Here is a 129,134-nt window from a genome sequence, read left to right on the forward strand (position 1 = left end):
ATAAAAACAAAAATAATCGGAACTTCATTATCTTAATCGGATTAAACAAAACAAAGTTTTTAACAATGAAGCAAGAATATGTTTCTGCAGATAAGAGCAGTATGCCGAATTCATGCAACGCATCCGTTATTACAAAAAATGCCTAGTGACGGTAACTGGTCCTCAACCAATATGCTGATTTTAGTCGATATTGGGGGTTCTGTGTAGGCCCTTTTTATTTGATTTTGGTGCCTTTTAAATGTTTATTCATTTTGCTTCCAAACTTTTGGTGTCCAGTGTACCCTCTAGGATTGTCACGAAGAACATGTCTAATTGTATACCTCATGGATTGTACCGTCTAGGAGTGTATAGAAGAACATGTCGAGTGTACCTTCTAGGATTGTCTAGAAAAACATGTCGTTTGTACCCTCTAGAATTTTATAGACGAACATATCGTGTGCACCCTCTAGGATTGTCTAGAAGAACATGTTGTGCGCAATGATACTGACGTCGTACGTTTATAATAATACCTTTTGTACAAACAATAACTGAATGTATGATTTTATATTTCTAAATCTAAACATATATTTGTGTATCCGAATTCTGATTTATGTAGTCTGTTATTAGCAATATAGTTAATGTCATATACATTTTAACTATAATGTGCAGTAAATTGTCCCTCAGGCAAAGTAGAACTAGGATGGATTTGGCTATTATTATTAGGTTCTTTTTTTTGACATATAACTCTTCCACTCTTCGGTTTTTATACATCTTTGGCTTTCAAATATTCGGCTTTAAGCGTTCCTGGTGAAGGCTTATACAAAAAAGCGCTTCGGACACATGAAATTCATAAAGTGTTGTTTAGATTTTTTTTAGAAATGTACTATGTGATGGTTATTATGACTCGCAATTAATTAGCTTACTCTTAAAATTCTAGTATTTTGCTTGAAATTTAGCGATATGAAAAATTATAGACTTTTCCTTAAAAATTATGCAGTTACTTTGTCATCATAGAATCTAATAAGTTTTAATATCTCGAAATTGTATACTTTTATATAGGTAATCTCTACTCGTTCTGTCATCTGTAACTATAATGTATCATATATAATTGATGCTCTTGTAGTAGCGCAGTTACTGGGTCTGAGTTTATTTAATAAAAAATAACATTTTTTTTTAAATTTCTATATAGACTATAAAAGGCAAACAATTACCGCTCCGAATGCGGTACCCATCAAGTAATACGGATAAATGGTATACTGAACAAAGGTAGATGCACTACGATAACAGTACAGCTACTTTGTCATCTACGATCACAGAAATATCAATACAAAATTGAAGAACCGATATATTCAACTGATTTTTATAGTTTGTTCTTTTGATGTAGCAGTAACACCACTGTCCCAGGTTAGGGGAGGGTTGGCGCCTTCATACAATCCCGCCACATTCTTTATGTGCCTGTCCTAAATCAGGGGCCTGTATTTCAGTGGTTGTCGTTGGTTCATGTCTGTCATATTTGTTTTTCGTAAATGGTTTTGTTATAAATTGGGCCGTTAGTTTTCTCAATTGAATTGTTCCATATTATTTTTTCATGCCGGGGCCTTTTATATATATTTTCATATAGGTTTTTTTTCATTGATGAAGGCCGTTCGGTTGCCTATAATTGCTTACATCCACTTCATACGAACTTAAGTGGATAATTGTCTCATTAGAAATCATATTTTTATATTCATATTTTTATTACTGGGAGTCTGCAGGATGGGGGTCCTTTATTTCTTTATACTTTAAAAGTTTGCCATCTTTTTCTCTATTCTTTATTATTTTGCTCTTTATTCTGAACTTTTTGAATGTAAACCCATCCAGAGCCTCATTACTTTTTTGAGAGATGTGGAATATAACAAAATAACGGATGAACCCAAACTGCGTAAATGTACCAAAAAGAAATAAAATCAATTCAAACTGGATAAAGTCAAAGTTTTTTCATAAGACATAATATGCACTGGTTATTATTGAAAAGTAATACTTTGATTTTATTATATTGTACAACTCTTTATTAATTTCTTCTACTTGTAATATTTTTGTTTTATCTTTCTTATACACAATCCGTGATAAATTTTGTGGGTTTGTGTATAATTATGCCTAGTCATCCGAGCAAGACCCATCATGAGCATATAACTCGTCTCGATTAAAAGCTGCCTGTCCGCATATCGAATAATAGTACAAGGAGGTATTAGTTTTGTTTTTCGAAATCACAGACACTTCATGAGTTTCGATACAAGTACCTTTAGAATGTGTTCATCATACACAAAGTTGTTTGTTTCATTGTTAATTGAACCATGAATTTGTTAAAAAGAAATATTTTCGAGTCATCCTTTGATTAACGCTCCAAAGATTTGACTTGCTACATGTATTTAGCTGTTGTTAACGACCTTGGGCGATTTTGGGCGTTGTATATTGTACAGACCCGGTTGTCACATTGTTGAAGACCGTTAACATTAGGGAGCTACCATTTGATTTTTATGGGGGGGGGGGGGGGGGGGGGGCTAGGATGAAAAATTTTGTCCTGTATTTTCTACTTTTAGTTGTAATCTCTGTCAGGCCTTTTTATTTTTTTCTCTATTCGGTCCTGCCTTTTATTAATAGTTTATCCTGACTTTTTTTACATAAATTGTCATCCTGCCTTTTTTTGGCCAAGTTGCTCATCCTGCCTTTTTTTTTTAACTCAAAACTCCTGTCCTGCCTTTTTTTTAAATTTCATCCTAGCCCGCCCACCATAAAAATCAAATAGTAACTCCCTTAGACACAATCTAGTTTTGCTGGTCGCAATTCAATTACTTTTGTCTTACACAACCCACAGTAAGAGAATGTATATTTCCAAGATAGGAATAATAGTAATGATGATCTCTATATGTTTGTATTGTTTTTGTATTTGCATTGTTTTTTTGGTTTTCTTTGTGTGTCGTTCTTGTCAAGTCTGTCCCACCCATGCACAAACAGGTAACAATGCTACAGTTAAAGCTAAGAATTGGTTGACAGTAGTCATGTTTCCAGTTGGAATCATTTTCCTTTTCCAGCATATGCTGCATAGGGATTTTCTGGAGATTCATGTTGAAAGTGGCGCCCTTAAATAAATGGTACAACGACTACATATTCTAAAGTCAAACCAAAAATATATATAGAATAAAAAAAGGTATGTGAAAAGAGGAGAGAAGTAACGAATGGGACAAACAAAAACCATAAATGGTGGAAAACAGACAACAGAAAAACAAAATAATAGACGAAAACCTAACAAATATACCATAAACATAGAACGGAAAACAAAAAATCGAAGAAGTCAACCAAAAACCGGGGTTGAACGCTGGTGCTCCAGAAGGGTATGCAGCTCCATATTAGTGGCACCATGTTAGTGGCACTCCAAGCAAATACAAGGTCGATGACAAATCGCATTCACAATCAAGGAAAACCGGACGGGATCAAGGCTGCGACAGGTAGAACATAAATAATAATTCCTAGTTGTGAAACCAGTGCTGATAAATGACAGGATCATAAATCTAATCATTATTAAAGTATATATGTCTTTCTTACGTCCATAGTTTAATCCATGGTTATGTAAGGTAAAATCCCAAGAATGATATTGCTCTATGCTCCTCATTGTTGAAGGGCGTACGGTGATCTATAATTGCTTAAATCTGCGTTATTTGGACTCGTATTTGTCTCATTGGATATCATACCACATCTTATTATTATATACTGTAAGGCAAATAAAAGTAATCTTCTCGATTTATGGCGCATCTTGTGTTTCATAAGGTCTGTGTTGTTGAAACTGAAACTTGTCCTTCTATGACAAATGAATGATATATTGCATTAAATATGAACCTTTCAATTGTATAAAATAGAAGTTCGATGTCTTTATGATGTTAGCTAAAACTAAGATGTCTGGGATCCTATAATATATCTCACCGAGTGAACGCAAATATTCTAATTCATTCTTGAATATCCATATTATTATTTTATTTTCAAGAAAGAACATAATATAATACTGAATTTAACTACAATTTCATTTCTACTATACACCCGCAATTAAATATGATGCTAAATTCTACATAAAATATATTAGTATACAATATCCGATAACCAATTTGATTCTAACAATCTGAAATCAGAGAAAAATGTGATAAAGTAGAACCAAAATTGGCATCATCTCAAACAATAATATCATTGTGCATTATATAAATCTGCAAAGTATGTACAATATACATATATATATATATATAATACTAACTCTAATTTACTGTGATGATGATGAATAAAAAAATACAATATGAAGAAGGAATGGAGGATGAAAACCACGCTTAAGGGATGTAGCTCTTTAGATCAATAATGCGTTTGTAGAAGTCAGTTTCATTATTGATGTTTTCTGCATTCTTGTGACCCCGAAGGTGTAACACCACTAATTCGGACCCGGCTAGAAAGCACATACCAGAAAGTAGTACATATTTAACACAAAATAGTTCCTACGCATGGGTGTTACTTTCAAAATATGTAGAACATTTAGGTAATTTTGGTATCAAATGAAAGATGAATGACAGGTGATCATTGTAAAACACTTTTAGATTTAAAATTTTGAATAAAAAACAAATTGCATGAAATTTTAAAATGAGGGTAAAGTTTGCCTGTTTGTCAGATCTGAAGTACCTGTTTTGGTACAGTTCCGGGAACCAGTTCTTTCTTATATGCCATTAAAGGTATGTTGATTTATTCAGTACAAGGCACCATAAAGTGTTGCTTTGAAATGCACTGATTGTCACTTTATTTGAACTTAAAACAAAAGAGCTGTGCCTGCTTGAAATTGAGGAATTTAACATAGAGAGCAATGGAGCCATGAATTAGTGGTGTACTTCCTATTACAGAGAATCTTTAAAAATTCAATTTTAGTAGTTGTACCTATTCCAATGAAAATTAGTCTTATTTGATGTCAGTTATCATGTTTAATCAACTTTTTTGGATGAACAATTCTGTTTATTGGAAATTTCAGCTCTTAAATTGACACAATAAGGTACTTTAGCCTTTTATGGTCATACAGCATGCATGCAGTTAAAACTTGACTCCAAGTTCTTATTTTTGCATTATTTGGGATTGAAATCATTAACACATGTATATTATGACTTGTTTATGGTAAAACAATAGCTTTTGGTCATATAATTCTATGATTTTCAAAGTTTTATTGGTTTTCTTATGGTAGCCATTTACAATTTAGGCAATTGGTATATACTCATTTATGAATTCAAAAATCTCACGGCACATGCAATTTTTAACCAGTTTAACAAGTTATCCAGCTGAGGGATACAGACTGTATATAAATTGATCTTCATAATCTATGTTGTACCACAGAAGTATGGTGTTTACCAAAAATGTCCCTTTACCAATTTGAAGAAAAAGGGGGGGACAATATTTTCAATTATGTCTTAGGTTTGGACTAATTTATTTTTTATTAAATGAACAACCTCTGATAAATATATGACTATTAGTAAGCACACTGCTTTCCTAGTAGAAATTAACCAATAGAATTATGACATTGAGAATAAAAAAATCATATTGGCCATTGGTAATATCCATATGCAGTTTCCTTTGCATAACCTATATGTTACTACTAGTCCAATTTGAGCTTAAAATCAGTAAAATAGTATTTGGAATAAAGCTTTATATGTTTTTTATTGCTTGAAATAGATAATAGAATGAAATAAAGTAATGATGAAGTCAATATTGCAAGTTTGGTTCTGTTATGAATTAAAATAATCTGTGTTACCAAAAAGCATAGAATATATCTTTAAACATGGTTTACACAAACGCATCGGTGATGGTCAAGAGTTATGTCCCTTATCCTGGTCTATCAGATAGTTTGATACGATAATTTAATCTCATTTTAGTTATTGGATAAGCAGTATCATGATGATGATCCATATGATGATGGTACTACGGGTGGTAGAACTTTAGTTGCTTTTGTTTCCCAATCATAAACAGGATAGTCTGGTTTAGGTTCATTTGACATTGCTTTTAAATCTGGTATAGGTTCATCGTAAGGTGACGTCTTGAAACTGATAAAAAAATTAAAAAAAATTTAATGCAAAATTTATGTACAAGTATGCAACAGAATAAAGATGGTAGCTGGTTATATAAATAAAATACAAAACAAACAGAAAAGAACTGACCAAGTTTAAAAGGTTTAATAACCAACACAATATGGCGATAGTACCTTTTTGCAACTTTTTTTAAAAAGATTTGAACCTTTTAAACTTGGTGGTTGTTCCCCTTACTAGTTCATTGTTTCTATAAATATGTATGCACGTGTAGTCTGAAAAAGATTTAGAAATTTGTGATTTTCAATTTCGACGTGAATACTCTTAAATGCTCGTTGATGTTAACTACAGTTAAACGAAACATGTGAAATCTTCCAAGAAACCCGTGTGTCGCCTGTAGTCTCCATTATAAATCAACAGGACAGGGGAAGATTAAGGATTGGAAAATCCTTACTTCTACTCATATAAAAAGTAAAAAAGCCGAAGAACAATTTGATGTCCTTATAAGGAGAAACTTTTTTCAAGGTGTCGCGGATTTACAATTTGTTATACAAAGTAAGGGTTAAATCAATGTTGGGGAGTTTGAAACCCCCAAAAATCACTAAAATCAACATGAGATTATCAGATGCACAACATCATTTCCTCTATAAGAGTCAGCCTTTTTTTGGTAAATTTGTTTGAATTCTGCCAAGTCCTTTTTAAATAGTTTCTCCCTATCAAAATGATATAAGCAGAAATGTCCAGGTGCATATCTTGGTAAAAGATATTCTGAAAACCAGTCGGATCATAAATTAAAATAACATATTCACCACTCAATGGCATGTTAAATATTGGGAGAATCAAAATCGTTTTTTATGCGTTTTAACAAAACGATATACGCACAAAAGTCTATATTTTGGAATAAAAAATTCCCCAAATCATTGTTAAAAATTATAATAATAGGTGCACAACTTTATTTCATGTAAAAGAACCTGTACATTTTGATTGAATTCTGTCAAGCCGGTTTAAAGGGGTTGCGTATTGACATAAAGTGTGAAACCGATGATGTAGAAGAAGATAAAGAAACAATGTTTCTTGGAAATGAAGATTTACTGTATGGAATAACGAACACCACTTCAAATATCTTATACACACTAACAGTAAGTCGCTTCAAAAGGGTTTAAATTAGTTTGTTGTAATCATATAAAGTTTAGCATCCTTTAATGATTTTTGAATTATAGAGTATCCTGTTAGACCCTTTGCAACTTCCAATTATTCGAAAAATTATCGAGCGCCACTGATGATTCTTACGAAAACGAAACGCGTGTCTGGCTTACCGAACTATAAGCCTGGTATCTTCGATAAGTTTATAAATATTCATCCTGCAATTACTATACAAATACAGGTTGACAGATAACATGAAACGATGAACGTTTGATGTGTTTGAGCTTTTGATTTTGTCATTTGATTAGGGACTTTCCGTTTTGAATTTTCGTCGGAATTAACTCGGTATTTTTGTTATTTTACTTTTTTTATAGTCTCCTGGTATCCCGCTTCTGTTGTAATGTGAACCACCGGTTATATTCAAATTACTGTTTACGTCAAAAAGTCAGCTCAATGTAGGGTTAAGGTTTATGTCATGTTGATTCTATGAAAACAAATTGAACGGTTGAGAAATGAAAAAAATGAAACTATAAGTTTGAGCGTAAATGTTAAATTGCAGGAGAAAAACAATATTCGTACATTGTAAGAAAATGCAAAATGTATTAGTACTCGCTACGAATCAGAAGAAAAGGTCGGATAGCCTCGTTTTTCTCTCTGTTTCTAAAGCTCGTACTAATATATTCGATATTTTCCTATTTACGAATATTGTATATATACATTGTATATGTCAATAAGATATTTGTTTTTCAATTACACTACCGAAAGAATGTAGTTATAATTAATGCACTGACCTTGCTCCTCCTGCTTGTGCATAAGGCTGAAAATGATATAGGAAAAAGGATTAATATATAAAGAACGGGTAACCAATGTAGCACTTATATAATTATAATCGTAATATTATCTAATACAATTGCGTAAATGTAAGATTTCTATATAGTGTCATAATGTAATCTTTCCAAAAAAAAAACCCGTTTTAAACTATTTTCAGGCACCAAAGCGTCAATTTTGCGAAGAGATTAGAAGTCAGAAGTATAAGACAGCAGAAATTCAAAATGAGTAAGGATGAAAGGGTACATCCTGAAACTTTGATATAACACATTAACGCTATAAAAACATATAGTTTGACAAGAGCGAATACGGTTATATGTACTGACCCAAAATTCCATAACAAAATACTGTAGTTTTTTATGAATCAAATTATTAGGTAAACATTTACGGAACAGATGTCTTCTTATGATTCTCTTTATTTGAGGGCCAAACTAACAAAATCAGCCGACTCGTGGTAATGATGTTTAATGGACTAGGTGCACATCATTTAAAATTAGTTGCACCAGAGGTGCAGGAACTTCTTACCCTTCTGAAGCACCCGAATTTGCCCCCGGTTTTAGGTTGTATTCATTTGTTAAATCTTTAGTTTGTTTTCCGTGTGATATTTTGGCATTTGTTTGTCTTTACGTCATTTTATTTCGCCAATGGTGTTTTTTCGACTTTGTATCCTTCGCCTCCTTAGTAGAGCACTTTAATATGCATTTAATACTACTGATGTTGGACTGGGATAAATTATATTATCGCTTTTAATTTGTATACGAAAGCTTTTTCAGCACGTCTAAATACATTTTTTACATGATAAAAGATGTTCAAAAGTAGAATAATACCAAATTATAAGATATCTAAGCTAATTTGATGTTTCAAACACCCATTTTATTGGAAACATGACCTCATCAATTAACATTTTTTTTATATTTTTGTATCTTCATTGAAATAGCAACGTCTGCATATAGCATTAACTATTAAGTACTAAAAAGCAAATTAACGCCATAGTCCGTGGTTCAACGTCATAAAAGGTTGTTTACAAGAAACTTTGTTGACAGCGAAAACATTAACTTTTAATTTCGAAGTTGAAAAGTGTATTTTTATTTTAGGAAGATGTCTTAAGTATCAATATTAAACCTGTTAAACGTCTGCACAAAAGCAATAACTATCAAGCTTGTAATTTCTAACACATGCAATGGAACGCACTGGTCAGTGGCTTTATGAAGCAACATTATCATAAGGTGTTTTTAATAAACGTTTTTGACAGAGTAAAATATTATTTCTAGTTTTGAAACTGAATATTATACTTTTAGCAAACTATCTGAAGTATCAAAATTAAAATTGTTTTTCAAGTCTGCAAAAAGCAATAACTATGTGGCTTTTAATGACTTTTTAATGCAATATTATAATTTATTTACATGTTTGAGTGAGTAATATCATAATCGACTTTCATAACGGTAGAAAAAAAGTAATTTCGAAAGTTTTAATCGTATTATAATATTGACCTAGCTTGTAGCTAACATCAATTTTTTTATATCATTATACGCCGTTTACGTGACTTATTATGGTATACTGTTGTCCGTCCGTCTGTCCGTCCGTCCGTCGTTAACATGTCGGACAATAACTCCAAAATTCTTTAACCAATTTGCATGAAACTTTGGTGAATTGTTTATATTAATTGACATGAGCTCCCTTTCGATTTTTATAAATTTTGGATTTTACTTTTCCGAGTTATGGGGTTTTATTCATTAAAAAAGGGAGATTTTCCAGTTTTCGGACAGTTACTCGAAAATGCTTTTATCAGTTTTCATGAAACTTTGGTGAATTGTTCCAGGCACGTATATATTGACCTTAATAGCAAGTTATATATACTGTTCCCAGATTGTTCATATCTATTGACGTGAGATCCCTTTCGATTTTTATAAATTTTAGATTTTACATTTCTGAGTTATGGGGTTTTATTCATTAAATAAGGGGGATTTTCCAGTTTTCGGACAATAAATCAAAAGTTCTTTGAGCAGTTTTCGTGAAACTTTGGTGACTGGTTTATATCTATCAAAATAACCTCCCTTTAGTTTTTTTTTATAAATTTCTGATATGACATTGAAGAGTTATGGAACTTTATTCTTTGAAAAAGCGACGGACGTATCATGCGCTCATGGCGCAACTCTTTATTTTCATTTTGGAATGGAAAAAATTGAACTGTATCATGTTAATACACCACATCCCTCTGACGAAGCAACAGCCAAATAATAAATCAACTTAGGGATTTTCTGTAACTAATATACACTATAAGAAACAGTGAGAACTTTACAAAAGAAAACTAATGCAAGGTATAAAAGCAGGAAATACACTTATTTTACATTCATTTTAAATCTGCTTTAAATCATGAATACTTCATGTACAGGCTTGAAGCACGATACCGTTAGCAAAATGTCTATAATGCTTTTTCCGAAGAATTCAAGTTGTTTTAAAAATCATTGAACTTATTTGATATTGTATTCTTGCTTTCACTAGAATACCATTCAAACGCAATCCTCGTATAGCCCTTTCCCTTAACTGCTTCATGTAAAAAAATTACTGTTTTTGTAGCAAAGAAAATAAGTTGATAAAGAATTAAATCATAAGGTAAGATGCATGATGTAAGATATGAGTCTTGGGAAAAGGCTATACAAAATAAACTTAATGTCACACCATCTTATTACTGAGCAATTCTTAACTTGCAACTTTGTTTTGGATAAAACGGTTAAAAGTTGGTTAAAGTATTCCAATTTACAATTTCAAACTTATTTTTAGAAGGACAAAATCGGTTAACTTTGTCATTTATAAGTGCAGTAAAACAAAATTTGAATAAATTTCGAAACTTAATTTGTGTGACATGAAATTTAGATACCATACTTACTCAAAATTTTAGATATCCTTTGTATTTTCACTAATCTAAAATCAAATTAGGTATCCATGACAACGCAATGAGTTAATAAATCTTTGATAAGTCATAACTCAACAGGCTTAATAACAAAACAGAATGCTGGATATTTTCATAACTTCCAAAAAATCTGAACCACTTAAAAGAAAAGGTTTACACACTTTGTTTTGAATGTGAATAATCTGTAAATGTTATTCCAAAATTGATACAAAGCTTAAATCTTAATCTTTGAGTTTTAAGATGAAATTATTACTGAAGTGACCTTATATGTTTCATTGGAAAATCATGACAGACAGGATTTCTATCAGATGTTTGAAAGAACTGAAATTGAAATCTCATCAACATCAACGAGATAAAGAAGAAAAAATAATTTTACCTAGTTCTGAAAACGATTTGGAACGAGGTCGCATATACATGCTTCTGACATTTCCCTAATGAACCAAAGCTTTTTTATGTTAAATAACAACACTTAGCCTAGTGAAACAATTAATTTTATAAGGGTCAGATTGAACTTACACGGCGTTTTTAATATGCATACTTAAATGTTAACAAAATTCATTAAAAGTTCCCGAAACTTATAATATGATAGGGTTCTCTTTTGTATCAATAACATACGATACAAGTACTGTCTTAACAATAACAACAATGCATGTTTACCAGTATACATATATTTGTATTGCACCGAGAGATCACATTACATATATAACAGCAGTGCATAAGTGTTTACCTTCAACTTATACATCAGGCTAATGAAAGTATAGATTTGAAGAATTTGACAAAATTCATAATGAATTTCTTTTTAAGTTTTTAACCCAACATGAAAAAAAATTATGTTTAAGTTTGATTACTATGACAACATTTTCTACAACATTTTAGTGCCTGTAGTGTAAATTCTAAAAATTCTAAAATTTTAAAACCTTAATATCAAGAACTAATCAAAATAGAATCGACTTCGACTTCGACTTTATGACAAGTTTCCTAGGTCTTTAAATAAATATTTTAAACAACTTTCCAATTAAAAATAATTATATCTTTTAGAAATATATTTTTTTACAAATGATACTTTAGAAAACTTTTCTTGCAATTTGAAAAGTCAACTAAGAAAGTGTGGAGTTGCCTCCCATTGTTATCATTTGAATATTTTCCAGTTTTTACTAAATTTAAGCTCTAACTGTTATATTTAATAGTTGTGATTATTCTGATGGTTTCACAATTATGTACATTTAGTTCTCAGCATTGTTCTATGGAACTACTCGCTCTTCTTATAAAGATTTTAACAAAACTTTTATCTACTATACATTTGTTGTTTTTATTTTTTATCTTTTTCTTGTTGTTATCAAACGTGAAATCTTCAACTAAATGCACACACTCCAACAAACACTCGTAAAGATAAAGTGATCTTGACTATGTGACATTTTGAAATAAATAACATGAAAATATACATCGCCTTTCTTATTTTGCATGAAAAATTATACGAATAAAACAATCATTTGGTGTGGCCTTCTCTTTAAAAAAAAAAGCTTCCAGTTTTTCAAATACTAAAGTGTATCATTTCATCATTTAATTTAATTTAAATATTTTTGATTTTTTGCATTATGTGTCGCCTCTTTTTCTTTTTTAAATGCGTGTTAAAGAAAACGTAGTGATGAAAATGATAAAGTCTGTAACTATATTTTAGACACTTATTACATGTTTTGTAAAAATCCATAGCTGAAAGTTCATACATCGGTGTATGTTTTTGTTTGTTATATATTACTAAAGCTTAGCAATAACCTTTTTTTACATCAGACCACTATTTACCCCCTGGCAGTTGAAATAATAAAAAAGGTTAACTTACTTTTTGATAAGGATCTTGTTCTGTAAAGTCGATATCTTTTCTTGGAGGTTCAAAAGCTTGATTTGATTGAGAATATTCTACTGTTTTTCTTTTTTCAAGTTCGTCATATTCCATATTATCAAAATATGTCTGCTTGTTTCTTTCTGCCGGTGTACTTATTACAGGAGAAGATGTTCGCCATCTGTAAATTTAAATTCAAATAAATGAACACCAAATCCTGACAAACGTAAATACAAAATTAATCGAATAGGTATATATACCCTAAAAAGTTAAATGAGACAAGTTTATTATGCATTGAACGATAAAAAATCTCATTCAGATAACCACGGAATCGTCGCTACTAAGTCTCAACAAGAGACTCTTTGTTGCTTATGAATAAGATTTTATTTCGGTTATGAGTAACTCAGCATGTATTATAAATTATCAGACACCAGCTCTGAAAATCAAGTTGGTTTTAAATCATTGTGTTTTTATTACTTTCTTTTTACTTTTCTGAAAACTCAAGTTGCTTTAAATGTAATTTCGTTTTTTAGGAGGGGAGGGTTTCTGACATGAATATACATGTACTAGTTTCTTGCACACCCCCTTAACATGCTTTTGGTGGAGGTATGCTATGTTCACTATTCGGAACCATTGAAATCAAAATGAAAAAAGTTTTATTATTTTATCAAATATAAAACTTCGGATGTTAGATGTAAAAATTTCTATCATTCAATTTTGTCTATCATTTTTGCTATAGGACTTCAAACTTCTTGTTACATGTAAAACTGAACAAAACCTGGAAAAATAACCGATAGAGTGACATATTAATTGGTATTTATATATAAGTTTTCAGGCAATTCTTGTAATTTTAGATTTTTGTAATTGAAAATTCACTTCAATCTATTCGACTTTCCCAAAACGACATTTTGCTACAAGATGTCTTGTGCAAAGATGTTAATATTGGTAAACTATACTTTTGCGTCAGGCTGTGGCTGATATTAAATGTTGCTTTAGCATGTTGTGTAAAATAACCATTTAAGATTAAAATAAAATTTATCAATGACGATAGTGACGCCACAATTGATATTTCTATACTAAATTATTCAAATAGTATCCTGCTTTATATACATGTATCAGTATTCATTAATAACACTATTGTATTTTTTTAATGATGAATTTTACTATTTGCCAAGTTCAAAGGGCAAAATAATTCCTTATCTCTTATCATACTCCTCATTAGTTAATCCATCAATAATATGTGTAAAGTAAATTCTAATAATTTTTAGAGTTTTGAAATTGAAAATTCACTTGTACTTCTCAAAGTATTGGAGACGAAAAACTTACTTGTACACAAAAAAGAATGATAGTACAATGAATACACAAAGAAGCCCAACAAGTACATAAACAGCAATGGTCCAAGTTGCCCGTTCGTCTTCCAATTCTTGCGTTTCTTTAGAATGTTCTGCACCTTGTATACAAACTCCGGGATTCTGACCAGTAACTTGTAATGTTACTGTGGTTGTACTGAATAAGAGTGAAACTCGAGTTTATTTTTTGGTTAATATATATAACGACATAAATAATGACAGAGCATGTCAAACTCTCATTCTTCCTAAGTTTTTCACATCTCATTTTGAAAGAGCGTATGCAAACGGCAATTATTTCTATAGAGGAATTACGAAAGGGTAACTGTTTACGCGCACCTTAGTTGAACCCAAACTTTGCGAAGTTTTCGGTTGATTAATCTATATTTCTTTAATGATAAAGAAAAAAAATGATTTAGTAACATTCATTATTTGATAAAATTAAATTGTATTATATGTTTAAAACTAAATATTATTTTGTGAAGGTATCGTGAACAATTCCGTATAACTTACAAACTACTAACCTCACGACCAATTGGAAAATCAGAGCATATTAAGAAAATCGATCATTCTCTAACTTATGTTTTCCTTAAGGATAGAACAAATAAATTTTATGATAGATAATGTAAAGAAATTTGGTGAAACAAAAGATATTCTTAAGATTATTGGAAGTGATTTGGTTTACCGATACGATGTTATTGTGTTAAAACTCTCTAGAGACAAGTTTTCGCGCAAAAATCCTTAGATACAAGAATAGCCGTCAGATTTGTTAATTTTATCAATCGTGTTTCATTACCAATCGTGGCATTTTGACTGAGTGTGGCATACACAGGAGAATCTTATCCTGTCGACAAAACCGCTCTAACTGTTGTATGAGTTCAAACGATTTTTACCTTGATTTATATCTTCATATTGGATTTCGGAGATTTGTACATAAATAAACTACTGATGTCTCTAACTTTTCGACGCATACGCACACGTAGATCAATCTGTTATACATTCATAATGATTACGATACGATACTCGTGACTGTTAACACTAAAAAAAAATTGACATGCTACTTTTCAAGGTGCAAAATTTTGTTTTGCATTTATATATGTCGTAGTTTTATTTGTCAACTGATTATTGCAACGTTTCATAGTTCTGCGAAATACAAAAACAAAATATATTTTTTACAAGCCCTTATATTTCCACATCTATTTCAGAAAAAAATTGTTAAAACGATCTACTTTATCGGTAAATTACGGCGGCAGTAGTTTATTGATATACAAATCTTGTGCATCGATTAGAAAGATGAAAATCAAGTTAATAAATAAAAACTGAGGGCATTGCATGAACCCCAAAAGGGAGCGAAACCGGGTGCTTGGACAGCGTAAGCGTCTATTGTTATGAATACATCACCCGCCATCGAATTCACACTTCACAATCTGGAATAGGACACAATCGGAAAAATCTACATGAGTTCTTGAAATTCTTGAAAACAGGTTTTAGTTTAAAAACATCTACAATATTTTATATAAATTATTCGGGAATATATGTGTGTACCCTAAATTATTCTAAAAATTTTCCGATTAAAGATAATGATTACTCGTGCCTAAAAAATAGTTCAAAGTAGAAAAGAACCGTCCGACCAAACAAACTAACAACAACTTCTGAAACTTACCTGCTTTTTGGAACAATACCATTGTCTTGAGCTTTTATTGTCAAGTAAAGTTTAACTTTATCAGTGTCCCCTATTGAAGAATCCAACTGGTATGCTAATGATATCACACCGTCTTTATTATTAACTGTGAAAAACTCCTACAAAAATCAAATGAACATATGCTATTTTACGTTACCAAAGGTTGTTTCTATCGATATCCTCATTGATTATATTACATACAAATAAATGGGTCGAGTTTTTGTCTGAATGAATCAAAAGATTAGTTTTAACAAGATAGAAGGATATGGTGTTTAATGAAAAAAGATAAATACAATTGAAAACATTTTTGTATATATATAAAGGACTGTTGTTGATTTCTAATAGTACAGTATGATGACTTCATTTATATGTTAATTAATTTTGGTAACTTATGCATGTCATTAAAAAGATACAGTTGATTCTGAATTAATTGTGTAAACAAATATGTAATGTCCACTTAAGGAATGACTGTAATATGTAGAAATAACATCAAAAATGTGGTGCACACTGAATAACCCGCGTAGCGGATTCTTTTAAGTGTGCACCACATTTTTGAGGTTATTTCGAATCGACAGAAAAAATATTACAGTCATTCCTTATAATTTAATTCTAAATTTCATTTTTAAGTAGTAAATCATAAAAAAACGTTGATGAAGTCACGGTCACATGACAAAAAACTTTCAGCCAATCAGAAGACGTGTTACATCCAAAATTAAATTATATACCAACATTTTAAAATTATAACTAAACATAAAGCAGTAGTTGCATCAACTATATATGTACAGTGTGATATGAAAGACCACGACAAAACTGAAAAAACCTGGAAAAATAACCGATAGAGTGACATACTCAGTGATATTTATATATAAGTTTTCATGCAATTCTTGTAATTGAAAATTTTTGTAATTGAAAATTCACTTCAATCTATCCAACTTTCCCAAAACGATATGATATGAAAGACCACGACGTATTTATGTTTTTTTTATATAACTATCAAAATCTCTACCAAGTTTCGATCACATTTCGATAAATAATCCATTATATTTTAATTGAGATTAACTAAATGTTCATTAATACTATCAAGCAATGTTTCAATGCCTTATCCATGACTAATTAAATTATCTTTTAAGAAGTCCAATGTTGTTAAATATAACATCATTAATACATGTGATAAACTGTTAATCTTTCCTTTTTCTATGCAATTTATCTTAAGGTAGATTAACTGTATATCGTCATCTTAAACTGTAAAATAGTAGTCCCTATAGATCTAGTTATTTGCTTAAATCTGCAAATTTTGAGACAGATTGGCAATTTAATGGGTTAGACTGTTTATTGCAATAAAGAAAAATAAGTGATTTATTTTTTTTTTTAGACTGATTTATCAAATACCAAATATTTGTGTTGGTTTAATCAAATTATCAACATAGTCATTTAAGAAGAAATAACTCATATAGTAAATTTCTTATAAAGGAATGATAGAAAAATATTCAATTTTTACTTATAGCAAGAAAACCAGGTTGGTGACATAATTTTTCTTTTCATTTTATGAGAGCATATTTTAAAACTTATCTTCTCATATTTTATTTTAATATTTTATCTCATAGATTTCTTTCTATTCACAAATAAGCGTTTTTTCATGAACAATCTATACAAATTTGGGCAATTTCGACTTGTAGCTTGAAAAATGGCACGGTGACTCATACTTTTTATATTTTGCAAAAAAGCATTGGAAAATTAACATTCTGGCAAAGGATAGTTTATATAGGAAATATATACCAATGATCCACCTTAATAAAAGAATGAAGTTGCATTTCTTTGCATTACCATCATTATGCTTATACTATACAAATAATGTATAATTATAATGCAATTATTTTGTATCAATTGTTCTGATTGGATGTCAATCAGCGTAAAATGCTCTATCTACCTGTCTGTAACTGAGGGTAGCCGACATTTTGAATTCCGGAATGTATGGACATGTAATTTCTCCAATAATTAGCAAAAAAACTCACACTTTGCACCTAGAAATCTCCTTTTGATAAAATCTGATTCGAACAAGAATTTCAAGCCAAAAAACGCCCGGTGTTTACGTTTGACACCGGAAGCATACATATGACGTCACCTAGTTTATGTGCCAAAGAAGATAACATCATTTCATTTAAATGAAAATTTAACACCAAAATAATGACTAAAATTGAATGATTTGTTTAGTTTGAATTATATTATTGATAATTTTGTTGTATTTGAAGCATGCATCGCCAGATGAACTCAATTTGCGACAGTAAAACTACAAATGAACGTCCGCAAAGCTTCAAATACAATACAGTTATCTCTTAAACGCAAGTCAGACTGTACCAATTACTCAAATAAAATAATTACTCTTTTGCTATTCTCTATAATGGAGTATGTAACGTTGCCACTTCTTCCTGTATCAGCATCGGTTGCATTGACTTTAGTTATTGGGGAACCAGCTGCTAAGTTCCAAGTAATTGCAGTTTCATATGGAGCTACACAATAGAAACATTAATATTGATAAAATGTAGTAATTTTGCAATAGACTAGTGCTTCGATAAAAAAATACTGATTTTGTGAAAAGTAACAGTAAAATATACATTTTGAAGATGCAGTTTTGTATTAAAAAAAACTTGTATTGCATGCATGTTTTGCATTCCAATCAGAAAAAAACATCATAAAAATTGGGGTTTGTTTTCATAATAAAAATGTATTTTCCACAAATGTAAAAAAAAGGAAATTTGCTTACTATTTTGAAATACAGGTGCATGCTTGTTGTTGGAATCAAATTCCACTTTTATTTTGATTCCGACACGGCTTGGTGATTTAGTAGGATCTTTCCCATCTACCGCAAAAACCTTGCCCTGGAAATTTGAATAAACAAAGGAATCATGTGAAAATGCTAATCTTTCCAACATAATGTTCTTTTAATTATTTTCACATAACAAGTTGAAACAAACCGCATACACACACAAACCATTTTTTTTAATTGTATTTAAAATCACTGTGTTGGGAAAAAGCTGAGACAGGCTAATTACATGATGCTCTAAATTTTGTATGTGTGTTAATTTTTTCAAAATGTAAATTACAACTCATTTACACACTCTTAGATTTAAAACCGTTATTTAAAGTCTGAAAATAAAACCCAACACAGTTAGAATTAGATTTTTATGCTGAAAAATTTTTGTCCTTAAACGGGATAAAAATATAAATATATATGTTTGGTATATTTTAATTTACATGTCTATGCGAATTACAAAGAATTCTAAATAACCAGAATGCACATTTTAAATATCTATTACAATTTACATTTTCTGCTTTTCCTTTTTTTATAATACTTATACAATATGTCAACCCTACTAGAAGAGGCGATGTACATCTTTATATAAACAAACCTCTATTTCACCTTTTTGGCCACTACGTAAGGTTAAGTTTCCTGATGTAGTTATTTTCCCTGTCCTATTCCCTATGGTAACCACAGTTTCATTAAAGCCCCCATTGTTACTTATGCTGATGTTATAAAGTGTTTGAGGATCTTCGTCAATATCGTATGCAGTCACTGTTCCTATGGTAGTACCTTCAGGTGCATTCTATGAGATATAATCAATGTTATAAAGGTTAAGACATAAGGAAATGCTAATACTTCAAATTTTGTATTTTCCAGTTATTCATCTCACATACGATTTTCAACTTAAGGGTGTAAAAGTGTGATAAAATCAGTCACACTGCAAATGTGCATGATAAGACAGACTGAAAAATGTTTGACCAACAACGTTTAACCTACGAAATATTCTATAAAATTCTATCTTTAATGTTATAAGACTTTGTTTTGCTTAATCTTAAGGGCATACGATACTGTTTTGATCCCAAGGTGATTTTTTGACGAAACTTTGCATACAATCTTTTTTTCCCCCTAGTGAATTCATTTATATGTTAAAAAAGTATACCTTCATGTGCTACTTCTAGAGATAAATGTGGTCGAAATTTTAGAAATTTAGTCAAAGTTTAGGTTTCTTGGACAATTCTATCCCTTGGAAAGACATACCTAACTTTTTTGTTTCAAAAGATAAACACAAACGGATTTTTGTTAAAAAAAAACAACATTTGGAACATCTTCTTTACAGAAGTATACTCTTAATTTGTGTAAAAATTCTTTGGGAATAATAATTTATTTTGATTAAATGTTCATTGTTTTAGAAAAAAAACGTCACTTTTTGCGGCATATTTATCCAATATAAAAAAATCAGAGGTGATTTGTTCATATAAAATGGTATAGATAATACATAATCAAGTCAAATGTCATTTTAAAAGAGAGGGGTCCATGAACTCATTTTCAAGCTATTGATTCAAATCAGGCGAAAAATGCATCTTTTAACAATATTTCACAGTTTGACGTCGTGAAAAGTAACATTTTTGTTAGCAACGTCATTCCCCCTCCCTGTGACTGTATCGTATGCCCTTGAATTTTCTGTGTCATTTTGTGGTTGTCTGTCTGTAGATCTGATGTGAACAAAATAAAGTATTCTAGTACTCGCAACCATAAAGTAGAATGTCATTGGTAAGTAAGCCCGATTTCAGGCAACCTATATTTAGGTTCATATATTATATAAACCGAAGGAAAATGTTAAGAAGAGACTCTCGTAGAATACATTTGACATTGTTCTACGAGACATACATATAACGCATTACTTTCATGCATACACGAACATAATGATGTATACTTTTTTGAACTATTTCTATCCTATGTGAATATTAAATGTATGCAAGTTTAATCATGTAGGCAGTCCTTCTTTTGTAGTGAAATAACATAACGTTGACAGTGACATTTTAAAAGTTCACAAAAGGATGTTAAATTAGACAAAAGTAGTTTACCGATGTTCAAACCCAATTAATTAATTTAGGAAGATACTAATCAAGGTAACAAATAAAAACTGAGAGAATCGCATGAACTCTAAAAGGAGCCAGACCTGGTGCGTCGAAAGGATAGGTGTTTCGTGCATCGCCTGCAATTCGAATCCACACTCAGTCAAAATGGTGAAATTACATATCTTAGAATGTGCACACATGTCGCTAGTGAGATGAAACACAGAAAATTTGTATCTGTCAACTAATTCGTGATTGTGATTGAAAAACTTATGTAGTGTAGATTTCAGTCGTTCTTCCTCATAACTCTAACTCTATATGGGCAATTGTTTGTACGAAGCACACCCCTGCTGATGTGGTATAGTGTGAACATGCACGAGCATTGTAAAACTTTTTGTATTTTAACTATATCATCCCGATGATCAGTCATGTGTCATATTGAATATTTCGAGCAAAAATGACAAAAATTATGCATATAATGAAAACTATTAGTTTTGATATTTTGTATTTTCTTTATTACGAATTACCTGAGGTATTTTAAAGGAATAATCATCTTTGAATGTTGGACTGTGATCATTAATATCGAGTATATTTATTGTAAATGGCATTGTCTTGGAATTCTTTGGCGGCAAACCTTTGTCAGTTGCTATAACTCCAATGGTCACTTTTCCGTAAGGTTCGCTTTCCCGATCGAGAGCATAATTACTATTCTTAAATTTGATAGTTCCTGTATTGCTTTCTATAATGATGTCCTCTGAAATACATATAATAAATGCTATGATAGATTCAGGTAAACGGTTAAGGACAATCATGCATAACTGAGAGAATTCCCTGGGCACAACTAGATATTAAATATATGTAAATGAAGAGTAAATATCATGTGGAAATTAATAACTGATAATCATGGCGGTATATTGCAGCAGGTCAAGTTTAGAACAAAGGGGATAAATCATATTCAACTGAAATTAAATGATGAATTCCGAAATTCTTTAATTCAGAGAATTACGGAACGTCCATACTTTTTTCACTCGATATTTATGCGGAATTTACAGTACCAATCACACAAATTTGAAGAAAAAAACACTCTTATTTATTCTAATTTTAATGTGCCCACACCAAAAAATGTATGTTTTTCAACTACAGTGTACACTATCATGACATGAGGTTATCCGTTAGAAAAAACGAGGACAGCAATTTGTGCTGAAAGCTGCATTCTTACGTAATGAACAATGATTAAATTGCGATGTACGTAATGTTTCCTGAGCAAAGTTAAGACAAAAAATAAGTGAAAAAGCAAAATATCTAAATTATAGACCAGCAAAAATTCAGATGCTGGAAATCCTATAACTACAAACGTTCTTTAAAACCTAAAACGTTTATAGTACTTCAGGCAATGACTTAATAAATAATTATAAAATGATTGATTTTTTTATTGATTGTTAGTATTTAACGCCAATTTCAGCACACTTGGGCTATGCATTATGGTATGACGGTATGCCTTAAATAATAAATTTAAAACGTGAATATTAACATAGGATAAACTAATACCTACCAAGCACAACTTGAGTATCTCTTTTGCATGTGTGTGAATTATATATTATCGATGGTTTTTCAAACGAGAGGGTGTTCCTCAGCAACAATTTCATCCAAGGGCGATAGCCCTGAGATGAGCTGTGGCCGAGAACATCCTCGAGTTTGAAAGACCATTGATAAATTTTTTATCGCTATTTTGCCTATGACGTCGTTGATGTTTACATTGACAATGTCACGTGCGCCTTTAGTTTCTGACGATATTTTTTTTATTTCTCAAGCAAGCAGCATGATATGAAACATTATCATAAAAATAGTTCAAAGGAAAAATACACAAAATAGCGATAATACGCCTTATAAGCATAAAAAATCTCAGCTATATATTAATTGAATTTGAATGCTTCTTTTTTTCAATGACTTCTTTTTATGTTTATAAATGATTTAATTATTTAATCCTGTATGATATTTCATTAAAATGTTTAACTGGAACCTTTAATGGGTGAAAAGGTGAAGGAAAAGGGGAGCAAATGCATAAAGCTGAAATTAAACCTACCTCGTTTAGTGTCGAGTAAATATGTACAATCACATTTAATAATTTGATCACCGCTTCTATCATATGCTTCTACTATACCTAGGTTGCCATTTGGTTTTGGAGCATGCTCTGTGACGTTAACTGTTTCTGATTGTGCAAAATAAGGCCGTGGATTTTCATCAAGTATGTGGATTGAAACCTAAATCAATGTATAATTTTGATACAATATTAATGTTGTTGACATATTGTTAAACAAAAAACCAAAGATTTCTGGATCTTATTTGAATTTAAAGATTGAGGACAAACCAAATATAAACTAATAAAACTCTAACATCATACTTTTTGTACCTCTAAAATCATTTCATTGACAATAACTAACAAATTTAAGCAAAACAGCGGTTGAATAAATATCTTATATTTGAACAATAATCTACAGTCATATCAAGATTGATGTTGCATGGATTCTTCTCTAACATAAACAAACATGTTTCTTTGTGGTTTTTTTTTAATTTAAAGAAATAAGCTATATGATGAAAAACAGAATGCAGTGTCTTTGCTATTACTGATAAAATTTTTGCGAAGAAGCAGAACATACCAACATCAATACAATGTTCATCACTGGCTTCACCGGTTATAGCATGCAAATATTCAAAACTAATATGACATATCTTAATCTTTATACTAAAGATAATATGTGCTTTGTTCTTGTACCTTCGTTGTCATACAAACAGTCTTAAACATCATAATGATTAAAAATCACAGAGAGCAACTCAACCCAACATAAACATGATTAAACTTCATTTGCCTATAACTTTATTGACAGACTGGTGTCAAGGTTTGAAATTCTACATGTGAATTAGGTGGGTCTATTGTGCATTTCATTTTAATATTGCTAATCAAAAATAACATTGTATCTATGATTCATACACTGTGATGTTGACAAAGCATATCTGTTTTTCAGAACTTACATATTCGGATGTCTAAGTCATAATTTCATGTCTTATATTTTGTTATTCAGGTAGTTCCAATTTGAAAAAAAGGGCGCACCTATTCAATATCACTATAAAGTGATCACTGTGTAAAGTAAAGTATTTTGTGAAAACATTGCATGAAATATTCCTTCAAGCTGTGAACGTTGGCAAGTTATGACATAGACCTTGGTGAATGGAGATCACTTTTTGAATAACTTATGGCATTGAAATATTTATTTCATCAATGCTTTTAACACATTCAAGTGAAATAGAATTTAAGGAGGTACAGAACACATAGGGGGTTAACTCTTTAAAAATCAGCTGAATGTTTTACGTTTTACTTTACGTTCCGCTATATAGATTATGTTCTCTCACTAAATAATACAAAATTTGGTGACTATGTTGAACGAATCTATCCCATCGAACTAGAGATAAAGGATACTACAGATATAATTAAGTCTGCCTTATATCTTGACTTACATCTAGAAATTGACAATGAGGGTCGGTTGAAAACAAAACTTTACGACAAAAGAGATGATTTCACCTTTCCAAATGTGAACTTTCCATTTCTATGTAGCAACATTCCAGCAGCGCCTGCATACGGAGTATATATCTCCCAATTGATACGATATTCCCGGGCTTGTATTTCCTATCATGATTTCCTTGATAGAGGATTGCTGCTCACAAGGAAGCCATTAAACCAAGAGTTCCAAATTGTGAAGTTGAAATCATCCCATCGTAAATTTTACGGACGCCATCACGAGTTGGTTGACCGTTATGGAATAAACGTTTCATAGATGATATCGGATATGTTCCTTATGTCGTAACTACAATACCCTTCCCTTTTCACGAATATGACCTACAGAATTAGACTATTTACCGGATTTGTAATAACATAAGCAACACGACGGGTGCCACATGTGGAGCAGGATCTGCTTACCCTTCCGGAGCACCTGAGATTACCCCCAGTTTTTGGTGGGGTTCGTGTTGCTTAGTCTTTATGTTTTTCTATGTTGTGTCATCTGTACTATTCTTTGTCTGTTTGTCTTTTTATTTTTGGCCATGGCGTTGTCAGTTTGTTTTCGATCTATAAGTTTGACTGTCCCTTTGGTATCTTTCGTCCCTCTTTTAATGACATATTATTAGTAAGAAAAATCAAACTTCTCAATGATCAAAGTTAGTGTTCGTCAAACTGCTATAAATCCAATGAAATTGTTCTTGTAAAATGCGTGGTTCAAATTTCTTTAAACTTTTATATTTTGTCAACAGGTCAAAGTAAATATTTTTTCAAAAGTTAATGAAAATTAAACGAGCCAAATCAATTTTAGTCAAAGTGTTGGGTATCCCTTTAAGGGCATACGATACAGTTACAGGGCTAAAAATACAACATGTGATCACAACTGTTTCGTCTGCCCTTAAACAATCTACACTCGTAATCCTAACCCAAACCAAAGAAGCTAAGAATATATACAGAAATATATGAATATGGTTGACACAAACGAACCATTAATTTTCAGAGTTAGTCAATTGCTCTACCTTTCAAAGCAACGACCAATTTGTTCAAATATATAAAGAAAAATAAATTTTACCATTGCTGTTGTTGACAATGGAGGATCACCTTTGTCGGAAACGATTACTGCAATCGACATTTTATCTTTCTGAACGGTTAATAAAGGCGAGTTTAAAGTAATTTTCCCTGTATCTGCATCAATGGTAAATTTTGATGAATGTTCCGATGCCTCTACAAAGTGAGATAAAGTGATTTAAAAGTCACGGCCGCATGTGATTTTTATAGTGTTGTTTTCACGTTGTACACCTTTGTATTTATATTGTACTTAATTTGTATTTTATCGGGAAGATGTATGTCATTATGTTTTACTATACTGAATATAATATTAACTACAAAACATTTTTTGTTGGAGTCTTTGACCGATTTAAGTTAGTTTTGTTGTATATCTTTGGTGTATGTTAATACAGACTTGGCTGCTGAATTATAATTATTATCACGTTAACAAATTATGTCTGTTTGGCTTGCGCACCCAATTTTGTCAATATAATGGAACTATGAACACCTGTCATACAAGTGGGAATTTTAGCTAGCTATAAAAACAGGTTGAACCCACCATTTTATTCGGAAGATGTCTGTACCAAGTCAAGTATATAACAGTTGTTTTTTTCATTCAAACAATTAGTTGATATAGTCGAATGTTTGATTTTGTCGGAATTAATCGCACTTTCTTTTTTGATTTACCTTAATACATCTTTGAGATTACTAGTTTCAAAGAGGATGAAGACGCACGAATATCTAGGCCTGTCCTTCATATATACATTGTATGCAAAATTGACGTAGGTAAGTATTTATGTGTGTTTTTTTAATTATGTGTGGAGTAGAATAAAGTTCATTTGTTTATGTAGTATTTTTTTTACAGAGGATATATTGTTCAAATACTAGTATTTAAAGATATTGTTTTAAATATATATCAAGTGATGTTTCTTTTTGAGTCTTTATCAAGTTTTATAACTAAACTTTGAATCATTACATTATATTCATCAATCTTTTAGAGTTATTTTTCTATCGTAATACCAATCTGCAATTAGACAAATAAAACAATACTAATGTTTACTTACGTATTCTATAACCTAACTTGCCGTTTTCACCCGAATCTGCATCAGTAGCTGGTATTTCATTTACAATTGTCGTGTTTCCAACGTCAGCATCACGGGACACACTTGTATTTATGTTAGGGTTAGCTATAACAGGTCGATTATCATTTACATCTACTAGAATCATACTCAGTGTTACTGTTGAACTCAAGCTAGGAGTGCCCTTGTCGGTAGCTTTTATAATACAATCTTTTAGTCTCGGTCCACTTTCATAATCGAGGTTTGCATTCTCCTTAACCTGCAAAATCAGCTGTTCTGCGTCTAAAATTGTATACATATTATTAAGGTAAATTTAGATTCAGAATATAGTCAGAAGCTTCTTTTCCAGTTACCCTATTGCATCCACATAAACTCTCATAATTAGTATAAGCATATGTCCGTAAGTAATATTAAAAATCAAAAATCCAATTTTTAAATAATTGCTATTCATTGAACTATAGGAATCAAATGATAAATTGGCAATCATCTCCTTGTATCATAATAAAGGATAGCTATTTATTTCTGCGCATGACTTGTTTTAGATATATTTTTTTAATCATTCATCCTACATTTCGGAGTATATACAAGCATTACTTCAACTATATGGTATGCATGAATACCTATATTATAAAGGTTTTTTCACGATTTAAAAAAAAAAAAAGAATTTAAAAAATGTGTTTTCCGTTTTAAAGTCCGTCAGTATATTATTAAAAGCGTGCCAATTTTATTTATCGTCCTTCCCTTCGCCTATTTTACCTTACTAAGTCACTCTGTAATTCCTTCACGGCTTTTGAAACGTTCAACTAGAAGTTATCAGCGATGTTACAATGTGTGAAGAGACTTACATTCGTCAAGCGTAGAACTGTCTTAAATATGAGGGAAAGACCAAAAAAGCACGATAAACAGATTATTGGGTTTTCTGTGCATAGATATCGTAAATCATAAACTTACTAACTAAAAGGGTTCAAATTGTGGCTCGCGGAAGATATTTTACGACATTAATGCGTAGAAAAACCCGATAACCATATGTAGTTCGATATTTAGATACATAAACATATAATTGATTATTTCTAAAGTTTTCTAACCTTTTGTTACAGTAACCCAACAATCATCATTAAGTACAGTCAAATGTATGTCTCCATTCGCCCCAGAGTCATCATCCTTTACGGTACCAAAATTTTGCTGTGAATATAGATATGTTATTACATTACACCATAGCAAGGTATTTTCATTTTAAACATAACATTTGATATCATTAACAAAAGCAACAATTTTAATGCTGGAGAATATTTCAAACCTCGTCTTATTATATTGGTATGTTAAATTTTTCCTTTGGAATACTTACTTGAACAATCATCTTTAAGTTAGGAGAAAATACTATAACATTCTTTCGGTGGAATAATATTTCAGAGAATTTCTTTCCAGCTGAAAAAATTATTAAAAAGGGAACTTGTTACGTAACTTATGCACCGGTACCACATATCGAATACACGTTTGATATACCTGCAATTTTTGATTTTTAGTTAATACAGATTGTAGCACAAAAGTCATTGACAATACAGAGCTGCATTTAATAGATATTGAATTAATGTGCTAAAAGTATTTTTAAAGAGTTACATTTAATTCAAATTCGAAATTACATGACAAGAAATAAAAGCTCTTATTTGATTTGTTCAAACAATTTTGTCACATTCAATATATTTCTTTTATTTCAATTTTCTCAGTTTTAGAATATTTCCGAAGGAAAGGTTTGACAATGAAAGTCAAACATTTGCACCAAGATATTAAAAAGTTTAATAAAGTCGCATAAAGAGATGCGGCGTTGGTTTGGTTGATACTTTATTAAAAAGGTATTTTGAAAGATCTTCATATTTCATGTCTAAAGTTAAATTTACTTAACCCAACATAGTTATTACTTATACAAATGAAAATGCATACAATCTTGATTGTTTTCCGGGAAAGCATATATTCAAGAATTGAAGCAAACGGAAGAAAAGTCTTAAACTCACACGATCGTTGATGGTTGTATCCTCAAGAAGATGAACTGTAAATACATTGTTTGAAGACTGTTCAGTAAATTCTGGTGGGTTGTCATTATAATCCAAAATGTCAACTGTCACATAAACGGAAGTACTCATCGTCCTATTATTTGGATTATATGCCTGAACACAAAATTATATATATAATTTAAACATTCACTGACGAATTCGATTTAAACATATTTATTATTTTTTTCACGTTTCTTTGAATTTCTTTCTTTGGTTATACATGTATTTCTTTGTATAGTTGTATATTTGTATATTTGTTTATTTGCTTTGGATATCCGAAATATCCATAAAGATGAAGTTTTTCAAACAGATGAAGCATCAAACATAATTATCATAGACTCAGATAGGTCTGTGTAATATTTCTCAGGTATAATCTAACCATTTAAAACAAATATCTGTTGATTTTTTACGGAGAAATAATTGTTTAACTGTATACCAGTTATATGTATTTATTCTTAAAGTTATGTTTGTATCTGTTACACATTTTGTATTTGTGTTCGCTGTGGTTACCAGCCACATTGAAATTGATGTCGTCTTTCCAACAGTAATTCTTATCCAGAAAAATCTTTGCTCATTGTTGAATGCTGTTCCTTTGTCTATAGAAGATAAAATCCTTTTCGTTTGGTCTTAGGTGGATTTTTGTCCAATTGCCTATCATACAACATCTTCTTTTATTCGTGATTTGTTAAGTATTTTATCTTAATTGTATTTAATGTTGCGTGTTAAAATAAAATCTAAAGATAAAGCATTTGCTCGGAATAAGCTTTGGAGTTGAATTTTACTCTTATTTCGCAAAGATTACACACTGAGTAATTATAAGTACACTGAGTCAGTTATTATTAAAAAAAAGATGTTACATAATTTAGATTTCCGAATCATATTATTCAAGAATATTATTTAGGAAAATTACCTCAATACTGAATACACACTTCTTTAAAACTTCATAATCTACTTTCTTTGAAAGTTTTATAGATTGTGCATTCTCTCCAGCGTTTTCAAGACTGAATGCGGAACTGCATTCTTTATAAAGACCTTAAATATAAATGTGTTAAAGAAAAATATTAGATATAAAAGGGTAAAATGCAAAACATAGGAGCAAAGCAATATGTAATGCACGATTTATAAATGCAGTCAGGTCAAATTTATGGACAGGGTTAGCTAAGCGTACCCTTTTGGCTCATGTTCCTTTTAGATTAGTAATGATTTACATAGTTGTTTTCGCTAATTTGAAATGTTTTTACGAAATCTAAACATTGGGTTATCAATTTTATATTTTGGTAGATAAATTGTAGGTGTCACCTTTGAAACGGCCAACATATTCCTAGTAGGCACACACGAACTAATCATAAGTACAACAAAACGATTTTAAAACACATTACAACTAAAAGTTATTGTAACATGATGCTATTACGAAGTCTCCCAAATAAAGTCCAAAATAGATTCTCCAATTTCCTTTTTCCTTTCGTGTTAATTGAAAAAACAGTATGTTCAATTTTATTATGGGTCTGTACAAGAGAGATGCGTTTTGTTCAAAGGTATGTATTGATTATTAAGCTGATGCGTCTTTTGACAAATATATTCTTTATGAAGGGAACATCGTAAAGCAATGCGTACTTAAATCAATATTATCGCTATGAGTAAGATGACTCTGTAATGATTGTATTATTCGTGTTTTGAAACGTAGAAATTGTAGTCTGTTATTTTTGTTCATAACTTAGATGGGTAATTGTAAATAAACAAAGCATGCGTCTGATAAAGCACTATTAATAAAAAAAAAAGCGCTGGTATACTTCAACGAGTGCATATCTAAACGCAACTAAAATTCGAAATGAGTTTTGCGATAAAAGACTAGATTCTTATCCAAGTTTTGAGTTCATTTTTTTTTCTAGAAAATGACAAATTGAAAAAAAAAGTGTATAATATACAGACTTTCTCATTGAATCTAAATGTATAGTGTTCTCAATTTGAGAGAAAGAAATTTTAGAATATAGTCTTTAGTTTTCTATGTTGTGTTTTGTGTACTATTGTTTGTCTGTTTGTCGTTTTTTTTAGCCATGGCGTTTTCAGTTTATTTTCGATTTATGAGTTTGAATGTCCCTCTGATATCTTTCGCCCCTCTTTCTCAAATATGACAATTCCAGGTATAAACTGTAGGGTAATTTTAAATGAAACATAATCCCATTCACACTAAATTGGAACAGATGCCGCAGTTGAATAATATTTTATCATAGTGCATGCATCAGCCTTCATTGGAGTTGTATCTAGTATGAAATGAGACGGCAATGTTTTTAATGAATACAAAATGTACACACATTTGCTCATTGTTGAAGGCCGTACGGTGACATATTGTTAATGTCTCTGTCATTTCGTCTCTTGTGAAGAGTTGTCTCATTGGCATTCATACCACATCTTTTTTTTATATATATACATTCAAGAACTAATAATGATTACACAATTAAAACAAATTTATTCAGGGGAAAGTCACAAACCCTTATGGATTTTTGAAAAGTATTGACTGACCTGTGTCATTGGAAAACCAATGCACTTACCTTCTCCAGATAATTGAAATTCAATTATAGCATTATCGCCTATGTCAACATCTCTTGCTAGTATTTTTATGATTTGTGGATCTACTACAGTGGTGATTGCTCTATTTTCGTACACTTTAAAGAAATAAGCTGACCTAAAAAATGTCGGCTTGTTATCATTTTCGTCTTCTATTCGGACCCTCACCTACAATAACAATTTATAATCAAAAGTCACGTTCGTGAAAAGTTTCTTTTTATAAATAGAAACTTTAGTTGCATATTCATAAAATTTAATTCTCATTGGTTAATGTCTGCTACAATTGTTTTTCATTAAATTTTATTTCTTTAAAACAGGCCGTAAATTTTCTATTTTGATTGTTTGAAAGTTTTCATATTTTTTTCGGGCCCTGTGATTCTGTTAATTTGACATATATTGCCGGGATGTCATTATCTTTTAACTACGTACTGTTGTCTCTTTTATAGCATACTATACAACAAAGGTTTTGATCTTTATATAAGCCGTACATTGATCTGTATTTTGTTTAACTTTTTGTCTTTGTTGATAAGTCTTCATACCACACACAATATTTATTAAATTGATGATAAATTTCTGCCGTTTTTTAAAAGTTTTGGATTTTTGGTTTTCCAAATTACGATTTCGAGTATCCCTGAAAGAGGTTATTCCAGAATCATATGAATTCAGTCCTACGTATGTATCATATGTTTTACTATAAAGTGTCCAGTATATTTAACTGTTCTTTATCGAATCCTGGGGAGACATCCTGATATAGGTTGCAGCTCCTTGAGCAAATTTGACGTAATGTGATTTGGTTGGTTTGTTCAAGGTTTTTTATGTTGTAAAACGTCTTGCAATTGTGGCTTTTCAAATATTTTCATTGAGGGTTCCTGATGTAGATTACTTCAGAAACACGTGTCGTGCGCAAAAAAATAATATTTTAATGGACGTCCGTTTAATTTGTGGTGGTGGAAAAGCGGTAGAAAAAAATTTCAGGTAAAATTTCGATATATTGCTGGGTCTTCCAAGTGCTCCACGAAACCTCTTTCTAAATTATTAACATCTATTTTATCAGCAATCAAAGCCGGGCTTCAAAGTTATTGTGAAACTGCATATTCTAGAGGTGGAGTGAATCAGATATGGATACTAAAAAATTCCAAAGATCTTTTAGAGTACATACAATCTAAGACTCTCTCATCTTGCAATAGTATTAAAACATTTGACTTTTCTACACCTTACACAAGTATTCCCCATTTCAAACTAAAAGACAAATTGAAAGAGTTGTTATTGCTTTGTTTCATAAAAAAGAATGGCGAACGTAGATACAAGTATCTTGTCTTGGGGAGGGATAAATCCTACTTTGTAAAGAATCACTCTGATTCAAACAAAATATTCTCTGAAACTGACATTATCAAGATGCTTGATTTCTTGATTGACAACATATTTGTTACTTTTGGAGGACGTGTTTTTCAACAGACTGTCGGCATTCCAATGGGAACCAATAATGCCCCTCTTCTTGCCGACTTGTTTCTTTATTATTATGAGGCTGACTTATTACAGGAACTTCTTAAGAAGAAAGATAAGAAGTTAGCAATATCCTTTAACTTTACTTTCCGCTATATAGATGATGTTCTCTCACTAAATAATTAAAAACTTGGTGACTATGTTGAACGCATCTATCCCATCGAACTAGAGATAAAGGATACAACAGATACAGTCAAGTCTGCTTCATACCTTGACTTACATCTAGAAATTGACAATGAGGGTCGGTTGAAAACAAAACTTTACGACAAAAGAGATGATTTCAGCTTCCTAATTGTGAACTTTCCATTTCTATGTAGCAAAATTCCAGCAGCGCCTGCATACGGAGTAGATATCTCCCAATTGATACAATATTCCCGGGCTTGTATTTCCGATCATGATTTCATTGATAGAGGGTTGCTGCTCACAAATAAGCTATTAAACCAAGAGTTCCAAATGGTGAAGTTGAAATCATCCCTTCGTAAATTTTACGGACGCCATCACGAGTTGGTTGGCCATTATGAAATAACCGTTTCACAGATGATATCGGATATGTTCCTTATGTCGTAATAACAATCCACTTCCTTTTTCACCACGAATGTGACCTACCGATTTAGACTATTTACCGGATTTGTAATAACATGAGCAACACGACGGGTGCCACATGTGGAGCAGGATCTGCTTACCCTTCCGGAGCACCTGAGATGACCCCCAGTTTTTGGTTGGGTTCGTGTTGCGTAGTCTTTAGTTTTCTATGTTATGCCTTGTGTGCTATCATTTGTCTGCTTGTCTTTTTATTTTTTAGCCATGGCGGTGTCAGTTTAAATTCGATCTATGAGTTTGACTGACCCTATGGTATCTTTCGCCCCTCTTTCATTTGATCCTGTTGTGAGGCCGGCTTTTTCTTTTCACACATGTAAAACTTTGTACTGATTTTTAAAACATCTGCCTCCTTACCCACGCCCGAAATATGAAATGATCATACCATCTTGTTTATTTCGCTCATAAGTGTGTACTCGGTGTTTCCAAATTTAAAAAAAGTAAGAAGATACCCAGGGGAAGATGCAAAGCTTAACAGTCAAACGTATCAGTTTTTACAAATATTTTTTTGGGATAAATTAAAACATAAATAGATAGTATTGCTAAATATTTATGGATACTTATGGTCGTACATCCTTTCGACATTGTATACCTATATCTTTAGAAATGCATAAGGTAATGCATTTCTCATGCTGATTATGATATCGTTAAACTAAATCCATTAGATAGGACCTGATTGAGGATTTAGTCTGAGAGAAAATGATTTATCTATTAGTTGTTATTGGCTTAAAGTAGCTTTCAGTAACTGTGAGTATTTTAGATCGGTACACTAGTGTAATTTGTTTATGTTAATTATTTGTGTGCTTCGGTCAAACCATTTCCAACTAATTTTTACAGTTTGTTGTTATATTGTTGTGCTATAACTTTACTTAGAGATGAGCGCTAACAAATATGATTAACCCCGCCATATTCTATATGTACCTGTACTTAAGGTTGTCGTTGTGTACAGTCTGTCATATTTGTTTTCGTTTGAATTGTTTCAAATCTTGTCATGTCTGGTTTGGCCTTTTATAAACAAAACTTAATAGGCAGCAAGTACTAAATAAGGACACAACAGTGATTTGACTCAGGTGAGTCGGGAAATCGTAATTTCTTTTCAATTAGTGGCATGTGTTGTCTTACGCTTGAACTTGAAAAGTTCGATGATAAGTCATACAGGAAGAAGGGAAACTGTAAAATAGTATGCACTTTATTCATTGGCAATTGAAGAATCCGAACAGACTTTGTCTTTAATGGAGCCAAAATTGAAATCCAGAGAACTTGTAATGAACTCGACAAGTGAAAAGAAACAGATGTTCAAATAACTAGAAAAGGCTTATACGTACTTAAAGCGAACGATTTGCATGTCTGTAATTATAAGTAAACTTACTAAGGCAAGATCGCTCTCTTTATTATCTGCCTGGTTTTTCACACGAACAACAAATTCATGAATGTCGTTTTTTTCCCTGTCAACGGGTTTCGATAAGGTTACCATACCAGATGTTGGATTTACATCAAATGCCAAGTCTGAACTGCTATCAATAATCTCATAGTTTAAAGTTACACTAGCTGTATTCGTGACTTTTGATGAAACACTTTCTAAAGGAGAGTTGATTTGGCGATTTTCCTTTACTGTCATGTTTATTTCTTGCTGTGTGAATTGAATTGGTTGATTTGTGCCTTTTTTAACTACTGTAACTCTCACTGAAGTACTCCTCTGTTTCATAGGATTACCGTTATCCCTTGCTATAACTTGTAAAGTATAGTTATTATTGTTTATATTAATAGAACTTTTTGTACGTAAAATACCATTACTAGGGTCAATACTCAAGAAACTCGCTGCAGTACCACTGATACTGTAAGTCACTCTACCATTTTCTCCAGAGTCCTTATCAGTCGCTTTAAAGACCTCAATAACACGTTCTGTTGCTGAGAAATATCTATATAAAAAGTAGGTTAAATTTATATTACATTGAAAATTAGGAGTATCCTTACAGATATCAGTTTGTCGATTTATAACAGTAATAAGTAATCTTTTACCGACAAAGGAAAAAATAAAATATCTCATCATATCAATATTTAAATGTGAAAATATTATACAAACCTTATATACAATGGTTTTCTTCGAATATTGGCATAGTTATTTTCAATTTGAAATTTGCGTACATGTATTTGGTCAGAGGTTTTTACCATTCTCTATTCAAAGCAGTGCTTTCTATCACAACCTTTAATCTGACGCTTGATTAATAAAGGCAACAGTAGTATACCGCTGTTCAATAGTCATAAATCGATTTAACTGAAACAAATCCGGGTCACAAACCAAAACGGAGGGAAACACATCAACTATAAGAGGAAAACAACGGAACAACATAAACACTGACCTGCTACAAAAACAAACGCCAACATATATAGAAACGAACTATTCGATGACAACTGCCATATTCCTGACTTGGTACAGGAGATTTTCAGAAAAATGGTGGGTTGAACCTGGTTTTATGGCTAGCCTAACCTCCCGCTTTTATGGCAATGTTAAAATACCGCTAAAATTACAACATTACGTGACAGGAATACAGTACAAATAAACGCAAGAAATACATAAATAAATAATATAATAGTACATTACAACATGTAAACCACAGAATAACAACGGACACCTCCAATGTACGCCACAATAGAATTATGAACTGTGCGTCACACGAATGTATCAATGCCACAAAAAGTGACGTCACAGGTAATTTCTAAAAATAAAACTTAGTAATTCGATGTCCTGCCTTACAGGGATTCAGTCATTGTGTTCTCTTCAGTTAAATATATTTCATATCAATCACTACTGTATAATAGTTCTTGTATCTAGAAATTTTCAAACATTCACCTTGTCCTGAAAATTTCTGGGTGCGTTTCCACGGGACATTAAGCGAACTACAATTAATGGAAATTAAAAATTATTTTGCTCGTTCAAGTTAACCATTAAAAACATATATCCATAAATCTTTCTGTTAAGTTCGCGTTTTATTTTATTATAGCTGAAAAAAAATTATAAGCCAAATTTCGGACAATTTGCATCGGAAATAAACACATTTATTCTAAAACCAGTTTCGGCCTGATACGGGTTATGTTCTTCTCATATATTTTATGATAGTATGATACTAAACCCCTAACGGGAGGGATTGTGCATAATTTTCATATGATGAAGATATGATCTTTCAATCAGTTTAATTAAGGTCTGAAGCTTGCATGTCAGTAACTACTAGTAGTCCTTTGTTAATTTATATATCATTGTCATTTTACTTAGTTTCTTTTGTTACCTATTCTGACATTGGACTCGGACTTATTTTAAACTGAGTTTTACTGTGCGTAATGCTGTGTGTTTGTTTTTTCTACATTGGCTAGAGGTATAGGGCAGGGTTGGCATCTCACTAAACATGTCTAACCCCGCTGCATTTTGCGCCTATCCCAAGTCAGGGGCCTCTGGCCTGGATTTTTGTCGCTGTGTTGAAGACCCATTGGTGGCCTTCGGCTGTTTTTTGCTCTTTGGTCGGGTTGTTGTCTTTTTGACACATTCCCCATTTCCATTCTCAATTTTAGTTCACATTTATGGGCACTTCAATCATTATTACACAATCTTTCTTAAAAAAGAAAATTGTACGTTCTACTGTGGATTCTTTTATTTTTGTGGATACCAATTTTCGTGGATTGAGAAAAAATGGTATTTTCGTGGATATTTTATTTCGTGAAAAAGTTTGTATACCAGCCTAAGGACCATTTATACTTCGTTGAATATCCAAAATGATATATTACCTCCGAAATGAAAGAAAATCGGTGAGCCACGAACAATAGTGAGTCCACAGTATTTTAACTTGCTTTTTTCCCTTTTTACACAATATTGTATTTTAAACATTTAAAATTATTAACATCACCAAGAAACTAACTTTCACATATACTATCCAATTTAAGAGACGCAACATGTGAAGAAATAAGCATCATATTACGCTGAAACTTGGAACAATGTTGACTGGAAAGTTCATTAATATGTCAGATTGCATAACATTTAAGTTCATAGGGTTAAGATAACGTCACTTCAAAGTCAATATCTGTTTTGTTCACCATTAGCATATAACACAGAAAAAACTCGTCTCGGCATAGACTCGAGATCCAGCGACGAATATTTATTTGCGGAATTTTCCCAATTCTGGTTCAAGATCCTGCGTCAGTTATTACAGAGTTTTAGACGCTGCATGAAGACGGCCTACGCGTTTATCAAAATCAAATCACAAATGTACTATTGGGTTCAAATCTGGTGATAAGGACGAACAGGGGAACACTGCTACGTTCTGGTTGTCTAGAAAGTCACCAGTAGCATGAGATGTGCGTTGTCGTGCTAAAAAACAAAACTTCCCTACGGAGGTTCATTACGAGCAGAATGTGTGGTGTCGAAATCTCTTCTCCTTATCGAATGTCGTTAAGGTTGCAGGGGATGTGCAACAGTTATTTTTTTCGGGCATAGGATATTGCACCCTACACATCATCACACATCCCGTGCAAACATTGTCGACCTCAAGGACGCGGTTCCTTGTAAATCCTTCGTTCCGGCGTTTGTGAGATATGTGTAAGGTCATCTTTTTTCTGCAGCATAAATCTTGATTCATTGATGAACCAGAATTGCCCCCAGTTTTAAAGGTCCAATCCCCTAATTCTGTTGCACTATCTTGCCCTTGCCAGTCGATGTCGATGTCACTTTGCTGCGCTAAAATCAGGACGCCTGGTTTTCAAGGAGACGGTTTATGACTGTCTTGTGTCGACATTCGTCGGAGAACTAGGACATTTGATGTTGTTCCTGTACATGTAACGGACCGGTTTTTCTGGTTGATAACCCGGATGTAGCATCTTGTGATGGTGTTGTGATACTAGGTCGGCCAGAATATTGACGGTCAGATATTGAACCGGATTTGTGGTACCGTTGCAAGAGTCTGGCTATTGTGCTCCTGGGAACACTATAAAGTCTGGCGACTGCATTTTTTAATTGAAATGCCTGTAGAGGACCATTGACGATGTTCCAGTAGTTGTCTAGTCTTGTCATATCGTAGTAAGTTCCAGAAACAATATATTCTATCATAATGCGGCGTGATATGGATTTTATAAAGAAATTTTGCTCAAATCGCTGTAGATGTCGTCATAAATTATACTAGATTTCTCTCAAACTACTGAACTGATTATGACAAAACTTGACAGAAATGCTATAAATAACCAGTATTACAAATGAAAAAAAAATGATTTCAGTTTATTCAACAAAAGAATACATGAAGAGATGTAGGGTACAAGGTGATGTAGGTAATGATAGATTGGGTATGAACGACTTCATTCAATTAAACAGCTAGGTGTTTTTCATACCCATTACACGCGCTTAAAGATAGTTATAAGGTATTATTCGCACGGTCAAATGCTCTTATCATTCCCGTAAGCCTTCCTCGTGCAGAGTTAAATAGGGTCAACGGCAACTATCAAGAGTTAAAATTCAATATCGGACATTTAAATCTTAACATGATCATATTTGTAAGTCTCAATCACGCAAATTTCTTTAGAAAATCACATTTTGAAGACAAAAACTTTTTGCGTTTCTTTTTTTGGGAGTGTATACATTCCATGGAGTTTAGAAGAACTCATTTCGACTAATCTGTCGTCAGAATAACTATATTGTGTTACAAAAATGACATAAGAAATTATTATTAGAGATCTCTCCTACTTAGGAAGTACCCAATCACAAGAGCATACAAATACACATTTTGAAAGCTTAGTGATATATATTGATCATTTAACATTTTCTTTATAACACTACCATTGATACATTTCGGATCATTAAGAACAATTCTAAAATAATACTACTATTCTGTTTCTTTCTGGTTGCCCATAGGTTTATAAACAAAAAATATTGACCATATGTATATCCATTTTTCATGTTATGAATAACAGGTGATATTGGGTATACGTCAATGACCCTTGTTCATTTTACATCTGTATCACTTTTAGTTTACATAGGTAACAAACCTGATAGTTATCGTAGTTGGAGGAGATTCGAAGATTGGGACGTTGTCATTGACATCTCTAAGATTGATAATAACAGATTGTGTTGAACTTAATGGAGGAGAACCATTATCTTGAGCTTTAACTGTAATTTGGTATGAGGATTGCTCTTCGTAGTTGAGGGTTTTATTACATTTTAGTATACCAGATGGATCCAAGATAAAATGGTGCATTCCATTTCCACTGAAAGTTGAAACATTATATATAGAATAGCATAGTCCGGATGATTTCTTACAAAAACAATATTACAAGATTGATTTAACGTTGATGTTACAGCGGAATGATCTATATGAGAAAATGTAATTCGTGAGTCACTTATAAAAATATTTTAGTTTTTTATCAATAATTTTTGACTGCGATATGAGTTAAAGGAAATAGTTTTCTTTCTAATATTATTTTTCATTGCTTAAATACAATGTCGCTTAATAAAATAGCCGTGTTGGAATTCCAAAAAATATTGAATAATGGAGTAATATATATATTCCTCTATATACATGATATATATGTAAAAGTATTTCAAAGTCTGATTATGCCAAATATCCTTAAGGACGCACTAATTGTGTTTTCAAATCATGTTATACTAGGACGATTGGACAACTATAAAATATATGTAACGTGACTGTTTGAAATAACTGAAATAAAAAGTATCAATGAAAATATTATAATTGTTATTATCTACTAAATAGTAGATATTTATCTCGCATTGACAAACATTCTTCCTGGTCACCTCTATTTAAAGCGATATGCTATTTTTCTGTCATAAAAAAGAAGAAACAGCAACAATTTAGCTCGATCTATTGAGCCTTGAATTTCCTTATTCGAGTACTGTAGTTTAAATCGACAATCTGGTGTAGAATTAAACTCACTTCTTTACTGTAGCTACATTGTATACAAAACATGGAAGTTATTTCTTAGTAGGATGTACTGATAAATAAATCAGATTGAACAATTCTTACCTTAACAAAGAATAAGTTATCTGGCTGTTAATAGAACCAGATTTGTCTGCATCAGTGGCACTTATAGTTGATATTCGGTTAGAACAATTTTTATTTTCTTCAAATTCAACTTCAATTTCGTCTATAGTAAACACTGGTGGGTTGTCGTTTGCATCAAGTACAGTTATTGTAACTGACATTGAACTTGATCTTATTTGTTTACCATTATCTCGTGCATATATAATCACTCGATGTGATTCGGAAGATTCACGGTCTAGTTTCCCAGTGACAGTAATTTCTCCAGCTGTTTGATTAATTCTAAAAGGACCACCATTACTGACGAGGTCAAAAGTTATATCTGCATTTTTCCCGTCATCAGCGTCATTTGCAAGTATAGTTGTAACATGTGCTCCAATTGAAGAATTTTCAGAAACTGAAACACTGAGAGAATTGTAAGATGTTTTAATTACTATCACTCATGAAATCGATTGAACATTTACATGTTTAAACAATACACTACAAAAGTCCAAAAGTCTGAAAAGACCAGTTTTTGTCTTGATTTGCATGAACAATTACTCGACATTCTCCAAAGGTATGACTTGTGTCTTAATTTTTCTTGACAAATTCTCATTTATATTAAATTTGTATGAAATTTACTCGACAAATTCTCGACATTCTGAATATGGTCTTAAAATTTCTTGACAAATTCTTGACATTTAAATACTGTCTTGAAATTTCTCGACATTCTTATTTTTTCTCAGTATGGCTTGACATATTCTGAACATTTTGAATTGTTTCTTAAATTTACTTGACAATTCTGAGTTTTACAAATCATGACCAATATACATGATATAACTTTATCTTTATTTCTCTTTATATAATATGCTGTTGTTTCAGTTACACGTGTTAAAACAGAAACAAAAGTAGGGCATGTAAAATAATTGAAAATTTGGGTATATAAATATTTTTATAAATACAAATATGGCTATGAAATTTAAAGTATTAACAATACAAATGTGGTTTTGTAAATAATTACAAATGTTGATTCCTAAATCTTATAAATAATTGCTAAATGATTAAAACCAATCATACTGTAGACATATTTCATTCTACATGCATAATATTCAATGTTAATAGGGTAAATGAACAATTATTGTACCAAAATGTGGTTTTTATAAATAGCGAAGTATTATTGTATCCTAATTCTTGCAAGGATTTGTACAGAAGAAAATTTGTGTAATGTCATCTGTTGCAATATATATTAAGTATTACACGTGGACAGGATGTTCCCCATACAATTAATGTATTCCAAATAAGTTATACACACCCCATGGTACATGCGACTGTCATATGGAAAATTACTACTTTACCTGTAATCAGCCATGCAACTTATCAGTTGAATGACCATGCCACTACATTTTAAAAAGTTTGTTGATAGACGAAAATGAAAATCATCATTTAAATTCATAAATTTTGAATTAAAATGGATTTTCTTCATCATTATGAAGTAAAATAATTTAACATAAAAACAAATTGGATAATTTCCCAAAGATAAAAAGAAAACTATTATCTATTCCAGGAATAATAGAAAACTATATTTATAAAGGGTCCCATCAATGATTTCTTTAGAAATCATTGGTCTTATGAAATGGATCTCAAACAGACATGCATAATTAAGATCTAAACATTTATTTTGTTCTATGATTTCTTGAGAAAAAAATCAGGAGGGAAGTATAACAAATATTTACTTTTGATAAAAATTATGAAATTCAACACTCAATATTGAATAAAAAATGTTTTTGGTTGTTCTAAATAAAAATGAATAAGTTTTTGAATCAAGATGGGAACAAATTCTTTGTCCCAAACGAAAGTCCCCCTCCCTTTTTTAGCCACACACACGCACAAGATGAATGGTGGGGTTCAAAAGAGACACATGGTCACATTTTAAAACTGCGTCAAGTCACCCATTTTAGTAAAGCTAATTTGACTGGCAATTTTTTGATCAGCAAAAATCAAAAATGGTGTTTGTCAGTAACTTCGACATATATTCCAAGTAAAAACAATTTAATTAAACGTTTAATAAAAAATAAATCAAAATTAAACTACATGGGGGGTCATTCGGAGTTTTCCACATAGGTGCACCCAAAAGGTATCTTACTATACAAATTCTTGATTCTTCTAAGTTTAGTTTAGCGATAATAAAAATAAGTATATAGCAGTAAAAGAAAGTGTTTAAACAGTGCAGAATGTGTCTATACACAATTCAAGCGAAATGTATACTGTTGAGATAGTGTCAAGACATCTTTAAGACCGTCAAGAATGTGTCGAGATGTATACAGACAGCTTTAAGACTGTCAAGAATGTGTCAAGACATATTCAGACATTATCAAGAATGTTAAGAATATGTCAAGACATATTCAGACATTATTAAGATTGTCAAGAATATGTCAAGTCTGATCGAGACAAATTTAAGACAGTCAAGAATTGGTCGAGACTAATCAAGACTCTTAAATGATACAGAAAGTGTTGAGAAATTTTTAGACAATTTTAATACTGTCAAGACACTTGTCAAGAAAAATCAAGAACCTTATTAGACAAATTCATAATATGTTAAGAATTTTTAAAAATAATTCAGACAAAGAAAGAATGTCGAGTAAAAATTCATGCTAATTCAGACAAAAATTGATCTTTTCAGACTTTTTGACTTTTGTATTGCTAGAAGATGTGTGGGTAAAACTTTAAAAAGACGACAATTCAACAATAAAATATACTACAATAAATATTTAAGTTTTTTTCAACATATCTTACAAAGTTATCAACTAATATCTTGATTGCTAATGGTTTTGAAAATGTTTGTAAATTGTTTGTATTTAACATTGATATTGTTAAGAAAATTTTACAAAACGAGTTAGATCAAAATTTACTTAATCTGTTTATTATGAGGCGCGTATTTGGTCAAAATGATTGTAGCTGAGAAGCTCCTGAAATATTTCAGGACTTTCATAATTCGTTTGAATTATTTCAGGACATCCATAATTGGATTACTAGGCATTCATAATTTGATTTTAGGATATCTTGAAATATTTCAGGACCTCCATAATATGATTTCAGGATATCCTCAAATATTAAAGGACCTTCATAATTTGATTCCAGGATCTCCACAAATAATCGGTCAATACAGTTTTACTTCAGGACCTCATAATTCAAATTCAGAATAAAAAACAATTTAGCCGTATTAAGATGTATAGTTGTGATAGTATAGTATGCTCTTCTGTATCATTGTATCTTGTGTCCAGCATGAAAAACCATACAAGCAAGGTGGTTTAATACAAGGGAGCTGTGTTCATGTGTGTCAGTGAAAAAATTCATGATCACCATCATTTTTTTTTACAATATATAACATGTTAATACAAATAATTGGATAATACTATTTCTGTATTTTTACACAAATCTACTAGATTTTGTCTATAAAAATAAAACAGTCTACAAGACAATATTTTATCAAAGGATTATTTTGTTATTCTACCTTTGGTATGAAACTACTTCGTTTATCACCACTTGAGAAATTATTATTGTCATAAAAAAATAGAAGATATATACTGTAATACCTTAGACATGACAAACAAGACAAGAGATTTGTATAAAATGTAAGAGCAACGTAAAATCAAATGGTCAGAAAAATAATACAATGGAAGTAAATAAACTCATCATAGATACCAGGATTAAACTTTTATACGCCAGACGCTAAAAGTAAAGTTTTGAATGCAATGGAGTTGATAACATTTAACATAATGCATCGAACTATTTGTAAAGCAGAAATTTAAACGCCATATTTTACACATATTTTTTCGATAAATACTTAGGCGAAAACAGACCGTTTAAAAAAACAATTTTGGTATTTCCCATTGACCATTTACTGATAATATGTCTTTATTGTATATTTAGGTGACTCACAGTCAGTAAATATGTATAAAATTCTGTAAATTATCAATTCATTTCGTGAATTTAGTTGAACATAAGTGGTCAAGAATGAAGTTAGCAGGCTGTGATCTCCTCTACCTTTCTCAAAAATATGTTTGTTTCTCGTATCATGTAAAAATTTACAAACGCTAGACCGAAAATTTACTTTGAAATATGATTCCTTAAAAGACTCACTTCAAAGAAATTTATAAATGTTAGATAATCATTACTCATTTAATTAACTGAACTAATAAATCAAGGAAGTCGGCTGTTATTTTATTGGTAAGATCCATCGTTCAAAAAGCAGTTACCTGTTTTGGCCAGAATCGAATTGGGGATTATTGTCATTGGCATCCAGTATTTTGACAGTAACTGTAGTCGTTACAGAATTAACGCCATCGGTTGCAACAACTCCAACAGTTAAAGACTTGTTATATTCTCTGTCGATTTGAGATATTGTTCTGATAGTACCTATTATGAAACAAGAAACTAATTAATTGAATGTACATTATTTGAATATGTTACAAATGTTAAAGGCAATAGTAAGAAATTACAAATGAAAATATAGAAACCAGATGGAATTGCATAACTTCAAATGAAGCGAACTGAATATGTCGACATGATAACTATTTCTGCGTATGAATGCATTCCCGCAAAATGTAAATACGCTAAATTGTGCACCCTCACTATATCATGTAACAGGTATCAATAAGTAAAGCTCAACAGAGCCAACTTTTAAACCTTTCAAAACTACATGCTGAAACTAACTTAGCTAGTTCCCTAGTACGAAATTACTGAAAACCATCAAATTTTAGTGACCGTCATTAGTACAATAATTACATGTAATGCGTGAATCGTCAACATGTCAAACTTAGATCATATCGGATATGTATATGGTAACAGGTAAGACAATTTTGCAAATAAATCACAGCACAGTCATAAGAAGGAGCTCAAAGATAAAAAGTATCCAAGAAAGTATGTTAGTTGACAGATTTACAATGTACGCAAGTCCGGATTTATGGGAGCGACAATACGGACCAGCATCGAATATGTGTGATTTTTTCCCTTTCTTCTCTGGGAGATCTATAACTACGAAAAAATGTGTTATTTTCGTCAATTTATCTAATTTTGTTTGTGCTAAGGCAATATGTGTTTAGTGTATGTCTTTCGTTTCAACGATTTCTTAATTGAAAAATTCAAAATAAAAACAAGTATATATAACAAGATATATCTTACCAGTGGATGAATCAATGGCGAATTTGTTAGTATATGTTGAAATGCTATAGGTAACTGTAGGATTTAAATCTTTATCAGTCGTAGATATTTCAGGAACAACCTAATAAATAAATAGAATTCAAATCTCTCATTATATACTCTCAGTTGTTATATACTTATGTTTGCGATTCGTTTTCAACGTGTTACGATTTCTAGGTTTTGTCTGGACTGTTTTATCGAGTCAGTTAATATCGATTTTTGATATATAGCAATTTGATAGGTTTAGATATGTTCACTCTTTGAAAATACAATCGCTGCACAAAATATCAAACAGTGATTACGAATGAGACAAAGACAATAGCTGTTGACAAGTGTCGCAACATGTTCAATTGAATTTTGGACTCCAAAAAATGAAAACAGCGCTTTATAAATGGCATGCTCGCGAAGCGCTTTTTCTGGGTTTACCTTCACTAAGAACGCTCAAAGCCAAATGTTTGAAAGCCAAGGATGTATTAGAACCGAAACAGATTTGCCTTAGGGGATTGAAACCTGAAGTGTTTTAACCAACGTTCGTATTTTGCAAAAAGTTGTAAAGGGACACCTATTTTAACATCTTTTCGAATTTTCCGAAAAATGAAAAAAAAAAAAATCATTTGAAAAGCACAATGTCAAAGTGTAATTTCAAGGTTAAGAATAAATTTTAAAATTTCAAATTCATGTCGACCGGTAACAGTTTTTGCATTTGTAAACGTTCTAATAGTATTTATAAAATAGTTTGGTTATATCTTTTTCTGACTTTCTGAAAGATGAGAAAATCATTTTATCTAAGTTGCGTTTCTTTTATGTTCAATGCCCGTTCGGAAATCTGCTACCGAAAGATGTCTAAAGCTTACAAATCTTTAAAAATAATTAACAGATCATGTTATCATGCTTGATAAAATTGAGACTGGAAATTAAGATTGTGTCAAAGAGACAACAACCCGACCAAAGAGCAAAAAACAGCCGAAGGCCACCAATGGGTCTTCAACACAGCGACAAAAATCCCGCACCCGGCGGCAGGCTCAAGCTTGTTTCCGTTTCCGATCAGGGTTTGAATTAATCTTGTCACCAACCTCCTCTGGATTGTTTTTTTTTTCTTAAAACACTCCTATTTTACATAATTTCGAAAATTCAATTCAGTAATTTATTCAATTCTTTTCAGTCCATTCTTATGGGCGTACGGATGTTTGTAATCATTTATTTATTTATCAGATAGGCACAGTGTAATTATCCCTGTTTTTATGATTAGTTCTTTTTGGCAAATAATCAAATATTTATTACTATAACCATTAACTTACCTTTCGCAAACTTTTTTTTCATTTTTCATTCGTCATTATGTAGGAACATAAATTTATGCATATCGGATGTTTTCTGTTAAGCAGTTCGTATTTTATATCAACAACGCACATAGGTCTGGAAATTATTGAAATGTTTATAATCAATATTATATTTTGCACAAACTTTTGTTGAATTCTTATGAAAAATGTAATAAATAAAAAAAAATATCAAACTCCAAAGAAATTCTAAACGGAAAGTCCTTAAACAAATGGCAAAATCCAAAGCTCAAACTGATCAAACGAATGGAAAACAACTGTCATATTCCTGACCTGGTACAGGCATTTCCTTATGTACTAAAATGGTGGATTTAATCTGGTTTTATAGCTGCCTAAACCTCTCACTTGTATGACAGTCGAATAAAACGAAAAATTGATTAATAAATAACTCGAGGGCTTCTTACTCAATTATGTGTTGCCTTACCATCAATTTTTCAAGGGCGTTCTCCATAACCGTGGCAGTATACGAATGGCTGTTAAATTCAGGTGGCTCGTCATTTTGATCTGTCACGGTAATAGTTATCTCTCCTATCACCTGTAAATTACATGCCATAAATATGTGTATATCGAATGAAAAAAGTAACGAATAATTGTCGTCAATAAAACATAAAAAAGCTCTTATTAAATGTATCCAATACTGTAAAACTACTGAATACGTACTTCAAGAACCTGTTGTTCAGTAGTTATCGCTTGTTGACGTGGTTCATAAGTGTTTCTCGTTTCTCGTTTTTTTTTATATTGATTAGACCGTTGGTTTCCCTGTTTGAATTGTTTTATACTATAGTCATTGTGGGGCCATTTATAGCTTGTTGTTCGGTGTGAGCCAGGACTCCGTGTTGAAGGCCGTACTTTGACTTATAATTTTTCACTTTTTACGCATTGTGACTTGGATGATGGAGATTTTTTCTCATTGGCACTCATACCACATCATCTAATTTCTATAAAAAGTATTGTTCCTATTTTGATTGCAAAATATTTGAATAAAATGTTTTCGTTTATTGTAATTGCATTTAACACATAGACATTTCCCTAACGACTTCTGATTGGGATCTTTTTACAGAAGATATTTATTTAGGGAACATCTCAAGAAATTAGGTTTTTGATTTATCCAAAGCAGTAGCATAGTGTATATTGTCGAATGGTTGGAATGTCGAAAAGACTATAAAAATTTGGAGCACAAATGAAGTACCATTGGGCCTTCTCAGAACAACTTAAATTATCTCAGGTTGATGTAAAACAATTTCAACCTGGTTCAGTTGATGGTTCTGTTGCAAAAATTAAAAGACAAAAAAACAATAAGAGGAACTAATATCTTGTGCATTACAACAAGCAAGCATTATATTTTCATGGTCCCTTATTAATTTGTAAAAAATGGCAATAAAAGTTTTATAAGATCAAAATTGGGAAATGAAGTTATGTAGATTTCTTGAAGATTTCAACAAGCACGACTAGGTTAAAGGATATTCAAAATAAAGTTTGTTCTGTATATTCTTTTGTATTTCATATATCTTAAAATAAATTTCATTTCAAATGATTAGCGGTATTGCGTTTTAAAACAAATTCAGTTGAAAAAAATCAAATAACTAACGTCAACCTTAATTTTCAGGAAGACTTTTATTATTACTTTAATTTCCTTTTCTCGTTGGCTTTTTCTATCATTTTTGTTTACAGTTAAACTTAGCTTCTGGATGGCCTTTTTTTATTCAAACGTCACGGATTAAATCTTTTGTAGACGAAACGCAGTCTGGCGCACAATCTTAATCCTATTATCTATACTTACCACTAATGAACATTTCAGTTCACCTTCTTCGTTTGCTACAATTGTATATTTGAACTCCCTTTCGGTTTCCTTTTCCCTGTCAAAGGCTCTTGCGTTTTTAACTTCTCCCTTAAAGAGTAAATAACTGGGTGCTAATATCTGTTAAAATGTTGCATTTAATTGTTTGCTAATAGATTAAAATATTATTGTTTTAGATATCTTTACAATTATATCTTTGTCTCTCCCTCCTCTGTTTATTATATCATTATAACCTTATTATAACAAACATGTTTCTTTTAAACATCTTTTAAACATCATGTTTTGCTCCTAGTGATTCTTAAATGAACAAAGAAGGTTTCTTAAATGAACTAAAAATTATTCTTAAATGAACTAGTATTGACTCTTAAATGAACTAGTATTGTTTCTTAAATGAACTATTATTGATTCTTAAATGAACTAAACATTATTCTTAAATGAACTAATACTGATTCCTAACTGAACTTATATTGATTCTAAAATGAACTAATACCGATTCTTAAATGAACTATTATTGATTCTTAAATGAACAAATACTGATTTTTAAATGAACTAATATTGATTCTTAAATGAACTTATAATGATTCCTAAATGAACTAGTATTAATTCTTAAATGAACTAATATTGATTCTTAAATGAACTAATACTCATTTTTTAATTAACTTATAGTGATTCTTAAATGAACTGGTTATGATTCTTAAATGAACTAATAATGATTCTTTGGTGAATATAGTATTTTGTGTTTTTCTGTTGTTCCGTTGTTTTCCTTTTATAGTTGATGTGTTTCCCTCGGTTTTAGTTTGTAACCCGGATTTGTTTTTCTCTCTATCGATTTATGACTTTTAAAGTTGGAAACATGCTACTAAAAAAAGGGGATTTCAAATTTTATCGTATTTTCCCTGGTTTGGTAGTATGTTATGTTTAAATTTATTTTTTTTTTTCATGTGCATTGAGTATTTTTATCATTTTCATAAACAAAAGATGCAATAAACATTTGTGAAATAGCAAGAACAAGTAATTAAAATTTAAAGATCAAATAAATCTACAACTCCTTCTGTAATTAGGAAGGTTAAAATGTAATCTTCCTTAGTTTTGACAATATCTCTTGGATTCTATTCGATGCTATAATTTTGTAGCACGAGTTCAAAATTTTCGATTATTTTTCTTGAAGCCGAGTCAAACAGAAATACAACTATAAATTTGAAAAAAGTCGATAACTTACTGATTTCGATTGTCACTTTAGTAGGGAAACTGACAAAATAAAACTAAAGATAAGAGAAAAAACGTTATATCTGAATTACATTTCAACGTTCATGTATGATATAGAATGTCTTGTGATTAGTTTATGATCTTACCGTTTTAGAATCAATACTAAAATCAAGATGAGCTGATCTATCTGTGAACTCATAGTTTGTGTAACCTGTTATATTAACTTTCGTTATTACTTGACTGTTTACATTTTCAGAAATCTGTCCTACAAATCTATTTTGGAGATTATTGGTTGTCGCCTGTTCAATGTCAACAGTCACATATTCAGTTACAGGATGCAACCCATCAGTTACTGTAACAGTGGCATTATAACTAGTTGCGTTGACGCCAAATCCACTTTGTATCGATATGATACCGTATTCATTGATCAATAATTTATCGTTTGGAATGATACTAAATGTCAAAACGGAATTCGTATCGGGGTCAGTTGCTGAAACAACGCCGACTATCAACCCGGGGTATGCCGACTCTAATGTAAAAAAATTATACGGTTTGGCTAAAAATATTGGACTTTTGTCATTAACATCTTGTACATTTATCATTATTGTAGTGTCAAATGTATGGCCACTAATTGTTATCTCGAGTGATTTCATAACTTCAATTTGCTCGATATAATCTAAAACGACAGACCCAAGAGTCAATGACATTCCACTCATTTGAAATTCAGAATCAATTGAAAATGGATTATTTAAGTTCAGGTTACCGACAACTGTATTTGCAACACTGTCTTCGGGTAACACACATTCAAACTTAGCACGTATGATATGAATTGTTATATTAGCTACGGTAACAGAAGTAAATTGTTGTTGAATTTCGACATATGTTGAATATGCTATTGTTGTGGAACCTTGGATATTATTTAGATCGATAGTTTTTGATGTTATGATAATGCCATCGTTCTCTACCGATACAATATTATCACGATCTATTTGTGTCATGTTTTCAAATAATAAGCACGACTGGCAAACCCGGCCAACCACACTGTCTTTCAGTGTTCCATCCATTATAAATATTTCTTTCCTAATAACACTGTCTTTATTAACTGTTATTGCTATATGTCTGAAATCGCGTATCACGATACCATCAGCTGTAACAGACACTACCACAAAAATGTCATACTTCGGTTTCGTCAATTTGTTGTTCAATGCAATGGTAACCATCTCCGTGTTTACAGTTTTGACTGTAAAAACATCAGAATCTGTTCCCATTATTTCAGCTTCAGGCTTTGTTTTATAAAGACCTTGTACTTCTGTGAAATCTATTTTAGTAACTAAAAAAGACAAAATTGAAATGATAAAGAAAGGACCGATGGTTAATCGTTTCATTATTTTAACTAGTGTTTTTTTTCGAATCGACTAGGGGCCTCGGTGGTCGAGTCATCTAAGTATATCATCTACAGTAATAACTTGACTGCCAAAACTACTGAGATTGCGAGTTTAAACCCCACCCATTGCAGGATTTCCAGTTTTTCGGCCAAAGAATGGTTGATCTCTACAGATACTCCTGTTTTCTCCGCCAATCAAACTTGATGGCCATTAGATAGCTAAGAGTGCTGAAAGTGGTGTTAAATACCAACAAGCAATAATTCAATCAATCAATCAATCATTCTAATCGACTTGTCCAACAGACTGGCTTATATTTTATTCGTAAACTATTTTTCTATTTTAATCTATTTCTCGAAGCATCGCGGTTCTATTACACAAAATATTAAACATATTTTGAATCTTGAATACCCGATTTGATTGACTGATTGATTGATTGGTGTTAAATGCCATTTTTAGCACTGTTGTGCTATTTCGTTGCGATCAGTTTTGATTGGTGGAAGGAGCCGGAGTGGTCGGAAAGAACCACCGACATTCGGAAGAAAATTTTACATAATATATCCAATAGCTAAAAGCATATATATCCTTTATTTACGTCTTTGTTAATGCATCGCTTGAGATGTTTACCTCATCCAATCACCCGGTCTTAATCTCATTGATGTTCAAACAGTTTTATATATTTTCAATTCCATGTTTGTTTATTTTAAACCAGCGTTGTCTTTTTTTATACATTAACAGGCTTTATAATGAAGAAGATGCTTTGAGTGCACAATTATATCAAAACGCACAATTGACATTTACAGAATAATCGCATTTTTAGTAGTACTAGTAACATAACCTCTGCCTCACAGTATGGCGTTTATCTATCTCTTATGATACTTTACACGCGTATTTTTTCACGTAATAAGGACTTCGTCTACAGAGTAAATTTCCTAACGCAACAAAGTCTCAGATTGTGAGGAAGAACCAATACATTTGACACACTGCGTACACAAGTTTTATGGAAATCATAACGAATTGGTTGTTCGATTCGATGTTTCTCTTTCTCAACTCACGAAAAAAAAAATGTGTTCGCGGTCTTATATCTGATTTTAAAACAAGAAATCAGAATACAAGTTTGATCTATCAAAATATATATTGTGTCTCAATCTCCTTTGTGTCTTTTTTACTTTAATTGGAATCGCATGGCGGGTAAGGATACATAGCAGGAAACGATTACCCTGTCGAATTAACGAGTCTTGGATATGGGTATATATATATGGGTATATATATTGGTAATTTTTGTTGCCCTTATAGTCAAACGTCATTTACATGATTGAACAATGAAAATAGTCTGGACAACTGATTATACGTGGTATCTAAGCCAATTCCCATGGTAACAGGGATTTCCCAATACAGTTTTGCTTTGTGTATAACAATTAACAAAATCATGAACAGACCATTATTCATAGATGAAGTCAATGGAACAAGATTTTTCTAGGAACTAGCACTTTTCAATGAAGCACTACCAATGGTCATCAAGTTAAACAGATAACTAGTATAGGGTCTGGATGGGGTTTACAGAATAGATAATAATTTGCCAAATCTACATACAATGGACCCAAAAATTAAAGAAGAGAAAAAAGGGCAAAAAATAAAAAAAGGAATAGAGAATAATGGGTGTTAAAGTATAATGAATAGCTAATTAAGGGCAAGCAAAACATATGAAGAATGGAGAAAAATTACCTAATGAATTAACGAATACAGAAATGAGGCCCCCTATCCAGACACTCATGAATGAAAATAAACTAGCCAACATTATATGTTTCAACAAGAGATCTATGTTTGCAACAATTTAGGGAAAAATGTAATGTTTCAGCACAAATTCAGTGCACACCACTAGAAAAACTGTATATGCAAACAATTTCAATTTTGATACCAGAAAAACAATAATTTTACTGCACTGGATACACATTTCGACAATGGTACCGAGTTACTAGGCTGGTGATACCCTAGGGACTTACAGTCCATCATCATTGTTCCCGACCCAGGGGTAGTACAAACATTAAATGGTATCAACTTTATTGCATATGGTGCGCTGTTTATAATGCACATTGCAACTTGCATTAAGTATGCCGACCTGTTACATGAAATGTTTGATATATCATGTATAATACAGGGTTTGGGAAATAATATACTGTACAAAATGTAAATCGAAGGTGGTTGGTTCGTATACTGTTACATTATACAATAGTTTTTGCCACTAAAATTCATAGTAAATGTATTCTGGTGTCTGTTCATATGAGTGTCTACATTCACAATATGCCCTTGGCTTTCGATAATTTGTTTGCTAGTTGTGCTATAAGTAAAACAAAATGAAGACAAGCAATCAAATTTACATAATTATAATGACAGCCAGAGTTTTTCAACAACATTCAAGTTTCCGCACGTTCTCCTTACCTAATATGTATTAATGTTTTTAAAATCTGTAGATCTGTTAATTTAATATTATAATTTGAATATTGCATAAAAAAACAAATGAATTTAGAAGAAAAGAAAAAAACATAAATAGTAAATTCCTACAATACTTCACAACCTACCTTCATGACCCGGTTTGCTACTGTCAGTAAGACTAAGCGATGATTGTTTTGATAGAAATAATTCACTGGGTACTGTAAAATAAAGATGATTTTCATGTTTGTTTTAAGGACAAGACATAAACTTTTCATGCATGTTGTTTCAAAATAAAAGTAAAAAGAAAAAGAAGAAAACATTAAACTAACTAAGTATTAAACGTATGTAATCATTTATTTTCCCGCTGTAATACAGTTTTAAACAAGACAAAACTTAAGAATGATGTCGGTAAATGACACATCATTACAATAACACAATAAGTCATCTAGAGAGCAAGTTCGGTCTTTAACAATAGACAAGATTTTATTTAAATGTTTGGCTCTTCATCTTTTTTCGGACAGTGGTGAAACAGAACAACATTTGCACAAATTGTAAATATAATTAAAGGACTTGATTCATCAGAAAATATATAACAAAATAACAAGACTAATAAAAAACTTAAGAATGTTCGAACTTTTATCTCTTTTACACTTCTTTGAGCAAAATTAAAATTCAATGTTTTTATTTGTGATCAAATAAAATATTGAGCAACACGATAGTAGCCACATGTAGAGCAGGATCTGCTTCACCCTTTCGGAGCACCTGAGATCACTCCCAGGTTTTCGTGGGTTTCATGTTGCTAGGTCTTTAGATTTCTATATTTTGTTTTGTATACTATAATTATTTGTCTTTTGATCGTTTTGTGGTTGTTTTTGCCATTGTCAGTTTGTTTTCGACATATGAGTTTGAACAATCCTTTAGTATCTTTTGTCTCTCTTTGAATATGGTTTGGCAAACCTGCAAACATTAATGAATTATATCGATATTCTAAACCAAATGTATTCTAGATTACACCTGAAATGGATTGTTGCTTGATATGACTAGGATGCTTTGTTGGTAATGGGATAATGATGGTGATGGTTCGTTAGTATTTTACTTCTAGTGTCAAATTTTGCATCAGGACAAGAACATATTAATAAGGTACAAATACAAACCCGGTGTTGTACAAGACCACACGTTAAGCTAAAGTTTTGTATGTGCTGCTGCATAAGTTAACAGTCCGGAGGAAGAGATGTTATCCTTCCCGGATTCATTATTCTGGCTCCGAGCCGACCATCTTTTTCTCTTACTCTTAAAATCCTAGTGCTTGCCAATACCAATTTTCAAGTCTTTATCTTTATCATACAGGGGAGCAAAAGAACAACCTCTTTCAGTCGAGGAAATTACGCTACTACAAATGAATTAGATTCCTCAATATATAAAGTCTCCGAAATCACGAAAAAGTGGAATGATGTCAGTATAAAAAGATGTGGCAACTATTTTTGAGCTTAATCGGGTTCAGCTATACCAGATTGGTATGATTCATATTTACTCGATTGAACAAAACTGTTATTCTGCTCTTGTTCCATATTCCCCGATCTATCTGACTTGTCAATTTAGGTATGGAGCCAAATTTTTCAAGATTATTTTTTTAGGAATCGACCTTTAAAAGGAAGATAATCAGCCTAATTTCGTATATTTTACGTTCATTTATTGTAACACATCTTTTCCAGGCAAGGAAAAGGGGTTCCAAGCCCCGGACTCACCGTTATCAGCCAACATAATAATTGGTTGACTATCTTTTTTTTTAATTTTCTATACAAACAATAGGAAGACATTGATTCATTAAAAATCCCTTTGTTGCTATTCCCAGATGTGCTATTACATATTTTTTACTTGGATAGGGTAGGTTCTTTATGGACGACTGTCGACTGATTGTAAATGAGACAACTCTCCACAAAAGACCAAATGACACAGAAATTAACAACTATAGGTCACCATACGACCTTCAACAATGAGCAAAACCAATACCGCATAGTCAGCTATAAAAGGTCCCGAAATGACAAATGTAAAACAATTCAAAAAAGAAAACTAAAGGCCTAATTTATGTACAAAATAATGAACAAAAATCAAATATAATACATAGTAACAAACGACAACCACTGAGTTACAGGCTCCTGACTTGGGACAGGCACATACAGAATGTGGCGGGGTTACACTAGTTTGAAGGCGCCAACCCTTCCTCTAACCTGGGACAGCGGTGTTACAGTACAACATAAGAACAAACTATAAAAACCAGTTGAAAAAGGCTAAACTCATCAAATGGATACAAATAGAAATACATCTAACAAAAACACGAAGTGGACGTGGCAGGGTATATGTATGTATACTTTCTATGAATGGAGATACAGCATTTGAAGTAAAACCTATGTTCTTTGACGTGGATACTTATCCTTGCAACATTTGATGACTGTGTAATTATTTCACTTTTTTATCAAACAGCTGAATTATTGTTCATGTATATACAAGACATGTGAATGAATTAAATACAAAACGACAAACAAACTCACATTGTGTACACAATCCACTCTTTTTTGCATATCCCTGTGCACATCTACATATCCAATTACTATCAATTTTAGTACAGGCACTGTTTGGTACTATACATTTGGCGGTTCCACTGTATGCACCACATTTTTCATCAAGTGTAGCGTCTGTTCTATTGACTCCCTCAACATTATCAAGACATGGTGATGGTTGTACTGTAGTTGGTGATTGTTTTACTGTAGTTGTTAATTGTTTTACTGTAGTTGTCGTTTCGATTTCGGTAGTTGTCGGTTCCTCTGTTGTAGTATCTGAAAAAATACATGATCATATGGAAATAAAGATTCTTTTGCCATTAATTGTTTAACCACGTGATAAGGCCAAACCAAGTCCGATAGTATCGTGCTCGGACAAATTTGTGTCAATTCAGTTTAAAGGATTATTTTCACGTCACATTGTCATCATAGATTTTTTTAGTGCTTATCAGAAAGTTTTCTTCTTAACTAATAATTTTTTGGTGATAATTTGTCAATCGCTTCGATTGTTCCGAAAGATAAAACAGAACCGAACATAAAATTGATTAATTGATGTGTCCAGAAGGTCCAAATGGTCTCAAATGCGCGTTTCGTTTCTGACATTTAGTCTTAACCTGGTCTAGTTCAATGTTGAACCAGTAGATTATTGTAATAGCATATTTTTAGTTCAAAGGATGTCAAAGAATAAAAATGGCTTGGAACGATTTTATTTTGATATGGCTTTTAACCTATCAATATCATTGTAGATATAAATTTAGAATTCGTTTTAACCTGAAAAAGAAATGTCAGTACAAGATATTATGGGTGTTATATAAAATGTGAACTTTATGCTAAGTTTGACAAAAGAATCAACCCAATCTCTGAAAATGTTCTGTAAAATGAAGCTCAAAAATGATCTGAATTTAATCTAAAGTTCCCATTTGTAGTTGATTTGGTAGAAACCCCTTTGTCGAATTGAACCTATCAAACAAAGGGGTTTGCGCATGATTAGTGCCATTAAGGATTGCATACTTTGTGTAGAATGTAAAATAAATTAAAGATTAGCAGAAACTAACTTAAGACATGACTTAATCAATAGTCTTTTTATCAATTCCATAATTGACCCTGTAAATCAAGATGCTTTCCCTAGAAAGGACATACATTTTATTAACAGCTAGCGGGCAGACCAAATTTATCTGTGCGTAATGTGTGTAATCTTTAAGTTTTTCAAAACTTTTCATTCCACTTAATCTTTTGTTAAGATGAAAACTTTTGATATCAATAGTTTTTTATCAAAATTTGGTTGAACGTCTAATTATCACTTTCAATTATGATTTGCATGGGCAGTGCCCATTTTGTCCAGTATGGAACCAGTCGAAAAAGCAAAGGGACACAACTTGCGTTAAAAGTGTGTAATTACAAAATCAAATTGGTAATTAGTAAATAGACTATTTAGTTATCTATTTGTTTATTTATATCTTTAGTTTTTCAAAAATATTAGCGTACACAAAACATGCAGTCCTTGCGGATGAATCAAAGTTTGCACATTTAGAAATTTATATCTTCGATTCATATACAAGAGTCTGGATGGGGTTCCGCATTTCTGTATTCTTTAATTTTTTAGGCCATTTTTCTCTATGATTCATAATTTTTGCCCATTATTCTCTCTTCTTTATATTTTTGCCCATTATTCTCTATTCTGTAAACCCCCATCCACACCCTCATACAATTCCGCCAGTAATGATAAATTTACGAATATATAAAACACTGGACACTTTTAATTTGCAAAACACTCATTTGCAAATCCGCCGCCGCCTCTCCTTAGACCTACAGTGTCGTGTAAATAACCAAAATGTGCGGAATTACATGGGATTCAATAATTTCATTGCTTTTCTGCTGTTATTATTATATATATTTTGTAATTTGATTTAGAAAAACATGGGATTTTCAATATCCCATGGGATAAGGCAAATCCCATGGGATTGACCATTATCCCATGGGATTTTGGTTAAATCCCATGGGATTTTTTTGGGTCCCATGGGATAATTGTAGTCCCATGGGATATTTGTTGTCCCATGGGACAAAAAAAATCCCATGGGACTATAATTATCCCATGGGATTTTTAATATCCCATGGGACAAAATAAAATCCTATGATTCAAATTATAAATATACAGTAAATAAATGTGTATGTTACAATGAATTCTGATTGGTAGTAAATTGTTTTAAGATGAATCTTTTTAGTTGAATATCTTTTTTTTCCTTGGAAATGTTAATGCAATTATATTGTTCTATAACTGTTCAAAACTAAACTTTTAAACAACAAAGCAGATAATGTAAGTATCAATATATGTTTATTTATGAATTCTAGAACACTTTTTTGAAACACAATTTTTTCCCATTTGAAATCAATGAAAACTCTATTAATAAGGCTTAACATACTAGTAGCTTTTTACATAAATCTATTTTTTTTTCAGGATATCCCTCCAACCAAAAAATTAATAGTTTCTTATCATCCAGCATTGTGTGATCATAGTGTATAGTCCACTTTTTTGCCATTCAGCACAGAGCATTGTCATTATTGTGGTTTTAATATCTATAGATATTTAATAGAACTGCAATTCATTGGCTGAGTGATGAAAATAATAACTGATCTGACTTTTGTCTTTGAATTTATTTTGGTCTTGTTTCTGTGTTTTCTCCTTCTATTCTCAGTGATGAATTCCAATCCTTCTGAAAAAGAACCAATAAAATCAGAAGTTATGGATAATAAAAAATTGTATACATATATGTAGCAAGAACATATGATTTTCAATAAAAATAGCTATGCGGTATGGATTTTACTGATTGTTGAAGGTTGTCCAGTGTCATCAGTTGCTAACCTCCTACATCCTTTGGTCTCTGATGGAGAGTTGTCAAATTAGCAATATACCACATCTTCCTATTCTAATACATGTATTTTATAACAATCAATTTATGTATTCTTCTTTATAACATTTGGGTATTTTCCCCAGTTATATATATATAGATCAATGTTAAAACTTTAGGCAATTACAATAAAATTCCATTTTTCACAAGAATTTGCAATATATTATACAGAAAGCCAACAATAGAAACAGCACTTCTTTAAGCTTCTGAAGTTCTGAAAGAGTTCCACTTGTGTTTTATTTCAATTAGAAAATACATTGAACTCTTTGGACATGTTGGAAATTATAACATTGATACAAAAAATTATATTGGTTTTTTTTTCTTATTTTTGTGTTGTTCGGTTGCTGTCTCATTTTTATATATGGTTATACATATATCCTAAATCTTCTTTTTTATATACTTAATCATTAATACACAATGTAGTAAAAATGGGATATTTTTTATTTTGATAATCTCAAAACATTATTATTCTATCAAATAACTTATTTCCAAGTTCACAAAACACCAATGTGTCAGATATTAATTTTAAGACATGTATAAACATGATCAACAAGCAGTTGACAGGATGTCATGCAAAAATCTCACTAATATTAAACTTTCACAAAAACTCCATACTCAGCGAGTACTATTAAAGTTCTTAGTACAGGACAAATTCCTAGTACAGGACACAATGCCTGGCAAACACTAGCATGTGTCAATGTCTAGTCAATCATGTAATCAGGCTCAAAATCTTAGTTTGGCACTGAATTTAAAAATTCACCACATAATGAACATGTGCATGAAATTCAACTTCATGGTAAGCTATGTACCTTAACCTAAAACTTTAACCTAAGAATGTACTATAATTTCACATTATGACATTTCTATGTTCAGTGATCCATAAAATCAGGGTAAAAACAGTAAATGTGGTGTTTAATGTATACACAAGAGTGCACACGCTGAAATGTTGCGCCTTCTTTACTAATCATTGATATCATGTTGATAGTCCTAAATACAAAGCTTTACTACAACTATCACATAAACTCAACATGATCCAAGAAAATGAATTCAAGGTCATATAAACCTGACAAGAAATATATGTACACCTTACAATCATTCAAATTACTAAATACAGTTGACCTACCGGTATTGCTTATAGTTTCTAAGAAGCAGACTTAACCAAGAAAACTAAACATTGACCAATGAACCATGGAAATGAGGTGAAGATCAGATGAACCATGCCAGGCAGACATGTACAGCTTACAATCCTTCCATACAACACATATAGTTGACCTATTGCTTATAGATTAAGAAAAACAAACCAAAACACAAAAACTTAACACTGAGCAATGAACCATGAAAATAAGGTCAAGGTCAAATTAAACCTGCGGGACTGACATGTACATCATAAAATGTTTCCATACACCAAATATAGTTGACCTATTGCATTTAGTGTTAGAAAAAAAGACCAAAACTCAAAAATTTAACTTTGACTACTGAACCATGAAAATGAGGTCATGGTCAGATGACACCTGCCAGCTAGACATGTACACCTTACAATCATTCCATACACCAAATATAGTAGACCTATTGCATACAGTATAAGAAAAACAGACCAAAACACAAAAACTTAACTATAACTACTGAACCATGAAAATGAGGTCAAGGTCAGATGACACCTGCCAGTTGGTCATGTACACCTTACAGTCCTTCCATACACCGAATATACTAGACCTATTGCTTATAGTACCTGAGATATGGACTTGACCACCAAAACTTAACCTTAAATATAAAAAAGAAGATGTGGTATGATTGCCAATGAGACAACAACTCTACACAAGAGACCAAATGACACAGAAATTAACAACTACAGGTCACCGTACGGCCTTCAACAATGAGCAAAGCCCATACCGCACAGTCAGCTATAAAAGGCCCCGAAATGACAATGTAAAACAATTCAAACGAAAAACTAACGGCCTAATTTATGTACAAAAAATGAACGAAAAACAAATATGTAACACATAAACAAACGACAACCACTGAATTACAGGCTCCTGACTTGGGACAGGCACATACATACAGAATGTGGCGGGGTTAAACATGTTAGCAGGATCCAAACCCTCCCCCTAACCTGGGACAGTGGTGTAACAGTACAACATAAGAACGAACAATAATAAAATGCTCCGCTGGGGCGCAGCTTGATACGACCGCAGAGGTCAAACCCTGAACAGTTGGGGCAAGTATGGACACAACATTCAAGCTTGATACAGCTCTGAATTTGGATTGTGATTAAATATTTGACACAGCATAGGTTTCTGACACAGAATGAATGTGGTCTAAGAACTTAAAAAATTTTAATTTACCTATTCAAACCATATCATAATTATTTGCTTTTATATATAAATCAGAAATAACCAATTTAAAATGGAAAATTTTAAAGAAAAAAAAAGGAAAAAAAAATCCCCCCCCCCAAATTTTTTGAACCCCCTTATGATTCATCACCCCAAAACTCAATAACAGCCTTCCCTTTGTGGTATGGTACCTTGTAGTACAATTTCAGAGAGATTCATACACTTGAACACAAGTTATTGTCTGGAAACTAGAAAAATGCTTGTTTTTTGGTCCCTTTTTGGCCCCAAATTCCTAAACGTTTAGGGCAATTACCCCCAAACTCAATTCCAGCTTTCTCTTTGTGATATGGAACCTTGTAGTACAAATTCAGAAAGATCCATACACTTACACACAAGTTATTGTCATGAAACTAGAAAAATGCTTGTTTTTTGCCCCTTTTTTGGCCCCTAATTCCTAATATTTTGAGGCAATTACCCCCCAAAATCAATCCCAGCATTCCCTTTGTGAAATGGAACCTTGTGGTACAATGTCAGAGATCTATACACTAACACACAAGTTATGTCTGGAAGTTACAAAAATGCTTATTTTTGGCCCATTTTTGGCCCCTAATTCCTTAACTGTTGGTACCATAACCCCCAAAATCAATCCCAACCTTTCTTTTGTGATATTGAACCTTATGGTAAAATGTCATAGAGATCCATTCACTTAAACTAAAGTTAGAGTGCGAAAACCAATGTGTCTTCGGACGATGACGACACCGACGCCAACATCATACCAATATACGACTGCAAAAAAAATCAGTTGAAAGAGGCTTAACTCATCAGATGGATAAAAATACAAATACTACAAATACAAGTGGACGTGGTCGGGTACTTGTACATCCAAACAACAAAAAGACACTAAGTACAGATCTGAGAGTACTCGCAGTTACTGACAGCTAGTACAAAGCCACTAGCAACTAATATAAAAAATCATGCATCTAAGACTAAGTTCTTGTTCACTGATCCATGAAATGAGGTCTAGGTCAAGTGAAAACTCTCTGACGAGCATGAGGACCTTGCAAGGTAAACACATACCAAATATAGTTATCCTATTACTCATAATATGAGAGAAATTAACATTACAAAAAATCTGAACTTTTTTTTCAAGTAGTCACTGAACCACGAAAATGAGGTCAAGGACAATGGACATGTTTCAGACAGAATTCGTATCATGAGGCATCTATATACAAAGTATGAAGCATCCAGGTCTTCCACCTTCTAAAATATAAAGCTTTTAGGAAGTTAGCTAACGCCCACTGCTAACGCCACCGCCGTAGCCGCCACCGGATCACTTTCCCTTTGTCGAGCTTTCTGCAACAAAAGTTGCAGGCTCGACAAAAATACATGAACATTTTAAAGTACTAAATTTTGAGTATATACATGTAAAACCACAAGTTACTAACTGAAGTTCATGGTGAACTGTAACCAAAAACTTAAAGTGAATACAATTTAGAGAAAGACAGATGGATGCACAAACACTATCATAACAGAGCATAAAACTTACCAAACAAGATGTTTTACATTTATCCTTCAGAAGCAGGAAAACTGAAGTGTTTCTTTTCTTTCTCTGCCCTCCATGATATAAACTTCAAATTCATTCATGCAAAATATGAAAATCTGCAAAAGTAGGACCTTGTACCGCAGCTTATCCACATTTTGACTTTTGAACTGCATTGTTCTTTTCATCTTGCTGGCAACCTAAACATAAAAAAAAATGATAAACACATAATTCTGGATTAACTTTCTGTATTTATTTTTGTTGGTACAAACAATTTTTTCCAACTTTAAACTAAATCTGCCTCTGCTTTAAAAAACAACTGAAAACCATGTATTTATCTTAATTGAAAACAATTTCTTGAGTTTTTCTCATTTGTATCACCCTGTTATTATATATAAATTTTATTTTTGTCCCTTTTTAAAAATAGGAATGGTTCAAATTCCTCAATAATCATGATAATTCTAGTCAGTCAATTAAAAATGTATGAATAAATTATTTAACCTGTATACTATTAATATCAATATATTTCATTTTTGATAAAAACTAGGCTCTGTGTTGAAGACCATACCTTGACCTATAATGGTTTACTTTTATAAATTGTGTGACTTGGATGGAGAGTTGTCTCATTGGCACTCATACCACATCTTCCTATATCTACATACAGATTCTATGGGCGAGCAGACATTATACCCTGGAGGTGGTTTTAAAAAAAGCATACGACTTAGATGTACCATAAGCATGGAAAAACAATTCAGCAGTCAGTTTCACAAAAAAACTTACAAATAATATTGATAGTAATTAAGTCATGTACAATACAGTATACTTACGATAAATTGTAAGTTTTTTTTTTGTAAAACCGACTCAAGTATACTTATAATCAATCTTAGTCGTAAGTATTAAGTATTATTCATCTTTTGGATAATTTGTTGGTTAATTTTATGAATATACAGTGGCAGATCCAGAACTTTTCATAAGGGAGGGCCGGCTCCAGTCATGCTTCAGTGATCCCTATATAATCAACCAAATTTTTCCAAAGAAAGCCCCCCCCCCCCCCCGATCAGCCTATGATATATGTTTATATATCTCTCTGATATGCCATTTCAAATCAAATGTGTATTAAATAAAACTTTACACTAGAAAAGTAATGGATAGTTACTCATTTGGGAAACTTACAAGTTCACAGCATGCCGGTGCCTGTGACTGTGTTCAAAGTGGTGGGTTTTCACCCTCGTTGTATTGCGGAATAACGATTTAGGCAAATTGAGAAAAAAAATCATGTCTGTGGTTGATAATAGTGTGTGTGCATTAATTTAATTTTCTATACCTTCTTATTTAATATTTTTCCAATTTTGAGTATTGACGGCAAGTGTTGTAACCAATGTCTTGAGACCAATGTGCTATTTACAAGTGCGATCGAGAAATGCAGGGGAAAGAAACTTATCAATTATGTTTATTCTTAAGACAAAACTGAGCCGCCGTAAAAATGAACCGTGTCGAGGAGGTTACTGCCACGTAATAGGACAGAGACATATTTACACATATGTGTATATATGTCTCTGTAATAGGGTCATCCCTCGAGAACATTAACTAGTACATTGATAGTTTACTATGCAGTCAGTATCCCGAAAAAAAACGTATGGATGCAAAACGCTTAGTGGTTTCGGCTGACTACTAATACGTGCACTTTGTCTAAAAAATATCCCGGCAGCGTCAAAGTTGAAGTCCGGATCCTGGGAGGGGGGGGGGGGGTCTTCTTTTTCTGTGTTCTTTATTTTTTTTTTTGCTATATTTCTACAAACTTACACTTTTTGCTCATTACTCTCTTTCCTCATATTTTAGCATAATGATTTCATTATTCTTTAATCTTTATTGTTTGCCCGTTATTCTCTATTCTGTTAACCCCCATCCATACTTAAGCTTTCGGTAGTTTATTTTATCCTATTTCTGTCTAAATACATTATTTATCACAAAACAAAAACTTACTAAATATTTTTTTATGAAGTCCTCACCAGTTGCGGATCCAAAAAATGTCATGAGGCACTAACTGTCATGCATAAAGAGGGGGCCCGTTTCATTGATTTTCTAAATAATCAACCATTTTTTTTCCAAAACAGGGGCGGCCCCCCATGCCCTCACCTTAATCCACCTCTAAACCCTTCCCACTTCGTATCCTTGAATTCAGATTCAAGATCTCTCTGACTAAAGTAAGTAAGTAAGTCACATTTGCTTATATCAGGTTTTTGAATTGAACTGGCGGATAGTTGTTTCATTACCAATCGTACCACATCTCCTTATTTATATATATACGAAAGCTTTATTCATATTTTTTGGTGTATTGATGAATGTGTAAAGATGCAGCAATTGTAATACATTTTAAAATACAGCACAAGAGATGCAGATTATATAAAACCAATCTCACTATACAAATCCTTGATAAAACTTTTAAGTCGAAGACATACTGACAAACGCCATGGCAAAAACTTAAAAACGACCAAATGACGTACAACAGTATATAAAACTTGACTATAGCATTTAAAACACATAAGAAGCACCCAGACAGTCAAACAGAAATTAAAAGAATAAATAATTTGTAAAGATTTTCAACCAGGCCTACAGCTATATTTTCTTATCGTGTAACAGTAGGCTAAACATAGGTTCTGGTATTATGTGATAAGTCATTTTTTCATGCAGACCCAGTTTTATTGATACCTTGAACTTAAAGTGGTTTTATGCATATCAGCCCAGATTATGTGTGTAATTTTATTGAACAATTCAACAATACACGTTCTAAACAGGTTAAATTCAATTTAAAAATTTACAAATTCAGATCTACTGGCATTCAACACCCAATTACTTACTTGCTGTATATTGCTAACTTTGATTGTATATTGTCAATCCCTCCACATCGTGAATACGCCATGCGAGGTGTTGGATAAGTTTGATACAGGGTGGCGGCTTCAAAGCGTAGAAAAAAATCCAGGTAAATGAAAGTGTAAAATTGTGTTGTTGAAAATTTTAAGTACTAAATTCTTAAATTTGTACTTAACTCCGTTCTACGGGTAACATGGTTGTTTGATATGAAAATAGGATAAAAAGCATCCGGAAAAATTAATTATCACGTTATAAGTATTCGTAAATGGATATGAAAAAACTTAACAAGGAATAAGTATTGGTAAACGGACAAAAAGTCGCAGGACAAAGGTTTAGATTAATTATTTTACAATTGTTTAAATATATGAGAGAAAGTTCTTGGCGAATTGACTTTATTTATAGATAAAATGTATTTAGTTGAGGAAATGATTAATTCGCCTTCAAATAGTTTTTTTTTATCAATAACTTATAAAAAGGAGACATTTTTGACAGCATGACTTCAGTTAATTACAAAACCACTTTGGCAGATTGTTTTCTTAACAATCATTGTTCATATTAATATTCAAAAATAAATTTTGTTTACAAGTCCGTTTCCTTTTAAAAATGTTTCAGAAAAATACTGAAACGTTTTTAAAATTAAGTTTATTCAAAGAAAAAAATATCCCAAAACTGAATCGTGACTTTTTACTTGTTACTTTTTGTTGTACGTTCTAAGTGTCAATCCTAGCAAACAAAAATTTGGAAATAAAATCGATTACAATGTAATTTTATAGAAGAAAAAAGGGGGGTTAATGAACAAATTATTACTATACACTCACATACTTCTAAAAAGATTTGCATATGTAAGCTGTATATAGATAATGTTAAATTATTTCAGGAGTTTCAATTAATTTAGGAGAAAAAAAAGATTATAAACAGTTTAGTTTTCAACGCCTACTACTACAAAAAAAGTGATTCTTTTTGTAGATTTGGTACTTCAGTTTCGACTCAAAATTTCCTATTGTAATTGTTAGATGCCAAATATTTAGGAGAAGATTGTATTTGTACTTTATGTAATTGTGGTGATATTGGCGACGCGATTCATTATATTATAGCAAGGATTTGTAAAAATCCTTGATTATAGAATGTTCGGCAATAGACGAAAGTAGACAAACCCTATTTAAACGGGGTTTTGATCTCCAAGGACGCCACATTTTACATCGAATAAGATCTATATTTGTTAACGCTTTCAAATGAAATAACTTGAATTGAAAATTTCCTGACTATGTGAAGATTTCTTATATTTCTAAATGGCTTCAATTATTACATACAAAACGAAAAAATTATTTAACTTTTTTTGTAAAAACAATATTCATGTATTTTTACATTTTTTCCAAGGAAACGTTGTTTTTTTTGTTTGTTTGCAAAGTTTACTTGTATGTGTTTATAACCATCACCAATCAGTCCTAATTATTAAAGATCAAACGTTGTAATCAAAATGATGATTGGTATTGAATATGATCATCGGACATGCATGACGTATCCCAAATAACTTCTTTAATGTTGGTTTGATTTTATCAAAACCAAAATTATAAGATCAAATATTAAATTATCTATCGAATGTATACCCTCAACGCTCACTAAAACATATATACATGTCCTGAGTGATTTTTTATGTCCTGTCTGCACTCAGGAGGTCCTGAGCGGATTTTAGACGTACCGTTAATTTACAGGCATATATTTGAACCTGTTCTTAATTATGTACATTATCTATAGGTATACATGTATCAGACAAAAAGACTTTCCAATGAACTTAGTTCTAGTTATCTTAGTTCCTAGTCACAGGCACTTGTCTCAGAAAAAAAATGTCCTATATACTTTTAATGTTATATTAAGCAGGGACTTTCTATACTAAGTTTGTATTAAGGTATATAGGAAACAAAATTCTGAGACAAGTGCCTGTGGTCCTAGTGTGAAATAAATCCACTGGGAATTGGCCTTTTTAAACACATCTTTATATACGTTTTCTCAAGGGTTTGTACATGTAAAGTGAAATTATGTTTACTCAATGCGTAGTAACATAAGTTTATTTGCTACTTTTTTCTTCTTTATTTTATATAAATGATTTTTCTTTTTAAATTTTAACATTTTTTTCTTCGAAAGAATTGTAGTGTTGCAATAGGGAATGGACACAGATACTTAACTACATTTAACGAAAAAAATTTGTGTAATGTCATCAATCTGTATTACACATAGACAGGATGTTCTCTAGAAAACTATGATATTTCTAATACGTTATACACACCCCAGGGTACACGCACTGTCGTAATGGAAAATTACTGCATGCTTTAAAAACCTGTAATCAGCCATGCAACAAATCAGTTGACTGACCATGTCATTACAGTTTAAAAAGTTTTTCCTCAGATATAAACGGAATATTCATTTTAACTTTAAAATTTAAAACTTTAAAAAGTAAACTTTGATATAATTATGACGTTAAAGAATTTAACAATTTAATAATCGGATTTTCCCAAAGATTAAGATACAATTATATTTATTATTCTGGGACTGACAGATATATCACAGGCACTTGTATCAGAATTTTTTCCTATATACTTTTATTAAAGAATATAGGATTTTTTTTTCTGAGACAAGTGCCTGTGAGATATATACATGCATAAGTCCCAGACATATATAATTGTAAATCAAAATGATTTACATAATTACTGGGAAATAATATAATGTTTCAGTTATGTTGATGTCACAAATACACATGAATTATTTGATGATGCATGCTGGAATTTCTTATCTAACTGCATGACGGTGACCACAGACATATATATATATATATATATATATCCATGTACTAATTCTATAATTTCTTGAGAAAAAAAATCAGGAGGGAAGTCAAAGGGAAGTGAAACAAACATTTTAAGCTTTAAATAAAAATTGTTGGGAAAACAATAAAATACGACACTGAGTTTTGAAAAAAAAGGTTATGATTGGTCTTAATTTTTTTTTTTAATAAAGATAGAAAAAATTTTTTGTCCCAAGAAAAAAAAAAACAATGCCCCCTTTTTAGCCAAACCGACACACGCCGATGAATGAAGAATTCCAAGTAGGGTCACAAGGTCACATTTTAAAACTTTTTCAGTCGCCCAGTCTCAAAAAGCAATTTTGACTGGCATTGTATTTAGTCGAATTATGTTTTTGCAGGTCAGGTTGCAAAGTGGCAGGTCGCGATCGGATTTGACAATGTCAAGTTGACAACGGTCCTAAAAAATATCCGAAAAAACGTTGAATCAAACGATATGAACCTACGCAGTTTTATATTATAAGACTGACACACACCAGTGTGCTAACTGTGCTGGGTGAGGTGCTGTAACTTGATATACATGTATCATTAAGTTACATTACTGTTAGGATTTGCCTGCCTTTTTACAGGGTCTTTCTATACTAACTGTTTGTATAGACTGCCCCTGGCTTGAAAGTATGGTTCTCTGCTCATCAACGGGTGCGTGATTAGCAATTTAAATATCTTGTAGCAGTAAAATACCTCCGGGGGGGGGGGGGGGGAGGGGCACTTCAATACTTAATTGATAGGGGGTGTCGCTGGGGTTCTGTTACCCCACCCTATTCATATAATTTAGATCTTAAAAATGTATTATACCTTTTCATATATTGCGAGGGTAAAATTGTAACCTTTTCCCATATTGGTTGGTTTTCGTGGGGTGTGTTGGAAAAGTGGAATATTTAAGGCTAAGATTCTGTATGTAATGTTTACTTACGGCGAGACTTTCGGCTGTGAAAAAATGACAGGGCTTTTCATATACAAGTAATTCAGTGGAACTTTATCGACCTTATCATATACTTCTGATAGTTTTCCCCACCTATTCCCATATTTTCAAGCTGGAAAAAGTGACCTATTCCAGCGGCACGTCATATCACCTTGTATATAGGAAGTGCCCCCCCCCCCCCCCCCCCGAGTAAAATACACAAATGTATAATACCTTAATTCAGGAGCACAGTCTGTATTTACCGTAAATAACTTCGAGATTAATATGTAAGTTTACTTTGCTAATCGATGTTCCTGTAATTCATATTTAAATTTATTTGTGAGACCCCCGTCACTATTTATATTCACTCAAAGAAAGGGGTTCTCCGTTACTGGGAAAATCCAAGGACGTATTGTGTTAGTTATACGTCCTTGGAAAATCTTATCTGATTCAGGATCAATTTATCGGTTACACTCCCCTATCACCAGTGATTCTTTGTGAACTGACATTCTGAAAAAGGTATACTGTTGACTATCAATTTGCATGATTAGTTACAGATGTCGACTCGGACTACTGCAGAAGACAATAATTCAGTTCACTGATTTAGATTGAATAGTGGTTCGGTTAATCCCCTCTTCCCCAAACAAGTAAGAATTAGGTTACATCTTTTGGTAGTCCAAATAATTATGACGTCTAGCAAGGCTATTTTATTTTTTTTATGCCCCCGCCGTAGGGGTGGGGGCATTAAGTTTTACCCTTGTCCGTCTGTACGTACATACGTCCGTACGTCCCAAAATTGGTTTCCGTTCTCTAACTTGAGTTTGCCTCAACCAAATGTTAAAGTAAAAACTTATACACAATGCTTATTACCACGAAACACAGATCAAGTTTGAATTTTGGTGGCGTCACTTTAACCGTTCTAGAGTTATGCCCCTTTATAAATAGAAAAATAGCAAAATTTTTAGTTTTGTTCTCTAACTTAAGTTTGCCTCAACCAAATGTTATAAAACTTATACACAATGCTTATTACCACAAAACACAGATCAAGTTTGAATTTTGGTGGCGTCACTTTAACCCGTTCTAGAGTCATGCCCCTTTATAAATGGAAAAATTGCAAAATTTTTATTTTCTTCTAAATATCAAGTAATTTTTAAAATTGGAATTATCTCCCTTTGTCCATTATTATAGTTGAATCAACTACAATCAATGCTTTATGCAATGCAATGTTTAATTTTGACTTCCACTGATAAAACACAGATCAAGTTGAATTTGGGTAGTGTCACTTTAACCATTATTGAGTTATGCCCCTTTATAAATTGAACGATTGCAAGTTTTTAGTTTCCATTCTGTAACTTAAGTTTGCCTCAACCAATCATTATGAAACCTATACCCAATATTCATTACCACAAAACTAAGATCAAGTACAAATTTTTTTTTTCCGTTTTCTAACTTTAGTTTGCCTCAACCAAATGTTATGAAACTTATACACAATGCTTATTACTACATAATACAGATTAAGTACGAAATTAGGTGGCGACAAATTACCATTCTTGAGTAATGTCCCTTTATAAACATAAAAATTGCTGAATTTTTCGTTTCCATTCTCTAACTTTAGTTTGTCTCAACCAAATGTTATAAAACTTATACACAACCGTTCTAGAGTTATGCGTGTTTACAAATAGAAAAATTGCTGAATTTTTAGTTTCTGTTCTCTACTTAAGTTAGCCTCAACCAAATGTTATGAGACTTATACACACAATGCTTATTACCACAAAACTCAGATCAAGTTCAAATTTGGGTAGCGTCACTTTTACCGTTCTTCAGTTATGTCCCTTTATAATTTTTCTATCTATCTATCTTAATATTTCCGCACTCAGTCACAACTTTGACTATTACGTGCCCAGAAAAAAGTTAAAATAGCCTTGCAAGACGTCATAATTATTTGGACTAATCTTTTGGCAAATATGGTCGTACCACAGGGGTTTGTTACAATTTGCCGGGTTTTCTATCCTTACTAACCCTGAAAAACTCACCAGGCCAGGTGATAAAAAGTCTGTCTCCCCTTTTTATCCCACCAGAAAATCAAAAGGTTGTCTCCTTACACCTACATGACAAAAACATATACAAATATGGTATCATTGCCAATGTGACGGCTCTTCAACAGAAACTAAAAACGTAGAAGTTAACAACTATATAGGTCACCGTACAGATTTCAACAATGGGCTAAAAAGCCAAACTGCGTAATAAGCTACAAAAGGCTAAAATAGATAGACAATATCTGACAAGGGTAGAAATGTTCAGAATGTTGAAAAAAAAATCTACTGTCCATTTGCATCAAAACTAGCAGCTGACTCATAGGAGTTGTTGCCTTAAATACAGATTTTAACCATTTTTTTTTTTCTTCATATTTCTTGAATTTGCCTTTTTATCTCGAAAACTGTAATAATTAAAAAGAAACTTAAATCTTATTAAAAAGTTGTTGCTTTTCAATGATGATTTTGATCCAGTTTTTGCAAAAACTTGGAAACTTTAAATCTTGGGTAAACTCCTTATATTATACTGCCTGGTCTCGTGGTAGCGTGTTCACCTCACGTGCAGAAGGTTGTTTATTTTGAACCCAACCGGGTAAAACCAAAGACTTTAAAGTTGGTATTTGCTGCTTCTCCCCTAAGCACGCAGTATTATTAAGGAGTAAGAGCAAATACTGGTTTGTTCAGAGTCAGAATAATGTGTCAAGGTAAGGTGACATGTCTCTCTGAGAACTAGTGTAAGAGATAAATTGTCTGGTCAGACAAACATAACTAGTATAAAAAGTCCATGGATACAGAATTTACTAGTATATTTAGTCCGATGTCAGTAATTTATGTCCCCAGACTAATTTTCCTAGTCCATGACATCACTATTCCTAGGTAATAACATGAATAAGGCCCCTATATTTGGTGAATGGAATGATTGTGAGATACACAGTCTGTCTGGCATGTTTTATATGACCTTGACCTCATTTTCATGGTTCATTGGTCAATGAAAAGTTTGCATTGTTTTGTCAGTTTATCATATGCTTTAAGCAACAGGTAAATTATATTTGGCGGATGTAACGATTGTAAGGTGTGCATGTCTGTCTGGCAGATTCATATAACCATGATCGCATTTTATGGTTCTTTGGTCGTTGCTAAGTTTTCTTAGTTTTTTATACAGTCATATATTGGTATGACGTTGGCGTTGTCGTCGTCCGAAGACACATTGGTTTTCGCACTCTACCTTTAGTTTAAGTGAATGGATCTCTATGAAATTTTACCATAAGGATTGATTTTGGGGGTTATGGTACCAACTTAAGGAATTAGGGGCCAAAAAGGGGCCAAAAATAAGCATTTTTGTAACTTCCAGACATAACTTGTGTGTTAGTCTATGGATCTCTCTGAGATTGTACCACAAGGTTCCATATCACACAGGGAATGCTGGGATTGATTTTGGGGGTAATTGCCTCAAAATATTAGGAATTAGGGGCCAAAAAAGGGGCAAAAAACAAGCATTTTTCTAGTTTCATGACAATAACTTGTGTGTAAGTGTATGGATCTTTCTGAAATTGTACTACAAGGTTCCATATCATAAAGGGAAAGCTGGAATTGAGTTTGGGGGTAATTGCCCAAAACGTTAAGGAATAAGGGGCCAAAAAGGGGCCAAAAATAAGCATTTTTCTAGTTTCCAGACAATAACTTGTGTTCAAATTTAAGGATCTCTCTGAAATTGTACTGTTAGGTACCATACCACAAAGGGAAGGCTGGGATTGATTTTGGGGGCAATTGCTTTAAAATTTTAGGAATTAGGGGCCCAAAAAGGGGCAAAAAACAAGAATTTTTCTAGTTTCATGACAATAACTTGTGCATAAGTGTATGGATCTTTCTGAAATTGTACTACAAGGTTCCATATCACAAAGGGAAAGCTGGAATTGAGTTTGGGGGTAATTGCCAAAAATGTTTAGCAAAAAGGGGCCAAAAATAAGCAGTTTTCTAGTTTCCAGACAATAACTTGTGTTCAAGTGTATGGATCTCTCTGAAATTGTACTGCAAGGTACCATACCACAAAGGGAAGGCTGGGATTGATTTTGGGGGTAATTGCCTAAAAAATTTAGGAATTAGGGGACAAAAAGGGGCAAAAAACACGCATTTTTCTAGTTTCAGGACAATAACTTGTGTGTAAGTGTATGGATCTTTATGAAATTGTACTACAAGGTTTCATATCACAAAGGGAAAGCTTGGTTTGAGTTTGGGGGTAATTGCCCTAAACTTTTAGGAATTTGGGGCCAAAAAGGGGCCAAAAAAACAAGCATTTTTCTAGTTTCCAGACAATAACTTGTGTATTAGTGTATGGATCTCTCTGAAATTGTACTGCAAGGTACCATACCACAAAGGGAAGGCTGGGATTGAGTTTGGGGTGATGAATCATAAGGGGGTTCAAAAAATTGGGGGGGATTTTTTTTTCCCTTTTTTTCCTTTTTTTTGCTTTAAAATTTTCCATTTTAAATTGGTTATTTCTGATTTATATATAAAAGCAAATAATAATGATATGGTTTGAATAGGTAAATTAAAAATATTTAAGTTCTTAGACCACATTCATTCTGTGTCAGAAACCTATGCTGTGTCAAATATTTAATCACAATCCAAATTCAGTGCTGTATCAAGCTTGAATGTTGTGTCCATACTTGCCCCAACTGTTCAGGGTTCGACCTCTGCGGTCGTATCAAGCTGTGCCCAGTGGAGCATTTTATTCATTTTATCAGATATTATAAGCATATGTTTACTTGTTGGTGTATGGAATGACTACAAGGTGTCATATAAAAATAAGAAGATGTCTGTCTGCCAAGTTTAATATTACTGTGACCTCATTTTCATAGAATATTGATAATATCAAGCAAAAATGATGAGCAAGACAAGATACAAATGATCCAAAATTGTCAGTTGCCTACTCATTATGTAATAGTAGTTATTGTCATTAAATGATAATGTTTACCCTTTTATGTGTAGGGCAAGAACATTAAAGATAAAGGGAAACTATAAACAAAAGAAATTATCAACAAAAATAGATTTACAGATGTCAACAAAGCCTAAATGGTAAGTCCACTTCTATAAAAGTTATTGCCCTTGAATAATGATTATTATGAAAATAAGATGTGGTATGATAAATGAGAAAACTATCCACCAGAGTTCAATTAAGTGGATGTAAGCAATGCAATTACTTATTAGAGGCCAATGATGACCTGTAAATAATGACAGGGTTGATATAAAAATAAGAAGCGGTACGGTTGCAAATGAGACTTTTCTCCAATAGAGATCAAATGACATTAAATTTAACAAAATTAGTTCAATGTACAGCCTTCGACAATGAGCAAACCCTATACTGCATAGTAATCCATAAAGGCCATGAAATAACAAATGTAAAACAATTCAATAAGGGCATGGCATCATTTAAAAAGGGCATGGTGTCTATCCATGCTAAACATGCTTGGGGGAAACACCATAAAGGTGAAAGCTAAGTGCCTGATTTTTGCACAAAACAATAAACAAAAAACAAATATGATATATAGCAACAATTGACAACCACCGAATAATAGACCCCTGACTTGGGACAGACACTTACAAAATGTGGCATGGTTTAACATGTTTGCTGGCACCAAATCCTCTAATTAAGGACAGTGGTGTAAGTGTCAGTTCAATATAAAAACTATAAAATCAGTTGAAAAGGGTTTTTTTCTGCTCTTTGGTCAGGTTATTTAAGGAATGACTATAATATTTTTTCTGTCTATGAATAAATAACATAAAAAATGTGGTGCACACTGAATAACCCGCGTAGCGGGTTATTTTAAAGTGTGCACCACATTTTTTATGTTATTTCGAATAGACAGAAAAAATATTACAGTCATTTCTTATAATTTAATTCTAAATTCCATTTTAAACCGGAGTAAACCATGAAAAAACTTTGATGACGTCACGGTCACATGACAAAATTATGTCTATGAGCTGATAAACAAAACAACGTCAGCCAATCAGAAGACGTGTTACATCCAAAATTAAATTATTTTGATACATTCCCGTTTTCATTCTCAATTTTATTAACTCATTAGAATGCAACAAAGCAGAAAAACAGCTACCAAAAACACAGACCGGATGTGGCTGAAAATTTATTCTTTCCCTTTAACAAAAAAGACTCAACATACAGATCATTAGTACTCACAGTTACTGACAGCTAATTCAAAGCAAATATCAACTAATAAAATAAACATTTAGTGAGCACCCAACCCACCCCTAACCTGGGACAGTGGTTTTAATAACAGCACAACATTTGAACAAACTGTAAACATTTGTTGCAATTGGCTTTACTCAAAAGACTGCAACAAGGCACAAAAAACAACTAATATGAAAACCATAGACACAAAGCACTGAAATAAGAGTTCTTACAATTTTAAATATTCAAATGAAATTTTTATCAAAATGTACATAAACATGATAAAATAGCCATTTTATTGCTGTATTTCTCTTCATTTATAATTTTTGAGTTTTGTGTATTTGTAGGTCAGACATCTTTGTTTTCATGATCATCATTCAACAGGTCAATACTGAACAGCAATCTTAAAGTTGATATTTTTCTACATAGTGTGACTTTTTTATTAATTTGAAATGGAATGTGTTTTTGTTTCCTACATAAGAAAGAGGAAATTTCAACATAATGACTATAAACAAAAAGGAGTCATATCATCATGTTCATAGATGCTCAAGAACTTAATCATGTAAATGCAACAACGTAATTATCAATTGAAAGAAGGGAGGAATGAAAAAATATATTAGTATTTTGTTGTCCAAATGAACTTGCTTTGTCCACTCATTTAAATCGCTCCATCCAATAAAGATGTACGGAGGAAGATTTTTGAAGAACAGATTGCATAAATGTTTTGTCTTAAAATTGTAGGAATATTCTAGTGGATGAAATAATTTACTTACTTGACTCTTATATAGTGGACTGAATAATTGTTCATAGCAAGCTGAAACAAGAAAACTAAAACTTAACGGGAAAAGTGTTTATTTTATAAATTTACAAATATAAATGTAATATTATGAACACCACAAAGGAATAAGATTCAAATCATTTGCATATTCATGTATTGCAATGGAACTATAACAAAGAAAACTTTACCTCATGAAAAGAGTAAACTATTAACTGTGCTTTGTCAATTTATTCAGTCAGAATATGAAATATTTTTTTCAGTTCTATTTTTCATAATAAAACAAAGAAGACAAAGATTTCAAATCAATATTTTTTTCTTTTATTAAGACCTCATCATTTTATTTCAGTTAAAGGATTTTATTTTTTGACTTTAAATATTATTATATTTCCAAAATAATAATAATCTTTATTGTCATATAAACAAATTAAAAACATGTTTGTGACAAAATGAAAAAAACCAAAATACACTCATATATATATTATTAACTTTTTACTACCAAACAGAATTCATTGTAACATACACATTACTGTATATTTATAATTTGAATTCCATAGGATTTTATTTTGTCCCATGGGATATTAAAAATCCCATGGGATAATCATAGTCCCATGGGATTTTTTTTGTCCCATGGGACAACAAATATCCCATGGGACTACAATTATCCCATGGGACCCAAAAAAATCCCATGGGATTTAACCAAAATCCCATGGGATATTGGTCAATCCCATGGGATTTGCCTTATCCCATGGGATATTGAAAATCCCATGTTTTTCGAAATCAAGTTACAAAATACATATAATAATAACAGCAGAAAAGCAATGAAATTATTGAATCCCATGTAATTCCGCACATTTTGGTTATTTACACGACACTGTAGGTCTAAGGAGAGGCGGCGGCGGATTTGCAATTGAGTGTTTTGCAAATTAAAAGTGTCCAGTGTTATATACTTTTTACCAAGTATGCCTTTAATTCAGAACTGAATAACGCCAATGAAAAAGTATCTGTACGCAGTCAGTTGCACGTTTTTACTTTTAGAATTTCTAAATGTGCATTTCTTCACTCATATTAAACTTTATAATAATAAATTGCATTCCATTATACTAGTGTTAAGCAGACAATGTTAGTACAAGAAAGCGCTTTAAACAAACTTACCCAATTTCTGAAATAAAAAAGTAAAAACCAAGCATCCATACTTACCTGTCAAATAGAATTACTTACCTAACTCCTTTATGGTTCCTTACTCTGATTCAAATCTACTCACGCTTTTTTTCCAAAAATAGCCTCAGTTGATTTTCTAGAAAAAAAATAGTAGCAAAAATTTAAGTAACATTACCAGCATGATTGAGTTCGGAATTCTTGATATAAAATATAGCCAGGTTTTTGTTTTGTTTCAAAAATACCTCCGATGGAAAACAATAGTGATAGTTAAAAAGATTTAAGCTTATGAATTTGTACAAATGATTAAACAGCTGCTTATGGATATTATAAAACATTCTGTTTTATAAATAGTATCTTCATGGTCCAGTGAACGAACACCTTAAGCATCTCGCGCGCTAAAGAAAAAGACTAGTAAAGTTGATGATGTATTCATTACTTCTCTACAGGTATAGAACCACTAATTCGGCCCGGTCAGAAAGAACATACAAGAAAGTAGTACATATTCTAAACAAAATAGTTCCTACGCATAGCTGTAACTTTGAATAATAAAAAAAAATATATTAAATTAAGATAGGAGGGCATATTTGCCCTGTTGCTCAGATCAGATGTACCTGTTTTTGTACTACCCAACTTCCGGAAACCAGTGTGCTTTAATATTCAATTACAGGTATGTTGATTGTTTAGCACAAGTCAGGATAAGGTATAGTTTTGAAAAGAAATGACTACCACTTTATTTAAACTTAAGACAAATTAGCTATGAATGCTTGAAGTTGCAGAATTTAACATAGAAAGCAAGGGGGCTATGAATTAGTGGTGTTATTCCTACAAGGTCTTTATTACACGTTTAATATACCGAACGTGACCATTAAGGTATATTAAGATATTTTGTAGTTTCGATACGACTTATTGTAAAGACACGTGTCTACTTTTTTGACTGTATGTTGCGATCTAGATGTCTGTTTTGTAATTTTTGTCGTTAGGGTTGCTGGTTCATTTCAGGTTACCCATCATGTCCTTTTGTTCATATTTACACGAATAAAACTAGGACGAATTCTTTATTTTTACTTCGTCTGGAAAGAAATTATTGCTGCAATAGTGTTAGCCTCCGAGGTATGATCCTTGGTAAGTGTTTCGATATTGCACATAATTTTAGATTACTCTATCAGATTAACCTTTTTTAATAAAACATCATGATTGCGTATCTTTAAGTAATTTGTTTAATTTTAAATGTATGTATGTATGTATGTATGTAGTTATGTATTTTTAGTTTTTCAAACGTCTGAAATCTTCAGTAAATCAGTTAATAAATGAGATAAAATCTTGTTAAAACGATTTTATTTAGTACAAGATCAAATTGATTCATGTTTCAGCTGAAACACATATAATTACATGCGCATCCTATATTTATTCTTTAGTTAGTTGTTTGTGGACGGGATTCGTTTTTTGTTGTAATACTTCAGTAAATTGGACAATTTATACTTATGTGTACAGTTTTATCTTCATGACTTTAATTATAGTTAATGTACGCCAATATGAAAAAAAGAGTAACATATGTGTTATACCTACCATATATAGTATCGTCAACGCATGTTGACATGCAATTCGATGTTACCATTACTGATCTTCTGTACCGAAATTAAATCAGGCCCTTTACTGAAAAGAAATATATATTTTTTGTCTCTTTGGAAAGAAAAAAACTTTTATCAAATATAAAACGGAAAGATGTCTAATCTAGTTAGTGTAAAGGGAGTATATTTTGTGTAACATGAATTATTTTTTTGAACAATTTGATAGTAACGTTACTGTAATACAAACACAATAATGTAGTAATTGTTAATAGAGTTTTCAAAATGACACAAAATATACTACCCTATCACTACATAAAAGTACTGTACACTTTGAAATTAATTAAAATACTAATTGATGAGAATCTGAAGCAGACATCATCAAGAAATGAAGACGATGTAAGCATAAGGGAGCTGCCATTTGATTTTTATGGGGGGGGGGGGGGGGGACAGGATGAAAAATGTTGTCCTGTATTTTTTTATAGTTTTAATTTCTGTCCTGCCTTTTTATTTTTCACTCTATTCGGTCCTGCCTTTTTTTTTTGCAAAGTGTCTCATCCTGCCTTTTTTTTATTACTCAAAACTCCTGTCAAGCCTATTTTTTCAAATTTCATCCTACCCCCCCCCCCCCCCCCCCCCCCCCCATAAAAATCAAATGGTAGCTCCCTAAGACATATCTTTTATTAAAGGTGAGATCAAACATCTATAAACTTTAAAGTTAAATTCACAGTAGGGCCGAGCTGTCCTTCTTTTTCGCTATTGAAACGTTACATTAACTTCTAAATGTACAGCACAATGAATGTTTAGCATTAGTTTGCATAATACAGGTATCTAGCAGACAAGTTATTACTAGAAAGCGATCATAGCAAACTTACCTCAGGTCTGAAATACTATTATAATTGTTATGTCTATACTTACCTTACGTCAAATGATTAATACTTACATGAAAACTATAAAATTTTGTTTAATTTAAACAGCCTCTTTTCATTCTGGAAACAATATAAAACAAAGTTAATTAGAAAAAATAACAGATGAAATAATTATAATAATGATGATAATTATATTCAAACCATGCTTGTTGAAAAGTATAGCTGTAGAGCAATTTTATATATTTATCTCCCTTTGCTTGCTCGAAATTGTGGCCCGGTCCACTGTCTACATATCTGTTTTGTTTCAGTATCTCATAGTGATATTGTCTGACATATTATGAGTTGCCTGTGATAGTCTTTAATTCGTGGATATTATGTACAGTGTAAATACAAGTTATCTGTCTTTTTACCTTTTTACTTTTATTTTATTTTAGTTTAACATATAAATCTATATTTTAACAAGATAATTTATTCTTTTCTAATAAACGCATATATTTTAAGTGCGGTGACCCTGCAAATAAGGTAGATATCCTATAGAAGAAGATTATCCCACATGGGTGTTCGACAAATGCACAAAGGTAGCTTTATTGACACCTAGCAAAGACGTGCGATCAAACGAATTGTCTATATAAATGTTTAACGCAAGAAACCTTGAATTCATCCCGGTTTTACTACAATTGAAAAGAAAGTATTGCTGGTATCTCTTGTCTCCAGGTATTATTCCTAGTCAATGTTTCGGTACTGGTCATGATTTTATTTCGTTAATTTTGATTTAATCAGATTAAAATGAAACATTTTAAAGAAATATGATTGCATATGACCACCCAATCGACCTTATTTTGAAGTTTGTGGTTATTCCTGGACTTGTTCATAACCCGTGGGCTTTTTATCTTCATATATTCATTCAACTTTTGTTTTGCAACATTTTGCACTGAGTGCAACTGATGACTGCAACTTTAGAAATTCACAGAAGGACAGAAAGAGTGATGATTTGTTTTGTTGCTGATTTAACGTGATTGAAGATCCCGCATATTACATATCAGCAGATAATATTTAACCACTTTAAATCATCAGATAAATGATTACACCTCAGTTGAAAGAAAAATCGCCTACCTTAGTTGTTTGAGTTATTGACTCTATAGTTGTTATCCATCAGTCTTGCGAATGCACCCGCTGAATTGTACAATGTTGACATGCTTTGTTTCAAGAATTTTCGACCATTTTGAAATTGAGTAGAATATCTTTACATGCCATATTTTGGCCACTTCTGCAATTTAGGTGTATGAAGAAACCTATCTTTTATATGGAATCTAATTAAGTACCAGTCCTGAAAAAAGAGACTTTTTCTCATTTCCGAAAAAACTTAAATCAAATATAGAACGAAAGGCTTTCGAATTCATATTCTATAGACGAAGCACATTTTCTGCGTAATTATTATTTTTATTTGCAAAATATAACAAGACAGTAGCTCACCCCCATTACCGGTTATCATTATGGTAGGCAAAATAGGGTCTGTGTCCCCAATTGCCATTCAAAATATTTTGTTATCGTCTACAGCAGTGTTTTGTCTGCCGTTCTTATTGCCATTGCAGTACAACTAATTTTGCAATCGTAAACAGCAGATTTTGTTCTGAATTGCATCGGAAGTAACGATATCTGGTAATAGGGTGTGTGCTTAGTAATGCTTTTAGAATAACACAAACTATACATCCTCTCACTGCATACTGTACACTATGGAATTGATATACACGACGTATTGATTTGAGTCTAGCTATTGCTGAATTCTACCATCAATGAAAGATTTGTAAACATAAGTTAATGACTCTATTTCAGAAGTAGTAGCTAAATATTTTCAGCCATAACTCTCAGGAAGTAGCATTTTTTCTCATAATTACAGCATTATATTAATTTCCATAATGTACAGCATACTAAACGCAGTAGCATATTTGCTTACACAGTACATATATCTAGCAGACAATGTTAGCACAAGATAGCTTACTTACCTCTTTTCACCTGAAAGAGATGTTTTTTAAAATTGCTATGGCTATACTTACCTAAAAATGTGTTAATACTTACAAGAAATATTCAATTTTTTAAATCTGTTTGATATAATTGCAAAACGACTTTAACCAGCTTCTGCAAAATATACAAAATAAATTAAATCAGTCAACATAGCACAAAAAAAATAAAATAAATAAATAGGTAACGACACTAATGAGTATGATAACAATAACAAAATATTACGTTATTAAAGAAGTACAGCTGTAGACCAAAATTATATTGCCCCTCCCCTTTTTTGCGTGCCCGTCAAGATTGTGTACCGAATTCGGAATGAAAAGGGATTTTTTTTTAGCGTAATATGCCTTGCATGATTCGAATCCTAACGATTAAAGGTTTACGTCATTTAATTGAAAGGTCTCATAAATGAAAATTTTTTTAGTTTTTTTTGACAGGTTTTATTTAACGAACGTTCCTTTTCTTATATTGAGCATGCAAAGTTAAATAATGGATTGATCGGTGAATGTTTATAATATCATGTATATGTATATTCATGACGATATAATGTTAAAGTCAGAGGAATATCTGAGGCTCACCATGTATTGGATGTCTGCTTTTTAACATGCTAGCTTAAAGGATAATCATTCACTCTACCCCGACAACACATTATCCTTATTTAGAATCACGCACTAGACGTGAGCACGCTACTATGAGACCACCACGCTCAAAAGCTGAAATTTAATCCCAGTGCATATTTTTTCAGACAATTAGGTTTTATTCCTATGATATATTACCCCATAAGACAATAATGTAAATCAGTTTCACAGAATCTGACTTTATGCACGCATCTAAACACTATTGTTTAGTTTTTTTTTAGGTTTACCGACCGGGACGGTTAAGGTAACATACCTGCTGAATCATACAAAAAGATGTAAAAATCGTATGATACGCTTTTCATGATGGAGTAATATGTTGATCGTGAACGGTCCTCTTGATCTCAATATTTAGTTTTCTTTTAAACATTGATATTATTTGTCGTCTCTTGTCTTTTATGCTCCTGTAAATAAAGAGAAGAAGTTGATATTTATAGCAATCTATTATTACATTCAGAAGAAAACAAGTGATGTATAAGTTTGATATGTACAATGTCAGAGTCGGATTTAAGAATTTAGGTTTAGGGCAGAACTCTTAGAAAGGCGACAAACGGATAGGGATAAACACATTTTGATGGTGTTTTTTTTTTTATGTCAAATAGATAAAAATGTCGATTGTAGGGACTCACGGCCACTGTTCCCCCACCACTTGAAACCAGTCTCGGATGTGATAACGACTGTTTATTGCATTTAAATAACACATACTTATAAAACATGCATAAACAGCATTATAAACATTATTATTGCCGCCTCGAAGTCATAAAATTCATGTTTTACATGCATACGCCAATAGCCATGAATAGCAATATTATAATACACTTTCATATCCAATGATATCGACTCTAAAGCGCACGACACCGGTTAGGTGAATAACCTTTCCATTCTCAATTTTATTTATCTCAAAAGAAACGGGTGTTTTTTTCTATGAACAATTTGCATGAGGGAGTTTCCCCTTTAGTACTATTGTTTCTTCAATTATTAATACAAGTTAACAACTGAAATGTATAATTTAAATTATGTCGGCAATATATGTCTTGCGCATGTGATGTAGACATTGAAATTGATAATTATTCGACATGTAATGTATCGTTCAAGTAATGTCAGTACCGATGCACGGACTATTGGCAAATGGTGACCCCAAGGGACTTACGGACCACAACAGCAACGGCGACTTAGTAGTAGAATGATAATTTTCCATATCGTAAAGCAAGCGCTAAATCGCTCAAATTTTACCAACGTTGTAATAAATTTAAAAGAATGCATTTGAGATTTATGGTATGCATCAATAATTCGAATAATTCTCACAAACTTTACTATTATTCAGTGTAAACTGTATTCTAATACTTTACACTATTCAAGCAAGACAAAACAAAATATCAAGTATCATGTTATTCTAAAACATAATTGCAGCCATTGTCAATATTGTACCTTTAACTTATTTTAATCAAGGATACATCATTTGTACCGAAAACACATTTTTTTTCAATTACAGACCTTTTGACACACATTCACCAAGAATTAATGACATTTAATACTATAATGAAATGCGATTAAATTTTGTAACGTGCCAGGAACACATATAATTTATTCCTGCACAAAATTTTGAGATAACTTTATGTACAATGAATTGTTGTTATTCGCCATAATTCGGTTTATTGAGCATGGTCCAGATCACCACGGCTCAGATCACATAACTACACAATGTAACGTCGTTGATAAGCGTGTTATAAAATTCTTCGATGAACTTTATAACAGAAATCATGTTACGCATGTTTGATAAATAAATTAAAATACTTTAATTCGTTTCCAGCAAATTAGCAAGAAATTACAATTCTAAAGTATAAAAAATGTACGTACATACTTCCTTGTCTTATAAAGCCACACATCAAAATTTGAATTTGTTTGATATTTTAGATCGTATAAAATGAAGCTAACAATTACCTTGCCAAACATATATTGGTTTACACAATAAATATAGTATATTTTTTTAAATTCCGATTTTTGATGAAAAGATTTTTTATCGAAGACCTATTTTACAAAGATAAATGAACAGGCAGCCTCCCATGCAGTCAAACATAACACAGTATCAACTAAACAATGTGCAACCACACCAAACATCAATAAGTAAATCAAACGAAATGATCAACTACTTTAACTTCAAAAAGGTTATGTCGCCTATCTAAGTATCAAATACTTTTTGAAATGCAATGCACCTGCATTTCTTATTTACAATGCCTTAAACGCCATAGCAACCCAGTTCTGTTGATTATTTTGCAATTTTGTCAAATATTATTTGTATTCTCTACTGACAAGCTTGTCCTGAAATAAGAGTAACTACGTGATTTAAAGTCAGTCGAGTCAGTACATATGATTGGTTGGTATTCAACGCCACTTTCGTCAATATTGACTATTTCGTGGCGGTCAGTTTTTATTGGTGGAGGAAGCCGGAGAGAAAGCGCCGACCTTCGACACGAAATACTGACAATCCTAGTCAATTAAGATTGGAGTCAATCGCACCTGTGTTGACAGGCTAGTGATACAGTAGTTGGACTACGTAGACCACTCGGCCATCGAGGTCTCAATCAGTACATATGTATTCCTTGTTTATTCCATTACCTTAAAAATATCCATGCTGTATAGGTTTTGCTCATTGTTGAAGGCAGTACGGTGACTTATCGTTGCTAACTTCTACGTCATTTGATCTCTGGTGGAGAGTTGTGTCATTGGCAAGCAATCAAACCCCATCTTCCTATTTTTTTTTATGTTTATACGGATGCGAAATGAATAACATTATAATAGACTTTCTTATTATTACAGCGGAATAGAGGTTTTTATAATAAAAATGAATTCAAATTATAAATTGGAAAAGTGGATTTAAATTTATTAATCAAAGGTCAATAGAAGTAAAGGGTGTGAAAATGGAACTTACTCCTAGAAAGAAGGATTTGGTACGAATACCTGTTGAACTTCTTGAACATTGGACTCCGCCTGTTAAGTATAGCCTTTTCTATTTTGGTCCAGCTACTATGACAGGTATACTGGATTACAGACAATGAAACTAAGCCTCGCATATTACCCCACAAATACACTTGAAGTACATTTAGTTTATCTTTGAAATTGTTAACTGTTGTCACAATATATGATATGTAGATAAAATTTTGTCAGAAGTCTTTGATTGAAATCTTAAGAAGTGCTCATGATGATTTGTCTTGTTTATCATGTATGATTTGTCTTGTATATCATGTTTATTTGTGTATATTAGATATATTTTAGTAAATATATAAGAGTCTTAACACGTTATTACAGACTAATCTATCATAAAACTGGATTTATTACATGCTAAGATAACGCAATTTAAAGTCAAATGATACTTCAAATTTAACAAAAAAGTTATATACATGTATGTTTTATATACTTGAAGGGTAAGTGTTACTATAAAACACGTGTACCTTGACTTCCTTTTAAAACAAAATCTTCCAAAAAGTACTGCTATTAAATAATTGCCTTCCCGTACTCTAATTCGCCTACAGATTTTCCGTAAGCAGTGACCTTAACCATAACATCTCTCGTTATAGATTTGACAACTACATAGTGTAAATGAGAACGGAAAAATCGTGAAGAAAAATACATGGAAAGAAGATATTATTAAACGATTATGAAAGAAACAGTTTCATACACCAAATAATTTAACAACTGTTATGACAGAGTTTAATTTACTAGTTGGAATGCATGGACAATAAAAGGAAAACAAATAAATATCGTTTTCACGTGCTCCATGATTCTGTTATGATTGTTTTTCAACGTCGCGTTCGGAAAATTTCTGCCCAAAATACCGAAAGTTAATTAGCAACCAGAGTTTTTTATCAACAATCAATGAATGAAATATGTTTTGTTGATTCTACGTTAAGGATGCTTTATAAATGTAAAAAGCGTACACAGATGACTTAGTTTAGTTAATATGCATGCATTGGTTCAATAACTTCCTTAACATTATAATCACCAGAAACTCGTTTTATATGACTTTAAAATTTCAGTTTCTGGAGTTCTTGTACAACATTCAATTTAATATATTTTTCATAAAAGAGTCTAGTAATTCCCTGTTCTAGAGTAAAAGTTCCCTTATTTATGATTTTTAATTTGTGGAACAATAAAATACAGAAAATTCATTGACCACTATGATATTTGCATGAAAATAATAAATTTGCTACAGCAATTATAATTTATTTCCTATGTCTTTTACGTTATTTGCATGACTTATTGATTGTTATTTGTTTAAATTCCTATGTGAAAATTAGTTATGTTCAGTTTCATGCTTTCGTGTTTAATATTCTTCCTTATCAAAACAAAAAGCTTTATCAATTTAAACCTCAAATACGAAAAGAGATAATTTTGCAAGAATGTTCTTTTTACAGGTTAATTACGTGTTCCTGTTGTTGTCAACTTAGCGCCATTTAGTTATTTAATTATTTAATTATCCTTGAACTATCAATAACAAAATTATAGTACCTAACCCTCCTTTACAAAAATCAATCTATTTTGAGAAGGAACAAGGAATTAAGTTAATTCAATAAAAACAAGGAAAGAATACCCTTCGACAAACTTGGAGATGCTTCTTTTTTCTTCAATAATTATGAAAATAAGGAGATTGATTGCCAATGAGACAACTATCCAGCAAAGTTCAAATAAAGTGGATATAAGCAATCATAGGGTTCTTTTTGCCTTCAGCAACGAGAAAACCCTATACCGTATAGTCAGCTATAAAAGGCCCGACATGAAAAATATGAAACAATTCAATTTAGAAAACTAACGGCCTAATTTATAACAAAACAATTTACGAAAAACAAATATGCCAGACAATCAACCACTGAACTACAGGCTCTTAAATTGGGACAGGCACATACAGAATGTGGCGGGGTTAAACATGTTTGTGAGCGCTCAACCCTCTCCTAATCAATAATTGACGATTTGCCATAAAAAGATCTTCCTTTTACTTTTTTTATTTTTTTTTTTGGAGGGGGGGGGGGGGGGGGGGGGGTCTCCATCGGCGTCATAAAATACTGATACACAAGTTTATAGTAACCCGAATAATGTCAGTCGTTATATTCCGCCGATCTCCGATTGATCTCCGATTGCTACATCCTCTGATATGCTGTAGGCCGCTAGAGGCCGCATAATTGTTCGATTTAATTTATGTTATTACGAATGTAAACTTCGCAACCGCAATTAGTTGATCAATTCTATTAAATGGTAATTTACAGATAAGATGTATTAATTTAGATGTATTAATTTAGTCGCGATAATCATGAACGAAAACTAGCGATTGTTCGGATGGCACCCATTTGGGCTGATAGTCCCCCAGCAGAGGTGACTCTCATAATTTGAGGAGAAAAAAAGAACTCAAGAGAACAATATTTGCTTTACCATAAAGCCTTACAGTATGTTTAGTCAAATAATCCTACAGGTGATAAACTTTTAAGGTCAAATAAAGTACCTGTAAGATGTCTATAATGTACCGGTCTATAATGTTCATAATCTGTAACTAAGGAAGTATTTGACAGGAAAGCTTTACTCATTGTAAACATAAAAACAATTTCTACTAAATGAAATATGATCTATTGCATAGCTGATATATCCAGTGGCGGATATAGGGGGTTGCGTAGAGGGCGAACGCCCCTATGATCGCCAAAAAATTTAAATCTCATGTTTTTCACGAGATATATAAATTTAAGTATAAAATCGTCCAAAATTTTCAGGAATCACGCCCCTTTCAAAAATCCTGGATCCGCCCCTGCTATCATTAAACTGAGATTTCGTCCTTATTCAAATAACAAAGTACAGAATTTGGAGTTAACACCTGGTGCGTAGAAAATGATAGATTATGTAATAGTTATTATGTAATATATATAAAAAGGCTGATGATATAAAGAGTACATTTTGTTAGTAACTATTTCCCTGTTCTAAACAAATAATTTCCTTGTTTTTAAATGAATTTCAGTCAGAGGTCAAATTTTAGACATACTATGACAGCTATTGAATCTTCATGAGAATTGTCAATTTTTCTCCAACTACCTACTAGCATGTAATAGTTATTACTAGGTTATTTCCTTTCATTTTATTTTCAGTTTCTTGATTGACGATTTGTTGTTTGCTTATAGTGCAGTTGCAAATATTTCATACCAATTCTAGTTTCGCGCTTTAATGTTTAATATCCCTCCTTTTAAAAACGAAGCTGACTTTTGATTTATTTGCTTTTGAAAGTCTTTAATCCTCAGAAACCTGTTTCAATGGAGGTATCATCTGTATGCACTATAAATTACATTCCCATAGAGCATAACCCTTCCATACAAACATCAATCTATTTGAAATAAAGCAGGGAAAATCAAATATTTACAACATGAAAACGCAGATCTTTCTACAAATGGAGCGATGTTTTGACCACTTAACTATAACCTTAAAAAATCAAGCACAGATCATTTGCGCTATTTTACCTGTAACACGAAAGGACATTTGCGCTCTAAACACTATGGACATTTGCGCTTTAAACTATGATACACCTGAACTAAATTGACCGTAAATTTGCGCTTTTTACCTATGATAGTGTACCTGTAATATTAACCAAATTAAAGAAAGCATTGGAAATATGTTCATATATTCTTTGAAAGCTCTTCTGAACAAACGACAAAATCACAAAAGAATTATTCGGTTGAACGATAGAGAAAACGAAGTTTTTACGGATGGAACATTTAAATTTGCCATAAGTTCCTCAAGCAGCTTAATACTATTCGTGGATTTAAGATTGGAAACTATTTTCCTTTTGTTTACATTATATTGCATGGATATTCCGTGGAACTGAACCATCATGGTTGATCTAGTAAGCAATTTTCACTTTGTGAAGACCGAAATTTGATTTTATTTAAACCGCCTGTTGTTCATGTTGTCGTTTAGAAAAGTCATTGTTGTTATAAGGAATTTACTTCCATTCGCCCTCTTGACGTGTCTTCTTCATCTGACACAAGCATGATGGCGAAAAATGAAGTCTTTTAGCTGTATATAAATATATGAATTAATGTTTTGTGTTTTTTATATTAAATGATCTTTTAAACTTTTAACCATAATATAACTCAAATGTTGTTTTGATAAAGAGCGCAAATGTCCTATTGAAAAAGCGCAAATTTCCTTATTCAAAAGGCGCAAATGTCCTAAAAATTTAAGCGCAAATGTTCATTGAAAAAAGCTCAAATGTCCTATTTAAAAAGCGCAAACGTCCCGCGCCGATAAAATTAATATGCTCTTTCCGGAAGATTATGCGCCGGCGTCACAATATATTACTGATAAATTTTTCGTCTATTTTTTTAACGAAAAATACAAAGATAACAACATAGTTTGACATAACTTATAAACATACATTTAATTTATTAAAGATTCCCTTAAAAACAAATCAATACGAGATTAAGAAAAAATGTTGTCCTTCAAAGCTTATAATCTGTAACAAAGGGAGTATCTGACATATGAGCATTATCATCAGCTCTGTATGATTTATAACATATCTTTCTAAAATTCTATGTTGATACATTCTAAAACTTAGAAATTATTAATAAACTAAGGTTCAAACTCCCTCAGGTAAAAGTCCATTTTGGTTATACAGGTCTTTATGTATTCAACTTATACGTCCATGGATTTCAAATTTTGGGGTTTTAATAAATTAAATCCAGAAAAGCGCTTCGCGTGCAACAAATTTATAAAATGCTATTGCTGCTGTCTCATTGGCAATTACAACACATCTCCTTTTACTTATTGTGTCTGTGGTTGCTAAGATATTAAATATTATGAACTGGATTACAAAAAGCGTTATATTTTATTAATGAGTCAACTTATTTACACAAACCAAAATTTAAACTTATAATGTGAAGTACAATGCAACTGCAAATATTCATAATGTTTGAAATTAGGACGTAAAATCCATTTGCCTCATATTGGAAAAATATCACTGCAAGTTACAGGAAGAATCATTAAAACAACTATAAATTTGACCTCTGGTGATTCATTTAACAGAAAGCAGAAAAGTACAGAATTTGAAGGCTCCATAGGTGGATTGTTGAGATACATATATGTCTCGACATTTCAACTTTTCTCCCATGTTAGTCAACATTGCCTGCTTTCCCAAATTAACAGAGCATTAGTAACTGAGTTGATCTGAGTTGTATTACTTGTTTTCATCCTGAATGCTAGTATTCATGAAAAATTTGCCAAACAATTAAAACAAATAAGAATATAAACAATTTGAAGATAGCGTTATTTTTTTAGCAGTCGCACATTGTCATATTTAGTTGTTTTTTATGGAACGAAAGTTAATTATTATCTTCAGACAAAACGGTTGACTCGCAACTGCTTGCTGCCTGAAGAAAATTATTCTGAAACGCAAATCAAATTATTCTTGGTTAAGAATTTAACCTGGATAATAATGTACTTATAAATATGTTTAATAATAGACGAATTTTCTATAATGTTCTAATGTTATAGTCTCTTATAATTCTGTACTGAATGGCTCTCTATTTTATATCTATATTTTGCATTTAATGTAATGTTGTATTATATATAATTGAGAGATAGACTTTAGATAAAATATTGAATTGAATTGAATTGGATATTTTTTAATTTGCGTCGTTAATCTTTAGATTTTCACAAAATACAAGTTTGCTAACAACTTCTAATTATGTAAACCTGACAACCAGGAAGTACGGACACAGTTCTTTATTATAATATGCATCGCTCGTTTCCATTAATTCAATACATACAATGTCAATATAAAAGGGGTTTCATTTTTAAATCTATTGCATTTTACATAAAAGTTTTGGAACGAATCCAGGTCTTTCAGTTGAATAAGACGTAGTTTAAAAAAGCTAATTATAGTAATGAAACTTACTCATTGTGCAAAAAACTATCATAATACCTGCTTAGCTGTTTGTATTTGAAATATATATTCCGGATTTGGCTGGTACTTACTTTATACCATATATGGGGTCTGGATGTTTTCATTTCTGTATTCTTTAATTTTTCTATGATATTTTTCTCTATTTATAAATTTTGCTCACAATTCGTTATTTTGTTTTTTCCTAGTATTCACTATTTTTATTTTTTTGTCCATTTTTTTTTCTGTTGTATTTGCCCATTGTAAACCACATCTAGACCCTCTGATACATTCCTACCATTTACATGTACGCGTTAAATCGCATTTCTTTAATAAACCTTAGGTTTGATATATTTTGATATCTCTTAAATGTTATAAGAAGTATGTTTTTTTTTCTTTGCCCTTGTTTCGTACATGTTGCTAAATAGTAATTAAATTGTTTAAAACAGTGATTTTTATCTATTTAATTGGGTTTTAATCTTTACTTTAATCGTGCTATTTTGACAAAATGGCTTATCGCATCTATGTGCTCACGTGGTGTTAAAACACAACCACTCAATTGGTCATTTTATCATGTGACAGAGGTATGATAATGATTTTTAATTCATCAAGATATGCGACGTTTAAAAATACCATTGAAAGTTCATAAAATGTTCCAAGACCAACATACTTTGATTGGACTTCACATGTGGAGAAGGATCTGCTTACCCTTCCGGAGAAGCTGAGATCACCCGATTCGCGTTGCTCAGTCTTTAGTTTTCTTTGTGTTTTGTGTACTGTTTGTCTTTCGTCGTTTTTCGTTTTTTGCCATGGCATTGTCAGTTTGTTTTCGACTTACGAGTTTGAATATCCCTTTGGTATCTTTTGCGTCTTTTTATTCATGATTCAAATGTAATAATGAAATAGTATTCTTTTTTTTTTTTGAGTGACTCAGAGATGATCTATCTATAAACGTTAAATCCAGCAAGAATAGAAAACTGGTATATCAATTACAAAAAAATAGATTCTGGTTCAATTTTGTCATTAGAAACCGTTTTCGAAAAATGTCATCATATGTACTGATAAGTTTTCAGTCAAATGATATGTACCTATGTTAGTCTACAGATCGAGAATTAAAAGAATGGGAGTTGATGTTCGAAAACATTGAAAATTTGATTTTGAAGGCAACTTATTTTAGCCTCCGGACGATTAAGAGATTCACCTATTGCAAAGACAACCTTTCTTTTGTTGTAGACTGAATGTTGACCGCTGGCGCTACTTAAAAAGGGTAAAAGGAATTACCAAAACACTTTAATGTTTCTTTTTTATTTGGGTCGTTGGATTACTGTCTCATTGATTTATGATACGCCACATCTACAGTACTTTTTGTTCATGTCCGTGGTATTTTTAAACATGTTGTAATTTCTTCACTCATATATATATTCTGAAATATTATTAAGCGTTAAGTTAAATTTTTCCTTACTTACATGTAGTAGACTTTTAGTTTCCCGATTTTTTAAAATATCTAAAAACTCAATGTCTTTTGTTTTGATTTATTAATAATCAAACAATATTTGAAAATGTATCCGCATTCAATTCCTTTAAGTAAGGAAGTTCAGACGAGTATTTTGAAAAATGATTAATAATATTTCCCTCTTATCTTTTATGTGTTTTACATTTTTTATAATATCAGATATATTTCTTTGGAAAATTGTCATGTACGTGTTTGACCAATGACCAGTTACAGATGTCTTGATGTTTAGTTTTCCACTAAAAAAATGGAAAGAGTCAGAACATTTTTTTTTGTTTTTCGACACTTACAATCAAATTATTTTTTTCAAAATTTAACACTATAAGGTATGGGGAAAATCTGGATTCAAAATATTTTTTTTTGTCATCTGCTTGACCACAATATTTTTTTTTCATCAAATTGGGGATCGGAATATTTTTTTAGGACAAAAAACATTTACCCCCTCCCCCTTGAAGTTAAATGATCGTTCCCTAAAATAAGTGTAGATTTAATTTTATCTAGGCTATGTTATGCTCCGATACAACAATTTAACATTCAAATGTCCATGTAATTTGAGGACATATATGCAAAGATAACATGCAACATAAATTTTAGTACGTAAAAACGTACTGACAGACATTTCGTAACAAAATCACTTTTTAAAAACCTATACAACCGGTTTATTTTACAATAGCCTCATTACAATACAGTGTTTTCGTGGAAAAGCATAGAGGCTGCTGACGGGCTCTGTCTATTTATATTACAATATTGCTCGTGATCTAGTACTTCTTAAATTCGATATCTCCTTTTAAAGTAGAAAAACGCGAAGTCATATTAGCTCAATCATAACATATTTTTCAACATCTTTTTACAATAAGATACAATGGTAATGTGTATTTTTAAATATATTGTACCAGCAATACCAAACATTGTAGTATTACCCTGTAATTGACATATTAAAAGCTTATTTGACAAGTAAAGTACAAACATGTTTATATATGTGTACCTGTAAGAAACCAGTTTTGTTAGCTTAGATTTAATTTTGCAAAAAAAAAAAAAAAAATGAAAATTATATTAAAAAATCATATTGTTCCAGCCTTTCTATTTATATGTTATTATTGATGTGTATGAAAAACATATTTTATTTTGAGTTGTCATTTTGTATCACAAAATGAAAGGGGTATGCCGGGATACCTAAAAGGTCTAATGTCTTTAAATGATATTTTTGTGTCGTTGGGCTACTGTATAATAAAAGTTTGCATCACACGTATTTTTTACTTTATTTATAGATATTTGTTGGCATAATTGTTATGTACGTATTAGACCCATGACAAGTCTCAGATGTCTTGATGTTAGTGTTCCACTTAAGTACTTGACACTCATAGGTTAGACTAGTCTTTTAAGTTTTAGTTCAGCAATTTTTCAAATAAACATTAAAACTACGTTTCAGTCTTACTCCACTGCACTCCTAGGGCATCGTATATGCACACATATAAAAGCACTATAGTTTAATAAAAACTTAATGATCCTCGCAATTAGCCATTACGTGATTAAATTACATACTTTATTTTTTATTTTTCAAACTACTAGAGCATCATGGACAAGAAAATTTAACAATTCTTACAGGTTTGATAGACGAGGGTCTGGATAGGGGGTCCTAAATTTCTGTATTCTTTAAATTTTAAGGGCGTTTTTTCTTTATCTTTAAGAATAATGCTTACTCTGTAAAATTTTCATGTAAAGGATATTACTAATGAAAGTTCTTGTAATTTAATGATTTCTTTATTCTGTACATCGTTCATTTCTATAATCGGTATTTCATTACTTAATTCTTTTATTTTCCACTGTTATTCTATATACTTTTGCGCCCCATTAATCTCTTTTCTTTATATATTTGCTAATTTTTCTCTATTCATTATTTATTTTGGTCATTATTCTCTTTTCTATAAACCAACCCAGACCCTCATCCATTCGAACAAAAGAATGAATTGATGTTACTATTTCAAATGGAATATATATAAATTTACTACAAAATTAAGCTATTGGTTTGTAGAATGTGTTTTACAAATCTTGCTAATCAACTAGTTTCCGTTAAAGATGCCTGCCTTTTTTTTATTATTAATTGTGAAAAAGGCATATGCACCTTCAAGTATTTGTGCTCAAGTTCATAACTAAATATTTTGTATTCCTCTCTTGTTGTACCCTTTTATTTCTGTAATAAACAACTGCTTATAGTATACATGTATATCTGAGTTGTGCTGGCTTTGCTTATAAAAATATAAATTCTCGAAAAAAATGAAAATTAGTTTAAAAAATATATTTCAAAGAGACATAAAACCAACGACACATAAACTAAACGACATCTAAAGATTTACCATTGGTCAATACACATTTCAAGCCCTCTAACTTTCCTCATCTAGGAGACTATATGCATACCTATATTGACCTCCATTTTATGTCATGGAGTTGACGTAAATTCACATACCAATGGACTTACCAAAAAAATCGGTGAATTAAATACATACATTTGAAAAGCAATTAAATTTAAAACCCGAGAAATATAATATCCTGAAACATTTTTAATCATAATAAGTTACTTTAGTATTATGGAGTCAACTATAAGTAAAAATGTCTCCAAATTCTAGAAATTATAAAATTTTTAAAGCAACGAGCATTTTCCCCGAAAACGACTTTGTTTTAAGTTATGTTAAAGGGGCATTAGCTGTCAATTCATATAAAAATAAGTAGATGTTCACCGACTTGACTCAAATTATCGTATTTGATTAATAACATACTAAAACGTAAAACCTATATCCAAATATAAAAAATCTTAAATAAATCATTTACGATGCATGGACTCGATGAAATGTATCAGCATTTTGTGTGTATTTTAGTCTAGACGCTATCTAATTAACCATGGAGGTGACCTCTGAAGACTGCCGACGGTCATATAAACCGATATAAACACAAATCTTGATATAAATAGATAGCGAACACGTGCAATTGGATTTTTTTAGGTTGTTTGATTTCATATTTTAGGTTAAACAAATATGTTTATCATCGTTTTTACCTGTATAAGAATGAGTTTTTGTGGATCGAATCAGTCAACCAAATAGTTTACCCTTGTTTCACTTTCAATGTTGACATTCGTTTGCTTATAATAGCTGAACACGCCTAGTACATCTAGCTGAGGGGTTGAATTGAAGGTCACATGAATATGGATTCAAAGAGGTCAAATTATTTACTTGCAAGTGAATCATTCATCAGCAATGTTTCATAGCTTATTTTGACAAAATTGAACCAAACTGGCTGCTTAAAAGCGAATTATTATTTCACTATTTCACTTTCATTAATGAATGAACAAAAAAACAACATATTTTGTTTTATCTTTTTATATCTCGTAGCTAATGCCCCTTTAAACAACAATGAAAGATACATTTGTTATGTTGATGTACTACCATATGTAATTTGTTTCGCTCTAAAATTAAATATTAAAAATCATCTTCTTCGAACTTAGATATGTGATATTTATTCCGCGTTGCATTGTTGCTTTAACGGTCATAACTTGGATGATAATGTTTCACTATTCTAAGAATTAAAGCTGTAAATTATGAAAATATCTTTCAGTTTCTAAGTAAAGAAGATTTGTATATCGTGGTTGATTTAATAAACGAGGTCACGTGTATGTATAGTTATAGGCTTCATAACGAGTGAGAATTAGATATCGCTTGATATCAACTCGGGTTATTCAATTCAATATAAGAATAAGCGAGCCTTTGGCGAGTTTATCATTACTATTTAAATTGAATAACGAGAATCTATGTTTAGGAGGCCACCAACTAATTTGTGAAAACTTGTGTAAGATGATAGCAAATTGAATTTGTTTTAATAAAAAAAAAATAGTGTGTGTGTGTAGATAAATCAGAAACAAAACAAAATAAAGAAAATATTTAATCGAAAGAAAACAAAACAAAACAAAATATATTCATCGATGATTTTTTTTTATACGCGGGCGCATACATGTTTATGAAATAATTTGCTGTTTCTTTTAAACTGAAAATCATATGATTATTTCTCTTACTATTTACCTTTGCTTACTGAGCTCATATCATACATCACCGCTAAGCAATACACTGAGCATAAAAAACTACCTTATAAAAAAAAAATGACAATTAATTTATTTTCTTTATGAAGTTGATTTTCAATTGTTTTAAAAGCAATTTATTTCACTGTATAAACAATTATCTCTGGCATGCAAAACCTACACCTGGTTGCAAGCTTTAAGAAATTGTATCTACGTTGTTCTGGTTGACTGCCTTGGAACTGCCTCGAGATTCACAAACTAAAGAGGGAATATGTGCACAGCAGAATACACATTTTCCGCACGAAAACAGATGAAATACAAACTATAGTATGACATTGCTCTTACACCCTGCATCAATCTCAGTGAAGAATGTATCTTTATTTTGGAAAATATTTTAATATGACAGCCTTATAAGTAGTTTTAAATATGTCTGTAATAAAGTGTTAATGTTTTCAAATTGTTAAAATTTATAAAAAAAAAACTTTTAGACAGAAATTAGGCTAAGTTTGAAATCGATTATTTATCAATACGCATGTCTTTGAAATTCTATCTCACACATTAACAAAAATACAAACAGAACAAAAGAAACAATCTACTTACCGGTTTCTGTCCCTCTTGAATTTTGAATGTTCCCTTGGTATCTTCCGCCTCTGTTTTACACAAAAAATAAACGTCTTTCTCATATTGAGCTTTAAGTAATACTGTGAAGAAGTTGTCAACCAGGAAGTATATATATATAGAAAGGGTACCTGATTTTTTGAAGGACGATTATTTAAATAGAAGCTTTTGTTCACAGTAAATATATGAAATTTAATATGCTAGCATCAGGAAGTTATGTTGTCTTCTGTCTCGAAGATACACGCACTGAAATCGTAATGGTATATTTAAATAAGTAAAGACTTAAGTTTTTGGTTTATAATAAGTATTAAAACAACTGTCACGACTTTTAATTTGTCTAAAACAGCGTGTCGATAAGAAAATGTGCAAATACATTTTTCGTATAGCGAACAGAATTTATAGGACATAAAAATATAAAACAGTTGATTTAGATTTAGTGAAAAAAGATCGTGCAAATGTTTTCATCAGCAGCGTTGAAATATCATTTTATATAAATATAGAATAAGTGAAATAATAAGAAAAAGTTTCTCTAAGTTTAGGCAATTATATTTTTCACCAAAATCGTCCCCTGAAAAGATGCCTAACTGTTTCATGAAAACCAGGCATCTCGTCTGATGTTCACAATTGCAATGCATGGCATGTCTCAATAATATAATGTGAGGGTCTATAGAGCAAGATTCCCTGGGTAACAGTATAAACAAAACTCTTTTACCCCAAAGCATTAAGCTGTGACGCTTGCTTCTTGATGTTTTGTTTTGGTTAATGCCTATGTATAGTAAAAAATCTCAAAATGTTACGCAGCAATAATTCAACGTATATTGGTCAATTACCACGTTGAAACTTACAACTACATATAGTATTGAATATCATAAGATAGGTCACACTATGTACCTGTGTGCAGATAATAATCTATCATTTAAAGATGGGTTATATTTCTTGCATATAATTAACTTAAAGGTAAAATATTGACAATATAATGGCTGCACAAATTTAAAACATGAAATGTGATATTATGTTTCATCAAAACTAACTTACAAAGTTATTGATTTTTGTTTGAGTGACGTCCAGTGGCAACTATTTTATGCATCTTTAGGACGAGAACAAATTAACAATTAACACAGTAGGTAGGTCCTACAATAAGGGTCGACCGGAATAAATGGCAGAAAAGTTGGAATGCAACTAGAAAATGAAAGTTTATGGGATATGGACTAAAATTAAGCCTGGGGCCAACTACGGGCTCCTCAAACAGTTGTTTCAAGTCCTTAAACGTGCAATTTTCTTCATAATTTATCCCCATTCTGACCGGATGTGGCTGCAAATTTATACATTCCACACAGCCAAACGGGCACCCAACCATGGCAAGGGTTTTACTGCCGGTCAGAAGAGGGCTAAGGGATAAAAAAAATTCTATACTCTAGTCAAACCTTAACTTGCAGAGTAGACGTTTTCTAGCGCAGGAGATACAGCAGTTTGAGTACCATTTGAATTATTGGATACTCACTTAGCATCTAAACGCATCTTTTCGATTTTCTCTTTCGAACTCCCAACCACGTATCCATACTGTAAGCCAAATTAGAGCTTGCTTTACGATAAAGATTTAGGGTATACCCCTATTGAATTGGTTTAATTGACGATTGTTAGGGAAAAAAACCAGTAGAATATACTAGTATTAAGAGACATAAAGAAATCATACTTCTAATAAAAACAGATATCTATTTTATTAGCTTCAACCTTGACGAATGCTATTTGGGTCTTTTCATCTAACAAATCAACGTAGGTCTAAATTCGATCAATTGGCTTCGTTCCAAAACTGATATATTTTTTTTTTTAAAGTAAGCCTTATTTATTTACACCTCAATTGTGAAATTGATCAAAACAAGCCATCATGCATCTTAGTAGCTTCCTGATTGACAGGTTGACTAAGTGATATTTGCATGATTTCAATCTTTTAAGTCAATATTTAAACAAATAAATACATACTTGATCAAGCAAACGACACAGATTGATATATCTAAGCTGAATTATTAATGAAGAAAACGATTTAACTGCCTTTCCATATAGATTACTTGAAGCAGCAGTTGTCAACAGAAACCAAACCTATTTCTAGACCTTAAAAACTGAGCATAGTTATGTGCATGTCCAAATCAACCACGTAAATGCTTGTCTTTGTTATATTTCACTTTGCTTATGTTGTTGTTTTGTTTGACTGATGTTAACATCTTTTGATCAAACAAAATACTAGACAAAGTTTTGTTCTGTTTTGATGCAATCAGAACTGTACGGAAAGTAACATGCTTTCATGTTCTGATAGTATCAGATGCTAATTACATGTTTCTTCCTGATCAGGATGACACGTGACCATGTCTGATTTTTATCACGCTGCACTATTCACGAACTTATGTTTACTGCATAAAGTATTCGTATTCGTTTACCGTCGAAGTATGAGGGTACGTGTATTTGAAATATGCACATATTTTCCATAACATGCAAGGTGATTTTTTCAAAAGATTTGTTTTTCTTTTTGACCGTTTAAATAACTTTAGATGAAATCACGTGCTACTGGTAACCTAATTCTTTAAATTGTTTCCCTTTCGTTTTTCTGAAAGTGACATATTATTTAGTGTTATTTTCTTGTTTCAAATTAAATTATCAGTATACAATGAATATAATACTAATGTTGCAGCTCCACAAGGTGACAATTTGAAAGATGATTTACGCCGTTCAGTATAGGTTTATTTTGGTTTATATATGCTAGCTCTCAACCCTTTTACGTATCTGCCATTACTTTTAGTCTCGTGTTTACAGGATGAAGCTGGTCATTCCATAAACTCGTTTCATTCATACTGAATCGATATCAAACGTTTTATCATCTAATTTAGTATAACTGACACAAAATTGTATGTTATCGAAAGACATCTTAAATAAATCATCATATTGCGTAATAGTTATAATAATATCTGTGTGAATTTTAATTTCCTTCATATCATTGTTGTTTATCAAATTGATCTGAAACTGCATGGATTTTTTTTAATAAGCTTTTTGATACTTTCCTGGTAAATGACATGCAATTTCAATCAAAATATTGCATCATGATTGTAAATACTCACCGACTATCAACAATACAGTTTAATACTGACGATTTCAATTACATTTCATGATGAGACTTCACAACACCTTCATAGTGTTGTTTCTGATCTTTGGTTTTGTTTCCTTGCGTGATAATATTCAACCAGCAGCTGTGGGAACTGTAGCTAGCTTCATGGAAGCGAGCATATTTTACCCTGCTTTCCAAACTATGCTTTCCCATGTGTCGTTTATTTCCTTATTCATATTTCTGGCCATCCTGTTGGTATCTTTACTGTGTAGGCTTTTTATGGTACGTGTGTTTTATTTTTACGACATATGGTCTACATAGGGAAAGGTGAGGTTTTGGAGGTTTGAAAAAATGAAAAATAAGTTTTTTTTTGAATAATAAATGTTTTTTTAAAATATACTTATTTGTCAAAAGTAAATATTTACATATAATTGAAACAATACAGTCTGAATAAATATAAAGTAAATAAATACCCGTCTACAAGGAACAGAAAGTGTGAACTGAGCAATTTAAAAATCTGGTTGTGCATTTTTGTCAATTTGGCTGAATATTAAATTTTCTTGCACAATGTTTAAGATTCAGTGAACTTGAAAAATCTTACTTTGAATTTTCAAAATCTAGCGTAACATTGTTTAATTATGTTTTGTTTCTTATATCAATACATCGATACTAATAGGAAAATAACAAAGTATTTTTGTAATTATCAGTTGATAAATTAATAAATAATTAAGAAACAAAGGTTCTACTTCCCTCAGGCAACGTTGTCCTTTACAAAGAGTTATTTTTTATATCAAGCTGTATTAAATTAGGCGATGTGGTACGGTTGCCAATAAGACAACTATCTACCTGATTCCAAATAACGTGGATCGATTCAAGCAATTATAGTATAGCATACAGTCGTCTACAATAAGTTAAATCTGCACCGTATTGTTATCTATAAAAGGCCCCGACGTGACAAAATAGGACACAATTAAAAATTAAAAAAAAACGACCTGATTGATGACAAAATTATAGATGAAAAACAAATATGGCAGACACCAACCAACAAATAATCAGTTACTGGATCCTGACTCGGGACCTATAGTTGCTTACTTCCACGTCATTTGAACTCTGATGGATAGTTGTTTCATTGGCAATTTTACCACATCACCTTATTTTTACATTGAGCTGAAATTACGGTTTTAACTTCCCAGTACAAAGTTGACCTTAGACGATTTGACTATTAAGTTTAGGCCCCTTTTTTTTGACTTTGTGTTCTTTGGCTTCCCAAGCATCGATTGTAATTTTAGAGACAATTATCGATCCTACTGAAATAGCCTAAGGTATCATATTAATTTTTGTAATATATTTTTTCATGTCGTACTTATTTTCTTGTCTCCGTATTCTGTGTTGATTTGAATTATCATTGATATGGGGACAATTATAAATTAACTGTTTACAAAACTTTGAATTTTTCGAAAAACTAAGGATTTTCTACTCCAGGAATAGTTTACTTTAGCTGTATTTGGCAAAACCAGTCGGAAGTTCTCAATGCTCCTCAACTTCGTACTTTATTTGGCCTTTTTAACTTTTTTAATTCGAGCGTCACTGATTCGTCTTTCGTAGACAAAACGCCCGTCTGGCGTAAAATATTTTAAGCCTGGTATCTCTGATGAGTTTATCTACACGCAAAATTTTCAGAATCTTAAATTTGTAGACAGCTATTGTCCGATTTCTGTTATTTCAAAAAAAGCGGCTATTAAATTCCATTCACAAATTTTGATTTTGCAAAAATCTGAAATTTAGTATTACATGAAATTAATTGTATACATATATTTTTAGAATTGTAGAGTTTTGAGACATCTCTAAGCAAGCTGAAATAATGTGATGTGTATAGTTTCGGGATACGGTATTCAAGTTTCATTCATGTGTATTGCAATAAGGATATACTTTTGACTGCTGATTACTAAGTCTCCCAAACGAAGTTTGGGAAGACTTATTGTTTTTGCTCAGTTATTATTATTCTTCTTCTTCTTCTTCTTCTTCTTCTTCTTCTTCTTCTTCTTCCGCCGCTTTTAAATTTAAACTTGTCCGTACCCGTTCTCCAAAACCGCTTGTCAGATTAACTTAGGCTTTCACAATATGTTAGACTAACATGTCTAGTTGTGCAATCAGGGTTTTGTTTGTGCAATGGGGTTTATAAAGGGGTACTTTGAGGGGCAAAAAGAAAGAGGGTTTTACTATAGAACCCTATGGGATTTTATTTTTTAAAATTTTCAAATGATTATAAATTGAAAACCGTTTGTGATAAACACAATCTTTTTAATTGAAAATGTTCTAAATGATAAAGCCCATTAAATGAAATACAGGGTTAGTCCCCAGGGGTCACCCCCCCCCCCCCTTTGCCATTTAAGAAAGTTCCAATACCTTGCAAGTGGTCAAGATCCCCACCCCTAAACCATATATATTTTGGTTTGTCATGCTAAGATGGTTTGAATGATATACAGGGTTAGTCCCCAGGGGTCATCCCGACCCCCTGCCATTTGAGAAAGTTCTAATATCTTGTAAATGGTCAAGATCCCCACCCCTAAACCATATATATTCTGGTTTGTCATGATAAAGCACATCAAATGAAATACAGGGTTAGTCCCCATGGGTCACCCCACCCCATGCCATTTAAGAAAGTTCTAATATCTTCTAAGTGGTCGAGATCCCCACCCCTAAACCATATATATTCTGGTTTGTCATGCTAAGATGGTTTGAATGATATACAGGGTTAGTCCCCAGGGGTCATCCCGACCCCCTGCCATTTGAGAAAGTTCTAATATCTTGTAAATGGTCGAGATCCCGACCCCTAAACCATATATATTCTGGTTTGTCATGATAAAGCACATCAAATGAAATACAGGATTAGTCCCCAGGGGTCACCCCAACCCCATGCCATTTAAAAAAGTTCTAATATCTTGTAAGTGGTCAAGATCCCCACCCCTAAACCATATATATTCTGGTTTGTCATGCTAAGATGGTTTGAATGATATACAGGGTTAATCCCCAGGGGTCATCCCGACCCCCTGCCATTTGAGAAAGTTCAAATATCTTGTAAATGGTCGAGATTCCCACCCCTAAACCATATATATTCTGGTTTGTCATGATAAAGCACATCAAATGAAATACAGGGTTAGTCCCCAGGGGTCACCCCCACCCCCTGCCATTTAAGAAAGTTCTAATATCTTGTAAGTGGTCAAGATCCCCACCCCTAAACCATATATATTCTGGTTTGTCATGCTAAGATGGTTTGAATGATATACAGGGTTAGTCCCCAGGGGTCATCTCGAACCCCTGCCATTTGAGAAAGTTCTTATATCTTGTAAATGGTTGAGATCCCCATCCCTAAACCATATATATTTCTATTTGTCATGTCTCGAACATTTGAATGACGTATATGGTCAGTCCCCAGGGGTTCCCCTACCCCCAATGTTCTAATATCTTGTAAATGGTTGAGATCCCCACCCCTAAACCATATATATTCCTGTTCGTCATGTAACGAACATTTGAATGACGTATAGGGTCAGTCCCCAAGGGTTCCCCCCACCCCCAATGTTCTAGTATCTTGTAAGGGACCGGTCAAAATTTCTTGATGCTTGGGACCGGTGCAAAAAGAAAATTGTCTGAAATAATTCTCTTGATCCCATGGTTACTGGCAGAATAAAAATATGCTTGTCCCATGCACTTTACCTAGTAAAAAAGTGTGTGTCCCATGATAAAGCACAAAAAACATGATCAAAGTTGTGGATACATTTCATGCTACAATGTATTTGGATAGCTGAAAAATAATGCTACTATGTGTGAACTGTATCTATATTGCTGTTATAAAGTAAACAAAACAATACATAAGCATATTTTATTGCCAACATAGGAGCCAAAACAGATGACAATATGTTATTGACTATAATAAATGATACATGCAATACTAAACAATTAACATGTATGAAGTGTATGGTAGAATACATTTTTTCAAAAAAATTGCTGCTTAATTTAGAATCTGACTATTCTAAATTAACAGTGGGTAGGTAAATTCTGCTTTATGGGAGGACAGAATTATATTTGACAATCATGCTTTTTTGTGCAGAAACACTATCCATGAATTCGTTTGTTTTTTACATTTGTTAAACAGTTATACATGTAAAATATCTAATCACATTTTTTACATATTTTTCTAATTTTATATCAAAGTATTTTTTCATGTTTATTCTGTTCCAAAGTTTTTTTTTGTTGCCTTCACTGTTCTTTAAGGGACTGGTCAATATTTATTGGGGGGTTGGGATCGGTGCAATTCATATTTCTCCCTTACAAAAAGCTATGTCCTACCCTCTGAATATACCAAAAAAAGTTTCTGTCCTATATGAAATATCTACTAAAAAAGTATATGTCCTATCTAATATATGAATAAATCAAACAGACTAGAGTTGTTAAATTCTGTGTCATTTGGTTTCTTGTGGAGAGTTGTCTCATTGGCAATCATACCACATCTTCTTTTTTATATTTAACTTCATTTTTATCAGATTAACATAGATCACATATAGTAGTCTTTGAATTTGTCTGGAATTTTGAATGATCTCCTCCTTGAAGAAGGCAAATAAGATTCCTTTTCAATTTCACTTTCACTTTCACTGCCACTACTACTACTATTACTACTGTATTCATCATTTAGTATTATTATCATCATTGTCATTATCACTGTCAGAACTGTCATAGGCTCTTATTACAAGGTCATCTTCTTCATCACTTTGGATTTGTTCATTATCTACACTACAAACTGCTCAAAGTCTGAAAAGACCTGATTTTGTGCTCACATTTTACTTGACTAGTCTCGACATTGTCTCGACATGTTGATATATATTATATGAATATATCAAAAAGGGATCAAACAGTACAGAAATTATTAAAATTGTCCTTCTGATTAAAGTGGTGAAGTATAAAGCAATACCTCCTGCTTGGGGCAAAAAGATCACACCTACCAGAGAGTATTAAATTCTAAATAACATTCATTCAAAATTGCATCATCCTGTTAAACTTAAATCGCAAGGCCTTTTGAATTCACTAGATAAGTAGGTAAAAGGACAGAAAGTCACAGGACAAAAAGTCACAAATTTGATAGGACAAAAAGTCACAAATTTGATAGGACAAAAAGTCACAAATAATATGTATACACTTGTTTGAATATTTTAGAGAAAGATCTTTAAATATTTACTTTTTATTACATATATTTATTTTACAGTTGAGGAAATTGTTCATTTTTAGACTTGATAAATAAAGATTTATTAAATTTTAATCATGCAAAAGATTTATTTCTTGGCACCATGAAGCCGTTTAAGTACCAACGCACTTTGACATTTTGTTTTCATAACAATTATTTTATCATTATAAATACTTTTTTTATATAAATTTTGTTAACAAAGTTGCTTTATATACTAAAGTTCAAGAAAAGTACAAAAATGTTTTTTTTCAAATAAGTGTTTTCTTGTTAAGGAAAATTAACCCATTTCTCTGACGTCAGTCTATTGTTCTTACAGTAGATTATTTTTCAAGAATCCACTGACCACTTCGTTAACTTAAGATAACTTATTTTATAACTTTAAACTTTTAACTTACGATTTTTTATCCTCTCAAAAACGAGTGGCATAAGAAGGGTTCGAACTCGCGCGTATTTTCTTCATAATCAGTAGAGTCTTCAGTCTATGCATGATACCACTATACCACGAGTGCTGACATAAATGAATATTTAAATAACACTCATAAAGCGCACAACTGTCAATACATGTCAATAAACTGTATGTCTCAGAGATAATTCGCTTTTGTTATCTAATAAAATATATATACTATGTCTGGATTTGTTCATGTTCTTTTCAAATTTATTTAAATTGTTTAATTTTGGCGTTATTTTTTAAGGAAGATCATGTTCTACATTTGAACGTTCTTGATTATAGTTATATAGCAGTATGGAAATATCTTAAAACAGAGTTTATTTACGATGTCAGGTTTGAACATTGGTCGATTTTCAACATCGTTATAATGAACCGATGGGTCTTTATACGATTGTGGCTATTACACACTAGTTCTAAACACTAGAGAATCAAGGAATTGCATATATTAGTGCAATTCCTTGATAAAATAAACATTCATATGCCCATTACACTTGTCACTTTTAACGTACAAGGACTTTTCCTTTTTATCATAGCAAATACTTACTTATGGTTTTAGTCTTATATTGATATCGTACTATCAATATTTTTTTCTTTGTTTGATTATAAATGGTCCAAATATACATCACGTCAACATTGAACGGACTCTAATTTGAATAAAGTGTGATATATTAGCTACGACCGTAAAACTACTTCTTTGATTGTAAAACCAGAAACAAAATCATCGCCTTTAAATGAAAATGAAGTATATAATACCTCTAAGATTAAAACAATATTTTTGTCGAGAAAAAAATTACAATGAAAAAATTTCAATTCGGGTATAAGGTTTGAACTTGGCACTGTTAATGTCACAGTTATGTTTTTCGGTACCAACGACTAGACGATCACGGCTATGAACAGCTTGAATGTAAAAGTAAAAAATTTACATAATTATACATTGTACATCTGTAGCAAGAGCAATTCTGCTGGAGATTCAGAATGCGTCCCACAGATAATACTAGTTTATTGACTGGTTTACGATGGATGCCAAATGTAATAACGTTAAAAATAATCTAAACTTAATGAAAGGGAAACAGTTTAAACAAAATTCATGTATAATTGTTCAAAAAAGACCTTAAGCAATTATTTTATTTATTTCGGAAAGCATCATTAACTGGAGCATCATGAAATTGTAGTATTATGGCAACTACGCTAATTTAAAATATATGTATTTGACTTAGTACGGTTAAATTATAGACAATCCTTAATCAGCTGTCAGATTGCTAAATACTATATATATGTAAATTTCAAATGTTTCTAAATTTTGGTAATTACAATTTTTTAACTATTCAAAAAAAGATAAATAAATTCTGTATATTTATATATGTCTTTTTGAATAAATCATAAATACCAAAATCTATATAATTTAAATACTTTGTAATGATAAAAGCATTAAATGAAATATAAATATACAAGTATGAAATCTGGTAATAAAAAGGGGAGCTAACAACCCATTTAAGTTATATTAAACTTATGTTAACTTAAATATAGACGTGAACCGTGTGGATATAATCATTTCCAGCTATTATAAAATAAAAAAGACAAAATACGAAATTATTTTTATGAAATTCCGTTGATTCATTGTCAAAACATAAAACAGACAGTCGTTTTACTAGAAATGGGTTAAGCTAGAGAATTGATAAGAAGTAGTGGATTCGGAAACGATAATCAACTTGCGACTAAAGTCGCTCGTTGATTATCGTTTACGAATCCACTACTTCTTATCAATTCTCTACTACATAATCTCAAAACTGAATTGTGACTTTTTGTCCTGTGGCTTTTTGTCTGTGACTTTTTGTCCTGTGACTTTCTGTCCTACATTCGATAAGTAATACACGTGTTTAAGAAAAATAGGGCTTTCTTTTTACCTGTAAAACACACATGTACTGATGTAATTAAACCTTATTAAAGTGCCTCTTGTATGCCATGTCTTTAAATCTGACAAAAATTTATTTAAATTTGATTAAAATAAATTTTTACTGTAACTTTGGAACACATTTCCTTTTTTAAAAGGTTATCAAGGATTGTTATGAAAGTTCTATTATTATGATTATATTAAATTCTTGTTTTAACAAAACAAAGGTGTCAATTATAAAATTTTATAACTTTTTCAAATCAGCTTGGATTTTCATTACACTTTTCAGCTATCTTTATTATATATTTATCTTACAAAATACCAGGTTGTTTTGTGTTTTGGTGTATTGTGTCAAATTTAAGGACTTAGTTAATAGGTAAAAAAAGGCTAAAATTTTCAGTTTTGACAAAATTCAGATAGAAACCTATAATCTAAACATTTAAATTTGACAGCAATAAACCAAATTACCAAATAACCTGTTTTTTTGTAAGATAAAAATATAATGAAGATAGCTGTAGATTTGGATGAAAATTCAAGTTGCTTTGAAATAGTTATAAAATAATTCAAAGTTAACTATCCAAATTTAGTCTGAACTGCAAATTCTACCTTTTTTGAACTAGATTAATTTAATCCTTTAATTTGACAGCAATACCCCAAACTACATAACGACCTGGGATTCAGTAAGATCAGTATATAACTGAAAAAGCTGTATAGTTTGATGAAAATCCAAGTTGATTTGAAAAAGTTATAAAACAAATTAAAGTGTACTATCTGAATTGAGTCCAAACTGCAAATTCTAGATTTTTTTTACCTAGATTAATTTAATCCTTACATTTTACAGCAATACCCCAAACTACATAACGACCTGGGATTCAGTAAGATCAGTATATAACTGAGATAGCTGTATAGTTTGATGAAAATCTAAGTTGATTTGAAAAAGTTATAAAAAACATTAAAGTGTACTATCTGAATTTAGTCCAAAATGCAAATTCTATCTTTTTTTACCTAGATTAATTTAATCCTTAAATTTGACAGCAATACACCAAACTACATAACGACCTGGGATTTAGTAAGATCAATATATAACTAAGATAGCTGTATAGTTTGATGAAAATCCAAGTTGATTTGAAAAAGTTATAAAAATAATTAAAGTGGACTATCTGAATTTTATCAAATTTTTTTTACCTATTAATTTAATTCTTTAATTTCACAGCAATGAACCAAACTACCAAAAAAACTGGAATTTTGATAGATCTATAGTTAATTTAGTTAGATGGGCTGATTTACACCACATGTTACTTGTTTGTTCCTCAATTAATCTTGTTTATTTTGTTGTAATTAAATTTGTATAGACTATTTTCTACATTCATACAATTATGCCATAACAATATTGCTGTCCTATCAGTGCTGAAAACTAGAAAAAGTAGAAGTCCTATCAAAAATTAAGTTAAAAAAATGTGTGTTCTCATGCGTTTTGCACCGGTCCCAACCCCTCAATAAATATTGACCGGTCCCTAAATCTTGAAAATGAATTTGGTATGTTGTAACTGTTCAATTCACATTGCTAGATGTTCATGATGTTATTTTTGTTTGTTATATATTTATCAAATAATTTTTTTTTCATATACAGACATTGTTTCAAAAAGTTCATGTCCCATGCTTGCCAATAATGAAAAAAACATTGAGTCCCATTCCTGTAAACACTGCAAAAAGTGCTTGTCCCATTACAGTTTGCACCGGTCCCATGCATCAAGAAATTTTGACCGGTCCCTAAATGGTCGAGATCCCCACCCCTAAACCATTTATATTCTGGTTTGTCATGCCAAGATGATTTGAATGATATACAGGGTTAGTCCCCAGGCATCACTAATGCATATAACTTTCCTGGACCAAACCAATTTTCACTGGACGTTGCCCAATGTCAGGCGACCCTGGGAATTACGAATTATGGGAGCTTCGTTTGGGAGACTTCGTAACAGCATCCTGTTACAATCATTTCTTGTTTAACCTTGATTTATGGTATCTTCTTTTTATGGATGACATGACACTGTATTAAGAATATGTTATTCTTCGAACTAAAAATAAAAACACCTGATAGTACCAGAAAGAATAAAACTAAATGATCAAAAAGGTTTCATGAAATGAGATTAGTATCGTTTCTATTTCATTCTTTATCTATGAACAGATAATATGATACTACTTGTGATGGTTATTTACAAGCTATACGATATGAAGGAAACATATATTTTTCTATGGCAAACATATATGTTATATCTATCCAGTTATAATTCGGTATGCATTTAAAAAAGTTCTGTGAAATTTAATAAGAATTCGGTATGCACTAGTTTAAACCGATTCTGGCCAGCTCGATAAGTTTTCATTTACCACACCTTTAATTTAATTTTTTACACATCTAATGTCCTGCCATTTTTATTTTTACGTGGCATTTTCGATTAAATTATTATAGAAATACATTCTACATTTTCTCCCGTTGACTTCAATATTTATCAACTATCAATAGGTAAATTTCAAATTTTCAAATCCTTGGTAATTACACCAAACCTCGAATGATTCAAACACCTATCCCTAAGCCTACCCCTAATCACTAACCCCCCAACTATAACCCTATCTCTAATCCCTCATCCTAACCATAAAACTAACTAAAGATAGAAACAAATCGAGTAAGGAAACTAGATGGGCACTCAGTCACTATTACCATGCAGATTTAATGCCAAAGTCCAAAGTAAGACAGGTAATATCCAAGCAGTAGAAAACGATAATTAACCAATTCTACTTTTTTCTTGTAATGTTGCACATGTAACATCATTCAAATAATTGAAATTTATGTCCCTTTAATGAAATGTTTGGAGATGTTTTGATACAACAATGAACTATTTGAAATTCAAAATATTATTTTACAATGCGTTGTTTGTTGCAAATTTTAAACATTAGAAGAAACTGATTATCAAAAAAAATTGTGAATTGATATTCGACCAGAACAAATCTTAATATCTGCTTATTTACAAAGTAAAATAAATTGAGGGTCTGAAATATTTAGACAGGGTATTGTCCGAATTTCTGTTGTTTTATATAAAAACACCTGGTTAATTCTAATAATTTCCATTCATATATTTTGATATTAATCTGTTTTATATCTGAAATTTAGTATTTCATGAAAAGTTTAAAATTGAACAGTTTTGCGACACCTATAAGTAAATTCAAAATAATGTGATGTATATAGTTTCAGGATACAATGTTTCATTTATGTGTATTCCATATAGGGTATAAATTTGAATACTTATCATTTAACCTTGATGTATAATATCTTCTTTTTATAGGTGACATGACATTATACTAAGAATTCCTTTTTTTTAGGAACTTAAAATGAAAGAAAATACCTGATGGTATAAGATTCATTTAATGAGATTGTTATCGTGTATATTTCAGTCGTCATCTATGAACAGTTAAAATGATACAAATGGTGGAGGATATTTACTAGCTACCTAATGAGAGGATATCATGTATAAATATTTCTTCGGCAAAATATGTTTAATTTCTTTTATTACAATTAGGTATGCACTTGTTAAACCGGTTCTGGTCATTTTTATTTACCACACCTAAATGATCAAATTTGTCTAGTGTAATTTCCCGCCATATTTACTTTCACTTAGAATTTTCGATTAGATTATTTAAGAAATAGATTCTATATATTTTTCTGTTGATTAAAATATTAATCTACTCTCGATAGGTAACATTTCAAATTTTCAAATGCTTGGTAATTACATGAAACCTCGAATAACCCAAACCCTTAACTCTAATCCTATTCCTTACCCAAAACCCTAACCCTAATCCTAATCCTTAATCCCATACCTCGTAACCATAACGCTAATTAAAGATAGACATTTTTTTAAATCGAGTGAGGAAATCAAATGGACACTAGGTCACTATTAACATTTGTTAAACCGTTATTCCATCTTACATAATGAATTGGATTATCTGCTAAAGTTTCACAAAACTATGTCCAAATTAAGACCATTCCATCTCTAAATTTTAGTTGCAGATAATATCAAGCATATGAAAACGAAAACTATCCTATTCTAAAGTTTTATCTTGTAATGTTGCACGTGTAACATCAGTATATTTTAATGATTGAAGTTGTCGAAAATATATACCGCTTTAATGAAATGTTTGGAAACGGAACCATTATGATACCACAAGCAACTATTTGAAATTTGAAATATTATTTTACACAGTATCAGTGTAAAATTAATGTTTGTTGCAAATTTTATACATTAGATGTACAAGTTAATCAAACCAATTTGTGGATTGATAGTTGACAATAACAATTAATAATATTTGTTTATCCACAAAGTAAAATAAATTTAGGATCTCAAATTTTTTAATCTGAAATTTAGTATTGCATGGACAATTTAATTTTAAACAGTTTTGAGACATCTATAAGTAAGTTAAAATAATGTGATGTATATAGTTTCAGGATACAGTATTCATCCACGTGTATTCCACAGAGGGTATAGGTTTACTAATTATCATTTGACCTTGATATCTGATTTCATCTGTTTATGGATGAGATGACATAATACTGAAAATATGTTATTTCAAGAACTAAACCTCTAAGAAAACCCATGATGGTATCAGAAAGAATAAAAATAAATGCACAAATGTTTTCATTTAATGAGATTGGTATCGTTTCTACCCCAGTTTTTCGTGGGGTTCGTGTTGCTCATAGTTTTCTATGTTTTGTTTTGTGTACTGTTGTTTGTCTGTTAATCTGTTGGTCTTTTTCTTTTTTAGCATGACGTTGTCAGTTTATATTTGACTTATGAGTTTGAATGTCCCTGTGGTATCTTTCGCCCCTCTTTTTCTATATCAGTCTTCATCTATGAACAGTTAATATGATAGTATAGATTAGGGTTATTTACAAAAGAAAGGCCAAAGATACCATAGGGACATTCGAACTCAAAGTCGAAAATAAACTGACAACGCCATGGCAAAAAAACGATGAAATACTATAAAACAAACAACAATAGATACAAAACACAACATGGAAAACTAAAAACTGAGCAACACGTACCCCACCAAAAATCGGGGTTGATCACAGATGCTCCGGAGTGACCAACAAGCCACGTTATGAAGGAATATATACCGTATATCGGGGTTTTTTTTTGCGTGTATTTAATTTTCGTCTTGTTCGCGACAGCTTAAGAAACGCGAAAATTTGACCCTGCGTTAATTTCACTGCATATTCCAAGATTTATCGGTGTTTGAAAATTTCATACATTATACTGTTAATTATCGAGTACTACTAGTATACACGAAATTGATATTTAAACTCGGTTTTCACCCTAAAGGTGAAATAACATTATTTATAAAACGAGTCTTTTGTGCTCTTCGAGAGATCACAAGATTGTGCATACTTAATTAAATTTTTTGTTTTCATAATAATTAAATTGGCTAATCATGAAAGCTGAAATAAAATACCTGAAAGACATAATACTTAGGTTTCACATGAACCGATTTTGGAAATTGAAATACCAATTTGAAAGTGGATGTTCATCTGTCTCAATTGGTCTTCAGTGCTCTGTTTCAACAAATTTCTATCAATTAGTCGGGTATCACCGTGTAGAACGACACATATGTGGGCTATGTTTGGGGTGGCGGTTTTGAAGCGGAGAAAAAGCGATCAAGGTAAGTAAAAGTATCAAAATTGCTTTTTTGAGAATTGTAAGTACCAAATAATGTATTGCACTGAAGGAACCGAACCATAATCTAATTCTAGCAAGTAGAAGCACACGTGTCCAGTGCTCCGTTTTCTCAAACACCTATCCCTAGTGCTCCATGTTGCAGATTTTTAGGCTTCATATGCAAGTTTCAGGATAAAAATTACTGTTGGCGATTTTTCCCAATATGAATTATATAGAAATGAATTCCTATCGTAAAATTTAACCGAATGGCAGCTTCTTAGTAAACATTTATTGTTTTTAAAGTTAATTTTTCGTCGAAATGTAATGTATCGCTCGGGGTGTCAGATTTTGCGTCTCAAGGGGGTGATGCATGTATTAAAACAAGGATATATTTGCCTATAATTCGGCCTTTGTCTAATAGTCATCATACTAATGTATATGTGTTTAAATTACAATTTATCAGATAAAGACCGTATTATAGGCAATTCTATACTTGTTTTCATAAAGGCCTCACTCCCTTGAGACGCAAAATCTGACACCCCGAGCGACACATTACTTTTCGATGAAAAATTAACTTAAAGAACAATAAATTTCGACTAAGAAGCTGCAATTTCATTAAATTCTACGATAGGAATTCATTTCTATAGAATCATACGGGAAAAAACTTGCAAATTTAGTCTCAAAACCTGCAAGACCGAAAACTAGGGAGAGGTGTTTGAAAAAACGGAGCACTGGAAACGTGTGCTTTAACTTGCCGTAAATAGATTATGGCTCGGTTCCTTCCGTGCAATACATTATTTGATGCTAACATATCTCAAAAAAGCAATTTTGATACTTTTACTTACCTTGATCGCTACATAGCTAACACCCCGCATGTGGCGTTCTACACGGTAATACATGTCACACCTTATTATCCTCTTCTTGCATTCTTGCAATGTTGCACATCAGGATATTTTAATTATCAAAATTGTTGAAAATATATATCACGTTCATGAAATGTTTTGAAAAAAGTAAAAAAATAAAAAAACCGAACTCAAAGGAAAATTCAAAACGGAAAGACCTTTCTCAAATGGCAAAATCAAAAGCTCAAACACATCAAACGAATGGAAAACAACTGTCATATTCCTGATTTGAAAACGGAACGATTATAATACAATAAGACAAGAATTTGAAATTATTCCTTAAATTCTTTTATACCATGTCTTTGTTGAAAATCGAAGTCATCATAACTTGGTTGACAGTTATAGAAAATATAAGTTACAGATGACAACGGATTTGTCACAATTATCGTAGCCATAATCATTTCCTCTTTTCCGCGATTGTGATCACGCCGGTATTTGGAGGGGTTCGTGCTGGTCAGTCTTTCCTTTTTTTTTTGTGTAGTGTTTTGTTAATTGTTAGTTGCCTTGTTGTATTGGTTCTTTTTGTCTATTATTTTGTATGTTATTCTCCGACTTATGGTTTTTCATGTCCCCTTGGAAGCTTAAGTCTCTTTTTACAAGACAATAACTAGATATATATATACTTGTCCGCTTTATTAATAATATAACTGTACATTTTATTTACTTAGAATGATATAGGTTTAATGTGAATCATATTCTGGCTTACAATGTTACTGTAATGTAACTTTTCTAAGGGATGTGACTTAACTAATCCCTAAACGACCACAAAGCAGGATTAACTACCGTTTTTGACATTGAAAAAAAAAATCTTTTCTGATCGTATAAATGTACTACTTCAGATAGAAGACAGTTGTTGTTATGTTAGAGATTTTCCCCAATTATCCAATGTAGATAGACATTTTGTTATTTCTGTACTTGCCTTTGAGGTATAGTAAATGCGTTACTTCCTAATATTAAAGACAAACAGCATGGATCTTTGAAATCAGTTTGTTAATAAGAACTCAAAATAGTACAGTTAAAGGGGAGCAACTGTACATTTCCATTTTGAAACGAAAGCCTGAAATATTCTATTCCTACTATTAATATAAAGTAAGATTTGTGTGTTAAAATGTGTCTTGAATAAGTTATCTCTTTATTATCCATGGACAAATACATATGCCGATCTTCTGTCAGGCCTGTTTAAAAAGTTTTAACAATTGGAATACCGAAAAAAGAAGGGACAGGGACATTTTTTAAGGTCTATATATACATATGATAGAATAAACAGATCAATTTAAAAATTATAACAACATTTTATTTTATCTCAATTGTGAAAGATAAAAATCATACACAGTGTAATTTATATTTTTCTACAGCAAAACAATAACAATAATATGTAAAAACATTCCTTGAAAAGGTACACAATCTACAACTTGCTACTGCTTGCTTCAGAGAGATCTCAACGATACAGCTCATGTCATAGATCTCAGAATATATTTACACAGTAAATTGCATTCAACAGACTTCAATTTTATTTTCACACCATTACCTTGCAACAAAATAGATATTTTGTTTACATTAAGGTCAACTTACAGTAAATGGGTCGTGTCAGAGATATTTTTAAGATTTTGCATGAAACTTCTGTATGTTTAACTTGAACTAAAAATCGGAACTTAATGTATTCATATCTTTTTTTTCTAAAATATAATTGGACATGTTGAATGAAAATAATAAAAAAAATCAATGTTCATTCGTATAGATATAATCGATAAAAAGCGATCTTAGATTATCGTTCAATCATCAAATTTCCAAAACCAATCCATAGATGTTTCTTAAAAATTGGTGTAAGTTGTTGCTACATAAATATTCGTTTGATTAATATTAAATAACCCTAGAGTAACCTAATTCACTTTTGGTGTATTAGTCAAATCTATTATCGTTTTGGTAGAGAATACTTTAAAAAATCGTGATTTACAATTCTACCGCAAAATGACGATACGATTATTTTGACGTTTTGTGATATTTTTCGACCAAGAAAAAGACTTTAAGTTCTGTATAGCCAAACATGATGACTTTAAATTATCAAAACGGACATTTATCTTCCAACCAGTAACATATCGGTAGAATAACCTATGAGATACGTTTTGAGATGGGGGGTTTTTAAGGATAATTTTAGGATATTTTCAAGATTTTACATGAATTCTATACAATTTTCTATATCTATTTTAGAAAGGACATCCATTTTTTTTATTTTCACTAGAAGGGTTCACCAGGTCCAGGTTGTATGCAAAAACTTACAATAATCTGTGACATAGTGCATTGTTGTATGTTTTAACACCTTACTTTATGTTGTATTGTTCATGTCTTTGTATTTTCATTCAATGTTATATTAAGCTTACTGTTCAAAATATTTTCAAATCATCCCTGATTTCAAGATAGTAAGTCTTCCTTTTCTTAAGTAAATGCTTCAATCAGTCATTTAATAAATACTAATACATCAATTAATAAAAACTAAAAAACATCAATTACGAAATACTAATACATCAATTAATAAATACTAAAAACCTATCATTAAACCTCATTTCCTAATCCTGTGTTTCATACTGTGAAAACTCTCATTGAAATAAGTTTTCAAGTCATAGAGTTTCATTGAAATAAGTTTTCAAGTCATAGAGTTTCATTGACTGTCATTTTCATTATTTTCTACACAGTTTCAAGCAATGGCTGTTTTCTAATATTAAGTGATAATATATATATATAAAGCATGGTGTACACTTATTTAAAAAAAATGAACCAATAAATAAATACTTAAATCTATTATTAAATATCAATTCCTAATATGGTGTGCTTTCATTTTTGTTTCATGTCGAAAACCCTCATTGAAATACGTTTTCAAGTCATAGAGTTTCAAGAAATTTCATTTTCATTATACTTCTGTAAAAAGCATTTTTTACTAATACAATAATGCAATAATACAAAGTGCTGAATCATTTTGTGTCAAGGTAATAAATAGACTATCTAAATACATAAAAATTATACTCGTGGTATATTTGAACCTAGCAATATTTCTATTTTTAAACGAAAAAAAGACGGAACACATAAATTTGCATCTTACCCTGATAATGTTTAAATAATAATACTGAACAATAAAACTACTGGCTTTAATCTTCAAAGAGGTAACAACATTATCATAACAAAATAACAAGATAAAAACTAACAAAAATACCCTTACTTTTACACTGATTTAAATAGTATTTTTAGTTGTTCATAGAGATCTCAATGGTAAAGTTCATGTCATAGATCTCAAATAATAATACATAGTTAACAAATTTAACAAACATGGCTTTAAAATTTAAAGAGATAAGTACATTATAAAAAACACAACAACAACAAAAACAAAAACATAACACAATAAATAAACAAGAATGTGTCAATAGTACACGGATGCCCCACTCGCACTATCATTTTCTAAGTTCAGTGGACCATGAAATTGGGGTTAAAACTCTAATTTGGCATTAGAATTAGAAAGATCATATCATAGGGAACATGTGTACTCAGTTTCAAGTTGATTGGACTTCAACTTCATCAAAAACTACCTTGACCAAAAACTTTAACCTGAAGTAGGACAGACGAACGGACGGACGAACGAACGAACGGACGCACAGACCGAAAAACATAATGCCCCTCTACTATCGTAGGTAGGGCATAATTAACAAAATAAGGCTGTCTGCATGGTCCAATTATTCGTTCATAGAGATCTCAATGTTTAACTTCATGTCATAGATCTCAAAATAGTTGGCACCAATCCAGCATAATTTTCAAAATACCTGTAAAGTCAAAGTTAAAAGAAAAACAAACAAACAAACAAATTAAAAAATATGTAAATTAGCACTTGTAAATCATAGATCAATACAGTGTAATGCATTAAAAAAACAACAACAAAAATTATGTTAAACATAGGTGTCAACTTTGAAAAAAACTTTTAAAATGGGAGATCTATGGTAACCTAAAAAAAAAATAGTTTCTATAAAAAATGTGTCGTCAAATAAATGTCATGTTGTTTGTCATATTTTATATAACCTCTTGCAGTTGAAGTTATTTTTAATGCATTTTTTCTATAGATGGGTCTATTTGGAAAACAGAATGACGGGTGCAATTCTCAATCTACCCGTCTGTAACTTAAGAAAGCCTTCATCATGGATTCATATAGGATTTCCTCAATAATAATAATAATAATAGTTTCATTTTTCATCTGAAAATCTTCAGTTTGCAATATTTATTTCATTCTGAGACATACACAAAGTGTGATGTTTCCGTTTAACACCGGAAGCTTACATTTGGCGTCAAATTGTTTATCTGTTAATGACGAGAACAAATTCCGCTGAAATGTCGATTTATGAGTTTTTTCACCAAAATAATGACTATAAAATGAAATAATGTCTAAAGAGTTAGAAATAGAAAATTATTTTGTTTTAAAATAGATATTTGAGTCTTTTTCAAATGTAGATTTCCTTTTGTTTTCAATTGTTCCCACTAATATCTGGAAAGTTGACACCTATGAATAACATTGAATTATGTAGCAAAAGGTCAACAATCTGACCTTACTGCATTTATGGATGTGACATATTGTTTAATTTAACTAAATATTTAAAGAATAATTAGTGAACTGAATTAAATATCTTAGCATTTTATCATGACAACTTCTTTGTAGATAAGAGTTGTTGACCCTTTCCACCAAAAATGTCTTCTCCATATACGCGGTCTTCTTTCCTGAGGGTATCATGCAGCCAATCGAAAAAATAGGAATTAAAACCAAAGTTGACATGGAAATACCTTTCAATAATAAAAGTATATATAAGTATTACTTACGATTGTTTCTTTGACATACATCATGACAATAATACATGTACATCATCTAAATTACATCAATTTTAAGAACTTGTGTGTGCTTTGTAATATGGAAAAAAATGAAAAGAAAACAAATAAATGTAACAAAGCTTTGGATAACAATCTAGGCGGGATTGTGGCTACAACAATTAGAACATATCCGCAGTCATTCGTGACAGAGATATTCCAATAGTTCGGTCATTCGTGACACAAATATTCAAATATTTCGGTCATTGGTGACAATCATATTCCAATATTTTGGATCATTAGTGACCCAGGTGTTCCAATATTTCGGTCAACTAAACATGATGGTGTCCGTAACAATTTCAAAGGAATGACATCATCCTTAATATTAGGTACCCTTGGGTAAAGTAGCGTCCTTGTTAAATGTAAACAGCAACTTTATATCAGAAAAATCATGATACTACTGTAGGATAGGCTAGTTCTAGAATATCGCACCAGCTGGGCGATATATACTCCAAATGTAGGCGGTGCTGGAATGTTGCTACATATAAATGGAAAGTTCACTACGGGATAATTTAGGTCATTCTCAATTTTTAGATGTAAGTCAAGATATGAAGCACACTTAATTATTCCAAAATGAGGTAAATATATTGGCAGTTTTGCATTAAAAACAAGCCCTTCCGTAAGCATGCATCTGAAGGATGTTGCTTGATAGATAATACTTTTTGATTTTCGAATTCAAAGGACCAACAAAGTGTCATACCTTCTCCATTTATTAAAACAAAATGTTTTGAATTTTCTTTATGCCCTTAAAATCATTCGCAACTGATTATGTACGTATTGAACGTTGTTAGCTTTACGTCCACGTTTAGTGGCAAAATGTTGCCTATATAATGGAGTAGATTCCGTCTTAAGGACAATTTAAAGAGCTTTCTATGTAATATCATGGTATTTAATTAAAAGTAATACGCTCTTCATATTTTTTCTCAATTTGATGGCTTTTATTTGGTTACTGTATGATGTACATACACTTTTTAACTCATGTTCATATGGTACAAACCTACAGACAAATTGAGAGCTTTTAACATTTTGTTTTAAACTTATAAGTAGTCAGTACTTCGGTACTGACATGATTTATAACAAACCTTTCTAAAATTGTTCGTTCATAAATTTAGAAATTATAAAGAAACTAAAGTTTTAACTCCCTCACGGAAAGTTGACCTTAGACGGATTTGGCTATTTTAGGTCCTTTTTGGTCTTTGAGCTCCAACTGTTTCGGTACTTATACATCCTTGGCTTTCAAATATTCGGCTTTAAGCATTCCTGATGAAGGTTAATCCAGAAAACCGATTCGGACACATGAAATTTATAAAGTGTTGTTATCATTTTTTATCAGCTGCACATTCATGCTATGATTATCATTAAAGTGCTGTATTGTACATACTTGTGATGGTTGTCATGGAAGATAGAAGGTGGTTGCCATGGCCAGAGTGCACTCATCTTTATCCCGGAATGATCCATCATACCATAGTAATACACATATAATATTGTTGGTATATAAACAGCTGTAATATAATTATACCATAATAATACACATATAGTTTTGTTGGTATATACACAAGTGAAATATAATTATACCATAGTTATATACATATAATATTGTTAGTATATACACAGTAGAAATTTTTTTCTTAAAATGTAATAGATACAGTTTTGGTCATTTAATCATTAGGTTTACTTATACTGATTATCTTCACAAAATATTATTTGTATTAGGTATATGAACACCGAGTTCACCGAGAAATATCATTCAATAACAATGTCACATAAATTTAGACAACAACAGTCAATAGATGTTCAAATATCATTATAGATTAAGGTGACAAACAAAAACTAATGGAAGCATGAAATCCAATAGAGGCGAGGCCGAGTGCGTCGACAGGGTAAGTATCTCCTGTTAAGCATGCATCACCTGCCATTGTAAAAAAAACAGGTTATCCCCTGTTGAAATTTGAATTTAAAGAAATCGTGCTTTGAGGAAAGTTACAGCGTTTAATTAAGAGTACTGGCGTCCTGCAAGAAAATTTGGCTGATGACATATTTAGGATAGGTTTTAGTTCATCGGGCAAATATTTTCTACATATTCCGGACAATAAACAAACAATAAACGGTATAGGGTAGGTTGTAGAAGTGTTACGATCGAGGCGAAGAAAAAGCAGTAACTTTTTCTTGCAACACGTCACATATAAGAATTCCACAAAGAGTTGTGGCAATGTTTTCAACGTGCAGACAGCGTTACACTTTCACTACAAGAGAATCGAATTGAGAGTTCTAGACGTGGCTGCGTATACATGTTCTGGCGTACATAAACAAAATGACGCCAAAAGAATCAAATTGGTAGGTTATGTCGACACAATCGCCGATGAGTTAATATGCTAGTGCAAAAAATGTATATTACATGAGTAGGTTAGAAGATTTGCCTTGCAACAAGACACCCAAGATACCAAGAAGTTACATGTGCCAAGTGCTTTGCATTTTCAGAAGAGAGGCGAAAGGTACCAAAGGGACATTCAAACTCATCGGAGAAAAAAGTCGAAATAAACTGACAACGCCATGGCAAGAAAGGAAACGGCAAAAAAAAAGACAAACAACAGTATACAAAACACAACATAGAAAACTAAGGTCTGAGCAACACGAACCCCACAAAAAACCGGGGGTGATCTTAGGTGCCCCGAAAGGGTAAGCATATTCTGCTCCATTGAACACAGATATTGATATTAATTAATGTCCCTTATGTCGCTTAATTTGACATGACCGTATAATAGCAGCCAAAAAGACGCCTTCCTCCCCTTTCCCCTTCAGAATATGCCTTATTATAGGACTGAGAAGTCCCGGAGGTCATCCTTCCATACTCAAGACACCTGTGATCCGTAGCAAATGTCTTTCTTATTTGGAATCTGTCTTGGACGGTTATTTGCTTAAATATTTTCATTATAAAGGAGGAGTCCATCTTCTTTCATAACCTTACTAATCTTACCGTTCTCCCATCATCAAATGTTTAAATAAAAATTGCCATAGTTATCTGAATAAATAGTTTAAACAGAAGAGGCAATTCACAATAAGTAAGGTTAATCAGTACCAGTGAAGGTAGTTTTACAATAAGCGGATATATGAAAAATGAAATGTATATCATAATAGGATGATGGCGTTGATATTTAATCAATTAATGTTAAAAGGTGCGAAAAAAATGACAGCTTTACTTTATCACACCAGGTTCAATCCATAAGCTGATGCGACATCGATCGATAATATAGCTTCAAAATTGCGAAGTGGGAGCGTATTTGACTTCTTCCCATGGCAAATTCCATTCACTCATATATAACATAATTATTTTCTTAACAATTCATTATATGTGTTTTTGCCTCAAGCAGAAATAATCGCATACATATATATATATATATTCAACCATAATTGCATAATCCTGGCATGTATATTTTCATTTGAACATCACTGAAATATAGGTGATAATTTTGCACAAACGTAACCATGTTTTCTCGATTGTAAACCTTCGTGAATATCGATAACGATAATTCATTCGGAGCACCTACCATCTTCCCTTTTGACAAACGACATGAGAAAAACTACAATGGCCATTCAGTCGAAAGAGCTTAAATTCTGTTGATAGCATTACTTCGAATTCTTCCACTGTCACCGTCGTAAATATTACTCCCAAAAAAATATCGGAGATATATTCAAACTGAAAACCCAGAAATGTACACTGGTTTATAGGTATGAAAAAATGTCGTTTCTATGAATAAGTCGTGAAACATGGTTAAACAATGTATTACTTGGCTGATTGATTGTTGGTTGCTTAACGTCCAGTTGCAATTATTTCATGCATGTTCAGGACGAGAACAAATCAAAATCAAATGCAATAGGTAGGTCAAGTGTATTAGGGCCGTCCGGGATGAAGGTCGGAGAAATGTGGATTGCAACTGGAAAATGAGGGTATATTGGGTAGGGACAGAAGTTTTGCCTTGCAACAGGCCACCTCAAAGAGTTGTTGTCAGGGATCTTAACGTGCATCGAGCGTGGCACTCTCTTTACACGAGGCATCGGATTTAACATCACAATTCTGACCGGACGTGACTGCGTACTTTTAAATCTCGCACCGTCAAACGGACGCCCCACTTTGGCAAGAGTTTTACTGTCGATCGGAAGAAGACCTAAGTGACCATATTTCTATTCCCCATGCACCCTATGTCTATTGACAGTGGGATAACTAAACTGAAATTCCTTTAAGTTATTGACAATATACTTACCAACGTGGATAGGAAAATAAAATGGAACAATGATAAGATAACTCTGGTGCAACAGAAACTCGGCAGGATGCATTGCTACAGTACTGAAGGCTGTGGGTTGGTGGTATCGGTGGTGGACTTTGTGTATATTGATGTACAACCACTTTGTGTGTGTCAATCGGTGGAAGTAGTACGCTAAACAGTCTATATACATGTAAAACGCTGGTATAGACGCTAGGAAGTATAACCACCCACGGTCTGATATGTTGTAATATAAAGTGGTGTACCCTGTAAAATCCAACGGAAATGTAATTGATAAATGTAACTTCTGATTTATGTGTGTCCTGTTAGTGTTTCCGAATTTTCTTTGAAAATAAATATATTTAAAATAGATTGTATATTATTTTTTTTTGTATTGGTGTGGAATAAATATGGATATAATTTATAATTTAGAAAAATGCAGCAAAGAATTTAAGAAATTTGGTAATTAGGATCATGAACTTCACATGCCGCTCTGGTTTCGCTACTATTCCAAGTCCCTTCGAGTTGCTGAAGTTTTCCAACGTTTGATGTAAAAAATACGTTTAATACACTTTAAATTGCGATTTCAAGAAATTCCGTCCACATAATTTGTTTAAAATGATATGATAATATCATGGGGTCATTGGATTCGGGTTTTTTTTTGCAATCTATAAATCATTTAAGTTTGAGTGACGCAAGAAAAAACAAGAAAATTACGATTTTGCAGTGTGACAACGTCACAAGTACACATAAAATACAGAACGCTATTTTGAAAACTCAATCATAACCAGAATTGCTTAATGTGTATGAGCAAATTTAAACATTAGGTTTAGTTAACCGCATAGTTGATAAATTGACCCATCATAGTCTTGCTTTTAAATCCAGTCAATACGAAATCTATCCTTTACTAACCTCCATTAACTATATAGCAAGCAATAAAACCAGATACCGTAGCTCCCAGTAACATATTAGCTGAACCGAGGAGAAATTCATGTTTTTCGTTTTCTGGTGTCAAAAATTTGTCCGGTTGACATTTCCAATCAGCTGCCTATAGAGAGTATCAAAACTAGTCAGTTAGCGAAATGATTGCGCATGTGTGAATTAAGTGCCAATCTGCCTAAGAATCAGACAGTGTTGAAAACATGACAAACAAAAACCCACTCAAGTTGACATTAATTTTTGTTCAAAATGTATAACCACGAATATAACATTCGTTTATATACTCGTCCTGTTCTGGTAATTCAAGATATAATTTGGTTGAAATGCACTAGAAATTAAACATTAAGGGGAGCTAACTCCGTAATTTGCTATCATTCTAACCAAAATTTATCTAGAGATTTCTCGCATTACCAGACACGCAAAAAAGAAAGACCTACCATTTCTAACTCAGGATGAGGGTAACTTCGAAATAGGATGGTTAGGGCTGTGGGTTTTTTTCAGCCATGTTTTGAAATATTTCTAAAATGCCTGATTCTTACAAAGACTGGCACTTAAGTAAAATTGTTCCTGGGTGATAAATCTATTCTTGAACAAAAAAAAAACATTGTGTGTGTTTTAAATGGAAACTAACATAAGCATTATATTAAAAACAGGCGTAAAATTGAAGCATGTAAAAATAACCTTTACAATGAATGTTGAAAAGATTTGTCAACTACGGTCTGTGATTTTCTCTACGTGAAGACGGGGAATTGTGTATGCTACAACTAGTAAATGTACATGGTGAAAATAATTTACTAACAGAAAAGTGAAGCAGAGTTAGATGCTTTGTGTAGAATGATTTCATTTATGTTTGCACTATACGCTAACATTGTACAAAAGCTTTGCGTGTAAGCGATCCCACCACAATAAAAAGTGACAATATAAGATATTAATTCATATACTCCCGCAATATCAACACTTGACTGTAATCGGAGGTCAACTCTAAAAGACAATTCAAAACGTCTACTTTTGATATTATAAAAAAAACCTGAACCTTAACACCAGTAGATTTTTAATTAAGTGACAAACAATTTATATCACCAACTGAAAAGTACATTATATAACAAACAAATATACAAAAGTTTTGCAAGTGCTAATCTGAATGTTTTTTTTAACTGAATGGATTTAGGTTTAGAATTTGTTGCTATTTAAAGGAAGTCAATATATGGTGTTCTCCGTGAGAGTAAATGACCCTAAGAACATGAAGAAGGGATCCCAAAAGCCTTTTCTCTCCATTAAGGAAAATTTATATTGAAAACAAAACAATACTTACTTGAGTTCTTCGCTTATAATAAAAATAATATTGAAAAACTCCGCCTATTCCCCAAAACATGATAAACGACACAACTATAGACATGGTCAACATTAAGTGCAAATTCTGTAGTCGCCATCTTTCTAAAAATGACTCTGATGTCACTTCCGTCGTTCTGTTCCCAAGAGCTGAATTTTTTGTCGACGAGGTTCCGATAATGTTTTCTTTAAAAAGATAAATGATCAACAACAGCCATTCTCCTGTAACAAATACATTTCTTATAGGTTAAACTGTCCAGACATTAATTCAAGTTTATTTCCACAGATATCTTTATTAAATGGTGATATAAGCAAAAAGAAGGATGATAAATGAAAATAGCGTGTACAGCGCGAGTGCAGGAGGGGCACCTCGGTGGCCGAGTGGTCTAAGTAGTCGAACTACTGTATCACTAGCCAGTCAACACTGAGGTTGTGAGTTCGAATCCCGCATGGAGCAGGTGCACTCGACTCCAATCTTAATTGACTAGGATTGTCAGTTTTCCTACCGAAGGTCGGTGGTTCTCTCCGGGCACTCCGGCTTCCTCCACCAATATAAACTGACCGCCACGAAATAGCACAATAGTGTTGAAAGTGGCGTTAAACACCAATCAATCAATCAATCAATCGAGTGCAGGACGTTGTTTCGATCCCTGTCGGGTACTTGCTGCTTCTCCACTTAGCCCGCGGTATTTGGGAGTACGATCATAGACTTGATTGGCTCAGAGACTTAACAGTGTGGCCGGGCATAGCATTAGGTCTTCATGTAGACTGTTACCCGTAAAAAATCACGTGTTAGTCTAGTAGAAAGCAGGGTTCATACGCGTGTCACATAAACATGTTCTCATTCTGATACGCATGAAGTATTTGCCACTGGACGTTAAACGCCAATTCATCATCATATGATCATAGAAACACATTCTTTATCGTGTTCGTACAATACAAGTGATGAGTTGGATGGCTGTTTAATGTAAGTAGAGATAAAACGTCGATGTTTTCATTAAATTTCTGTTTATTTCGAGGGCCAATAAATCGAAGTATTGTTTTAGAGAACCATAAAGCATTTATGATGCTCCAATAGTGACAAATTTAATAAACCATTTATCTCTGATTACTTAGGATCGTACAGAACAGTTTATCAGCAAAACCTGAGAATTTTCTGTAGTTAATGGAAATCCCTCTCTTGTACAATTGCATATGTGATCAATGATATATCCTTTTGGAATACATTTGGCACACTTTTAAAACAAAAGCAAGCTGTGCTCTAATGAGGTATGAAGAAAAGATACTCAGTTTTACAGAAATTGTCTTTGGTCAGAATTCGTGTCAAAAACATCAACAAACAACAAATAAAAACAAACAAACCGTGAAACGAACGAACGAACGAACAATAAAAAATCAAGAAACTATATCTTAACAACAAATAAACTATATAATATACCCAATATTAAAATTTATCCTGTACACAGCCAACTATTGTACAAATAACAGATACACATACATTTTTGCTTTATTTGTACTTGTACAAATAAAGTCTCCTGTTACCCCGCTTCCAAGTTGAGCAAGCGGTAATGTGGATATTTCTTTTTGCGTAACAGTTCATTTTGGGGCCCTCTTCGCGGTCCGCGTTTATACTGTGTCGATTTCTTTGAAAAATTAAAGACAATGATTTAGATTTTAACAACTAAAGTTTCAAGTGTTGGGTGTAAATTTCAGGATAAAAACAATATATGTACATAGTTGGAAAATATAAAATTTATTTGTACTCGCTACGAAACAGGTGAACCCTAAGATCCAAAAAAATAAGGCTTTATGAAGGCTTTATGAGGATGTAATACACTAGCATGGCACATACCAGATATAAAGCTGATATTTTATCAATATTGATTTAGAAGATATTTTATCAATACTGATTTAAGGTTCCACTAAAGTCAAAATATAGGACACTTCATCATGTTCATAAACATCTAAACTTTGCCTGTATTTTTCAACCTATAATGAATAAAATCCTATACTATGGGAACATATGTTTATTTAAACATATTTAACATATACACACTGTGTAAATTGTAAATAAACTTGAAATTGTTATGTTGTGGCCAAACCGGTTCTTGGGGTGAACACACAATTTTCCAAAAAATCTGGAGGCCTGCGAGACGACTTAATTTGTTTAAAATTGGCATGGACGAATACTGTTATAAATAATGCAGGGCAAGCTCTTGTTGATTTTTCAGAAAATGTATTGATGTTCGAGTTTCAGTTAATTTCATGTATCTAGGTGAACGGATATCGAAGGGTCAATACAGAAATTGGACAAATATGCCATTAAAACGGGTTGCACTAATGACAGGACGATTGCCCGGATTGTGACAGGACGATTGACCGGATGAGATATAAATAGTCATAACTTTTTTGTTATTCGGTAGATTTTTTTAATATTTGTAGACCTTAGAGATATGAAACTATATTTTATGAAAATCAAACAAAAAAGTGAAAAAAATATTTTTGAGCAAATAAAGTTGACCGGACGGATTTCACACTCGCCGGTATACGTTATACATATATTCAAACTGGTCGACAACAAGTGTTAATATCTCTTTTGTTTTACAATATTTGTCCATGAAATTAAGGAATCTGTGAGATTTATAAATATATTATACGAAAATATAAACTTATATGACAAATCAACATGAGCTTGCCCTGCATTACATGTAACAGTATTC

The 129,134-nt window shown here is 31.8% G+C and overlaps 2 protein-coding genes and 2 long non-coding RNA genes across 8 annotated transcripts; all 4 read right to left on the reverse strand.

Annotated features, from left to right (window-relative positions):
- Positions 1-3,962: 3,962 nt before the first annotated feature.
- Positions 3,963-57,718, reverse strand: LOC127703772 (protocadherin Fat 4-like). 2 transcript variants are annotated; one of them, XM_052207854.1, is made up of 27 exons: positions 55,972-57,718; positions 53,569-53,640; positions 49,754-50,937; positions 48,384-48,491; positions 47,028-47,138; positions 45,252-45,351; positions 44,327-44,486; positions 40,077-40,496; positions 39,085-39,303; positions 34,433-34,982; positions 30,948-31,131; positions 29,309-29,430; positions 28,360-28,512; positions 27,436-27,532; positions 26,336-26,632; positions 25,297-25,448; positions 22,758-22,935; positions 21,202-21,428; positions 19,207-19,401; positions 18,561-18,675; positions 18,179-18,306; positions 15,782-15,918; positions 14,099-14,278; positions 12,773-12,953; positions 10,912-10,946; positions 7,988-8,013; positions 5,898-6,071 (listed from the first exon to the last, which is right to left on the reverse strand). In XM_052207854.1, the coding sequence occupies exons 3-25, from the start codon at positions 50,873-50,875 to the stop codon at positions 10,920-10,922; spliced, it is 5,163 nt and encodes a 1,720-aa protein (XP_052063814.1). In that variant the 5' UTR covers positions 50,876-50,937; positions 53,569-53,640; positions 55,972-57,718; the 3' UTR covers positions 5,898-6,071; positions 7,988-8,013; positions 10,912-10,919. The 2 variants fall into 2 exon arrangements, with proteins under 2 accessions (XP_052063813.1, XP_052063814.1); XM_052207853.1 differs by lacking the exon at positions 10,912-10,946 and having other exon boundaries at positions 3,963-6,071.
- Positions 57,719-58,295: 577 nt separating this feature from the next.
- On the reverse strand, positions 58,296-65,728 carry LOC127703767 (uncharacterized). 3 transcript variants are annotated; one of them, XR_007983033.1, is made up of 3 exons: positions 65,615-65,728; positions 62,763-62,956; positions 58,296-58,691 (listed from the first exon to the last, which is right to left on the reverse strand). It is a non-coding gene; the product is annotated as an uncharacterized LOC127703767 (long non-coding RNA). The 3 variants fall into 3 exon arrangements; XR_007983034.1 differs by lacking the exon at positions 65,615-65,728 and adding an exon at positions 64,081-64,474; XR_007983031.1 differs by lacking the exon at positions 65,615-65,728 and having other exon boundaries at positions 62,763-63,781.
- Positions 65,729-77,324: 11,596 nt separating this feature from the next.
- On the reverse strand, positions 77,325-97,847 carry LOC127703745 (uncharacterized). Of its 2 annotated transcripts, none has more exons than XR_007983018.1 (6): positions 97,704-97,847; positions 82,879-83,026; positions 82,048-82,107; positions 81,085-81,298; positions 79,104-80,091; positions 77,325-77,673 (listed from the first exon to the last, which is right to left on the reverse strand). It is a non-coding gene; the product is annotated as an uncharacterized LOC127703745 (long non-coding RNA). The 2 variants fall into 2 exon arrangements; XR_007983019.1 differs by having other exon boundaries at positions 82,026-82,107.
- An 18,419-nt stretch (positions 97,848-116,266) lies between these two features.
- LOC127703763 (uncharacterized) lies at positions 116,267-126,636 on the reverse strand (the record flags this gene model as incomplete). The annotated part of the gene is made up of 5 exons (XM_052207843.1): positions 116,267-119,806; positions 121,269-121,389; positions 124,147-124,413; positions 125,059-125,194; positions 126,398-126,636. Coding segments are annotated over 5 exons (905 nt in total), but the record flags the coding sequence as incomplete, so codon positions are not given.
- Between the last annotated feature and the right edge of the window lie 2,498 nt (positions 126,637-129,134).

This window comes from Mytilus californianus, unplaced genomic scaffold (assembly GCF_021869535.1).
Source record: "Mytilus californianus isolate M0D057914Y unplaced genomic scaffold, xbMytCali1.0.p SCAF_50, whole genome shotgun sequence".
NCBI classification, from domain to species: Eukaryota; Metazoa; Mollusca; class Bivalvia; order Mytilida; family Mytilidae; genus Mytilus; species Mytilus californianus.

Excerpts from the sequence above, each read along its gene's own strand:
- LOC127703772 (XM_052207853.1), bottom strand. The coding sequence starts at position 50,875 with ATGGGAACAGATTCTGATGTTTTTACAGTCAAAACTGTAAACACGGAG. Across the intron at positions 47,139-48,383 it reads AACTGAAATGTTCATTAGTG|GTGATAGGAGAGATAACTAT; the intron begins GTAAGTATAGAT and ends TGTAATTTACAG. Across the intron at positions 8,014-12,772 it reads AACAAGATCCTTATCAAAAA|CCTTATGCACAAGCAGGAGG; the intron begins GTAAGTTAACCT and ends TATCATTTTCAG.